At 40.6% G+C, this 144,179-nt stretch overlaps 5 protein-coding genes across 8 annotated transcripts in view; 2 read left to right on the top strand and 3 right to left on the bottom strand.

Moving 5' to 3' along the window:
- Nucleotides 1-1,068, top strand: part of LOC121326509 — a 3,711-nt gene extending 2,643 nt beyond the window's left edge. Inside the window, exon 2 of the mRNA XM_041269818.1 lies at nt 1-1,068. This exon is cut by the window's left edge and continues 1,577 nt beyond it. Within this exon, the coding sequence (XP_041125752.1) occupies nt 1-478 (478 nt within the window). The 3' untranslated portion in view covers nt 479-1,068.
- Nucleotides 1,069-1,239: 171 nt separating this feature from the next.
- Nucleotides 1,240-12,798, bottom strand: LOC121326343 (histone H2A deubiquitinase MYSM1-like). 4 transcript variants are annotated; one of them, XM_041269567.1, is made up of 20 exons: nt 12,726-12,798; nt 12,313-12,391; nt 11,240-11,310; nt 10,744-10,818; nt 10,155-10,227; nt 9,643-9,741; nt 8,713-9,289; nt 8,175-8,397; nt 7,502-7,632; nt 6,994-7,097; nt 6,814-6,891; nt 6,409-6,497; nt 5,852-5,906; nt 5,712-5,762; nt 5,384-5,458; nt 4,734-4,922; nt 4,210-4,342; nt 3,239-3,344; nt 2,750-2,807; nt 1,240-2,472 (listed from the first exon to the last, which is right to left on the bottom strand). In XM_041269567.1, the coding sequence occupies exons 1-20, from the start codon at nt 12,782-12,784 to the stop codon at nt 2,293-2,295; spliced, it is 2,505 nt and encodes an 834-aa protein (XP_041125501.1). In that variant the 5' UTR covers nt 12,785-12,798; the 3' UTR covers nt 1,240-2,292. The 4 variants fall into 4 exon arrangements, with proteins under 4 accessions (XP_041125501.1, XP_041125503.1, XP_041125505.1 ...); XM_041269569.1 differs by having other exon boundaries at nt 2,750-2,804; XM_041269571.1 differs by having other exon boundaries at nt 12,313-12,357; nt 12,726-12,777.
- Nucleotides 12,799-15,915: 3,117 nt separating this feature from the next.
- LOC121326410 (CARD- and ANK-domain containing inflammasome adapter protein-like) lies at nt 15,916-18,379 on the bottom strand. Its single transcript, XM_041269661.1, has 2 exons — nt 17,928-18,379; nt 15,916-17,861 (listed from the first exon to the last, which is right to left on the bottom strand). The coding sequence occupies exons 1-2, from the start codon at nt 18,377-18,379 to the stop codon at nt 16,109-16,111; spliced, it is 2,205 nt and encodes a 734-aa protein (XP_041125595.1). The 3' UTR covers nt 15,916-16,108.
- Nucleotides 18,380-26,050: 7,671 nt separating this feature from the next.
- LOC121327132 (transcription factor AP-1-like) lies at nt 26,051-28,003 on the bottom strand. The gene has a single exon (XM_041270946.1). The coding sequence runs from the start codon at nt 27,532-27,534 to the stop codon at nt 26,569-26,571; it is 966 nt and encodes a 321-aa protein (XP_041126880.1). The 5' UTR covers nt 27,535-28,003; the 3' UTR covers nt 26,051-26,568.
- Nucleotides 28,004-81,513: 53,510 nt separating this feature from the next.
- fggy (FGGY carbohydrate kinase domain containing) lies at nt 81,514-143,773 on the top strand. The gene is made up of 15 exons (XM_041271232.1): nt 81,514-81,725; nt 82,843-82,954; nt 86,615-86,766; nt 90,431-90,519; nt 102,591-102,703; nt 109,012-109,140; nt 120,674-120,777; nt 125,892-125,999; nt 126,249-126,310; nt 128,833-128,980; nt 130,053-130,127; nt 131,822-131,942; nt 135,185-135,279; nt 143,007-143,068; nt 143,516-143,773. Exons 1-15 carry the CDS (start codon nt 81,525-81,527, stop codon nt 143,592-143,594), a joined length of 1,650 nt encoding a protein of 549 aa, XP_041127166.1. The 5' UTR covers nt 81,514-81,524; the 3' UTR covers nt 143,595-143,773.
- The last annotated feature ends 406 nt before the right edge of the window (nt 143,774-144,179 follow it).

Here is a 144,179-nt window from a genome sequence, read left to right as displayed (position 1 = left end):
GCTGTCTGGGAAACTGGCAGTGGACCTCGCATCTCAGGTGGGAATGTGCCTGACTGGAGAGGAAGAATATCAGCTGCTGGATGAGTTCTCGGTGTATCAGCTTTCAGATACTATAGACGTGAAAACAGAAAGCAATCCTCATGTGAATGACACCAACGCGTGTGTTGTCAGGTATTGGGGCACTGTTCTTAAACAGATGTGCGGAAGCGAAGGAGAGCTGCCCATCTTCAAGAAGCTGATGCTGGTCTTGCTGTGTCTGCCGCACTCGCATGCCGAACCCCAGCGTGCTTTCAGCATCGTCCAAAAAGTAAAAGCAGAAGTGCGCCACTGTCTCACCCTTAAAGCTTTGATTGGACTTTTATCCATAAAAATGAATGAAGATAGAGAATGCTTTGAGGTTCAGTATCCTATAGAGGTCCTGGAAGCAGCAAAGAAGGCAACTTCTGTGTACAATAAAGAACATAAATCTCTAAAGTAGATAAGCTGCTGTTGACGGTCGCTTAAACTGCTCTCAGTGGGATGTGGGGCACATGCTATTACGAAACTAACAGTGTTGTTACATTAAAACTAAACTATTTGAGTTTCCAGACCACATTCCACAATCCATAAACATAACAATATGGTGCCTTTTTGTGAGTTCTGTGCAAAACATCTCTATGAAGGTAGTTGTTTCAGTAGGGTTTTGTTTGTCGTTCATCACGGCTTGCCTGAAGACACAACCACTTCCAATGCAAAGGTAAACGCTACCAGTAACCTGGTATAGCTGTACTGCCTTGCGATTGGGGGTGTGGAAACTCTTTATTGTTAGATATGTCTGTAAACTGACAGACTGGCTACAAAACAAAGCCAGCTTGTTTGTTAGTTTCCCCCTTGATAAATTTACACATAAACATGTGTTTTTCAAGCAAATTGATAAAGGGAAAGTCTAGAGTAAGTACAGTATATATTCTACACTTCTTGGCTACAGTATTGGTTTTGCATTGTAACCATTAAAGGGTAAATAAGGACCTTTTTATTTTTGTTACATGTTCCTATGTGTTGCTACAATGGTTTACTTAAGGTTTGTGTATTGTTTTAATTTATTTTTTTTTACGTTTTGACCACTTTAATTTTTAAATTGCATTCCCTGCCTCAAGATGGCTTCCCATGTACCTGCATGAACCTCTCAGAACTACATTTCCCACCCTCCTCCGCACTGGTAAATCCATCTGTTACATGTGAGCAGGAGGATGATGGGAAATGTAGTTCTGAGAGGTCCATGCAGGTATCTGCCAAATAAGTAAATTATTATTACTATTATTTTTAATATAGGCAGTTGGCATAGGGGTTATTGATTAGTTAAAGCAGGTATAATGAAATTAAGTTATTTTTAAATGCAGAAAGGAACCACTACCATGCATGCCGTCAATACCTGTAGAAAACAAATGCAATTAAATTGAGTATGTATTGTGAGCCTGTCTAGAGTATAGAGATGTGTCCATGCCCTGCAATGCAAGGATGTTCAGTCATCTATCAGATCTATTGAGAAAGTTTTTCACTTCAGTATTATACAGTTGTATATTATGAAACAAACATAACTGTTGACAGAGATACTTGTTTTTGTTACTTTTGTTAATAGAGATTAGGGCATTAAACTCTTAAGTGCTTATTGTACTGTGCATGGTTAAGTTTATTACCTTTATGAGTAAACCCTATGCTGTAGTAGATTTAATATAGGAGTCAAATGCATTTCCCTCAGCTTTCACTAGATGGCAGTGTCGTGGTCTCGTATATTAACCCTGAATTGAGGACTGCTTGGTTTTCAGTCCCCTTAACATGGAAATGGAAATACCTTTACCATTGCATAGCAGTTGGAGACACTCCATATCTTAGAGGTCACACTATCACGTGTCTAAGCTCAAAGTGAAGCCTGGAATGGCTTGGACTGCTATACAACAGCTTACATCCCTGCAGGTTCACATCAATAGCCCCGTGCAAATTAACAGCCATCTCTGAAACTGACACTGTAAAAAAAGATCAGTGCAGTCATACATGCTTTAAAATGTTTTATTGGTATACTTAAAGCAGTTGTACTTTGGCTAGATAATCAAACTTTATATACAAAATACAGGAAAGAAATCTGTATCTTTCTACTGGGTAACACTGCAACTGGAACCAGTGCCTTTGTAAATAAAACACAGCAAGTAAACACTTGAGGTTTGAAATCTCCAATACATACAGATTATTTATTTTTGTTAAATACAGGAAGTAACCGTGAAAAAAGACAAATAACAGTACTGTACATCCCTGGAACTAGACGGATGTCTGTTCAAAAGGACACATGGTTTCAGGTTCTTCTGCAGAGAGTACAGCACTGTTCCTATTTTCGGCAGCAAACGTGTCCAGGAACAGGGTTTCAATCTGGGCTAAGAATCCCTCAGTGGCTGTGTCGTTGCAGAGGCTTTCCAGGGAGTTTCTCATCGATGCCAGCATCTGTTCAAAGGATATGATTGATGAGCACTAATGGGGTTTAAGTGAATTGTGGTGTGTAAGGAGCACGCTAATCATTATTGCTAAAAGAATAAACCTAAACATTTCCTTGGGGGGGACATTTATGGTCCGTGTTTAAAAGCATTGTTAACAGTCCCAAGTTTTGTGTGTATGGCCCTCATCACACACACTGCAATTACCATGTCTTTCTCTGGATTAGTAAAACTAAAGTTTCTTGTCTTTATGTAGTTCCTTTCTTTAGAACCTGTTATGTGCTTACTTTTTCTAAGCAGGAAAGATTGGAATCTCTGTGGAAAATGCGGTCCATTGGTATGCTGCTGTAAAAAAAAAATATATATATATATATATCTATATATATATATATATATATATATCTATATATATATATATATATATATATAATCAAGCACCCTAGTGTCAACGTTGCACATTTTCAAAAGTAAACAGCATCTTTACTACATCTTATGTACTATCTATTGTTACTATTATTATTACATAAATACTGCACAATAGCAGCACAGCACAATGAATTACTTGAACATAAACACCCCCATGCCCACCCTCCCTCTCTTGGGAGAAAAGCATCTTCCACGTTGCAGGAAACGTTGCAACTGTCTGTCTGTTTTTAAGTGTACGCTTCAGCGTTTACCCAGCAATGTGCAGTTTTAAATGACCTTGGCCTTAAACACAGAGTCGCGCTTAAGAAATTGTTTGCCTGTTCAGTGCACAGTGAGAGATCGTCACTCACCCACGGGACAGCCTGTATTTATCAATTATCCACTCCGCCTTCTTCAAAACAAGGGACCACTGAGGTTCCTCTGGGGACTGCTGTATTTCAAACTTAAATGGAAGACCTGTGTTGTGACAACAATAAAAAAAGAAAGAATACGTTAATAAAACACAAAATAGACTCGTTTGCTTTGATCCCATGCGGATCTTTAAATCAGCACTTTATTTTTCCTTGCAGTCTAAGCTAACCATTACAGTTTAGTCTCAAAGGGGCTTCTAAACTTGGCACAAACCTAAACAAGATTTTATTTAAAGTGCATCAACAAAGAGAACAGTCAGACACTAGTAAATATTTAAAAGGTTAATAGATAATATTTTATTCTCATTTGAAATAGTTTCCCAAACAGTACTGTGCCTCTTACATGGTCCCAGCGGGAGAGATGCGCAGATGCAGTGCGTGAAGCTTGTCCTTGACTGGCAGGTTAAACTGTGTGCTCAGGCTCTTATAAGACACTCTGTGCCCCCTAGAGGCTCAACGCAGTCAATTAAATTAACCTTGTGCTTTAGAGTTCTTAGCGATAGTGTGCTGTTGCTAGGCAACATGACACATTGAGGACAGGGCCCAGTGTATCAGTTTAAATTGATCAGGTAAATATACACTCAGAAATGGTGGGCAGAGCTTAAGGTGGCCAGTTTAGAAGCCAGAATAGCTTGGTCTAAGAAAAATACACAACTGCAATATTTACAAACTCTGGTTTGACGTTTCAAAGAATACTTTCCCTTGTTGAATGCTACTCGAACAAGTCTTCAGTTCACTTCACAGTATTCCAATAACTACCTTTACCAGACAGAATTCCTAGTATGTTCTGGATATGTTTCCAGTATTCCACACCTTATTCTGAATACCTGCTTTACTTGACTGGAACGTGTATCCAGTATGCAAACAGTCTCATCTGCCTGTAGATTATATATACCCAATTGTAAAGTTACCATGAGCTCCAGCTGAGCCGAGCTCCTCGCTGACAATGAGGCAGGTGACCTGGGAATGCGGAGAGGCGTTTGTGGGATTGTACGGACTGACGATCATTCCAATGAACTGAGCACCTCCTCGAGAAAAATAACTCTACAACAGAAACAATGCAAGACAAACTAGAGTTACTATCGTCATGTGATCCATGCATTCTTTACTCAGACACTTAAAAACCACTTTTCATATATTTTTTACAATTATTTAAAATACAGTATTCAGCGTAGAGTAAAACATTTTTTAAAAAATATCTTTGGTGCAAAGAATCCTAATAGTCTGAAACCAGCTTCCACTCTATTTTTTTTCTGTTTTATTTTCCAAAAGTATGCTTCGTGTTTATTCTTCCAATCACAAGTCTGTAGACTACAAAAGCATCTTGTGTGTGTGTGTGTGTATATATATATATATATATATATATATATATATATATATATAAACTTTTTTAAAGATATCAGTTATATGATTGAAGGCATTTATTTTGACTGACCTGAAACTTTGCTTGGGTGTCGATATCTCGTAGTGAAGGATTGGGGTCGAAGGCAGGGTGGGAGTGGTACCACCCCACCACGCTGTACCCCCTCCCAGCCAGAGCTTCAGAAGCCTGGGTCTGGGACACTGGATCCATCTCACATTGCAGCCCGGTGCTCAGGCTGTTGCAGGGCTCCGCCACGCAGATCTGCAAACGAGGGACACTGTTCAGATGTGCAGGAGGGTTGGGGCAACATTCAACAATAATGATGTGATCAGTAATGTATTTAGTCTTGATTATTGTACTGAAAGTTCAAAATGTACAAGTTAAAAGGTTCAGTTGCACAGCTAGCCAGTGTAATTTGTTCCTCTCCTCCTGTAGACAACCGATTTGTCCATAAAATGAATGGAGAGTTGAAACATCATTAAAGATAATTGTGATTACTTTTTTTTTTTTTTAGCAAACAAATCGATAATGAATATTTCATTATGGTCCAACCCCAGTAACTGAAGATTACTGAAATGTATCCACTTCAATTCAATTACCAGGTTAGGTTCTCTGAGCTGGTTTACACCTTGGAGAATTCAAGGCAAATGGCACCCAATTCATTCATCAACAGCAAAAAATAAAAGACAAACATTTTGATCTAAGAACAATAATCTGCTTACCTCCAAGACTCTCTCACCTTCTGAATACCCTCCTCCCAACAGGCCAATCACCTCTGCCATGGACACATGTGCATGCTAAACAAGCAAACTGAGAATCACATTCCTGCACCGCATTGTCAAAAAGAAAAGCAAAACAAACCTCAAAACTCAGCAGCTCATCGCTATTACACTGTAAATGCATTTTCAGAACAACCTCTTCAAGTCCGATCCTGGAGATCTGCAAGCAGGTCAAACTAGCTCCTTTATTAGCTTCAATACCCTGTCTTAGAGGCAGGCCTGATGCCCGTGCCAGTGCAGACACTTCATAAATCTGCACAGCTTCACTCACCATATCCATTACAACAAGGGCTTCTCCGGACACCCGCACTTGGAATGGTTCCTGAAAAACAAAATAAAAGAATGGCCATGTCAAACCAATGGGGGAGAGAAGTAAGCAGATTGTATTCCTGCTCATGAAATCAATCATACCTGTTTGTCGTCTCCAAAGGCCTGGCATGGGATCAGCTGGAAAGGGTCAAATGAACTGAAGAAGAAGAAGAGGATGATTATGATGATAAGAGACCAGGGCCCCATTGTGAACCCAGCACTGCATTGCACAGGCCATACTGACCAACATAAATCACAGCTAAATCAAACATTGAAGGCTTGAACAGTACAAACTGCAATAAGATGCATTATAAAGGGCATCACTGTATGGGTGTATCAATACATATTTCTTGCAGTAAAACATATTAATGAAGTGTCAAAGAGCAAATATATTAATATGGATAAAACACTATCACTGCACCAGAGAAGCAGTCTGCCTCTGTTTAACACACACGCAAGGCTGGGGCTTTTGAACTCCAGTCCAAATTATTTAAGTCAAAACAGCTGCAGGTGTATCAGTGATTATTAGTGCACACTGTCAACCATTCACAGGCTGTTCATAGGAATATCCCCAATGTAGTGTTTTTTCAAGCCTTAGGGGCATGCTGGGAGGTTCTGGTCTCTGTGTTTAAACACAAACAGGACAGAAAGGCTCTTACTTTTTGGCCTGGCGCGGGACCTTTGGGGGTTTTGGAAGCCTTTTCTTGTCCTCTTCTCGTCTCTTGGCCAGCTCCTCGGCAGTAAGGTGCTAGCAGACAAAGCAGAGAACAGTAAACAGTGACACATGCAACAAACTGAATGACTGGCGAGCAATGATGATCTGGACTGACACACTACGAGGAGATATCTGAATCAGGGTGCTGCTATCCTAATGGCGCCTTTTAAAAAGGAACACATAACAAAACAATAACTGTGATAAAAATAACAGCTGGTTATGCAGTGCTATTAGCATTTATTTTTAGAAATAAAAAGACTGTGACTACAGCTCATTTATACTAGCAAACTTTACAACCAGATCTCCTACCGCAGACAATTCAAAACTGAACTGCATCCGAGACAAATACCTCGTAGGTCTGTCCTTCTAGATCTCTGGCGTCGCGCCAGTTACCCCACATATCCCGAACGCGGCGCTTTCTGGTGCGCTTCCAAAAAACAAACAAAAATTGAAAAATACATTAGTTCGAATCTTCATCATACTTGTGATCTTTTCTGTTTTTATAACACCCAGTTCCGGTGACTCTTACCATTGACTGCAGTCTCTGAGCCAGCTGGTAAGCTTCCATTGTGTCCTTTCCTTCTTTAAAGTGTGTTTTATCCACCAGTCTAGGTCTGTTATAGATTGCCTGTTCTGAATAGAAAAAATAAAGTTAATATACAGTAAGTTAATAACAAGCTACATAAAGCACACAATACTGAGCTATTAGCCTAGCTGGCAGTACAGTAATCTGCACATGATAACAAATACATAAATACCTCCCTTTGCTGAGCTATCCTGGGTCAGAAGGGATTAACTAGGGGTGTAACGATACATTAATGCAACAATGCACTAATGTCACATCAGGTCTGACCCAGCGTGATGTGCATTCCTCATACCAAAGCTATGAACCAGGCCTTACCCAGCGTGCAGTGCATTCCTCATACCAAAGCTATGAACCAGGCCTTACCCAGCGTGCAGTGCATTCCTTATAACAAAGCTATGAACCAGGCCTGACCCAGCATGAAGTGCATTCCTCGCACATCTCCTCCTCTTACCACAGCCGAAGTTTATCGCTCCTATCAGCTCCAGGTATGTGTGGATCCTCCCAATGCAGTTAACATCTCCGCAGTTCCTCAAACCAGGCCTGACTGAGGTTTTATTCAGGTACTTCGGTTTGCACTTCTCCCTGTCACACAAATCCTTATTAGTAATGGTTGTTATGGAGATGTGGTCTAACACCACAATAGGGTGCATTTACAATCTGTACCACCAGGCGTCATGAGAGGCCAGTATAAAGTATGCAGGCGTCTAGTAACTAGCTATGCTTTCCCCTACAGAAGTATTTTTTAACTTCTATAAACCAATGACCACTTTATTGCCTAGAGCTTTAAGAGCTGAGCTTCCGAAACGTGCATCCATATCAGACCTGGTGATAATTGCAATTACAGTTGCAATCATGCTGCACTAATTACAATTATAGTAAAAAGTAGCCCTGCAATAATCGCAGTTACAAATACAGAAACATACGAGTTTCATTTTTTTCAAACAGATGGGGTCACTAAAAGTGGTTGAAAGATACAAGAATAATGACCACTCCGTGTAAAACACAACAGAGAACTGTGAATGCTGAAGTTTGGTAAAGGTGTGCAATTACACTGCAGTTACAATTCTGCATAGCTATATCAGGTCTGATCTAGCTGTCGGTCAATAAGCAATCCCACGTCTCACCACTGATCCAGGATGTAGTTCCTGATTTTGAGGTAGCGCTCTGGTGTTTTTGAAGATCTCCCCTCGAAGAACTCAGAGATGGCTTGCTTCTCCTCTTCAATGATGGCGCTTTTGTCTATTTCTGCTTCCTTTTCGGGTGGTTTTAGCATCTCTTCCTCTTCCTCCTCCACCTCCTCCTCCTCAGGGCTCTCATAATCAGCACCTGGAACCTGCTCTGACTGAGCTGAGAAGAAGAAATCATTAACTAGGGATCATGCGTTAGCAGACCACAGTGAGGTTTGACAGCAACCTCCAGGATTTGTGGTATAGAATGTCTCTACCAAGTTTGATCCCAATGATACAGGTAGTTGCAGGGATGGAAATAATTTTTTTCACCCAAACAGTCTCTAACTTGTGATAAACATACAGGGAAGATCATAATTCTGCCACATTTAGTATTTCCTTACACAGATTCTGAACAAGCATTAGGTTTCGATAACATGACAGGTGTATCAAAATTCTCAGTGTAACAGAAGGTTTAAACGACACTGTGCAGTACCTGTCCCCTCGCTCAATTCATGCTCAGGTAGCGACTGCACAACGACTCCGTCTCCCTTGTTTTCTTCATCAGGCTTCACAGGGCTCAATTCCAGCAGATCAGCACCTTCCTTTCTGGACATGCAGTCAGGACTGGGGCCAGAGTCGAGTTCTACTGACAGAGCTGTTTGTCCTTCGCAAGCTGCTGTTGGGGTTAACCCAGAAAGATGACCTCCACCTGCATCATGAACTTCATAACAAGCAGAGGAGGTTTCATGCTCCACAGCAGAGAGGGGAACTGTCACGGTGCTAGGCTGGACCTCCTCAGCTTCCACACAGCTCGCAGTGTGTGCGCTTCCCTCCTCCAGGGTCTCTCCATCCACATCAGAGAGCTGAAGGCGTGCATCTCCATCAGCATCGTCGGTGATATCAACGTCTTCATCGTCCGACAACCTCTCGATCCTCACTGTGTTGAGGTGGGCGTCAACCTGAGCTTCACAGAACGAAGCGGGGCGAGACTCGCTCTCTGACCCATCACCGGAAGAGACACCTGGGATCTCTTGGCTGCTTCTGTCTTCAGAGGGGTTGTCTGTTTTAGCCTGCAGAGAATGCAAACACATAGAGCAGATCAGCCCGACATCACAGTCAGCAGCAGCATCTTCTACTGTCTTACCCGTACAGGTGACACATCAATACACTTCAGTTATGCTATAACTATAAAGCTCTAATTGATTTGTCTAGTGGCAGATCTAAATACCGCTGTTCTATTAATCCAGCAGGGAGTGGTTAATTGACCCTCTTGTTGACTACATACACTGAAAACACATTGGAAAGTGCCCTCTAATGCAATGGCTTTACACTGGGTAAAGCTTTAACTAGAAGAATTGTCTGTATGACTTTGTTTTTGTTTCAGTGGAACAGTGTTTAACGAGCAAAGGGCTGGAGCACTCACCTTGGTTTTAAAGTACTGCCTAGCATAGCTCTTCACCTGCAGAACAGAGCGGCTACCAATCAGCTTGGCAATCTTAGTCCACCTCCGGCCAAACTGAGCCTGAAGAGCATGGAGGAGTAGATTCACTGCGATGCTTTCTTTACATGTTATATCGTACAGATGTGTGTATCGCTTGTGTTGTCATACAAAAACACAACACAGCTCATTGTAGTTGTTGAATGAAGGAAAAGTGTGTTTTATAATTAATATTAATGCATGCTCTCCCAATCATTTAATTTGATCTTAAAATGCATCATACAGGTAGCCCATCAGGACCAGCAATGTATTGCAATGCACATCGCAGTGTGACATTAGTGCACTATTACTGTTCTAGTGCACACTCATACGGAGAGTCCACAAATTCAGACTGTAATCTGTAAATTCAACCTGTAATCAGCACTTTATTGAGTATACCAAACCTGAAATGTCTACTGCAGTCTTTGTTATTACATACTAATATAAAATGTGTTTACCAGTCCTTTTTCAAAAATGTCTTTTTCCTCTTGTGTCCAGCGAATCAGGGAGGTGGATGATTTCAATGGTGACCTGTACAGCACACGGATTGTTAGACAAAATCCAAAGGTATTCAGTGTTTGCTTTGTGTACTAATTGTGCAACTCTCAAAAGCAATACAAAGCATGCACTGAAATAGTACCTCTTACTAGATCCAATTACACAATTTAATATTCCTATTGCAGATCTTCAAATGGCAATGACAACAACACTGTTTCTGTATTAAAATCCCTCTACTTCACACACACACTGGAAAAGACGCTTCTGAGATTTGCTCCTCTGTTGAGATTGGATCATTTAAAACAACTGTTCTTTTATTTTGATCTTGCATGAAATTGATATTGACTGGCTAAACATTTTAATGCAATCATGCAAACTAATTAATACAGTGTAATGTGCTACTGCTGTTAGGTATTCTGTTAAACCTGTAGACCCGTCATACCCTTGTAAAAGCCCTCAGGACTTATACTGAAGTATAGGAATCAAATAGGATTACATTGACAGAAACAACTGCTCAGTAGCAGAATATCATTAAAGCAAACTACTCACCTCTTTTCTTTTTCAGTTCCTTGCTTATCACTGGTCCATAAGTTCTGGGGCAGCTCCTTATCTGTTAGATAATATCTATGAACTTGTTAAGAAATTCAGTAGTATTATATTGAAGATTGGAGGTGGTTGTGACAGCATTTCAATATAAAGCATTACTTTCTTAAGATTAAGATTATGTGCAGTGCATTGCCTCACCCTTCCTAAACTAACTACAAGATAACTAGACAAATAAAGTGGGAATAAAATGTGATGATACAGATGAAGAATGGCACTTCTGTGGGCATTCCATGAAAATGTAACACTTGTTTCATTGGAAAAGTTCTTAATATTGAGGATCAAACTGCTGCATATTAACATACAGCCATCAGCACACAAAACAAATCTTGGTCTTCCCATTAAAGTCTAACCAACTTGACACTTTCCTGAACCTCTTTTGCTCTCAAGGGCTGTCTACAAACTGTGGGGATGTCAGAAACGGCCCTTGGAAAAAGGATACTCTTCTTCAAGCAGCATATTCTCAATGACCACCCGGTTCTCATCGCTGATGGAGCTATCTAACATCCAGGGCTACAGGAGAGGGGAATACGCAGTGGAGAACAATGCTTAGACTAAATAGAAAACCAAACATGTTTCTAAGGCTAGAAAACTGGCAACCTGGCCACAGGAGGCTCAGTGTAATACCCACACCCTAGACACAAGAGAAGCTCAGAGTAATACCCACACCCTAGACACAAGAGAAGCTCAGAGTAATACCCACACCCTAGACACAAGAGCAGCTCAGAGAAATACCCACAACCTAGACACAAGGGCAGCTCAGAGTAATACCCACACCCTCACACAAGAGCAGCTCAGAGTAATACCCACACCCTAGACACAAGAGAAGGTCAGAGTAATACCCACACCCTAGACACAAGAGAAGCTCAGAGTAATACCCACACCCTCACACAAGAGAAGCTCAGAGTAATACCCACACCTTCACACAAGAGCAGCTCAGAGTAATACCCACACCCTCACACAAGAGCAGCTCAGAGTAATACCCACACCCTCACACAAGAGAAGCTCACAGTAATACCCACACCCTCACACAAGAGAAGCTCAGAGTAATACCCACACCCTAGACACAAGAGAAGCTCAGAGTAATACCCACACCCTCACACAAGAGAAGCTCAAAGTAATACCCACACCCTAGACAAGAGAAGCTCAGAGTAATACCCACACCCTCACACAAGAGAAGCTCAGAGTAATACCAACACCCTCACACAAGAGCAGCTCAGAGTAATACCCACACCCTCACACAAGAGCAGCTCACAGTAATACCCACACCCTCACACAAGAGCAGCTCACAGTAATACCCACACCCTCACACAAGAGAAGCTCAGAGTAATACCCACACCCTAGACACAAGAGAAGCTCAGAGTAATACCCACACCCTCACACAAGAGAAGCTCACAGTAATACCCACACCCTAGACACAAGAGAAGCTCAGAGTAATACCCACACCCTAGACACAAGAACTTTATAAAGGAGCTACTTTATTAGCAGAATACTGAGATGCTCGGTCACACTTACTATTACACCAGGGCTTGGTCTCCATGCTGAGTGTAAATAGTGATCCTGCAGGAAGCCGGAGGTTGCACCGTTAATGTCACTTCAAAAAATAATAAGAATAATAAGAATAATAAATTATAACAATAATAATCATTCGACTAGTGGGTAAAACACGGTACATTTCATGTTGGGTAAGCTTTTAAAAAGACATCAATACAAGTCTATATCCAATGCAGTATATCCAGACCCTGCTTCACTGGTAAACTGTAACTCAGTTGCACAGGAACCTATCCTAGTCAAACCAAACTGTTTCTGCTGTTTGTAAAATATTACAGTGATGTTCCTGTTAGCAAAATTGCGATCCCTATTGTAGCACATGAATCGTGCAGACATGTCTTCGCTCTACCTCGAGTGCTAATCAAAACGATCCTCACCTCGAATTCAATTCATATTCATCACCCTCTATATCAACATCTAGCTCCTCTGCAGCCATCTTGCCACTGTACCAGCTGCAATGCATAAATGACAAGAGGCGCGCGTCGTTTACAGAGGCGCCACCTGCTGGATCGGAAGACTGACCCCGTGACCACGGTGATGTCAATTGATCTATTTTATATTACTAACGTATAAACATAACACAATTCATCTGAACCACGTTTTTAAATGTGTATGAGTTTTACAGGCCATTTAACACAAAAGAAAAAGTGAAAACTGTTTGTTGTTTTCTGGTACGTGGGTTGAAGAGCTGGTCACAGCCTAAACAGTTTATTTTTTAGTTTGTTATGAAAATATGAAGATGGCTTCTCAAATGGTTTATTAAATATTAACGGTTTTGAAATATCTAATGAAGGGATGGGGCTGTTCCAATAAACTAGCCAGGGGCATCACTGTTGACGGACACTTGTTAATCGCTCCTGAACTAGGTTTAAAGCCACCACCATGCTAATGGTCACCAATCTCTTCCGCCCACAGGCTGACCAGGGCTTGTCGTCATGCGTGTGACGCAGTGGTCTGACCGAACTATTCTAGGAAGCCGGTGTGTAGTATCACGTGACTTGGGTTTGTTGCGGCGCGTAATTTGTCCAGATAGGAAACAGATACAATTTCCCACCCACTAAAACATAATACTGTACAATTGAGTCACACGAGACATTGTTATAATGTTGTCCAGTGTGTTGCCTACAGTTAAAACCATTGTGTGGTCCTTAATTTAAAAAGAGCGCTTACTGACACAGAATATTGCACTGAGCTCCTATTCATGATATTGGGAAGTTTTGGCACAGAAGTCAATATGGATTTCAACCAAGTGTTATAATGCTGCCTCGAGTGTTCCTCACAGTTTAAAAGCAATATGCTGTGTGTGTGTGTGTGTGTGTGTGTGTGTGTGTGTGTGTGTGTGTGTGTGTGTGTGTGTGTGTATATATATATATATATATATATATATATATATATATATATATATATATATATATGTGTGTGTGTGTGTATATATATATATATATATATATATATATATATATATATATATATATGGTCCATTTAGAGAACACATGACTGACATGTACTGACTAAATTATCACTCGCTGTCAATCACCTGCTACCACCCAGCTGCTGCCTAAATATTTACACTTCTTAAAGTAAAATACAAAGACCGTGAAATAACAATAAAAGTTTAGCTTGCAACTTTATCAAACTTTCCCTTTTTTACAGCATAAAAAAAACAATCTCCAATATTGATCCTGTCTTTGCAATTGCCATTTTACTTGACTTGAATTATGCTTGTAAAACAGTCATGAATTTCTTTTGACACAAGCAATGCGCGTTCGAGGTAGATTACTCAGAGGCTGCATAACCTTATTCACATGCAAATTGCCTCTTTAAAATGCAAATGAAGCGCTGGCTGTGTGCTCTGCGAGAGTGAAATCAGAATACAAGATGATTACATCTCTGACTTTGTTGTGCTTGCGTGTTTCATCAAGTTCTCCTAGCAACAAGGTAGAAGAGGAAGGAAAGCACTGAAAACGTTACTGCCTGTGACACGTACACACCAAAAGCAGTGGGCTTATTATTATTATTATTATTATTATTATTATTATTATTATTATTATTATTATTATTATTATTATTATTATTATTATCATGAACTACTACTTATTTGATTATATATTATTATATTTGAATGAGTATATGGCACTGGAGAGAGGACAAGTGCCTCTTGTAATTTAATTGGATAACGAAACCAGCAATTCTGACTGCTGCTGAATTAATGTAGCCGAATGAACCGTGTTTTTAAACTCCAAGTGTATTTCGTGCGTAATTCCTTTACGTCTCCACCAGAGTGCGCGCTCGACCTTATCTCTGAGAGTGCGTTTGTTTTACCAGGTGGATCACGGAGTGTCTTGTTGATTAATCGTACTCCGATTCTGATGGAAGGGTTTGAAGCCGGTGCTGTATTTGATACTGCAGTATAGTGTATCAGCAGTCATTCTTTTGAGAGCTATACACTTTGACTGAGTAATCAAGAGACACACATTACGTTTCTGTTGACTCGCTTCATACAACAGGATCCATAGAGATATTGATTGAACAGTAACTGCCTCCACAAGTCCAAGGCATACTAATCAGTCCCAAGCTGACTGATAGCATATATTTTTTGTATTCTCAATAATCAGGCTTGTGTAATATATCATGCACATTTTCTGGACAGCAATGCTGTTTTAAAAAACAATGTCAAAAAATCATTAATGATGATAGTCACTAAGCTGTTCCTTAGGGCCAGGCCGTTGTTTTGTTCTTTACATCTTTAAGGATGCTAATTGAAAGAGTTCTAATGCAATGTACAGCACAGAGCTCTCTGGATATTTCCCCACTCAAAGTGCTGTATGTCCCTGTATAAGGCCCTTCACTAATACACTTTGAGTATGTCGCTGTTTATTGATGTGTCTGAATCAGGTAGATAACAAAAGAGGTAGCACTGTAGTTCTTTGTGGAGATTTTATGAATATGGTTCAATGCATTTCAGGATAAATAAATATGCATCGGTATATGAGAAATACAGTATACCAAATAGGAGACACTTCATTGCATTCCCACCTGCTCTTTGCTCATGTGTGTGATATCCTTTCTAACACCTTCTTACTGTTATTATTATTATTATTATTATTATTATTATTATTATTATTATTATTATTATTATTATTATTATTATTGATTTTGTATTTCAAGACTACAGCAACAGCGCTACATTGAAGTTGCTTTGACATATTTTACAAACATCAATTAAACATATATTCTGAATTTAAATTATGATAGAAAACATTACGTGTGACAGAGACAACCAGTCGAGTGTAACTGTGCTTTTTACCAGATAACTAGCAATACAATTTGAGAGAGACCACGTACACTAGGTGTATGAAGTACACACATATGTATTAGTACTATACAAGAATGAACAGGAAAGCTAAGAAAATATAACAATATAACATTATAACAATCTCTAGCCAGTAAATACAAGAACACACTTTTGAATGAGCCTTAATCAACCAGCCACAAATACCCAGTTGTTTTGGTGAAAGCCAGTGAATTCAAGTTCCATTGTAACATTCCTGAAGTCTATCTAAATGCTTCATGAAATATAAGGGACATTTTCTATCAACATTGTAACTACTGCATATAATGAATCTGCTTTTGTGCATGTTTGACCACTATTTCAAATACCTTAATCCATCCACTAGCCCAGTATACACTCCAGACTGCAGCAAATTTTGGCATCTGGTTGAAATTCTAGTGCTAGTGTTATAATATTTTTGGAGCTTCACTATTTCATTAATAGCATTTTCTTTTTCAGAAAGCTGGCTATGTGCTGGTGGTTGTCAGTGTCCCCTGACTGTGCCACTTGCAGAGGGGTCTTTTTCACATTGTTTGTAGCCTGCAGGTTGGGTTTCTCTCCTTGGGTCCTGCTCACCAGTTTGTACACAGAGCTGTAGTGACCGGACTTGCAGGCGCAGTGCAGCGGGGTGTCCTTGTTGTTGTCGAGGGGATTGACAGCCGCTCCGCAGCCCAGCAGCAGCTCTATGAGCGCGTCCTGCCCGTGTTCTGCTGCGAGGTGCAGAGGGGTCCTCCGCCACACATTTTTGTCGTCTACGTTCTTATTTTTTCCAGCAGCCAAAAGAGCCGTCGCCACGCTGGCATGCCCTTTGGCAGTTGCGTAGTGCAAGGCCGTACAGCCATCCATGTCCTTAGCTCCGAGCCTTGCCTTGGCAGCCAGCATTGCAGACACGGCTTCTAAATGCCCCTCCGTGGCTGCCACGTGCAAGGGTGTCTTTTTCTCCTTGTCCGCAGAATTAGGATCGGCGTGGCTTTTGAGAAGCTGTTTCACCATCGCGCCGTTGCCTTGATCTGCGGCGAAATGCAAAGGTGTCTTGGAGTGCTTGTCTTTAGCGTTGATATTCGCTTTGCACTGGATCAAGCGCTGGGTGACATCAGCATGACCCCGCTGACAAGCAGCGTGCAAGGGGGTGAGAGACTCCTTAGTCGCTGCATTCACGTTGGCTCCAGCTTTAATCAGCAGTTCAACTAATGCTGGTTTATTGTGGAAGGCAGCAACGTGCAAAGGAGATTGGTCACCTGGGCCTGCAGTATTAGCATCCATCCCTTTCTCTAGCAGGAGCTTTGTACAGGGGAGACTCCCACTTTGAACAGCCAGGTGCAGAGCTGTGTTGAGGTTGGGTAGCTTGTCATCCAGTCGTGCCTGTCTTGAAACAAGCACTTTGACAGCTTCCAGTTTGCCCATTTCTGCAGCCAACAGCAAAGGGGTGTATTGCATGTCATTCCGTGCGTTCACATCCGTTCCCTTGTCTATTAAAGCTGCGATGATTCCATGCAGATCTCTCTGCACGGCCTTAAAAAGTGCAGACACTCTGGTGTCAGGGGAAAGGTCCTCAGCGTGCTGCAGGATCAACCCAAATATCAATTGGTTGTTGCTATTAAATGCTGCGTCGATAACAGAAGAGTCAATTTTGGCACCAGCTTCAAGCAGAACCTTCACAGTCTTCTCAAAACCCAGAGAAACGGCGTGAAACAGCGCCGTTTTCTTTTTCTCGTCTTTGGCATCCACTGGGGCGCCCTTCTTTAGAAGAATCTGCACTAGGCTGCTCTCATCCTTGAAAGCCACCAGGTGCAGGAAATTCTTCTGGTTTTTATAGTTCCTAGTCTCTTCCTCCACCAACATCTTGACTATACTGAGGTGGTTGTTTTGGGCAGCCAAGTGAAACGGTGTCTTGGATTTTTTGTCCGTGGAATAGATGTTAGCTCCTGCCCCTAGGAGCACCTTCACAGCCTGGGCATGACCTCTTTCAGCCGCCCGGTGCAATGGTGAGCTCCCATTCTTGTCTCTCATGTCCAGATTGGCACCCTTGCTGAGCAAATACTCAATAACTGGGACTTGGCCATGAGAGGCGGCTATGTGCAAGAGAGTCTCATATGAGGAATTGACTGTGTTAACGTCGCCGTCTTTCAAGATTTTCTCCAAGTAAGAAACATCTCCAGCTGCAGCAGCTTCAAACAGTCCCCTGGGCTTTTTAGGGACCTCTTTGGGGTCTTCAGCAATTGGAACAGATTTCTTTGTCGTGTCCGGCTTCTTGATGGTCTTTTCTTTCTTTAGTGGGACCGCTGCCAAGATGGTCTTTTTAGGGGTCTCTTGGACAGCTTCAGGAGGCCCATTTGTTTCCTTTTCCAACAGGTACCCAACCAGCTGCCTCTTAGCATCTCTAATGTTCTCATTCACGCCGCTCACATACATCCGAATGCTATTGTACAAGGCTGGCTCAACAAGTTTCAGACAGGGGTAAAAGAAGAGTCTACAAGCTCTCTCACCTTGGGAGAGCAGAATCTCCAGAACCCTGGAGTTCTTTTCCTCACGGGTCCTGTATTTCGAAAGCAGGAGTTTCTTTTCCGGTGACAAAATACCTTGGCCGATGAGATGGTCCAGCAGACGTTCAATGTTATTTATACCATTCACCAGATCCTTTTTCTTATACTGGAGAACCTCAACAGCATATGGATTGGTGAACAGACTAGCAGAATGCATTATAACTCCCTGAGCCCCTTCCTTTGCTCTCACTGTATTCCAGTCAGGTTTTGATCAGAAACCTAAAAACTGTAACAAGGACTGCTGCTTTTTTCTTTTAGACAATGGTATTACTCCCACACATCCAAAACTTCCTTGGTAGTCTTGACTCTCCTTCTAAATAAAGCTTTATGCTAATCTAATGTCACCGTAGCAACCAGGTAAATACTACACTGAGCGCAGGTGATTCAAAACTTTTATCAATGAGAAAAATTCAAACAAATTGCATCCAGTTTTGATTCAGTGTAAAAGCATGCTAATAGTCTAGCACACACATTGTTAATGTCTCTTACATATTAGGAGAGATGTTAAAAGTTATGCTTGTTTTTTTAACTTAACTACTGAGCATACTTTGTTGTAATTGCAGTGTAAGCAATCCGTCAGAAGTGACTGGAGAGAATGTGCAGCCTAGCTACTGTTGCTGTGATCACTGCCGTAGGCTTTTGTGCACGATTTGAAATCTCTGTACAGTCCTACCACAAACAAAAGCTGCACATGACTTCCTTTAGGGTAATTTAAGAATAACCCAGGGCTGGAGGATGCATACAGCATGCAGACAGCAATCCGATCATTGTGAGGAAACAAATCATACAAGAAAGAGAAAGAGAGGGAGAAGGGTTTATTTTACAAAATGTTCACGTCTGTCACCTCGTCTCATTTTCCTGCTCATCAACTGAAAAATGAAGAGTGTGTTACTGTGAAGTCCTGAATCCCCTTCCTCACCATTGCAAACAGCACCCACACAGTCAGAGGGGTGCGAGTGACAAGAGGGCTGAATTGGCAGAACGAGAGTAGCAGCTTTTGTTATTTCCTCATAGCGTTATTAAGTGCAAGTCAGAACAGGTTTCTACAGCCAAGCGGTATCTGCTAGGCTACTGTATCTTAATTGATGTAACATTACAGCAACACTGCATTTATAAACACTGAGGTTATGATTGTCTAGGAGATGTTCACTGGTGTATCTACAGGAGGACTTACTGTAACCAGGACTTCAAAATGAAAGGGGTTGTGAAGGGAGCAGGGTTCTGGCACCAAGGGTAGTCTGGAGCTAGCCAAGGAAATTGGAAACTCCAAAATTGCCATGCAGACTCCAGCCAGCCAGTAGCTTATTACAATATCTAAATGGACAGTGCTGCTGTTTCATTTCATAGGAAGGACTCTTTGATATTCTCCAGACCCTACAGGCAGCGTTCAAACTGCGATACAGCATTCAGAACACATTGTCATTCCATATGTACAGCTGACCTATTGTCTCTTATGGTATAGCAGTGTCTTCTTGTAAGCATTCTGTGTGAGCTTAAGAACCACAAAGCGAGGCTGAGCAGTTCCGTCTTCCATGTCTTCAGCTGGTTGTCTACTGTACCGTAATTGGCAGAGAATGGCTTCATGATTTTTTATTTGTGTAAAGGTGCGTTTACACTCGGTTGCCAGGTGCCCACCTTCCCAAAGCAGCACAAATACGTGATGTTTCACGAGGAGCACATCATCCAAACCTTTTGTTTCTAATAAGTACGTTGGTCTGCAGGTATTAGAGTCTCCCAACACAGCTGTCTAAAATATTTCGGGTGAGATATTCAATGCCTGCCTGTCCCACAGTTTCAGTAAAGGCTCAGCAGAAAATGCTAAAAGTGAAGGATATTTTGTAGTGCTGTTCTAATTTGGGATTAGAAATACTCAGGATATTGGGTAATGGTGAAAACGCTTGTTTGTATGTAATACAGTACACTGTACACAACAGCCATGTTGTGTTTTTTCCACTAGATGGCCTCACTAGCTTACAAATAAATGAGAATGTCCTCAGGCCAACTCCCTGTGCAATGTCATTACTCAGCTCTACACTGTCAATGCAGAAAACCAAGGCGCTCTACACAAGTGTTACTCAGGCATGACTTTAATCTAAATGCTGGCAGCACCATAACCAGTATAACTATGGCGCTGCAATAAGCTTTGATTTCATTACAGCCTCAGTCAGTGAACCTGAAGCCATGCCATTGTAATACATAACACACCACTGCAAAGATAAAGACACGCTGGCCTCTCGTGGTCTATAGAAATACATCCACAGTTTAAATAATTCAAATAGGAACTTTTACATACCAAGGGGATGTAATGCCTAATAGGGGACGAGATTCTCTTCAGTGTAGATCAGCTGAATAACTGAAAGACAGGAAGCTAATATGAAAAAGAGCTTCTCGTGACACATAAGGACTGAGGGGTAGAATACTGGGAATGAGAAGCAGCTGTGAGGCCCATCGTGCACGTCTCTTCCCAGCACCCCATTACCAGGGTTTGAGATGCTGCTGATTTACCTGGCTATCCACTGTGCACTGGCTTTGATATCTAGCAGGACAGATCAGTATTTATGTAAACTTTACCCCACAATTTACAACAAATTACCAAATTACCGTAGTATCTTATCCCGCTGTTATAAACTTACAATCAGACTTTCTGTACACCAGCTGATCAGTTGTGGTAAAACTAGTTTAAAATGTGGTTCCATTGTATTTCCTCTTAACTCTTCGAGTTAGAGTTAAAGAAATCATTTCAGTCGATATCCTGATTAATAGGGAAGTGGGTCCCTCATACTTTAAGAAGATTAAATAACAGCTTGAGATTAGATCAAAACCCCACTGCTGACGGCGTGCTGGTTACCGCCTGTGATGCTGTAACATTGCGCTGGTTAGATGTTTATCAATGTTGCTCTTTGTGCTGCACTTTTCCTGTAGCCTGTGCGCTCTGACAGGCTGAGCGGTGTCCAAGCTGCGATCTGGCACAGGTTCTGCAGCTCAGGTATGAAGTTGATTCCTGGATCACACTGCAGCTGATCAATATGACCTGCTACTGACACACTCACAAAAGGCCAAGCATTTAAGTGCACTGGATCTTTAACACAGAGAGAGACTCATACCTGAGTTTTCAAGCCCTCTCTCCCTCAGTGCTCTCTAAGAATTCCACCCCACTCCCTGGGTGTTCCGAGAGCTGTACCTGCTGCTCTCCATTCCTCTCCTCCGTTCCTTAGAAAGCAGAGTTTAAAGTACGTATCCTAGTTGGAGCTGGTTTGTGTTGAGAGTAACAGTGGAGGAGTGGCAGGTGTGGCAGGACACCCTAGCCTCAGTTTAGAGGTAATCAACTCGGGGCTTGCTCCTGAACTCCTTATATTAACTGTGTAACTGATTGAAATGAGTTATTTTGAGATTTTAAAGTCTGTTACATAAAACCTCTGCATTGTTAGGCACTTTTACGGATTTCTTTTAACAGACTATCAAACAGAGGTGGATTGGCTACTGTTATAATTACAATCACAGTAACAGTTAGAGTAAGCAACTATTTTTAGTGTGAATATTCTTTGCGAGTGTGGAAAATGCGTAAGGCGTTTCTGGTTACTATCGTCTTACTTAACAGTAAAACGATTAGGGTGGAAAAAATGAACGCAGGCCTTTTATAAAGCTAAGAATTTATACACAATATTAATACTGCATACTGAATACTTTAATCTACTTGAAATATTATAAACAAAATAAGTCATTTAGTTTAAAATTATATTTAAAAAAGATAAAACACTACAGCATACAATTGTTTATTTTTTTCACATCCAGTTTGAGTGAAGTGCACGGTACATCTGAAATCACGACGAGAACAAAAAAGAAAAGAAGAAAACTTTGCTTGTTCTATTTTTGGTCCCCTGAACAGATGTTTTACATAACCGAAAACTTTCCTTCATGAAACTTGTAAATCTTCTATCGATACAGGCTCCTATAGGAGAGGTTTATCCTGTCTGTCACCAGGGGCTGGCATGGGTTATACAATCAGTTTAGAATCAATCCAGCCCAGCTGTCACATCTCTGTCTAGCCTCTCTGTCCAGTCTCTCTCTTCAGCCTTTGTCCAGTCTCTCTGTCCAGCTTCTCTGTCCAGCCTCTCTCTCCAGTCTCTCTCACTAGTCTCTCTCCAGCCTCTTTGTCTAGTCTCTCTCCAGTCTCTCTTTTTCCAGTCTCTCTGTCCAGTCTCTCTCTCTAGTCTCTCTGTCAAGCCTCTCTTCAGTCTCTGTCTAGTCTCTCTCTCTCCAGTCTCTCTGTCCAGTCTCTGTCCAGTCTCTCTCTCCAGCCTCTCTGTCCAGTTTTTCTCTTATCTCTGTGTCCAGTCTATCTATCCAGCCTCTCTGTCCAGTTTGTCTCTCGTCTCTCTGTCAAGCCTCTTTCTCCAGTCTCTGTCCAGTCTCTCTCTCCAGTCTCTCTCTCCAGCCTCTCACTCCAGTCTCTCTCTCCAGCCTCTCTGTCCAGTCTCTCTCTCCAGTCTCTCTGTCCAGCTCATTGAAATTACAGGGGGTGTTCAGGGAAGAATTGAGTGCAATGAGGTTAGCAGGTTCTGATGGGAGAGTCAATTGAAGAACACAGCAAAGCTCAATCATCACATTTTCAGGCAACACTCAAATGTGTAGATTGATGAGAACAGCCCTGTCTCATGATATTACTATCTATCTATCTATCTATCTATCTATCTATCTATCTATCTATCTATCTATCTATCTCAATTTATGATTGATATCCTTTTTCCATTATTTCTTTATTGCAAACGTTGCGAATATCCTAGACAGGGAAGCGTTTAAGGGGGTAACTGAAAGGTCCGATTATCGGTATTACACATACAGTTTAGGTGCCACACAAAGAAAAACAATACATTAGTCATTTAGCTTAGAGGTGTAATATAATTAGCAACTCACTTACATAAATAAATTAATTCAATTAAATAAGTCTGTGTGTGTTGCCATATTACACACGCGTCAGCTCAGCTGCAATGTCAGATTTATTTGCGTTAACTATACGACCCGGCATTCATTCTAATTACTGTACACTGCATTTTCTGGTTCTCTGAGCCATTAGCATTTGTTCAATGCACACACGAAGAAAAAACCCCTCTGAGGCATTTCCTGACCCGGCTGACTGCCTTCTCTGTTTATTATAGCAAGCTAAGGGGCTTTGCGAGGCTCGATTCTCGTAATACACGCCCACTTTCTCTCCTGATGACGTTTCTCTTCCGACTGTGCTGTTACCCGTATATGGTCAAGAAGGTGTTCCCTTTCCGGCATTATGTCACCGCCCCTCTTTCTATTTACATCAATGTATTAAAACTCAAAGTCCGTCGCTTGTTATTGTCTAAGGGGAGCGGTTTGCAGGATTTCAGTCAACATCAGTGTCAGCTTCAGTGCCAAGAGATACAGAAGAAACACCAGCAGTGCGTCTTAATGTAAATGAGAAGGGTTACATTGAAACACACAGGCTTTATTCTATTAGCAGCAGTATTTTCATTTTGTTGAAGTAAACTACTCTCCATTTACTTATAGTGTAAGGAAACATGATTACTGTTGGCAGTGTAACTTAATAAAATGTTACCATTATCTCTCTGAAATATGTGTTATTAAATATATTTTGGCCCGATCTGTATGTATGTTTTATTATATCATAAGCATAAAACATGACTTATCAGAATCAGAATTATATGCAGTATATTTTATATAAATGTATTTTTCATATTGGTTTTATTATACAACCCCTGAAATGAAGCATATCTATGAATGAAATAAACTGTGAATGCATGGAATTATATTGCAGTTGAAATATAGCCTTCTGGAATTCCTTTACTGAAACAGAGAATGGAAAATAATGTGTAAAGATATTTTTAACACCTATGTACACAATACAGTGGAAAAAAGGGACAGTATTGTATAGTACTCACTGTGTCCCTAGTAAGTTCATAACGGGACAGTATTGTATAGTACTCACTGTGTCCCTAGTAAGTTCATAACGGGACAGTATTGTATAGTACTCACTGTGTCCCTAGTAAGTTTATAAGCAGAAGGAGAGTATATAAATAAATGTAAAGGCCAAAATAACAATACTAGTTAAGTTTATTAAGTTTATTTAGTTTGTGCCCGCAGGCAGGGCCAGCACAGGCACATCTCAACAGTGCAGCACTAACACAAAGAGAGACCTACGTAGACCACACTCAATACAATAAGTATGCAACGATAATAAAAAAAAATAATCTATACATTTACTATACAGCCACAATGATACATATACTGTACAAACGGTACATCCTGTATACACATACAAACACATACATTGAGGCAACCTATATCACCTTAAATATCTAATAAGCTACCCAGTGATCGTTATCCTAGATTAAATAGTTGCTATGCAGCATTTTCTTCGTAAGTGACCATGGAGAGAAGAAACTGCAAGGCACAGCTTTCAAGAGCGGTGGTTTAGTAGTTAGTAATGACTCCCCCGCGTGGTGGAAGTGCGCCACTGCCATAGCTACTCCTGTGTGAAATGTTTTGTTGTCTTCTACAAACCCTTGAGAGTACACATGGTCATTAGAAACCAATACTGTGTTGTGTTTGTGTTATTACACGTGGAGAGAAATGTCACCATCATTATTGTATGCTTCTGTTTAAGTTTGAAAAGTAAACAAGCAAACTTGCTAGACAACACTGGTGTTAAGTTACCAATGGCTGTTTACCTGCACCGTGCAGTGAAAGAAAAATACTTCAGTATTGTTACAAAACTCGTGAGAGACAGCTATAAGGTGGGCTTCGGAGTCTGAAACTTACTAGACGAGCTGCTTCTCACAGTTTTGTAATACTGCTCATTTCATTTCCCTTTCGCATAATTGAAACAAATTCCGCAAGCGCTTGTTTTGAGCACAGCTACGGTACAGCAAGCACAGGGCAGGCGAGAGATCTGGAATGGAGTTTGGAAGACACGTGTCTTCTGGAATCCCAGACAGAACAGCGATCTCAGGGTATTGCTGTTACAGAGCTGTTAAAACGATACTCAGATAACACAGGTCTCACTGGAGCCCTGCTTAGATGCGCTAGATATCGCTCAAACCAGCTATACTGTGCTGTTACTGTGTCTATATCTGATTTCATTAATACCACCATATTGCAATACCTTTGTGTGCAGCCCAGCATGAAGGAATCATTCTTAATAATGATATTACAGTACTGCCAAATATAAACATTCATATGTTAATTGTGACACTACTAACGGTTAATGTACATTTGATAATGTTGACAACAAACTAACCTGGAGATGAATGCTTATGTTTATAAAGTTCTATTTTGGAAATCCCATAACTGAATGTGCTGTACACCAGTGTGATTTTTAATGATGTATGTGATCGGTTTACAGGTGTATGAGTGTGCAATATGTCTTTAATATACCAATACAGTCCCCAGGATGGTGGAGTCGCCCAGATAATTGTTCCTCTATTAACACACATCAGAACACCAGAGCATTCGTTTTAGATGCTTTATTTATACATGTCTTAAATATAATCGCTTTGTTTCTGAACCTTCAGAAAAAGAACATAAAAAAATTATATATTTTATTACAAATGGCAAACTTATGAGTCTCCCAAATTCCTCTTATTTACAAATAATATTGGGCTTAACCGCCAGAGCAACATACAAACCATAATAACTTACAAAGCGTGAAACGTTTACTGCATTAACATGACATCAGCTTATATACATATAGGTATATATATAATATATATATTATATATATATATATATATAAACAAACATATCAACAATATTTACATTACACATACAATCAAGCCAGACAGCTTTTTCAACCTGCCTTTATTTTCTATGCCTTCCCATGACTTCGCTACAACAGAAGCAAACGAAAGTATCTATTGAAGTATTTTTTTGTTTCGTTTTGTTTAACATTGTTTTAATACTGAATGATCTTTGAATGTCACGGGGTCCATGCACAACTTGGTCAACGTTAACGCAATGATAGTGTCTCTTGAATAAGAAAGCGCTTGTGTCTTTTTTGTTATTCATTGTTGTTGTCACGAACCCAACCCGAGACAGCTCTTCTCATCATGCTCAAGACAAGTCTCTCTCTCTCTCTCTCTCTCTCTCTCTCTCTCTCTCTCTCTCTCTCTCTCTCTCTCTCTCTCTCTCTCTCTCTCTCTCTCTATACTCCAGCGTGCAGCCAAGGATCTCGCCTCTGCAGTCTCACGGCTGTGACACTTAGTTTCATTGTCTTCACTCATTCATTCATTACTGTGTAAACTTCGTCCCGTTCTCGGACTGTCTCTTTTTTGGAGGAGCAGCGGTAGCAGGGTTGCGCTCTCAGAATGTTTGCAGCTGCTGGGTCAGCATGAGCTGGCAGCCGCTATTGACGTGGTTCATGACTTTCTGCTTGAGCTGCGCCACCTGCTCTCGCAGCAAGTTAGCGGAGGACGCCAGCTCGGAGTTCTGGGACTTCAAGTTTTTCACTTTGTCTTCGAGCCTGGAGATCCTCTCCAGTTTCCTCTTCCGGCACTTGGAAGCTGCGACTCTGTTTCTCATGCGCTTCCTCTCGGCTTTGATCCTCTCCTGGTTCTCCATGTCGATCGGGGAGAGCGGCGGGGTCTCGCCGGGCATCTCGGGCACCGTCTGGGGCTCCTCTTTCAGCGCCTGCAGCCGTGGGTGCTGAATCTGCACCTGGGTGTTCATGTGATGCTGAGGCTGATAGTTCAGGTTGTTTGCATTGCTGATGCCGGGTGCTGCCACCGTCGCCGATGAGGTGCTAATGTTAGTTGGATTGAAGGTGTTCAGGCTGGTATACACCGGTGGTTCCGGCTGCATGTTTGCGCTGAAAACACTGTTGGCAATCATAGATGAGATGGGTGTCATGCCGGTGGCCGAAGAAGTCTCCGTCGCAGAAGTTACGCTGGTGGAGCCGTTGTGCTGGTAGTGCAGCTCGGCCAGTGCCCGCACGAACCCGTCAGCAAAACCCTCCTGCTCGTCGGTAACGTTTCTCGGGCAGAGGAACTGGGTCGGGGTAGGGGTCGTGGTGATCATACCGTTGCTGGACTGGATGATAAGCCGCTCCAGTTCGGGGGAGGCCAGTTTGAGAAGCCCAACATCCGGGGATGTGAGGATGTCGCTTGCCCTGGCCCGCAGGTGCGGTTTCATGTTCAGCGAGGGGTCCAGCAGGTTCAAAGTCAGGCTCTGCTTCAGGGCTTTGGGGTTGTATCCGTAGCCGGAGGACTCTGGCTGTGAGAAGGTATTGAGTGTATCGTCGTAGAAAGTAGTTTCCATCTTGGTAGACATAGAACCCTAACCAGAACTCGCGTCTGTGTGTGCGCCTGCGCGTTTTGAATTCAGCACTTGCAACGAAAGACAGAAGTTATACTTCTGAGAAGTCCAGTTGTGAGTAGAGCGATAAACACAGACCGGCTTATGATTGAAACTAAATGTCCGATATAGGTATGTAAAAGGAAAATACAAATACTTTACAAACTCTTACTTGAAGAGAGACGTCAGTTTCTTGTACAAGTTGTCTCTGCAACTCCTCAGTCTCTCCCGAGTCGAAAGACTTTGTATTCTTCTATAGCACTTGTTTCAAATTGACTGTTCAGTCAAATATAATAGTTCTGATGTCAGTCCTTCTAGGCTTTTCCAAATGTAAACGTGTCGTCTTTTTTTATTATTATTTTCAAGAAATGTGCGCGTTTCAATGAGTAGAGAGCACCTTTCAAAGTAACAAGTTCCTCTCTCAACCATAAGCTGTTATACTCTGAGCTTCTACAGCGTGCAGGCAAAGCTTATCTGCTGGTGCTGCCACACTAAACATAGCAATGATGTCATGCCTGGCCTCTCCCATTGGCTGGAGGCGATTCGATGGGCGTTCCGTTATTGTCAGATAAGGTGCGTTGCCTAGACGACCACCCAGAAGATTCTTGCTCGCGCGCTGGCTGATGGGATGAGGTAATGCAGTTAGCTGCATGACCGGTGCATTGTGGGATTACGTATTGTTTTTGAATATCTAGTTACGCGCTTAGCGAGGCACACAGTGGCGGGATATATACAGTTTATTTCATTAAAAAAAACAAAAAACACACTACAGCAGTTTTTATAAAAAAGAAACATTTTACTGTAATACACCAACATTACAATTACTGCTGTATGAAAATGTGGTAATTACTATTTCAACCAAACTAAACGTTTTTATGTTATAACTAATACATATTGTACTTTACTATATATTATTATCATTATATATATATACTATATTTATATATATATATATATATATAATATATTTGTTTAGGAAACATGCGCTAATTATCTTATCATACTCGCTTATTATTTAGTTTTATTCACTCAGCATCCCACAGGTTTTGAAGGTTACAGCACCACCAAGCTGAATTACTTTTGATCGAATTGTTTTAATAGATTGTAGTGTTTTTGTCTTAATTTAAACTCGTTATGTTTTGAAGGCAGGGTGATTTTAAATAACGCACAAAACGGTCGTAATTACACGTTCTTAGCATGTAGGGACTTGAGTCTTTGGTTAAGTCCCTGCACTTGTCAAACGGGGCGAATCGATGCGTCTCTCGGTCTGCAGTTCCGAGACTGATACGGCAAACTCCCGGTTACCAGAAAGCTACAACTGGGCTTAACGTGTTTCAACCAGTCAGACCTGTAACTGGAGGGATTCTCATAGGGTTACAAGCACCGGAGAACCGACAGTGGGACAGGATGTAAGGGATCGTCACAAAAGTGTACAGTCCTTTCTTTCAAGAAAAGCAACCGATAGGCAGCAATGGTGTAGGTCTTCATGAATTAAAACTTAATCTTAAAATAAATGTTGTTAACACGGTCTTTTTATGTTATGAGATGCATGTTTATTTTACTGTTGGAATTAGAAATGATAAATGCATAATATAATAATAATAATAATAATAATAATAATAATAATAATAATAATAATAATAATAATACTCCTGGAAATGAAGAATATCTTGGTTATCTCCTGTTAACTCACTCAGTTAAGGGAAACTTTGTCTACGTTGTCCTAATTGTCGCCCTTCTTGTATATCCTGTGTTAGCTGTGAGTGAGTACCATACATGGAAAACCTTTGCATAATATCACCGATTCAGAGGGAACAGACACACCCGGGTCATGTTTAAAACCTTTTAGGAGCGTTTTTTCTATTTTATTTTATACATGGATAAAATAAAGTGAAAGTGAAACTCTGCCGTGTCGTCCCGTCCCCTGTCCCCCGTTCGTGTCCAGCAGGAGCCACGAAACCGTTAACAGCCGGGGGATCCGGACAGGCATCGAGCTGGTTCAGTTAAACAGTTAGGAACACGACTGGAGCAAACAGAGGGTCAGCAAAGATACAGAATGACCCGTCCCTGCTCCAGATCAGAGGTCTTCACTTGTGAATCTTTCAACCAATTCCATACCAGGACCTGGTTACCAGCAAGTCTTCAATAAGTTTCTCAACTGAACATCTTGGTTCAATGAAATACTGAACTGACCTGATCAAGACAAGGTACTTCAACCCTGTTCCTGATTATTATTATTATTATTATTATTATTATTATTATTATTATTATTATTATTAGTTTCTTTTGCAGACGTCTTTATCCAAGTCTACTTACACGGGCTATTGCTGAATATCTGATTAAAACATGCGCTCTTTTCCAGTGCACATGAAACGGCACTCACTGCAGACAGTCTCTGAGACTACAGTGAGCAGCAGTACTGCTTGCTGTGAGAGTGACATTAATCAGCAAACTGCAATCGTTAAAAAGGGGGGAACTTTAAAATGCTTCAGCACTTTTCTACAAATTGTACGCTTTTGTCAGTTAATGAACTTGTCAGTAAACCCTTTATATGTTGCAAATTGTTGCACCAGCGCCCTGGTCCGATGAGCGCGTAAACATGACATTGCATTTGGTCTGAAGCAGAGATCTGTTTTCTGGGAATGGCAATGGTATCTGTTTACTGTAGTATACATAATTGAATAAAGACATTCATTGCAAAGGTAATTCAATTTGTTATTTTTTTTAACTCCAGACGATATGTAATTCTAGTAAATTGGATTTAAACCGAAGCATACTTTGCGAAAATGTATTCTATTTATTTATTTTTCATACCGGTAGCAATAAGCAATAGTAAAACAATAAAGTTATATATTTAAAATTCTCCCTCCACCCCTTTCAAAATTCCATCAGTTTCATTTTTTTTTATGAGATAGAAAAAAACATTTTAAAATGTATTTGTTTCTTTTGAAGAAATATTGTACACTATTCACAAATAATAAAGTCACACTTTTTATTTGTCTGTTCCATTAAACAAAGTTTGATATTAGTGAAACCACTCCAGACTAGTCTTTAAATACCTCTTGTGTTACAGGGATGGTCATAAGGTCATAATCCAGGTTTTAATATGAACCTGAGTCTTATTTTCAACCCTGAGTTAAATCTGCATTGTAAAAATGAGCCAATGTTTTCTTGCAGACGTGACAGAAAAAAAAACATTATATAGATTGCATGTAGAGTGGCCTCATATTTTCCTTTGACAAGCTTTACAATAACAGTAAAACATAAGAACTCCAGGAGATTCTGTAGCTTCGCTTTCTACTTTTAATCCAGAACTCCACGGATCTCAAGGCTATAAATCGTTCTTTGTAAAGTGAATTACAGCAAGTGCATTCCCTGTCTATTCACTGGCAAAATTTATCAAACTAAGAGTCCGACTAAGTAAGCTATTACATGAATAACACATAAGCTATCTCACGCACCTTTTAGCCTAGCAGACAGCATAACAAATAACATTCGCTTAGCTGGATCCAGAAGAGAAATGCAGTAAACGTGCACTTGTTTTCATGGGATATGTTTTTTACTTTTATGACTGTATTTTGTTTTATGTGTCAGCTCTTCTGTTAGGTTAATACAAAAGCCTGCTGTTCGGTGTCACCTTGCCAAAGCTGGACAGACAGCAAGACGTCTGTATTCTGAGAGTGACAAGGGGCTTTCTAATGGTGTTATACTGGAAGGCAGTGGAGCAAGGTGGTCCTGAGAGAGCGTGGACTCCTCTGCCTGTCTGAAACACACATTGACACTGAATAGCCAGAGGCACATCTGTGAGATATCAAGCTCTCGGGTCAATGCAAAGTCATAGCACCAGAGCGGGGGTCATTCACTTCAGCTGCTGTGGGTTAAACTCAGGGGCACACAGCTCCATTCCATTCCACATCAGGTTTTTTTAAATCAATTTGACAATTAAAGGATTAATACCTGAATAGAGGTTTAATTGGTTCGTAAGTATCTGAGCTAGAATGGTCCTTGCTGTGTATCCACCAGGCTAACTGCGCTGCTTGTAGACTCCATGTCAGGGAAGCATCTAACTTCGTTCCGTGTTTTAGGACAGCCTCATTCTAGGTGTGGCTAAAAAGCTCTATTTAGACTCTAATTATTTTCATCAGCTACACCTGATATGTGACTGTTTAAAAACCCAAAGTGGAGAACTCAGCTTCCCTGACATGGAGCTGGCAGAATCGGCAGTTTTAAAAAACCACCTGTGTGAGATATTTTCTGTTGGACATTGTCTAAGGGCTTATCAAAACAAGTTCTTTCTAAACACAACAAAGAAGAAACATTTTCCCTGTTTCTCCCAATATTGGTTATCAGTGTAGTTTTTAATTACACAGAGGCAAAAATAATCACTGAATAAGCACTAAAACTACAATGGTAATGTGATGTGGTTGGAAACAATCCTGTTGCAACACAAGATTCTTGGAAACATTGGAAGTTACCATGCTGCCCCTCCCACACTGCAAAATGATTTGAGAGATTCCAGGAAAACCCTGAAGTGAAGTTAGTTAAAGTTATGTATGCAGTGCCTCTATTGAATGACTGTCTTCTCTACACTGGCTTAACTAAAACTTAATATAGATTTACTTCAACAGAAGTAACTATATAGTAGAAGTGACTGTGCACTCTATAAAAATGCATGCCTTGTTCACAGTTCAGTTTGTTAAGGGGGTTTCAGGTGCAGGGATACAACCCTACCACTCCATCTAGGTGTGCAAATTTGGCACTGTGAGGCTAGATTCTAGCAAGCAACATTAAATTGTGGTGCAAGGAGACTCATTGACTTTAGCCATGGTCCCAGTTTATTACTGCCTTTCCTACAGAGAAAAGGTGCTTATTCTTTTTTTAGATGGCAGTTAACCTTTGCTCAGCTGTTTCGACTGCATTTAATTATAGATCTTCAGTTAATTATACATTTCTGAAGCTGCAAACCTGCAAACTCTTTCAAAATAGCAAGTAATAGGCATCTTGTTCTGTATAATGATACATACCCTTTGTTCCGAGAGGGAAAAAAAGCCTGTATTTTTCTAGTGAGCATCTATACAAAATCATCCACGGTATACCTTTATGTTTGTTTGTGACTATTTTAGTAGATAAACACATTGAGCATCAGGCATTCATTGACCTCAACCATTCCCTCCTTGTGCAGAATGGTTCTGTTACTGGAGAGATCATGGTTTGCTCTGGTTATTAATATACTTTGTATATACCTCTCTGTGCTTTAACTCAATTGCATGTACTTAGCTATGCTGTTGAGGTGGTTTACTTCACTTTGTTATACTTTTACATGGGTAATCAAAAGAGTGCCTCCATACACTAATCAGTAAGTTGTGTAAAATGCCTCCCCAGTGCCAGTTGTTCATACACCATTGTACCCTTACACTGGCTGACAACAGCTTGATTAATTCACTCATTATTCCAAATGTTTAGACACTGCACTGGCCCCCGCTTGAGGGCCTAACATGAAATAGACTGTTCTGTTACAGTTCCAAACAATGATTCCTTATTTGCCTGCAGTTCTTGGCAGGTGAACGACATCAACCTGTACCTAGAGCTGCGGTTAGCAGCAGTGCAAAACGTGTCTGTATTTGTCCAGGTGTATTTTTAGATTGTTGTACAAGAGGGTATGCACTGTGTCGTTCCCCATATGATTTTTAAAATAACAAAGTCATTTTTGACAATATCAAAAGGTAACCTTTGAACAAAACTTGGTCTTCGTTTGAAATATTTAACAAATAGGTGTTGTCTTTCATTAATGCATACATACATACATACACACACATACATACAAAAAGGGGTGATTCTTAGGACTGTATTCATATGAAGTGAAAGTTTTGTGTAAAATATGCTTGCATTTTAATGTATTCAACTAAATGAATTACAATTTACTTTTAATTCATTCATTTAAACATAGATTAATTATGCATTAATGCATTCAATACATGTTGAATATTTGCTCTGTGACTCAGAAAGAACACTGTTTCTCATCGTTGTACTTTATCCTTAGATAAACAAACAAGTTTTTGTCATGCATTTACCTACAGTATAAAACGTACTGTGTGCCTGAGCCAATAGACTAGAATACATTTTGCATTGACCAGAACCTCTCTGATACCAAACTGTTTCTTTAGTTTACAGTGTGTGTGTGTGCATGTGTATGTATATATATATATATTCTACAACCATCATTGGCATCATTTGGGATTGTTTACATTACTGTCCATAGTAGCTATAGATGTTGCGAATCGCATTTCTGATTAGTGAATAAAAAATTAGTAATAGACACCATTGTGAGGCATGTGATCTCAATATTCATATGCATGGTACCTTCAACTGCATCCCCCCCCCCCCCATCATGCATGCCCCCCCCCCCCCCCCCCCCCACCACACACACACACACACACACACACACACACACACACAGCAGCCTCTGTATTCCATTGTTTAATTTTCACAACTCATTTTCCACTTATTATGCCTTTGAAATGCAAAGCATGTGAGTGAAGTTGAAGATGCCTGGGCTGGAATGTGCCTGGTATCTGTGAAGCAGGTAAAACAACAGCATTAAGAAACTGCTCAGGAATCTCTGCTGAATCCCACACAGGATTCCTCCCACACCTTTGTGCATTTCATTTTATATGTATCTTTCAGGGATTTGAAACTAGACTTCAATATTTATTGCTTTCAAGTCGAACAGCGTATGGTAGCCAGCACTGAGAAAAACATCTGCTTGCGGTCTATATGAATTTCTTTCATGGAATTTTTAGATTCCAAAAGATTATATTTAGGGAACCTCCAGCAAGACATGGATCCTGATTTTAATCTAAGATCATTTTAGGGTTTTATCCCTTGTGAAAATCTAATAAGTAGAGCACACATTTATTAACCTCATTTAGTCATTTTTATACTTATTATAAACAGTTACTAACTACTGTAGCTACTGGCATGTTAACTAATGCAGTTCATTTTGTGTTAATAGTTAATTAATATATTAATTCATTTATTTATACCTATTGATAAACTAATTAAAAAATATATATAATAAAATAAATCCTGAGTTAATTTGCCAAAAAATACTAAAGTCATTAAAAGGGCCTTGTCTGTTGGTCAGTCAGTTTGGTGAACATGTTACTTTACATACATTATCTTTACATTATCAGCATTTAATCTTGAGAAAGCAATGATGCTATGACAACAAACCTACAATGCTGAATGCACTTGAGTATTTCTGTGCCTTCTTTTCGTGTCCCTCTTTATAAAGCTCATTAAACGTACAATATCATCCCGTGTGTGTTTCCATTATCTGAATGAAGGCACTGTACAGGTGGGGCTTCCTAGTGCTGCTACAGAACTCAAAGAAAACACTCTGGAAAGAGTTTGCATAAACAATGGAAGTGTGAAGTCATGAAGGGTCAACTTCAGGACAAAAAACAAAAGGAAGGCAACAGCTGTGATTGTTTTTTTCAGGTTGACTGAAGTCTCTTACCATGTTTACCTTTTAACCTCTTTCTGTACTGGAAACATTATCGCAGCTGCCTGTATCGCTGTTCTGGAGTCCAGTATGTTTTTTTTTTGTTTGTTTTGTTTTATACTATGATTGGGTTATTAAAGGATGTTGATACCTAGACCTCATTTTAATGCCTTGGTTTTCAAATTCCTGTATATGAAGTGTTTGTTTTTCCCCCTTGGTATCAGAGTTTTAGTTGATAATCAGTCACACGATACCCCAGTCCTGAATGCCTCTCTGTGCTGTAGGGGTGCTGCAGTGTGGGTTGTGTACTCCAGGCGTGACTCACAGTCGGTGGGCTCTCTGAAATGCCAGTTGGTGATGCACAGGCTCATTCAAGTTCAAGTACCAAAGAGATGTTGGTGTCTCAGCAGATTCTTAGTCATGAGGAATGGTGCTTTCAAGTTAGTTATAGACGGGTGTATATGGGAGGCTGTGTGGTCCAGCGATTAAAGAAACAGACTTGTAACCTGGAGGTCCCTGGAACAAATCCTGGCTCACTCACTGACCTTACTTAACTCACTTAATCTCCTTGTGCTCAGTCTTTCAGGTGAGATGTTGTTGTAAGTGACTCTGCAGCTGATGCATAGTTCACACACCCTTGTCTCTGTAAGTCACCTTGGATAAATGTGTTTGCTAAATAATAACAATAGACTCCTGCAAATTGCGATACTTAAAAAAATAAATTGTAATCAGGAAATAACAATATAGTACAAAGATCAATTTTTTTCTAGTGATCTGTGAAAGGACTAGTGCTGAAGTCCATCCCCATCAAAGAGAATGGGTTAAATTCTCAAAATTGCCTGCAAATTGTCATTAGCAAATATTGTTTTTCAGATGGTAGAATCACACCAGTTACTAAACCAGATATAATAAAATTGTATTCATGACGATGTGCAGTAAATAGCTTTGAGAATCCAGCCCAATGTCTTCATAGAGGTTGTGTTTCATTAAGATTGCCTAAAACAACTTCCTCAGTTCCCTGTTACACCTACAATGGTGTAATTGAGTAAATTAAATTATAATACAAGAGGTGCATATTATAAAAGAGTTATTATTATTTATTTATTTAGTGGTCACCTTTATCCAAGGTGACTTACAGAGACCAGGGTGTGTGAACTATGCATCAGCTGCAGAGTCACATGCAACAACATCTCACCCAAAAGACAGAGCACAAGGAGGTTAAGTGACTTGCTTAGGGTCACACAGTGAGTGAGCTGGGATTTGAACTGGGGACATCCTGATTACAAGCCCTTTTTTTAATCGCTGGACCACAGCCTCCTCACAGTTGCTCCCTATATAAGGGCAGAACAGTTTTGTTCATAGCTTTGCCATATGGTGGCCAGGCTGTGTGTATGCGTAATGCTTGCCACACTGTCTGTTCCACCCTATTGTTTAGCACTGCACAGGAACACTGGATTCCTGAGTGTGAGGCCTAACTTTCTCCTGTTCCCTTCCTGTGATCATTTTGTTTTGGTCCTTTGCTTGGTGTCGGCTGTTTTCCTGTTCAGATGTAGCATCTCACATATCCTGCACACATACACGACTCCTCCAATCTGCTGGAACAATCCACAGCAGCCAGCCGCACAGAAAGCGATGTCAAACCTAGCACTGCCACCACAGGAAATCTTCTAACAAAACAGCTCTCTGCATCTTGGTATTGTTTTCATTTTTTTTTTTTCCAGAAATCCTCGCCACATGTGAATGGCACTTCCTCCTCAAGGTAATCTCTGGTTTGACCCGTGGGTCCGTTTATTTCATAGGTCAGCTTGACAAAACAGAGCCATGGTCACTTAAAGGACCTCATAGTTCTAAGACAACAGTATGAGTGCTTCTGTAACCTGGGCATAATGCCATACGAATCATGCCACCTGAAGGACTATGACTGCTCAAGGGCCCTGCTGAATTTATACACTTGTTTTGGTGTGTTCGGTGCTGGAAGCCTCATTGAATTGTGCAATGGAACAAAGAACAGAAAGCTGTATGTGTTGTTTCAGTGTTAACACTTTACATTAAGTGTCTCTGATTACTGTGTATTCCCATAGTCGTTCCTTAGTAAATGCATGTGTACTTAAACATAATCACAATGTTATTATGCATAGTTACAATGTTGTTAATGTGTCAATCTTTTTGCATGATATATCCCTAACCCTAAAGCCCTAACCCTAACCCTATGACACATTAAGTACATTGTAACTATGCATAATAACATTGTAATTATGTGTCAGTACATCTTTCTTTACAAGTAACTACTATGTAAATACACAGTGATGAGAGACACTTAATGAACCATTTGAATTAGTATAGTTAGCAATGACCATGCATGCAATTATGATTTTTACACAGTAAGCATGGGTTCATTATATTTAAATTATACAAAAAATACAATCTTAATAAAATGCAAAAAATGAATAGGATCTATTAAAAAAAACAAAAAAACAGCTGCATTAAAATTGTTTTGTCATTTTTAATTTGGAGTTCATTAAGGTTAGTCATGTTTAAATTGGAGTTAACTAATGGTTCCTCTTTCCAATGATAGGACCCTCCATTAGTGAACAATGATTTCAGAAGTAAATCTGATGGTGTGCTTGGAAGAGGCTGTCAGCTGAGCGCAGAGTTTCTTTATGTTGGCCGAATATCAAATGTAAAAGCGATACAATTATACAAAGGCCTTCCCCACGTACAGATGTTGCTTCAGCTGTTGGGAGGGGAAAAAAAGATCTTTTGTAAACTGTTTGTTGAAATGGTTTTGTTTCATTAGATGTTGTTTTGCGATGCCATATCCTTGTTTCCCAGCTCCTCAGCATTGATAAAAATCATCAGCCATGTGCATTAGGACAGAGTACATCTTTATTGCGTGTCATTTCCTTTGCATTGTGTACAGAAGTATCAGAAGGGATGTGCAGTCCTCTAATGTGTTTCCCACAAAGCCACGGGTCTTGACCCTTGTTGATCTTGTTAATTACCCATCTTGTGTCTCTTTTTTACTTTGTGTGTGAACACATTATAGATACCACACTGATTCATATACATGTAGCAATAATATATAAGAAACTATAATATCAACACATACAGTAAATGCTCCTTTTTTTTTTTCTTCATTGACCATATGAACAGGAGGGTTAAAACTTTTACTGTGGGGGCCCTGAGCCACATAACACCCTACTTAAAGTGCCCCTGTTTATTAAAACTGGCCAGGCGACCATTATACAAGTTTCACTTCTGTATACGAACCCCAGATAAAACAAAGGATGAACATAGTTGCCATGGCGTACAGCTTTATTTGTGCAGCTGTGTAACTGTGAAACCTGAGACCATCGGCCCAGTGACTGTCCTTTGGAACAGGATTGAGAGAGGAGTGCTGCCGTGCCCAAATACTGCAGGATTGCTGAATGTTTCATTTCATTATTAAGCCGGGGTTATCTCTCTCCTCCTATCAGGGAGGATAAATAGATTTCTCTTTGTTTTTGGCAGCGTATACAGTATGCATATTCTTCATTTCATTATTTGACCAAGGTGTGCCAAACGATTCACAAAATGTTTTACATAAGTTCTGTTCAGATACTATCCCATTTGTCACGGGCAGTGTTGTGTTGTGGCCTGTCGTCACAGATTCTGCCCCGTCGGTGAGATGAGATGAGGTTAAAAGTTCTAAAACCACGAATGCAGACGAGCCCGGCTCTTTTCCACAGTGGTTTAGACTCTCGCTCATGGTGCGTGGGGTCATCGGTTCTTGCCCAGCCTTTGCTCTGTTACACATGTATTGTCTGGACTGTGGCACAAAAGATGTGCAATTGTGCATGTTAAGAGCATGGTAAAGGACGATATATCTCACAAAACTGCAGTCAAGCCCCTTTAATGTCACTGTTAATATCAACCTCTGCTTATTATCATCACACTGAAAGGTCAAAGCTAGAACTGACCAGCAGTATTCTACTGATAATATCACTTTGATTATTGTCATATTTGATTAATATGAATCAGCTTCATTTATCGATCAGATTTCTCTCCTTCTTATTACATGGGATTTTTTTTTTTAAGAATTCACTTTAAATACTGTTGGTGGTTCTTTGCAATCCTGAGAAAATAAGACTTCTTGTTTGTGGAATGTGTAACAGGGTGAAGGCTAGGTTCAAACCGGCAACCCCACACTCTGTAAGCGAGGGACTTAAGTACTGTGCAAAAGAGCCGTCTGCATTCGTGGTGACAAAGTTCTCAAGCTCATATCATCTCACCGACAGGGGACAGAATCTGTAACGGCAGTGTATCACACAACACTGCATGGGTTAATTGTGTCTTCAACATCCAAGGGTCTAGATGACAACAAGGAGACACGCTGGTTCATCATGCTCTCGGAAACTGGCAGAGGACATTGTGCTGTCTTTGATGCAACCTTATTTTTTTTTTGAGTGTTTTCATGATGATAACAGTTACATAAAATTGTAATTGGGGTTGGAAAATGTGGTTGTCTGTAGCTAGCAACACAAAATACAACTTGGAAAATGTGGCATGTGGTTTTCACAGTACTGGTAGGTGTAAAAAGTGGAACATTTGTACCCACAAACAAACACGCACGAATTTGTGAAGCCCTCCATCAGATAACAACGGAACATCCTCTGTAAGCTGAGGTAGGCTTGTAAGCTGGTTTAGAGATGCTAAGCACTTCTTCCAACACGTTTAGCAGCGCCAAGTTCATAGACACTTTCAATTCTGAATACAGCAAAGAGCTGTTATTCCAACCGTCCTGGCTTCATCTGTGTTGGCACTGCACATTCTCAGCAGCATTGCGGCATGAATCACTGTGTCTGACGATTTGCTCCACTTTGTGTAGCTGGAAAACAAGATCACTTCATGACAAGATTGAGGAGAAATGATAGAAACAGAACTGATAGAGAAGAACCAGAGAAAGTGTGACCCTGACAGAGAAGTGGGATTGGGGTGATATTGTAATACGAGAGTATGACCTTGTAGAACCTTAAACAGAACGGACCACTACTATGGAGGTACAACAGAGTTGTAACATTTATTGACAGTGGTCCTGATATGGTAGCACACTGTCTGGTATTGATATGGTACCATGGCACTGCAATGGGTTCATACCATTGTGATTGGTATGTCATTCATACTGCACCTACCACAATGCCATTTCCTTCCCCCACAGACCCAGAAAGGAGACAGCCTTTTAGACTTGACTATGCATGCTCCAGTACCTGACACACATGTACAATGACTTCAAATATATAAAATACTGTACACTTTTTGAATGTATTTTAGTTGACTGCCAAGGTGACTTTACCTATCCCGCAGTCAAACCCTACTTGCTATTTTGTTACAGTTGGCTGTTAATAAATGTGGGCAGCATTACAAGTGCTCCTTTATTGTTGCTAACTGAGTTACGAGTATTGAGGACAGTGAAGTAGACAGTGAGTTAGTGAAAGGTAGGCAAGAGTACACGTACAATAGCAATAGCAATGCATTTGTGAAAGATTAAATCAGGAAACACTGAGGCTGACTGATCACACATTAGCAGTATAACTAACAAATGAAACAGACCTACAGCAAGTAACTTCAGTTTTGAATATTATTTATTTAGAAGATGCCTTTATCTAAGGCATCTTGCAGAGGCTAGGGTGTGTGAACCATGCATCAGCTGCAGAGTCACTTACAACAGCGTCTCACCTGAAAGACGGAGCTCAAGGAGGTTCGGTGACTTGCTCAGGGATTACAAGCCCTTTCTTTAACGACCAGACCACACAGCCATACGCCCGAAAGCTTTGTATTTCAGGATAACATGAAAATATCAGCAAATAAATTGGCTTCGGCAATTGAAAGAGCATTGGAGTGTCTAGAACCTTGACGTGTAACAGTAATCATTTCATAAACATAGCCAGCACTGTATTTAATTATAATTAAAATGTCTGGAAGGGGAAAAAAAATGCCTGTCACTCTAAATCTCGTAAAAAAAAAAAAAAAAAAAAGTCTTTATTGGCTCTTGAAATAAGGTGGCATGATGTCATAGTGTAATGTGACAGGGCTCCACCAAAGCTGTTTCTTTTGAATCCCCAACAACGAGTCAAGTGTGCCTTGGAAAATGATCGATAGCTATTCACTGTGGTTTGCCACTGGGCACAGATGTGGCTCTTGTTTGCACAGGTGCACAATCATTCTGTGAGCCGTGTGAACCTGTTCCAGTTCAGCTAGCACTTCCCCTGATCCCTTCAGAAAGCACCTCTCTGTTTGTGGTTAGTTTTAGTGGTTACGACCATGGAGTTTTTTTAGAAGCAATTAAAAAAACAGCAACAATAATAATAATAATAATAATCATAACATTTAAAAAAAATGAAACAAAAAGCAAACAAAACAAGTTGCATTTTCACTTTAGTTTCCAGTGTTTGGAGGAACGCAAACAGAACAGGACGTGAATGCATTGGAAAGGCCTCCCAGTTGCAGAGTGACAGATTAACACGTCACACTTGCATAATGACTGGCAGTGTGAGGCTCGGAACAAGTGGGAATTTCACCTCTCGCAAAATTTAAACAGAAGTCCAATGTTTCATAATCTATATATTTATCCACCCCTTTGAATAGCAGCTCAGAGGAACTCGACAATAATGAGTCTGGCTTTTTTGATTTGCATTAGAAATGCTGGGAACGAGTAGATGTGCGTTGGACTTTACAAGCTCGTCAGTGTTTTAGTCTAATGGAATATAATGAATAGAGCAGAATATAATGATGTTTCCTTTCTATTCCTTGTGTTTTCTTTACTGCTTCCCCATGGCACGCTAATCTTTTACTCTGCTCCTGTTTGTGCCCTCTCGCTCCGTCTCTACTTTGTTTTAATAATCGCTGTTCTGAGAGCATGAAATATATATACAAATATTACATTTAATCTCATAGGCTACTGATTCTCCAGGACAGGAGTTCTGATCCAGTGGCAGCCTCAAACATTAAGATCCTTGCAATAGACATACAAACAGAACGACGACATTATAGGAACTTTATGCGTCTTTCCCAAGTATATTTTGAAGTATATTTTGCCACTGAAGCAGAGCGCTAATAGAGTCAAACTACCTCCCAACACCACGATCGTAAAACCCCTTAAAAGACTAGTGGTAGTTATTTGCACTTTCTACATTGGGTTAGCTTTGTATTGAACCGTTTAGGGTTTTATAAACCTCAACTCATTTTCACCTTGACTTTTCTAGGCTAAAGAGATGTTATCCATGGGAATAGTCTGTTTGTGTTCTCGGTTTCTTATTTCTTATTTCTTGTTTGTAGCAAGGTAACCAGAACTGGACCAGAGCAGTATTTCAGGCGGGGTCTAACCCTAGACCTGTATATGCATGTCTTTTTTTTGAATTCTGGATGGACAAGGCGCTGTTGAAGTTCAATTTCATGTGCCCCAAGCCTGCCTAATTACAGCTCCAGAAATATAAGAAATTAATTCAATTAGATTGTGTGATTTGCACTGGCCAGGGCTAGAAGTCTTTTCTGAATGTGAATTCCACATATCTGGGCTCTCAAGTGCTATAAAGAGGTCCCTGCAGCCTACACATTTCAGGCATTTCGGTTCTGATCCAAGGGCTTCCGCAGAGTATGTGTTTCTGAAGTGAGGGTTAGTCTCCCATGAGCCATGGCTGTTTCTCTAACCCCACGTTGAAACCCTTTATTCAAATTGTCCGCAGGCGTTTCGCGCTGAAGCATATGGTTGTTTTCTCCTAGTTTTGCAACATCGCAGTTGAACACTTGAACAAAAGCAGCTGTGCATGTCCAGACACATTGCAGACTTGTTTTGCTGTTGTGCAGTTGTAAATAACAATTGTTTTCATGAGGCAGTTTAGCTCACCACAGCCACACCCAGATAACTGTTTAATCCTGTTATGAATTGCCAATGTAGTATAAACATTACCATGACCCAGTATAGCAACTTGCCAGTCACAATGAGCCTTTTTGTCACAGGAGACATTATTTTATATAGATTTACATAGATTCATTCAGAAAGAATCTTCTGTACACTTTTATAATCTATACCTTTACGGTTCCTTTATATTACTGAACACATCACTGATAAAGTGAAGTCGAAACCTGCCGAGGGTTTCTTTTCACCGTCCATTTCAAAAGAAAAGGCCAGAACAATGCACATAAACCCAGAGTGCAGCCAACCCTATTGCAGAGAGTTCTCCAGCTTTTCGTATTGACATTGGGTTTCATTATTAAACTGTTTGGCTGAGGTTACCTAGGTAACACAACAACAAATATTTGGAGCTATGTAACACCTTCCACCAAAATTCCAGACAAGAATGTTTTGCAAAGTTCCCCTGTTAATCAGGCCCCTCCTCTTTGTTCAATGCTGGCTTTGTCTCATGTGAATGCATTCAGTGCCCTCAACCACAGCAGAGTCTGGGAGGGAAACGACGGCCTCTCTCTCTGGCTTGATATATTGGGCCCCGTGCGTGATTAAGAACTTTTTTTTTAAAAGAGTTAATAAACTTTCCATAAGTATCTTGTAACACATAAATAAATGCCTGGGCTTCTTTAGAAAATTTGCAGGGATAACAAATTAATTAGTTAAAGTAGACTTTACAGTGAGGAAGGCTTTATTCACAAATCTTTAAAAAAGTATAAAGGAATATACAGGACTTGACAGTCAGAGTAACAGTGAAACACATGAACTGCAGTACTTTTATTTGTTAGGTTATTAGTGCTTGTGGTTCATGAACTACGGTAAATGGCTGCACCTTTATGCTTTAAAGGTAAATCACAGGTAAGTAAAGTTTAGAAAACGTATGTGAATATCAGACTTTTTTTTAATCCACCAAAACAAGCTTTAACGACTTGCTAGTTAGTCTAACTATCAACATGTCTGACATTCCAGATTTCTGGCTGTCTGTCTCTTTGCCTGCATGTCTGCCTGTGTTTTTGCACTCATTGAATAGAAGCATAATACAAATATATACTGTAGCTGGGTGCATATTAGCAGATTGTCCAATGCAGCGTGCTGTGTATTGTTATATTGTATCCCAGAGCTGTGTTCTCTGTGCAATTCTATTATGCAGACAATGCACAATCACTGAATAGAATCTGATTGAATTTTGACATTCTACATCCTCTTAAGTGTTCCTTCCTCTTATCTACCCAAATGAAGTTCCCCTCACTGAACAGTGCATTTGTATCTATCCTAAGATCTCCTGGAGCCGGCTGGCACAGTGCCTAACATCAGCCAGTGGCATTGTTGCTCAGCAGCTTCCACGCTCGCCAGAGTGCCATGCACCAACATTTTAAAGAGACACAGAAAGGGAAAGGCAATTGAAACATCCCCCGAGAGTGACAGCTCTGTCAGATTGCAGCATGTGCTGTGAATCTCATCATAATAAAATGAAAAGGTTGTCGATACAGCTCTCACACACAGCCCACAGGTATATGGTGGGTGTGAATGGATGTGCTGCTTTTCAATAAACAGCAGTGGGGACTTTCCATGTGTGTGTGTGTGTGTGTTTGAGAGGAGAGTGGTTATGTTCACTTACAATGTCTGTTTCATGATTGGACTCATTATTCCTTTGCTCTGTTTTCAGTTCTCTTTGCTGTGCTGTTCTGTCTCCTTTGTGATGTACGAAGATGCTGTATGATTAGTAGACGATCCCTGAGGAATATCATTGTTACCCTATACAGTCAAGGGAGCGTCTGCAATTTTCAAACACTACTAACAGGTGTAGGGAGTGTCTTCAAACACCAGTTATGGGCCATATGTGACAACGTTGTAACGTTGCAATATTATCCCTTTACATTGTGAGCACTATACAACACTAAAAGGAAAAAATGGAAAATAAGGTTGCAAATATTGGAAATTACAGATGAGTCAGAATGGAGTCAGAACTCTTTGAAATATTTCAGCTTATCTAATAATAATTATGAGACATATATATTTTGTTCCCTCTGGTGCACACAACGCTCCAGGCCTGTGTGTACAGTACTAGCTGTAATCAGGATATCTGTTTCAGGCTGGTCCAGTTCCAGCAGGGAATAATATGCCCATTAACAGGCCTTGCGCTGGCCCTAGCTCAATATCCCTCTCCAATTACACAAACACAGAAAGAGAGAGAGAGAGAGAGAGAGAGAGAGAGAGAGAGAGAGAGAGAGAGAGAGAGAGAGCTAGCTGACACCTGGAACAGACCCTTTTTATTTTATTTTATTTTTTTAATCAGAATGGCAGAGCTTGTTGTGTGAAGGAAAGAAAGAAAGAAAGAAAGAAAGAAAGAAAGAAAGAAAGAAAGAAAGAAAGAAAGAAAGAAAGAAAGAAAGAAAGAAAGAAAGAAAGAAAGAAAGAAAATTGGGTAATACTACATGAGGTGTCTCTAATTACTATGCATTTACATAGTAGTTACTTAGTAAATCCATGTGTACTTACACATAATTACAATGTTATTATGCATAGTTACAATGTAATTAATTTATACATTATTTTTGCATGATATAATCGTATTACTAAACTTAACTCTAAACCTAATCCTAACTCTAAACCTATCCCTTTTTGTGTACTTACATACAGTATATCATGCAAAAAAGATGTGCATGTTAACATTGCATAATAACTATGCATAATAACATTCTAATTATATATAAGTGCATGTGCATTTACTCAGTAACTGCGATGTAATTAGACACAGATAATGTAAAATTTCAGTCTTCTGTGGTCCTCAGTGTCTCCCCTATTGGAAAGTGGAAAGCTTACATTAAGCTTATATCTTTATACTATACTTTGCATGGGCGAAAGCACAGAAAACCAGCGAATAGTGAAAGCTCAGTGAAAGCACGGTGAAGACTGGAGAATTATAGTAAAGTCTGGTAAAGCATATACAATGAACTCACTGTAACGCAGAAGAGAAGCGTTGACACTCTAAAATGACTGTGCAAATGTACCAAGTTTAACTTTTATAAGGGAAGAGGAACATTGTGTTTACTGTTCAAAGGTTTGCTCAGTATTTATTTGTGTGACTAGACCTTCCTAGGCAGTAAGCCATCACTGTGATTTTTTTTTTTCCCATCCTGTCAATCCCCTTTGGGTTGAGCAACACAGCTGTTTTTTTAAAACAGATCCTGAAGGAAAATCTCAGGCAGGCGCATCCCAGTAGAAGCAGAACACAGAAAGCACAGCATCGCTGAATTCAGAGTATATCAATGAAGCTTCATTCTCTAACCATGAGGTTTCTCATTTAGGAATTGTGCAGGACTAATATCCTCAGCTGTCATCTATTCAGGAGAGACATTACTGTGGAGCCTGTGTTAGATGCTGTCTGTGCTGTACGATACAACAAGCTTTGATATGCTGTTCATAGGGTTGTTATATTTTCTGTTTCTGTGTTAGGTTTAACTGGCTCAACCAGAAGCTGAGAACATGCTTGTTGTTTTGGGCACTGTTGTGTCTAACCAGTCTGATGCTGTCAAACCACGCTGATATATCTTTCTTTCTGAAAAGTGTCAGTTTTTGGAGAGGAAGAGTTTTTTTTTCTTGTTTCCTGTGGTTTCAGTGATTATTAATACTGCTTCTCACAGCTTGCAGTCTGCTGACCTTGAGAAAGCATGCAATTGGCAAAAAAAAAAAAAAAGAATTAGAAACATGTTTCATAGGTCCAGTATTAAATGTAGAATTAACTTTGAATAACATGTATCCAAATCTGAATGATGCTGCACATACAAAACGAAAAAAAATAATATCCTAATATCCTAATTGCCTAGTCATCAGTACATTAAGAACAGAGGTAAAAGTCACATGGAGCTCTACTGGTTGAAATTAGGAATCACAAAGCAAATGATTCCAAGAAAAAGAAACAAATGACAATTGATCCGTGACTTTTTCCTGATCCGTATATATTTCTATACGCATATATATATATATATATATATATTATATTATATATATATATCTATATATATATTGTATATATATATATATATATATATATATATATATATACATATGTATATATGGATATATATATATATTATAAAAAAATTGATATATTATATATTAGATATATTTATATATAATTATATATATATATATGATACATACATACACACACACATAAACAAAAGTTATAATAAAAAAAGGGTTTGAGACTCCTTTGTGTTATGTTAACAATTCTAATCTGTCAAGAGTTGTGATAAATGAGAGAAATGTGTGTGTGGTCTTGGAAGAGAAGTGAAATGATAGTTCATTCAGGAGCTCCATTCATCACAAATATGCAGAGAAGGCCTGAGGGAGTCAGCGTTCCCTGTTTCACAATGACAGAAAACATATAGAAATGCCAGAGCCAATACATAGCAATCCTGGCAGGTTCACAAGACACTTTGCCTTTCTCTAAGGGCTTGTTCTGGTGTATGCATAGTAACTAATGTGGGATAGACTGGGGTCTATTTGAATGGTCTAAACAGTGGCACATCTAAATAAACAGCATCCAACCCTGATTTTAACACATACCTCTTTTCACTGGATTTTAACTGGAGGCAGTAATGCAGCAACCAGAGGAATTCATGTAGTGCTAAAGAGTGGAGATGGTAAGATCTGTTGTTCTTTAGATCATTAAAATAGACCCTGCTGTATCATTCATAATACTGATGATTGCTTAAGTTGAAATGCTTACCTATGTGACTTGATTACATTTGTATTACATTACTTGAAGTTATGGGTTATATAAGATACGCGCTGACTCGCCAGATGCAGAATTGTTGCGTTATCATTCCTGAAAATGGTTCAACTTGCCTATCAGTGTCGTTTTACATTCATCCCTCACCCTCAATAGCTAAACAGTTACAGTAAGTTCTTCATTTCCAACATCTCCTTGTCTGACACCCATGGCTTTGAATCTGGTCCAGCAAAGCCTTTAAAAAACTCAGCAGTCTCTAAACTCTAAAAATCCAATATAATTACCATTTTTAGACCCACACTGCAGTAGGATGGGAGGCCCTTAACATGTCTTTGGTTCAGGGATGGGTGTGAATGTGAGAGGGTCCCAGTGCAGGAGAGAGCAGCCAGTAGAGGAGATGAAGATGGTTGATTGAATGCACAGGTTCTGCAGCCTGAGGCACAGTTAGTTTGGTTTTATGGGTGCATTTCACTGTTCTCACAGTCTTCAGGAACATTTTATTACCTTTAATGTCCCTGTGTACATTCCAGCTTAGATCAGCGAGGCCTGAGCACTTAACTTTGTTACTGATTGACCAAATGACCAGCTGTTTGTGGGTGTTGCTCCCACCCAATATTGAGAAGGTGGCAACACCACCGCCCATAGCTCAGCAATGTACCTCGTCAGTAAATTGTTAAATGGGAAGTAGGTGTGGTGACGTTCTTTGTGGGGAAGAGAGGGACAGCCAATAGCAAAGGCCAGGACCTCAAAGGGAGGAGGCCTGTATAAAGATTGGATAAAGATTCTCGCATTTAGCTTTTAGGACTGCCTGACATACTCTGTTCAACCATTTTCCCAGGTAACTTTTTGGTAATGGAATGAAAAACGTAATAGTTTCATTATAGCATTTGCCTGAATATACTACGTTTCTCTTTAAAGTTTTCACCAACATTTATTTAAAAAACTATTTCCTAAAGAAGAGCTGTTTTGTGAAGCTTTATGTGAAGGGATCAAAACACCATTCAAGGTTGATATATAAAAATATATAGATAATAGACTACTGAATGGCTGATAATATCTGATCTGAAGTAAGAAATTAAATGTACTGTATAAAGGCAGGTTTTTTATTTGAACCTCTACTGTATACAATGTGTTGAGCTGCTGTGGAGCTCTAAGCATGATTAAGGTCAATGTGGGGAGAATGAATTCCACACTGACGTCAATGACTTCCCACCCTCTTTTCCACCCCACAGGTGCATGCTTAATAAAATGATATTTTTCCTTGTGTGTGCTTTTCAGAAAGACACACAATTATACAAGTCTATTGAAGACTTCTTTTTAAACACCCCGTTCTATAATTACAGTTCATTGAGTCTTTTCCAGCAGCGACAAGTTGCTTGCCATTAAAAAGTATTGCACTTTATACGCTCTCCATACTAAATTGACATCAACAGCATGCAGCTTTGAGTTAATCAGAACTGTGTATTAGAGTTCGTCATGGGTTCACATAGAGCAGTGTGTTAGCAGAATAAAATGGAAAATTGAAACCCACATATTTAGCATACAAATGCATCAACAACAAACAGGTTCAATTTAACAGATTCAGCTGCTGTTATAATGCAATGCAGTATTTATTTTAGTTTTGTGCAGTCTAAAATGCAAAGAACAGTATAGCTAATCAATTCAAAAGCAACTGGTTGTTCTCCAGTTAAAACATCTTGTTTTCATGAAGGGGTTTCAAAACTGACATCTGAACACCTGCTGGTAATTGAGCGTGTTAGAATACTCCAGGAAGGAACAGGAACTTACTGTAAATCAAAGGTAAGGGAAGCCCCTGATTTCTTCTTTACAGTATGCCCCCAGTTTGTGTAAAAGTACTGGGGTTCCTGCACCTAAACTCTGTGTCACAGCTGCTTCAGGAGCAGCATGTTGAACACAGCTGGACTCTAGTTTTGTAATTTGCCTGTAAGACTGCATAGACTTGCATTAATATGGCTTGAACAGCTGACCAATTCTAGAAACTCAGATCTCACTTGGGTCTTCAGGTGATTCAAGTGGTGCTGGGTCTAAATGTAGCCATTGCTAACTGTGGAAACTTTGATCTATTGAAGTGTTTGTGAGCCTGTACTTAAAGCTCCAGGTCATTATTCTTTATTTAATATTTAAACGCTGGTGCTATCTAGATTCCTTAGAGATAAATAGTATTGATTTTTGTGAGTGCTGGTTTTGCACTATTGTGACTTCATAATGTCCAATGGATCCTCAGTTTTAAAGCAGCAATTATGTTGCAATTGGAATGATAAAAATTTGAATTTAATAGAAGTAGTTCATAATATAGGGGGCAGGCAGGGGAAAGGGACCACATTACTACTTCATACTCTGCTCAACGTTTAGAACGGTTTAGAAATAAAACGGCAGCCGATTTCTGAGAAAAGCAAACTTCCACTAATGTGTTTATGTTGTTATGAATTCAAACTAAAAGCACTTTCCTGTTTGTTCCAGGTATGATGATAGTGAAATAATAAAAAGCACTCCTAATCGTCAGTTAGCCTCATCTTGTGTTACACAGAAAGGCTGTAATGACTCCTTGCCACTTCCATTGAACAGACGCCTATTAAAAATCTCACTTCAGTAAAGGAGGTTTTGTAAATCCTAACTTAAACTCATTGTACTATACTACAATATATTATATATTATATATATATATATATCTATAATATATCTATATATAATATATATATCTATATATTAAAAAAAGAATAAAAAAAGGTTTATTAAAACAAAAACATTGAAAGTTGAGGTTGGAGGATTGGACCATTTTGGCTTTCATAAGTGTGGAGGCTTACGAAAGAGAGTGAAAAGGCAGACTAAATGTCAGTGAGAGAGGGCTGGGGGGCTTGCTACGCAGGTAGGCCTGTTAAATGAGATATCTGAGTTCACCCCAGGAAAGCTGTGACATCAGCTGTGACATCAGCTGTTCAGGTTCCTTTCTGTCTCGCCTGTGATGTCAGAGCTCCTCTCACACTTTGATGTGGGAGTGCCTGTGTGGTTGAGTTTGCCAGATGTGACACAAAATGTCTCAGTAATAAACAGAGGGCTCACTCCTCTTCATCCTCCTTCGCAGGTCGCAGTTCACGTCATTTTTATGGTACCATAGCACTGGAATGGATAACCAGAGAGTTCTGGCTCGTACAATTGTGAGACAATTGGTTTGTTGAAATGTGAAAATGTTACATATCGCTGTGGTACCGTTCCATCAGTGACTCAAACTGAAGATTACCCTGCCAGGGGTGTTTAAATGGGTTAGTGTGACTTTAACAGGGGTGTTCCATTACAGTGTGGGTATCTGCTGAGAGAGTGAGAGAGACACAGCGGGTTTGACATTGAAATGCCATTCGGGCGCCCAGGTTTTATTAATAATACAGGTAGTTGCAGTGTTTGTTTGTCGCCACTAGGGTACCAGCAATGGCAGCCCTAGTGCAGGAGGATATATACAAACAGTACATGAATATCTACACAAAGGCAAAAACAAACACTGTACAAAACAAAGCTAATAAGCAAAAGGTGGCCAAACAGGGACCGAGCACTGCTCCCACTACAAGGGAGGTCCCGCTCCAACAAGCTTCTCCCTGCATAAACTAAATAAACAAAATAATTCCTTACCCTAAAGTTGTAGGAATCCCAGTCTACACACAGTGATCACCCTTAGCTCACCCTAGTTATTTACACAGCCATGAGGGTTCTTCACCTCTACCTCCAGGCTTGTTGAACAAAGCACAACACAAATAAAAGAAGAACCAAAAACCAAGAACCAAGAGCCAGGGACCAAGAATGAAGAGCCAAGGACCAAGAACCAAGAGCCAAGAGCCAAGGACCAAGAACCAAGAACCATGAACCAAGAACCACGAACCATGAACCAAGAACCAAGAACCATGGACCAAGAACCAAGAACCAAGAACCATGAACCATGGACCAAGAACCATGAACCAAGAGCCAAGGACCAAGAACCAAGAACCAAGAACCAAGAGCAAAGGACCATGAACCAAGAACCAAGAACCATGAACCAAGAACCAAGAACCATGAACCATGAACCATGAACCATGAACCATGAACCAAGAACCATGAACCATGAACCATAAATCATGGACCAAGAACCAACAAACATGAACCATGAACCAGGGGCTGGCTCGCTAGCCCATTTTTAAATGCAGGTGATCAGGATTAATTGATAATCAATTCTTCAATTGCCACCTGGCCACCTGCTGCACATTCCTTTCAATTAGATAGAGGGGGAAGCCTCACCTCCCAGCCTGCCATAACACATTTAAATTATACAAATTAGACCAATGTTTTAGTTACAAACCGCTCCAATGTTATTTACAATCAAACAAAAAACATGTTTTTTACAGTGGCAGAACTCAGTCCTGCCTATTTGTGATTTTAATTTGACACAGGTTGCAATTGATATTGCAATCTGTTAGTTATACAATAAGAAAGTATTTTCTGATGTACATAAAAGGTTTAAATTATTTATTTCAGGACATTTCAGACAAAATCATATTCATTTTTGGTAGTTTTTTGCCACAAAAATCTGTTTAAAAAAAAAAAAAAAAAAAGCCAAACAAAAAAACACCACCAAAAACAACAAAACAACAAAAACAGTGGATTTTATTTTTCTGCTTTGTTTTGCACTTGGTATTCAGCACTGTGAGTGGGTGGGAGAGTGCGAGTGAGAGGCAGGCAGCAGTAAATATCAGACTGGCTGTGTATCTTCACTGTGTGAAGGCATCTCTGTCACATACCAGGGCCACAGGGACACCCAGCTTCGTTTGTGACATCATCAGCTCAGGGATTCCCACTCTAAGTGTGATGTCAAAGCACTGCCCCCTCTCTCCAGTGGGAGGGGCTGTGGCTAGCTCGATAGGTTAGACACTGTAGGCAGCAAAGAATTGATGAAGGGTAAAACCACGGTTTGTCGTCAAAGTGTGCTGAAATGTGTCGGTCGGGCTAAGCCCTCAAGAATACCAATTCACATCATCTAAGTACCCATACAAAACATGAAACTAGAAAGTATTAAAATCTACATCATACTGTTATTTACTGTCAAAACAGCTGTAACATACTCAAGGACCAGAGTTCTTTTTCAATGTGAAAATATTATTATTATTATTATTATTATATATTATTATTATTATTATTATTATTATTATTATTATCAGACTACATAAATTATTTTAGGGTTTCAGATGGCTCAAATACAGTTAACCATTCTTTTAATTTGGTATATTTCCATTTGAGGTTCAGACCTTCCCACTAAGAGTATAGCATGAAATGTGAATCCTACATTGGTTTGACTCATTCTTCGTTAGAGTCTTCCTTCGTTAAGCTTTAATCGCTGGAGTGAGGGGGAGCTTTTTGAAACATTGTAATTGAATATGCTTAACTACTTGAAGCTAACATTTCTCTGTGATTCCTGAACCTCCAATTGTTCTTCTTTACAAAAAGCCTTAAGCTTTTCAACACAGTTATCTGCTGAGAATCAAGTGACAAATAATCAAAGCATACCAATCTACAGCATTAAAGCACAAAGGATTTTTTAAAAAGTGTCATAAGAGATGAAAAATGTAAATAACCTTTAACCAAAGGCAGGCAAAATAATAACCAGCATCATTATTGGTCGTAGTTTGTGTTCAAATGTTTACACCCGCCCCCCCCCCCCCCCCCCCCCCCCCCCCCCGAATGTGGGCTGTCTTTTCAAAAGGCTCTTCTAACAAATGACGCACTCTGCATTCTGTGACTCATACTCTACAGGCTGTGGAGTTCTATGTGCCCACAGGACTGTTAAACCTTACAGAGAAGCTCACCCACACCACTAATTATCACAGCACACACACACCAGAGGGAGGGCTTAATGGGATCAAACCATACGAGCATCCAATCCAAATTAATCAGACAGGGACTGTTCATCTTCGAGTTCCAAGCACTGCCTTACTCTGTCTTTTAAACTCCTCTGCAGTGAAGATGAAAACCATTTTCATACATTTTAGTGAATAAAGTGACAATGTTTTGTTGACCTTCCCGATAAAATAACATTTCTGTTTTTTGTTTTTTTCTTGTCCTTCCTATACATCACACTATCCTCCCCAAATTATCTTTAATAGCTGTACAATAAGATGGCAATTCAATGGTCCAATACCAAAGGACAGTGGAAAACAAGGCTTGACCCACATCTGAGGTGGGGCAGCAAAGGACATGTCCCTTCGAGCTGATGCAGATTTAGTACTCCTTAGTAACACACTCTCAACTACAGCTAAACATGCAATTTTGCCTCTTATATCCAAACTATCTGTCCAAATCAGCAGCAAGGTAGTTAAGTCACTGACCAGTCGAACATATGCAAAACTAATACTGACACAGGAAGAAAGGCATACCAAACGATGGTTAATTCTTGCAGTGTACTACAGATACCAATGCAGTTTCAATATCAGCGTAGTCATCCTCCACAGTGCACCTTTTCTTTAATGCATAGAAATAGATGAACGGGATTAATTTTTTTAATGAATGCTGTTTCTAATACCACGTTTCCAAAAGGAATGACCCTGCTCTTTTTAACCTTATTCCACTGTGGCCCAAGATGTTATTAGCAGGAAGGAGACTCAGAGTCAAGAAGCTGCAGGTCAAGCGTTAAAGCACACATTTATTAAACAAACAGAAACCAAATGAACAGGCATGAGGGCCAAAATAACAGGTTTAAACAAAACACTAAAACCAAATGAACAGGCATGAGGGCCAAAATAACAGGTTTAAACAAAACACTAATCCACAGGCTGGGCATTCGCCTTTACAAAACCTTTCACAAAACCACTCCAATTAGCACTCAATTACCTAACTGTAGAATGGCCACACCTGTGATTTAACCCCATCCCTGCCAACCTTACACTCCCCCAAACACTGTTCACCCCAACACGGCTTCTGCCCTGCCACAGTGGTGTAACAGGGGGGTCCCACAGGGTTAATACAGAATTAACCAGTGTGCCACTGACTCTAGTGTCACCACCATTCAAGTGGGAAAGGGTGGAAACAACGTAGCATTTCCTGATACAATCCTCTCCTCTCTTCCTTTCCGGCAGCTATTCAGTTATCTTTAGATCACCACCCCAAACCCCCCCCCCCCCATCTGTTTCCTTTGACTTTTTTCGTCTATATTAAACATTCAGCAACTTCTCTTTTTCTATTTAAATACATGCTAAATGTGTGTATTTCTGTTTAAACGTGCCAGTACAATAATTTCTTGTAGAATTTTTGGTGAAAAGTAGGGTAAGGACATTCTTCCTTCACAGGTGCCACTGTCTTAATTATTTGATAGTGCCCATTTAGGAAAGACAATGAAATAATACATATGCAAGTTGCTTTCATTGTTGCCATTGAGCAGAGTAGACTGGGCTGCTGTTTGTGACCAGTAAGGGTTAGGTACTGGCACACACATTTACTGGTTTCTTGCAGGATAAAGCCAGCTGGTACAGTGTATTAAACCCCGGCAGATGAATTAATTTGCGAGCGCTGACTGCAACCACTATAACTATCCAGAAACAGTGTGTTAATGAAATTGCTATCCCAGTAACAGTAATATGTTATCACACCATTAATGACATGTTTGTAGATGCTTTTGAATGGGTCTTTAACTCACAATGGGTTATAATGGCAGCTGAATGGCAGCAGCCATTGGCTGAATAATATCAAAATTGTATTTCTTTCTACTTAATAATCCATTTGCGGTAACACTTTACATGTCTCCAATTACTGTGTATTTATATAGTAGAAAACACATACTTGCACATAATTACAATGTTATTATGCATAATTACAACATACTTAATGTGTAAATCTTATATAAGCACACAATTATATCAGAAGAGAGTTAAGGTTATGGTTTAGGGTTATATCATGGAAAAAGATTTCCACATTAAGTACAATGTACCTATGCATACTAACAAAATACTCCTTGGGGTTCCTGCTAGAGAGGCTTATCTGCACTTCACATTAAGGCACAGCTGTTGAGTCAAAGGGCTGCTGCAATGAATTGAACCCTGCGGTGACTCCATGGTCTTCCTGGACTATATTAGATGAGTCGTGTTGGAATAGCAATGTCTTTAGTTTCTTTTAGTAATCTATTGTAAATTCATAGTATAACCATGGGAAAACATGGGAAAATTGCAAAACTACCATGCAAAAAATACCATGGCAAACTTTTATAAGGGATGTTACATTGAAATAGACACAAGAAAGCAACATCATTTTTTTCTTCTTTTCTTTAAATAGAAGATTGTATTATTTCTATTTTATAATTCCTTGTGTAGAGTGATCACAGTGATTTTAATGTGGTGTACATTGAGCTTTGTTTTACATAAGCGCAAAGGCAGTTTTTCAGACATAGGTTTGGTTTTGGTTTGTAAAAGTTAAAATGGTGCACCATTTTATAAAATGGACAAAAAAAGAGTTAATTAATGAGTTAGAACGCTCCTCTTCTGCTTCTAAAGATTAGAAACCACAGCTGAGGATGGAGTGTGGTCTGTAACTTCCTTCCTTATATTAGACAGCGCGTTTGTCACCATCTCAGGGGCTATGCAATAACAGCCAATCAGAGCTCTCATTTCTAGCTTGCATATCAGTGTCCATGCTGAGTTAGTGGTGTCAAAATATTGCTGCCTTACCAAACCATACCACAGATTATGGATACAATATCGATATCCATGAAGAATTTTCTTTTCTTTTCTTTAATCTCATACATTTGTGAAGCACCCATTTATTTGCAAAACACCTATTATTTTACAAAGCACCCATGCACATTGCCCTCTCTCACTGAGATGTTTAAAAGTTAAACAAACTTATTAAAAAATTCAGAATGTTGAATTCCAAATGAATGAATTGGGAAGCTAATTCCCTGTAGGGGAAACATGGGCTCAGTATTCCCAGCTTTGTTGAGAAACACATCCCTACTGTACAGGACACAGTGTCTGCAGTTGTCTGCAGATGCTTTCCTGCTTTCTTGGGATCCTTGTATTTCTGTGTGCGTATCAGGAACATCTGCTGTTTATAGGAGCCCTGCTTTCACAAGTGTGTCTCCAGAGTGCAGCTGGATCCTTTACAGGGAAATGTGAGCTGGATGAGCTTTACAGTGTCTCCACATGCTGCTCATTTCTGACTACATTTCTTAAAGATGCAACAAGCACTTTTAAAAGGGTAGGTTAAGGACTCCACAGCTCAGTACAATACTCTATACACATATGTCCAGAGTTTCATCAACTGGAATGCCTGTCCTGATGTGCTGATCATGACAAGCTTCAGTTTTGCTTCACCCAAACAGTGATCTTACATATACATTTTATTTTGCGGGTTGTACAATGACTGTTGCAGGTTTGCAGGTTTTAATGTCAATTTACAGGTCTGACTCTTTTCTATGCTCTTATAGGTAAAGAAAAGCAAAAATCTTTGTCTTTCAGTAAATCTTATAATTGAGTGTTTCCCAGACAGGGGCGGACCCCACGCACTTAAAACAAAAAAGGTTATTTCTACCAAATGAATTGCACATACGCAAACACAGTAAATGCTCAGTTTACCAAAAACAGTCGCCCACAGTACCTGATAATGGAAGGCTGGTTTGACCAGAAATAAATGACAGCCAGTCTGAACAAATCAAGCATCAGTTCTCTTCCTAATTATAGAGACACAGTGAGTCAGAGGCGGAGCTCATGCCTCCAAAAATAGATTGCTTTCCGTGTGGTGAAGTCTCAAAATTAGGGTTATATAGCGTGAAATTCACTGATGGAAGACTGAAGATTTCGGGCATGGGGGAATTTCTCAAAAGCACTCCTCTGCTTGTTACATCATTAATGGTTTTTAACTACCCCCTTCTTCTTTTTAGATGTTTGCAATCAGCCTGAGTGCAGTTACTGCACTTTTTAAAAATGTTTTTATATTTTCTATGTCTATGTGACCTAAATTCAAGAGTGACCCAGACTAGATCAGCCACGGTGTCTATATAGCGGTAAAAGCCAGCTTCATCTAATGCACAGCTGTGTATTGTCAGCAATACAAAGACACCAACGTACGTCAACAGCAGGCAAATACAACAGAAGAGCTAAACAAAAAACAAGACAATATGTGAGTAATGGCAATGAGAGCCGCTCCGAATGATTGCAAAAACAAAAAGGTTCAAGGGGACACTAACAAAAACCAACCTTTGCCTTGTCTTTAATGAACAGTCTGCAGGTGTTACTCATTTGTAAATCAGGAACACACAAAGAGAGAAAAAAAATCCCTTTTCTTTAAAGGAATTTTTGGTGATTCAATTTTTTTTTAAGAAAAAAAAAAACCTTTTTTTTTGTATTGTAAACAGCACGTGTCTTTTGAAACTTGTAAAGGGGCAGGGGTTCTGAGAAAAAAGTCCCTTTGAAATCTGGAGGGGGCTGAGTTGAAACTTTCTCTTTTGGCCCTGAAACTACCCTAACCTGGGTTTTACAAAGGGGAAGCTGCTAGATTAACCGCCTGGAAATGTATCGCTTCTAAACTGTTCTTCTTTAGACACCTACAGTTATTTATCAATACTTGCATGTCTACTTTATTTACATTCAAATTTTCAACCTGAACCTATAGATCAGGGGTGGCCAAACTTTGACCCTACTAGCCGCATTCCAAAATGTTCATATGACCTAGAGCCGCAAGACAGCATGAAACGCTTGCAAGCAAGACATTTATATAGCATTGTTTTAAACATTTTTTTTTTAATTCTCTCGAACATGAAAACGGAATCTTGCACTTACTCTGTGCAGCACAGTAGTTATTATCTCTTGATGGCAGCAAAATACACAAGAGCAAGAGAGAACACTGCAGAGCCTGACACAGTGTCTGTGCCGTTTCTATTGTACTGTAGATCTACAGTGTATTAATCTTTAAATGTAACTGTGATGTTTTTCCATTAATTCTCTTTAAACTGTATATTATGTACTTTAAATAAAATGTATTCAGTTATTATGAAGCAAAAGAAGATAACTGCCCTGATTTCACAAAAAACACTGCATAAAAAATTTGGTAAGGATTATTTTTGACAGGCGCTTCCCTTGAAGATCTGAATGCTCAGTTTAAAGAAAAAAAAAGCTTATTTTTTTTTGTATGACTGCTGCATGTATTCAATACTTTCGGGAGCTTTAAGGATGACAAATGCACGGTATTTATTTTGAAAGGGATTAAAGTACTGCTCATGATGAGACATAAGATTAGATCTGCAATATAAAACGTAAAGATGCATTCTCTAGTCTAGCGTCAACACTGCAATTTTTTAAAAAGATTCATTCATTTGAATAAGGATGTTTAGCACAAGTGATATTCCATGCTATACAAAACTTGTAAGCATAAACACCACTTGCCATGAAATAAATTAAATCAACAATTCACTAATCAAATGTACAGACTAATATTGGAAAAAAAAGATTCTTGAAAAAAAATCAAAAGCTCTGTGCAGTGAGTGGGTGTATCTGATCAAAGTGATTTGCCCATTGAGCTGTTTGATTGATTGCTCAACATGAAACTTTGCTATCATTCCCATAGTGGTTAGTTGACTGAAATTAATTTACTGAAATGCACCGTAGTGTATCAATAAAGAATGTATTGGGCACTTGCCTTCCAAACCATCTGACCTTCAACTAATGCATTACTTTAAAGACCTAATGGCATTTTATTCCCGTTTGGTTTAGGGCAAATTAACAGCATGAATTCTATCAGTTAAATGCCCATCTGAACAAGGCTTTGAACATCATTAGTGCATTAAATATTTAATTGTTTGTGTTTTTTCTTTTTTTACATTACATTTTTATTCAAAGCATGTTTAACCTAAAACGTAATGGTTACACTTTACATTAAGTCTCTAATTACTGTGTATTTACATAGTAGTTGGTACTTGTTATTCTGCATAGTTACAACTTACTGTGTAAATCCCTTTGCATGAGATATGTAAGTACATAGTTGTATCAGAAAAAGATTAGGAGGGTTAGGGTTAGGGTTAGCGTGCTTTCGCTGTTGCCATTGGAGACCTCGACAGCACATTTGAACTGTTTGTTAGTACTGTGTATTTAAGTGTTCATTTTGGGGGTTCAATATGATGCAATCTCTCCTCTGTAATTGCACGTGGTGTTAATATATTATATTGCAATTGCACAACCAAATGTGGAAATGATTACAAAAGACGCTAGCAACTGACAGCATTTTTCATTTTGTAATTAAACATGTTGTTGCATTTTAACTACACAACCTGTGTAAGTGGATTCAACTGTTCAAAGACAATTCCGTGCAATGTGAATGCCCACACAAAGAGACCAGCTTACTAATCACCCAGATCCTATCCCAACATCACCTGCAGACGCTCTGCAAAGGGTCTTGATGCCACTGGTAGGGTGGTTTTGGCTGTAGCAGCTTGGAGAAGAAGGTCCTGATTAAACTCTCCCCTTAAGCATGTATTTAAGTGTACTGTGGGTATACTATTAGCAGTATACCTATTGATAGTATGATTTATTCAGTGTACTTCAGTGTACCATATTTCTATGAGGGAGGACACAGTATCTTATTCTGCATTACATCAAGGAGGATCGGCTCGTGTTGGAATATCAAAGTGCCGGTACAGTTTCTTGTGGTTCTATGGTTAGGGTACAATGAAAGCAGGACCTTACTTTATTTATTTAAAGTCTTGTAGCCTTATAAGACTGCCTAGCAGCCAGGTCTGACCAGTGGTATCTGTTCTAATTGTTTGAGTTTATAGTTTCCTTTTTCCTAAGAGTGCCCAGCTCTCATCATTGCTTTACCTGCTCAATAACCAGTGCCCCTTCTCGTCCTAACGGTGGATTTCCAAGTTGAAATGATAAACGTGCCTGGCACTGAAATCCTGCATGCAGAGAATGTAAAGCAAGTACAATATTGTGTCAGGGTGAAGCTCACGACTGGCCAGCATGGTGCCCGATGGTGCCCACTGTACACGGGTCACATTTCACATGAAAATCCATAAAGTAGCTTTCCCTTTATTACAGCTTTGGATTATATTCACCAAGCTAGTCCAGTGGCTAATCCAGTGGTACGTTGCGTGAACTCCATCTGTGCGTTTGGCATGTGCATTCATGTTTGTTTCACAAATATCTTCCAGCATTCAATGACTTGAATTCCTATGCTTTGGATGTGACAATTCATATGTGTGATATTAAACAAACAATGCTGATATAAATAGATTTTGTGGTTTGAATGAATAACCACTACCCAGACTAGAAAACTTCTTGTAGTAATTAGATAAATGCAATACCTATTTTATGTATTACTAGAAGTTCAGTTTACAAAAAAAAAAGTGAATTTGTATAATAATTATTGTTTAAGAAACTCACTATTTTAGTGGCATTACAAACTCTGTCTTTCCTGTGCCTACCTTACAATTAAGAGATCAACTGAACCAAAACACAGTTTCTCTCTTAGCATATAGGCATGAATGATAGGACAGGCTTGAACTAGTTTAAACATCTTATTACTGATATAGACCTCATACATTGCTCAAGGGCAATATAGTATAATATTGTGTGTGTGTGTGTGTGTGTGTGTGTGTGTGTGTGTGTGTGTGTGTGTGTGTGTGTGTGTGTGTGTGTGTATATATATATATATATATTGTGAGCAGGGATAAGGTTAATTTCCTCCCTGATAGAAAAAAAAAAAAAAAAAAAAAAAAAAACATGTGCAGGTGCACATTTGGGTTTAAGGGTTTAATTAACGATATTTGTTTTAATTGTTTCATTGTTAATTATCCGCTGCACCTGGCTATCACTGTAAATTAGAGCCAGGTGCAGGGTATTTAAGAAAGGCAGTCAGTTTGTTCAGGGCTGCTGTGGAGAAAGAAGCAGGAAGATGTGTGCCCTGTTTCTGAGCAGTCACAACGGGTAGGATGTTGTGTTTTTGTGTACCGGTAGACAGCTTAGCTGTCTGGTGTGTTAGTTAGGACGATCCTGACTGTACTCCATGGGCTGCTTAGGACTGACATGTTTGTCACGTTTGGTACCTCACCACTCAGTTTATTTTGTGTTTTGTTTGTGTCTGTGGCAGAGCAAAGCTCTGCCCTTTAAATTGGCAGGGATGGGGTTAACTTCCCCTACCTGCCTGGGTTTATTATGTTCAGGTGGCTGGGGTTGATTAGTTGATTAGGTTGATTAACGATCAATCAGCGCCCAGCCACCTGATATAAAAGGAGGCCTCTGCTTCTCATTTGGAGAGAGGGAGCTGAGGAAGCAGGGTGGTTTTTTTTGGTTGTTTGGAAAGTTTGAATCCAGTGAAGGCATTGCCCAGCCTGGAAATTGTTATTTTTGTAAGTTTTTGCTTTTTGTCTTTCTTTGTGTTTAAATTGCTTTGTTTTGGCCCTTGTGCCCTTTCATTTTTGTGTTTATTTATAATAAAATAGTTATTTATTTGAACTGCAGTCTGTCTGTGGGCCTCTTTCCACTCGCCAGCCTGCCACAGTGTCCTTTTGTGTTTTTGTATTTATTAAAAATAGCCCGCAAACACTGAAAAACTTATATATAGTTATTACTTGGATAGATATGTTTACTACATTGTGTGTGTACAAACTCAATTATGTGACACAAATACACAGCGATCATGTTTCAAAAGAAATGTCAGTGTTTTGTAGAGAAGTCTATTTTGGGCATTTCTATAGCAGTATCCTCATAGATGCTGTGACTAAACAAGAACCCTTTGAAAGTGACCAAGTGTTCCCTGTTTGAAATGAATCGTATTTTATGGTCTGTAAAATCTGTCACGATTGTGACTGCAGATTTATTTTTTTGCTGGCATGCTAGGTAAACCTGTAATTAAGATTTGTGTGAAGTTAATTTAACAACTTAAGCACTTCTGATATCTGCTTTGTTTTTGGAGAGGTGGACTTGTGGCCTGTCTGTCTGAGAGCCCCATCCTTCAATTCAGGAGTTGTGCTTCAGATTCACTTTCTGATAAAAGGGGTGATGGGTATTGGTTGGTCTCATGTCAAACTGATGTGATGAAGATAACATATCACCTTTGTGGAGACATGGAGGGGGCTGCAGTGCTGTCTTGGTTGCTTGTGCTTTGAGAACATGTTATCTGATTATCTGCCTCATATATGGTTCAAATATAATTAGAGGTCGCTTTTTATTCATGTTGACTGTTTGTATTTACACTGAGCCTTGGCCCAATTTTTTTATGCTTCACTATACTGTGTGAAAACCGAATCGCCCAAAACTGCTTTATAAAAAGTAATGCGTCCTCCAGACTTTATGAATGACAATACTTACAAGCATCCTTTACTAAATTAGAAGACCTGGGTAGGACTAGAGTGTTGCTGTAAAGTACGGGTTTATCATTGTTAGCCCAGTCCAGTGCTTTTCATACATCCAGGTGACCTTTTTAACAAGTTCTTCGAGGTACTATTCCAACCACAAAGGCAGTTTCTGGTGGCTATTTATTTTAAGTAAATGATTTGTATTTCTTAGAGGGAGCTCCTGACATATTTTACCAGTTTATCTGACACGTTTCACTCACGACAGCAAGCTTGCTGACAAATGTTTCATTCATCTGGCTCTTGGTTCACTCAGCATAGAAGAATAATGAGTAATAAGTTGAAAAGCTGTCTGTCTGAAAGGGAAGATAAATATTGCTGGGTAAGACAACACTGTCATGGTAACTGTGGGTTTGTCACATTGGGTTCTTCCAGCTACATGGAAGACAAATGGGCTTTTAAGTGTGCGTGTGTAGCGTGTTGTGTGTTTTTTTTTTTTTCTTTCAAGAAATTCAAGAATTTTCTAATTGCCTGACAGAACCTGGAACCAAAACAAGTGCTGTAAACTGCACATGACATTCATTCTGTAAAAAGCAGCCTAGTGCCAGCTGTTGAAAAACTGTGCTGAACAAACCTGTTTAACTCTGGAAGTGTATCTCCCCCCTGCCAGACAGTCCAAGAAAGAGAATAGAGTTCACTCCTGATTTCAAACTAAGGCTTTTTCTGCTGATTTTCCGATCTAACAAACCAACCGGGTCCTTTTGGCTTGGAGCCTCCAAGCAGCTGGGCAACTGGAAAACACAGAAATAATATAAAAACATCTACAATATAAAAAAAAAAAAACTAAATGAAACATTGCAGGGCTACGAAGCAATACAAAGTATTTTATTTTTAATTTTACTTGTCACATTTCTGCTGCACATGTGTTTTTTTTGTGCAATAGAATCTCGTAGCTTCTAACGACGCTCTGGCTTTCAAAAATCTAAACCAGATGTGTCAAAAAGAGCCACCCATATTACAAAGCATTATGAAATAACCATAGGGGGCGGGGATAAGCAAAAACAGTCCTGTTGCTTAGCAACCCACACAACACAACAAGTTCAGGCCTACCTGGCATTTAACTGGACAGGTTTGTGCTTTATAGAGTGGAAAAGAGAACAAGAAGCTTTCAGACAGTTTGGAGAATTCCAAATTGGTATATACATAAATATTTTTTATTAAAGTCAAAAGAGAAAGAAAGCCAAGTACAATTTCCTCATGTTTTGAAAAGCTGCAGAGACTCGGCTAGCAGATTAAACGATGGAATAGCTGTTCCCAGGAGTGCGCGCTGGGATGCAACATTGTTACGACCTTCTGTGGCTGAGTTTGTGAAAACGGTACATAGAATAGTTTCACAAGTTCCACTGCTATATATAACTTAAAATGGGCTTTTAAAAAAAGCTGTCTGGTTTTTACATGTATTTTGTGCTGTTAAAGAGAAAGTAAACATCTTCATTGCCAGTTTAAATGAATAATTTGGTGCCCACACCAGCACACGCTGACTCCGGGCCTGTTCAAACATCACATATAATCAGGTCTATTTTTTGGGTGACATTGAAAGAGTAATTTTACTCATTCTGCTAGTAAGTTTGTTATTTCTAAAAGTTGCACATTTGTCAGAATTTGAGATGTTTTGACCTTTCTTGATTAGGTCCTGGGAGTTTTTTTTTTTATCCTGTTTCCTATCTGGCTTTTCACTGTTTAAGTGACCGGGCTGTGATGTTTTTATCTTTTCTGATTGATTGCGCTTCAAATGTTTCAGGCAGATCAAAGCTGTCGCTGCGCGCTTTGGTTCTTTGAATGTCTCTCTTGAACTGAGAAACTGATGACTGATTTATGTTCACCTATCTTTATAGAGTTCTCATAGGAGATTAACACTTCATTTACCAGGCTTGTGATATTAATCCCTTTCTGTGTAAGGCTTGCCCTTTGAAATGGTCCCGAGCAAGCACTAAATTAGCTGTACAATTGCTGTGGTCGTGATGATGAAGCCTGACTCGCGCTTTAATATTGAACCAAGAAATGTTAAGCGTAACAAGAGCTTCCTGGAAGACAGAGGACATTTACACACCATCAATTCGTCTACACTTACAAGATGAAAAGGAAAGAAAGTCCACAGCATACAACTCAGCCCTCAGTTATGATATATTTCAGTAGTGTAGTCAAGAGTAAATGACATTTACCTACTTCTCATATGGGGAATATGGAATTTACCCACTTCTCATTCAAGGAATAAAGACTTTATTCACTCCTACTTAGCAAATCTTGGCTATACCAAGAGATAAAGCCAAGGCATATTCCAATGTATTATATAAAGAAACACAGGTGCATTTAGTAATGGACTGGTTCTCTTTTGATTAACCTTTAACCCAAAATTCTGCACGACTGTCACACCAATGCGCGTAATGTAAGGGCACCTTTGCACACCCTTCGTGCCTACCACAAGCATCAAAACAGCTAGCTTACCCACTTCTTTTTTACTACTCCACCACTGATGATATGGTTGCTTCAGCCAACGAATGGAGCTTTCTCCCACAGTGTCCTTGTACTTTTTAGGGGGAGCTTCTTCTCAGAAGAAAGCGTTCATATGTACATCTAAACTTACACTCAAGAAGTTGGCACATCTGAGATGAGTACTGGCTTAAATAGTAGTTTTTTCTCTTGCGAAACGTTGACTTGTAGTAAAGAAATGAAGAATCTAATGATATCCTGTGCATAGAACATTCCTTTGATGTTTTATTTAGAAACCTTTGTCTTTCATTGGTGAATCAGTGGGATGTGCTGAACAGTCAGTTGTGGATCAAGCCTGTGATCCACACTCTCAATGGCCAGAGCATTCAATCCATGCATGTAGAATACTTGGACATACTCCAGTAGCACCCTGCGCACAATCTGGGAGGAGTGCCACACTGCTGTGGGCCCCCACATCTATATCCTAAGGCATGTGCTGAAAAAGATCAAGGAATGCCATTTTCAAAGTATATCATAAATAACAAATAAAGAAAAAGGTGGCCATTATCCTGCTTTAAATTTTATATATAATTTACCAGAACCTATTCCAGACTTTCTGACATGCACTCCTGAGCACTTTGAAGTTAATTGCTCCCTGTAGCTCTCAGCTCCTCAGCACTGATTGTGCCGTTGCTCTTCAGAAGAGGAGCATGCTCTTTGCAATACTGACTCATAATTATGTGGTTTAACCTTCTGATGGATGCAATCAGCACAAGGATGTCTCACTAATGAGGTCTATAACCTCTTTTTTTTTTTTTTTTTTTTTTTTTTTTTTTTCTCGCTCTGAAGCGGCTTATCTAAATTAAATCTGGGAGTTAATAACAAGTGCCTCAAAGCACTCGCCCATGCTAGCTCTGGCCCGCTCATTACCTTGAGTGGGGGTCACAACCATTTCACTCCCACAGAAAAGGCAGCTCTTTAAATACCAGGCTGTCGGCTCCTTCTTGGAGTGATTGTTTCTGATAAAATGTGGGGCAGCCCCCCCATGACACAATGACACTGATCATAATCTTGTTGTCTGTGATGAATGTGATGCCTGGTTTATTCTTCTGCACCCAAACCATCTATAACTACGATAAGAAATGAGTCTCCAGCACTTGCTTTAGGCAACTTGTGCCAATAGTGATACTCTGCAGCTTAAGTTGGACACCTTCCTCTAGTTACTGCTGGAATGTAAAATGGTTGACTGTCCATCACCAGTCAGTTGATCTGACCTCCTCCTTCTGGGTTTTGATCCTACCTCCTGGCACAAAATAGCCTACCATCTTCAACTCTGGGGGTCCCTCCCCTTCAGTGGTTTATCGTTAAGTTGTTTATCCTGAATGTGTGTGTGGAAAAATACAGTAAGGTGAATCATAAATGCAAATTCAAATCCATTTCTTCAATGCTTACCCTACGTGGTTGGGATTATAGCTTTACCGATAGAAACTTCACAATGTCTTCCAGAAGCTGGTTTAAGGGATTGGGTCCAATGCAAAGCAAAATTTGGCATTCATTTTAGTTTCCAGTTACTGCAAAGCGGCCTGGTATTCAACATGGCAACACTGCCCACCTGCTCTGTGTGAAGCTGTGACTAGGTGGCATGGTTAGAACGTGATATTGTCATGTTTGAATTCAGAGGATCGTTGAGTGTAATTTGAGTCGTCTGCTAAACCCAACCTTGTCACTTATAACCCTTCCCAGCTTTGCACCACCTGTCAGCTGTTTTCACACAGTTTTTGGGAGATACAGTAGAGTATGTCAGCTGGTAATCTCTCTTTCTGCACCCAGGGACAACATAGATAGCAGTAGGGGTCTTATAAGCAGCATAAACAATGACAACGATATCTGAATAAATACCAGTAACTAGTCGACTTCAGTTTCTGTGCAGATTATATCTGAGCTTTCTAGGTTTCTACTTCTTGATGGTTTTCCATAAATGGTATGAGGCAGATAAATGAATAAGCACTTGACTCCAGCGATCAAGGAGGGAAGCATGCTTTATACATGCTTATGCTTTATACTTTACAGTCGAGTGCAACTCGGATCCAGAGTGTCACTTTCTCACTTTAAGTTGACGGATCATTTGAACCAGCCTTGAGATGAATACAATAATACATGAATTGTAAAACTCTGTGGTCGCTGCGTGCTTGCAAGTAACTAACGTGCTCCTGCCTTCCTCCTGGGGTGCCTTTATAAACAAGCTGTTTTGTTGGGCATATGGCTTGTCCAGCCAATACAAATCTTAAATAAATAACAGAATATCTGACATGATACTAATCTGGAAAAGCATTGAGCTTGGCCAAAACCTTAGCGATGTATCCCCACTGCTGGGAGCTTGCTGGTATAATTTAGCCCTGGCCTACCTCTTCTCTGCCAGCCTGTCTCTGTGCATCATTGTCAGACCCCTGGACTTCCCTCTGTGTCCGAGACTGCTCTGAAAGTGCTGACCAAGGCAATGTGATTGGGATGAAATGTTCAGGAATGGAATTTGTTATGACAGGGACAGGGAAGTGCCTTTTCAAGTTCAAGCAATCGTCATCCACTCCACTGAATGGCTCATTGTGAGGAAATGTTTTGCTCGGTCAAGCAACTGTTTGACATGCCCCCTGGGTTTCCAAGTACAAATAAGCCCCACCAGTCTGACATCTCCTTCAGGACAAGAAACAAAAAAAATACATTTCAAGGAAAATACAAAAAACAGCAACTGGTCCATGCATGTTGGTGTGTCTGTTCAGCTTTGGAAACCCCAAACACCTCTCCACTCTATTTGAGCCCCTTAATAGAAGCTGTAAGATAATGCATGCTATGATAAAAGCACCCTTTCATTTGAGGAAATGCCAAGCATGAATATGCTTTCCTACCAATGCTTCTCTCATAGGTGCATATACTGCAACAGCTGTGTTTGTAGCTTACAGGTGTCATTGTATGTTTGTGAGATATCATACTCCCATCTGACAATAGCAAAGGGTTAATTTGTTAATTGCAAATGGGGGGGGGGGGGGGGGGGGAGAAATAGGAAGTAGCATTGGGAGTAGGCATGCTTTCATTTACTGCACACTCCTGAGCTTTCACTATAGTAATACTGCAACAATCTTGTATGGGATCCCTTCCATGCCACAGTTACAGATCCTTAGTCTACCTGAAATGTGTCCTCTGGTCCAGATAGAATAAACAATGCAGTCCGGCTGTCTGTTTCTGAACAGCTCCTGTTACAGGAAGTGATTTACACAGCAACAATTCTGATGTGTCATGCCAGAGGAGTCGGACTGGGGTAATAAGGCAGAAGGAATGATCTGTCTGTGGTTTCCGGACCTGGTTTAAATTGGGACTCCTGGCTGTCTGGGGCCTCGCAGGAAAAAAAATTTAAAAAATCCTTTCTAGTTGAGAAAGGAAGGTCAGCTCTGATTGTTGTTTCCCCTCCAGGCCTCTTAACTTTGAAAGAGAGAGCATGTCTCTCAGGGATCTCCCTGTATGGTATCTTTCAAAGAGAGAGCATGCCTCTCGGGGATCTCCCTGTATGGTATCTTTCTTAAGGGTTGGTAGTTGATCGTAAGGGCTTGTTCCCTGGCATACTTCGCTGGGCTTTCTGTTTATAAGCATTGACATTAGGGTTGCCACGTGTCCCTGGATCATCCCAGTTTTGAGTAAGATGTCTGAGAAATTCTTGAACGCCAGGACCAGAGATTGAACACAAGTTAGATACATCAGGATACAATATTACTGCAATAGACATACAAACTGGATGTCATCTTTATAGGTATGTTTGGGGACAGCTGTTGTTTTTTGACAGCTATAGGTTTACCAGGTGTAGGACATAACAAACAAATAAGCAGAATAGCATGCTTCGGGAGCTACTTGAATTATAAACAAACTCTGGATCTTAAAACTACTATCTGATTACTCATAACCCTGCTTAATCCCGAACCTCTTTCCACTGTCTTGATGAAATCGGTGATATAAATAAGGACGCTCTCTAGATAATAACTACAAAGCATTCTGGTGCACGTGAAAAACTTATGCAATTTAAGTATTGCTGAGAAAACCTGCAAATATGTATTTGCATTCGCCTCCTCTACTGACTTTGCAATGCACCGCAAAGTATTTGTTTGATAGTATCCTACATTCCAAATCACTGTGACTGACATTTCTGTATGACTATGGGCTCAGATCGCAATTCTAAATGAGGGTAAACAGACAGTAGACCAGGGATGTCAACGTCCGGGAGGGCCATTCCACATTATGTCTGGGTGAAGGTTTAATTAGTTCAGTTAAACAATTGAGAACAGGGTTGGAACAAAGTCCAGGAGTGGAAAAGCCAGAGTGTCCTCCAAGCACCAGGGACCCCTGTAGTCTGGCCGGGCACCTGCGGGCTTGCCTGTAAGCTGCCCAGAGCTGCGTTGTCCTCAGACACTGTAGCTCTGAGGTGGCTTCATGGTGGGTTTGCAGTGTGTAAAGAAGCAGTCGGCTGATGGCACATGCTGCGGAGGACAGTGTGTGTTCGTCTTCGCTGCTACTGAGCCAGTGCAGTGGTGGTAGCGGTGAGCTGAGCCTAAAAGTAATTGTCTATTCTAAACTGGGAGAAAATGATAAAAAAAATAATTAAATTGGAGGCTACTAAATTTTAAAAAAGTAATGCCTATTGCTGATTTTTTTGTTAAATATAACAATAAAAAAACAACAACAAAGACTAGTCTATCAGTATAAATAGTGACTTTAAACATTGGGTCAGTCAATGAAGACACAGTAAGAAGTGACTGGATTATTCACTTGACAAGAATTGAAACTTTGTTTTACAGGTGTGGGAGGTAAAGGCAGGAGGGAAAGTTTTTTGGACATTTTGGCAGGTGTGGAGCATTGCTGGTGGTCTGTGTCGCTGCCTACTGCACCCCTCACCCCTGATCTGTGTAGCATGAATCAGCATGATCTTGTTCCTGTGACTGTAGGAAGATCCCAGTGCTGCTGGCTGAGTCACCCGAGTAACTGGAAACACTCATTCCTTCAGAAAGCTGATTCCCAGAACCTCAGCTATCGAGTATACCAGCAGCCACTTGCTTTAACACAAAGCCTTGCTCTGCACAGGTCACTGGTTTCAAAAACTCTGCACACATTTCAAGCTGTAATGTGATCCAGCTAGGTGGAGCATAAGTAGAAACAAAACTGACTGCATTGGTCTTTATCAAGTTCACTGTGGTATACCATAGTAAAAGTACAGTCAGTGTAAAGCACTGTATAAGCATATTAAAGGTCTTGGGTAAATAGGATTAGGATGGCATTGTACAGCACACATGGTAAAGCATATTATGTGACTCCAAAACGTAAAAAGAAAAGCATGTTAAACACTGTTTTAAGTTATCATATCAAGTTACCACGTTAAGTTTCTTGTATTTTACAGTCAGCGGCCTGCTACTATTCATGCAGCCGCTGACTTTTAAGTTCTAGGGAAAAAAAAAAAAAATCCTATCATTATTTTCAAAAGTCTCAAGAGCACTCCAATTTTCTAAATATTAAGTTGCATTGTAATGCTTGATCTTAAGTTTTTCACACATTTGAAATAAAATCCAGACAAGGCCATAAGCAATATTGTAGTCACATTGAGAAATATCTTCTTTTTAACACCTGTGTCCTATTTCGCATCTTAGGGATTCACACCTTACAGAGGTCAGGGAAGATTCTCTGGAGCAGGGCGAGCCTGGTTTCAATTCGTACTTCCGATTTCACATTCCTGCCATGGGCATGATCACTCAGCTAGTGAGGCTTCCACCCGCACAGCTGGGTGTCCTTGACCCATTCATTGTCTCTGGGTCAGCTGGATTTTGGTTCACTCTCTGCTTACTGGAAGATTTACCAAAATGGAGCTTCTGAAGATTAAAAACCTTGCTGGGTTAAACCTTTCATGCATGTGTCCTCATATGAGGCTGTAAAGAAAGTGAACGGGTTAAATGTGCACTATAAGCATGTAAAATTCAGTGAATAAGTGTAAGGTTGAGTAATTTGAGTCAATGTTTGGGCTGGGAGATAAACCCAGGCCTTGTTTTCCCCCACACATCTTGTTTAATACTAAGTTTACATTTGAATGAGGCCTTTGCTTACCTTGTTGCAGCTTTAAAAAGCAACAAATAACAAAAACTACAGCGTGATAACTGTGCAATTCTTTAATGGTGCTGCTGCAGAAAACATATATCATAGTTGGTGGTGTTTTTTTCATTATTTCTAGTGTAGAATATCTCAATATCATTGTCCTGCCCATCAAGAACTTATTGACATTAATGCCAAAGTATTTTACTAGACGCCCTTCCTTCTACCAAACACAACATTACAGTCAGCAACAGATAATATACTGGAAAACAGGAAATTTCTGCGGCAATTTCCTTTTGGGAATGTCTCCCTGTGGGCATATTTACAGCAACACACGTTTATAAAAACGATATTGGTAAATATTTCTTGCATAGTGTGAGAAATGCACTTGTCTCTTCACATGCAGACATGTGCATTGAAGAGGAAAACAGGTCCATCTGTTCCACTTAGCTAGGGCTCACTGCTGGCTCAAGCCCAGAGTGTCTCTTTTGGTGTCAGGTCACTAATTAATTGTTACTCAGACTGGTAGCAGCCAGCAATGTCAAGATTTTTTAATGAGCACATTGCAAAACAATAATTAGAAATGAAAACGGCACGCATGGGCTACAGGGTGTATAATAACGAAACACAACAAGCAAGTGTGGGGCTGAAATTGCTGGTCTCGGAATACTATGAAACAATTTATTTCTGCAAATTGAACTGGCAAATAAAAAATAAAAAAATCTCTCTGCGTTTGTCACTAGAACGGCCACAACGGAATTGTATCTTACGCTCAGTTGGGTTCACATCTTCTGCGACGTGGTTTAGGCGCTTGCTTGCGGTGTGGGGGGGTCATCGCTTTGGCATGTGTGGTCACATGACCAGTGTTTAAACAAAAGGAAAAGAGCTTAACAATACCTATGTTTTTATTTAATCATTATTTAAATATGTATTTTCTTCTACGTGATACAAAAAAAATGACGAGTGTGGTCACGCAATTGGCGGGGGGGTGGGAATACTTTTAAAAATGTTTGTTTTTAAAAAATCTTTTTCTCTGCTTGGACCATCCTAGTCCTGTGAAAAGGAGGCTGGGTGTAAAAGCCGGCAGCCCCCTTCTTCTGAGGGAGGAGGTGACACTGGCCAGTGGATAGTGGAGCATGCACATAGTGGCAAACTATTGTGATGTCACTGGTATTGTTAGGGTTTATTTATTTATTTTCCCTGCGATTTTAAAAAAGTTCTGGGTCCAAGAAGTATAGCACTGGGATCCGCTCCTGCAAAACTCTAATAAAGCCCATTTTATCAGGAGAGCTTTGTTTGTCTGGCTGCCCATTCTTCCACAGTTCAATAAAAACAGCTGACTATAAATAGTCTTTAGCTGTGAATATCACTTTGTGTACAATTAACTCTTTTTACTGCTGCATGAGCTCTCGCTGTGGTTAGTTTCTCAGCTAGAAATGTGTTTGTGGTTTTCTCTTGTTGATCAAACTTACCCATTCCTATAAAGGCTAAGCTACAATTAGAACTAAATGCAGAAGCAATTTGTGTAGTTTTCATGAAAAATACTATCATATGGTAGGCTTGCAGCTATTTTTGATAAATACAAGGTTTGCCTGAACTCAATTAAATTGTGAAAGACATAGGGCACTTTCTTCTGCAACTAGTCCGCTACATTCTCATAAACACAGTATATTCTTGTGTTACCCTCAGATATGTTTTGGGGTGTGGTATCTTTCACTATTAGATTGATATACCCAGCCTTGCAATATATTGATTACTGTCGGTAATCTATATGCTTTCTTGAACTTGAATACATTTATTTGTTAATAACTTTTTTAGCCTAATTTGAGTATATTGATTATACAGTCCTATACGATCCCCCGGCTTTCATGCTATCCTACCACAACAAACCAATGGCATAAAAATTCTGAAGCAGCTCACCATCGAGATGTCTACAATGTATCTAAATACTTGCACTGATCATTACTACAGGGCTCTTTTGAGCACCAAGGTAATGACAATCAAACATACAGCAGTTCATGTGAGTCTCTTTATTTCTGTCTGATAAAATACGTCGGGGCGGTTCTATTTTATACAGTATAAATGCCGGCAGTACACTGGTCAGTGGCATAGACCCTGCTATCTTAAAGAACACACTTATCCATAACACTGTCTTTGATTATTCACAAGAAGAGAAAAACCTAAACTATATATATATAATCTCTATCTCATACCCTCGCAGAAGGAAATGTAACATTAAATAAATATTATTTTCATATCATTCTTGCTGCAGCCGATATTCCCCTTCACCGCGTTTACAGAACATTCGACTTCATTTTGATGCGGAAGCTTTTCAGCAGATAAATCGCAATACTTAGGGCAAACCCATTCCCAGCTGAAACGATTGTTTCCACATGCCAGTACAATATGAAGCTGACGGACCTATAGCACCTTTGCAGCCCAGCCTAATTTCGTAATTAGTTCAAACATCCAAGCTTGATATAATCACACCACAGTCCCGAGCTGCCATTCCCAGGCTTCAGACAGGCTCGTGTTTGTCACATCGCCCCCCAGGTTCACTTATGAGCTATGTATAAGAAGCAATTGAGGTTTTACAGCTGAGAATATTTCATAGGGCTGAAGCATTCTGGTTTTTATCGATGTCTTTGCAAACTGGAAGCGTGTCAAGGCCACATTAGCTAAGGGTTGTTCATTACTCTGAGCAGACGTCTAGGACGAGGCAAAGACAAGGCTGGGATCTCTTCATTAGCATGTCTGCTGTACAGGGCGTATACTTTGAGGTGTAAGTCACAGTTAACTCCAAACGCACCTTTTGAATACAGCACCACCTGAACTGACATACTGTAGTTTTAAACAAAAATCACAAAGATTTGCAATATTACGTGTTTCAATATAACAATGCATCACACAACCAGAAACATCCATTTTTTTAACCAATATCACATGCTGTATATTCGTAATATTTTTCAAAATACTTTGTATATAAATTGCATACACTTTTAAGGCATATCACAATTTCAGGGCCAATGGGTCATTTTTATTTTGTTTTATTATTATTTTCTAATTCAATTTTCAATTTTAATTTCAGCTTAAATTCTGATGCACTTCACCATAAAGTGAATTCTCATGACATGTGTGATGTGGGACATTTCATCAGCCTATATACACTACATGCCATCCTAAGATGGGAGTACTGCCCTGTTGTACTGTATGCAACTATTTGGTACTCTTGGTTCATAGTGAATGTGGTTCCAGTAAGACAATGACTACACAGCCTTTCTATCTCTCTTCATAGTTGGGTGGCAGATACATGGCCCTGCCCGGACTGCAGGATTTAACCTGCAATCTGAGCTGTTCAAGCCACAGCGCTGTACCACTGTGTTGACTCATCACTGGCACACCAGATGTAGTCATCTTTAATACCATTACTGCAGGGTTGCATCAGATATTGACCATGCGGATGCCATCAAGTGGCAACATTAGATACCTTTACTCGGCAACAGAAATAATGAAAATATAGTAAAACATCTATTATCCTAACTGTTTGGGTCATCGAATACCATGTGAATGCAAATAATAATAAAATACAGTGGCATCACTACAATACCACGGCATCACTACTTTGGACATATGACCGAAATAAAAGATTTAAAAATAAATACATGTGGTGAGCGAGTCTTACAGATCATTCACAAGACAGGAGCGAGAGCTGCGAGGAGTAAGCCCTGGGACTTGAAATAGGAATTATGTGCTCGTGACTTTAGGAAGATTGCATGCTTTCCCCAAGGCAGGGAAGCAAGCATTACTCCCCCACCACCCCCCACCCCCCCAAGGGAAATGAAGAGAAGGATAGCGGATACATTTAAGAAGTCTCCTTGAATAACAAGGAACGTTTACGCTTCAGGAGATCGACATGGCCAGACCTCCGAGACAGAGCCACAGGGGCGACAGGAATTCTACAAGAGAGAAGGAAATGAACATGCAAAGAAGGACCCAGAGAGGAACACTGGCATCGATGAAAGCAAGTGGTTAGTAAAGAATGCAAGGTTTCCCCGTGGCTCAGGGAGAGCTGCCCTCTCAGAGGAGAGACCAAACCGATTGGCCTCCAAGGCTGGGAGTATGTATGCTGCCCTCAGGGGGAATCTGCAATGATAGAGAGATTGTTAAGACAAATTTGGCCCTTCTGACTCTCAGAGATTTAGGCCAGCTCTCCTGGGCCTAAGGTTTGGAATTGAAAGTCATTTGTCCCCAGAGGGAGACCGTTGAAGAGGTGGTGCTGCGATTTGAAGGAGGAGGGGAGGAAGATAGAAACCTCAGAAAGCAAGAGGGCTTAAATAGGGAGTTTAATTGATAGATTGGCTGGATGAACTAGGAAAGAGCCCCTGCCCTCCCCAAACCACACCCAATGCTTAAAAATAAAAGGATGAGGGAAAACAATCCTATCTTCAGACACAGCTTGTGCTTAATCAGCGACAGTCCATTTCTCAGGGGAAGACTGGAGAAATAGACATGAAATAAATTAACCACAAGAGCTGCCTTCAAACTGGCAGCACCTTCTGACTGCACAGCGGAGACAGTTCGTGTGTGTCTGGAGTGGTGCTCACAAGCTGTCTATTCTCCAAGGCAGGGTAATTACAACCTGTCTCATTTAAATGGCCTACCGGAGCAGGTCAAGCAAATTCACTTTTTAATTTTACCTTCAGGAGGCATTTTCTGAAAGCATCAAATAATTAAATCTATTAAAAGAGCAAGGTCATCCAGATATTGTCCTTACATAAAGAAAATGGTATAGGTGGATATTGGGAGAGTAAAATGTTGATTGTAATGAGCATCCCCTCAACCTTCTGACAAATACTGCTGTATGTGGCAACATTTTCTACTGCATATATCAGTGTGCACATGTACTATAGCACCCCATTGCTTCTGTTGTTCAGCGGTGTGCACATGTACTATAGCACCCCATTGCTTCTGTAGTTCAGCGGTGTGCACATGTACTATAGCACCCCATTGCTTCTGTAGTTCAGCAGTGTGCACATGTACTATAGCACCCCATTGCTTCTGTAGTTCAGCAGTGTGCACATGTACTATAGCACCCCATTGCTTCTGTAGTTCAGCAGTGTGCACATGTACTATAGCACCCCATTGCTTCTGTAGTTCAGCAGTGTGCACATGTACTATAGCACCCCATTGCTTCTGTAGTTCAGCAGTGTGCACATGTACTATAGCACCCCATTGCTTATGTAGTTCAGCAGTGTGCACATGTATTAGAGCATCCCATTGCTTCTGTAGTTCAGCAGTGTGCACATGTACTATAGCACCCCATTGCTTCTGTAGTTCAGCAGTGTGCACATGTACTAAAGCACCCCATTGCTTATGTAGTTCAGCAGTGTGCACATGTATTAGAGCATCCCATTGCTTCTGTAGTTCAGCAGTGTGCACATGTACTATAGCACCCCATTGCTTCTGTAGTTCAGCATTGTGCACATGTATTAAAGCATCCCATTGCTTCTGTAGTTCAGCAGTGTGCACATGTATTAGAGCACCCCATTGCTTCTGTAGTTCAGCAGTGTGCACATGTACTATAGCACCCCATTGCTTCTGTAGTTCAGCAGTGTGCACATGTATTAGAGCACCCCATTGCTTCTGTAGTTCAGCAGTGTGCACATGTACTATAGCACCCCAGTGCCTATTGTTTCTATACCACGGATTACTGACCGACAATGTAAGTTCTCACACCCAGAGATTTTCACGCAGGTGGGTATTTTAAGGGTATAAATGACAAGTCCTGAGGTGTTCTTCAGTAGCACACCGCTGTGTGTGTGATCGTGCACGATGCACAACACACTGGAACGAGGTGTCAATCCGTGCTGCTGTATATCAAAATGAAAATTGGATTCAATAAATACATGAAAATAGAAATTTATGTCTGGGAATTTTATTTTTAATTAGCTTGTAGACAGGCAGCTTAGATCTGGAATCCAATTATCCTGATAGCCGTTTAATGTTGCCTTTTATAACCCACTTCCCAAGGACATTGACATGGCATCGCTGTAGGAATTCTTTGCTAATTTGTTAAAGTGGCTACAGCTAGCAAAACAGTTCCATAAACCAGCGTTTGCATTCGCAATGTAGGTCACAAGTGTGCAGTTTTGAAAGAAACACATGTATTTTCATTTCTAAACATGATATCTGGTACTACAGTACATTGAAGAGCCTTGTTTTCCATTATTCTTTCACTTCTATGATCATTTCACACATATATCTATCTATTTCAGAGATGATTTAAAGGGAGGTCTTTTCATGGAAAAATGTAAAAACGTTAACCAATAACACAACATTGCTACTTCCCATTTCTGCAGTACTCCTTGATGTATCTTTGCTTCAGCTCGGGGCTCCAGGTCATGAACTAAAACGCTCCACACCTAAAAATCCTATTTGCATTCTTTGAACTAACATACAAATCAGTTGCCTTTCAAGTCAGCATTAACCTCATGTCACAGCTTGTCTTTATAGCTTTTAAGTAGTTTGAAGTAGGCTAATTGCTGAGGTGGTTATGTGTTTTCTTGTAGGCCAGTCAATAGCTTTGCTTTCACATTTAACATATAAAGCAGACTAACAGGAGGCTGGTTAGGTGCATACTCTGTACCAGCATGCTTAGTGGTTATTATAATGGACAGACAAGGGTATAGCACATAAACTGGTACATTGTCACAGTGGCACCTGAGGAGTTTGTGAAAGTGTAATGAGTCTCCTCCTAGCAGCTTATCAGTTAATACCTGTGCTTACCTCTCGACTACAGCGCTTGCTCTTTCATTGAATAGTAAGATGTTTTGCCTTCGATCCCTATGGTTTGTGGCTCGTGTCCAGCCCTTGACATTCAATTCAATGGGCTGAGATGTCAATTGATTACAAAAGGCATCTGTTATCAGCTACTTGAGCAGCACAAACAAGGAGAAGCAGCAGTGTTTGTGTACTGCCCCTTCATGGCTCATGATTCAATGGCACGCCTTGCCTTTTCTTCTGTAATATATGTAATTACAGTTGCATCTCCCTGCTGCAAGTCACTTTAGTCAAGATGGGCAAGATAACAAAGGTTAATAATTACTTCTGTATCCATGGCTTGTGCAAATTACTGATGGAACACTGTCAAAGCGATGCCTTTCATGTAGGGTTACTCCCCTAACTTCCTTGAAGGCACATAGATACCTCAAGACATTTACCAAAAACCGTGACCAAAACCCTCAAACATCAGAATCAGCTTTCAAAGACTCTTTTAAAAACATCCAGCTCTTACTTTTAATTTAGGCTTTGGAATAAAAGCCAGTAGCAGCTGAAACTTCCTCCAGCATTGTTTTCCTAGACAGATAGCCTTACTTCCATAACTAGGCATGTAGCCAAATATAACAATAAACTTGCTTACCCTAAAAATAATGGAACTTGCAAAAGTGCTTACTGGTGTCAAAATAAAAGCAAACCCCAAAATAAAACACACACCACAAAGAAGAAAAAAAAAAAAAAACGTACCACCACAGTGATTGGAAACATTCAGATCAAGGGCAGATAAGATTTTCATTTAAACATTTCAAAAGAATGATGCGTTTTGGCACCAGTAGCAATCGGGTAATCGAATATGATGTTAGTAGGATATCTGTGTTGGATTAGTTGTGTAGGGAACACTTGGCTTCAAATTCCAGAGAAGCCCCTCGCCTGGTTTATAAGGGATGTGCGTCAGAGTGGATGGACGGGAGGTCCAATCTGTTCCCTTGCGGTTGCCGAGTTGGAAGCAGTACAATCGCTGAAGTGCGTGATGCAGACGGACTGGATTCTGGCTGCGTGAGTCGTGCTGGATGTACAGGGTGCATGACGACAAGTTCACAGTGAGCTGCCAGTCATCTGCAGATTTTCCTCTAAGATTGGAAACCCTAAATTCACACTTACAGTACCATATGACTTCTCAAGCAAACACGTGTGTGTGTTATTAACCACAGCAAGATCAGTGTTATTAACCACCGCAACACAGCAAGATCAACACGAAAGATTCTTAGACCAACGTTTCGGCTGCAAGTCTTTCTCAGTGTCTTCTTGAGAAATTCTAATTGTGTTTTATTTATCTTTTGACCTATGACTCATAATTTTAACCTCCCATTATTGGTTACCTCCCCACCCCAACCCCCAGAAACATAGTGGCTTGAGGCTGGCTTTAATAAAAGGATAATATGGGGTGGCTAAGCATGGTAACAGATGTGATACAGAAATAGGCGTTACATACAGGTTGTGAGAAAGCATCACTGTTTAAGCACAATCCTATGATCCAGTGGTAGTGCACAGTTAATAGCACACATCTTGAAGAATTGCTGCTCAGAACACTACAGTATTAGTACTTTACCTTTCTGTTCAGGGATTATTGAATTGCACAGTTCTTTGGCTGATCTAATTGTCAGGTCACAGAATTAGGTTAGTTGGTAATTAGTTCAAAGCTGCGCATTTACTTACATAAATAATCAGAGGTTTGAAACTATGCCTTACACCGGTGTCAAGATGTCAGCATAACATTCAGTGTTGGTATAGGCTGGCTCCAGTTTGCAGTTTCCATAAAAATGTGATAGTGTCATTTTACATTGTACTGATTTCAACCAAGAAAAACACACCCTTTATTAAACAAAATAAGAGACTCGTTTAGTTTTCAGTCCTTTTGAGGGTCTGAATCTAAAGATAAAAGTGGCTGCTTATGGACCAAGTTTACTCCCCACCTTATATAGAAATCCCAGTGACATGGATCAAAATTACTCAAGTTCAAGATGTTTTATTTTTATTGTGTAATTATTTTAAATTAAAAACGTAAGGTGTTTCAGTGCGCACAATAGTACAGACTGGCAAGTTACTGAGTCCTCGGTGCTGGTGTTAATTCTGACCCTCTGAACGTTCCGTATTGGTGCAAAGTGCTCGCTTGCTGCTAAGATTGTTTAGCGTTTAGATTGCTGGTCTCGGTTTCTATTATCATAGTGTATTAAGTTCACCTGATAAGGAATGTTTTAAAAGAAATGCATTAGTGACCACGCTTGTCAGGACTGCATACACTGAATTATAAATAGCGGTCAACAAACACAGTGCGGTAAGATGATGTTTCTGCAAGGGCTACGGCCAGAAAGTAGGATACTAAAACTTGTACACTAAACATGTTTTTAGTTTGTGTGACCGTATCCATTTTTTAATCTTAGAAAAGCACATTTCTATGTCGCCTTTCATCACTAGCAATGTACAGTTTTATTTCCACATGCACGGTTGAACTGAAGCTACAGTAGCTGCTATAAATTGTTATATGCAGGGGCGCAGCGCAGGTGATGCCGGGATATGTAGTTTAATGCTTTTGGAAGCCGATTGCCTCTCCCACTGTGAGGGGAGAACACACGTTCAGTCAAATAACCAAAGTGAACTATTAGTATTTCATGGAGCTCGTTTAATAAAGAAATGTAAGATGCTTTTGTTTAGCCAAAAATGAAGTAAACCACGTATAGATCTATTTTTTCAAAGTTTTGAAATACTACTTTTTCTTTTGTGATCACTTACAGTATTCCTAATTTTCTATCGATTTAATCTGTTTTATTTTGTGCTGCCCGACTAGGATTGAATCAATTTAATTATACTTTTGCCTGTCTTTCCATCTATCTGTCATTAAGAATCTTATATTGGTGAATAATATATATATATATATAATATATATATATATATATATATATATATATATATATATATATATATATCTTTAGATCTTGCTCTATTATAGACTAACTTAGATAGATGTGTTAGTATAGACAGCGTACATCTAAGCAAACAGATAAATTCGTCTTGACCACAATAACTGGGTATTATGTCTCGCCCCGAGCCCACGTCCCCGCACTATTACGTGGGGATCGATGTCGGCACGGCCAGTGTTCGCGCAGCTCTTGTGGACCAGGACGGCTCAGTGGTGTTGACAGCGAAGGAGCCCATTGAGATCTGGGAACCTCATCCTAACCACTACGTGCAGTCTTCCAGTGACATCTGGGATAAGTGCTGCCGCACCGCCAGGGTATGTTGCTGGACACTAAGGGTGCAGTTTGACAGTGTCCAATAGTTAAGGGGGAAACAAAGTCGAATACTCTTACAAAACACAAACAGAAGGAAAGCGAAACTTTGAAAAGTTTGAAAATGCAATTGATGGCAGCAAAGCCACTGTTTGTTGATTTTATAACCGCACTACAACTCGGGCATTACCTTGTCGGTAGTTGACCTTGGCTGTAAGGTGCTGTAGCACCTTGCTCTGACCTTCCTGTCAAGGTCGACTACCAGACAAGAATCCCCCAGATTTCCAAACTGTTGTACATTAAGCACCTGCTGTGCTTAGTCTAGTTCTGTAGCTTTAACGTTGCGTCTTCTTTTTGTATTAAACAGTATGCCAATGGTGAACCCCCATACTTGCTGACCTCATCACCTGAGGACACCCCAGCAGAATTAACAGAGTTAAATGACAGCGCTATTTAAGTCTGGCTCTGTTTATTGTAGATCATATAAATAGACCCCAGTGTTTATAATAGACAGTAACACAGTATCTCTCGATGTTGGCGCTTTTGCTCTGGTTTGTCCAAACGGATCTTTTCAAATCAATTCCTTTTATGTTTATTTTATTTACAATGTTTTCCATGGAAGGGTCACTGTTTTTGAAATTAAATAACTTTTTCAACAGTTGGACCTTAATCCAGTCAGGATAACTAACCAAGCAGTGATAAACAGTCCTTAACCACCCTGAAACGGTATTTGATGAAAGAGCCATAGTTATTGAAGAGAGACCATTCGGACAGTGTTTTGAACTCCTTCCACTTGTGCTGTTTATGGCTACTTCCCCAGAGAATATGCAAACTCTGCAGAACGGTTATCAAACAGCCTTTAAAAGTTTTTCTTGCTTAATCCGCCAGACTTAAACATGCATTTTTTTAAGGCTTTTTAATTACAACACCACTGTCTATATAGTGGTATTAATAAAGTACCTGATGAAAAAAAATTCCTGTTTGTGTAGTAATTCAGTGTATTACATTTCAATCCTACTGAATTCAACCACCTTAATCCAACACATGTTCATGTCCACAGGAAGCACGGTCCCGTCTGGTATCTGAGACTGCATTTGACAGTGTTGTGCTTGTGTCTTGCAGAGGGTGACGCAAGGAGTAGACCCTAGCCAGATTCGAGGGATTGGTTTTGATGCCACTTGTTCCCTCGTGGTTCTCGATAAGAGTTTCCAGCCGCTACCAGTGAACAGCAATGGTATGTGGAGATTGAGATGGAGATTTGAGACTTGGAATTTAAGGAAACTTAGAGCAGCTTGGTTTAGGTATTAATAATCCAGCATCTTCACTAATGTATTCTTCTTCTCATTTAGATGTATGGAAGAAATGCATCAGTAAAAAATTGAACAACATCTGGTGTCTCTGACATCTGTTGGGGGAAGAGCGTGGCCAGAGTGCTTGGTAATGGTTACTCTGGTGTACCAGCTGCACTTACAGATAAGCCATATGTGAGAGCTCTTCAGAGGCCATAGAGGTGCAGTCATTTCCAGCCTTAACTCATTAAGTGCCACTGTCCTCATTTCAGGACAGGCTGCTTTGTAAAAAAAATTGGATCATTGTTAAATGGCATCTACCTGTTATTTAAATTTCCTCTTTAACTATGTTATGATAACAGATAAAACAAGAAACTGAAGCCTAAAACTGAATATTTGTTGTTTTCCTCCCCACAGTGATGATAAAGCTCACTTTTCTATGTGTTGAGGTTTACAAGTGTAGCAAACTGACAGTAAGGGTTGCACAGTGGAGCTGGAATGTTTTGGTGTTGGTTATGACAGTAAGGGTTGCACAGTGGAGCTGGAATGTTTTGGTGTTGGTTATGACAGTAAGGGTTGCACAGTGGAGCCGGGATGTTTTGGTCTATGCTATGACAGTAAGGGTTGCACAGTGGAGCCGGGATGTTTTGGTCTATGCTATGACAGTGAGGGTTGCACAGTGGAGCCGGGATGTTTTGGTGTTGGTTGTGACAGTAAGGGTTGCACAGTGGAGCCGGGATGTTTTGGTCTATGCTATGACAGTAAGGGTTGCACAGTGGAGCCGGGATGTTTTGGTGTTGGTTATGACAGTAAGGGTTGCACAGTGGAGCCGGGATGTTTTGGTGTTGGTTGTGACAGTAAGGGTTGCACAGTGGAGCTGGGATGTTTTGGTGTTGGTTGTGACAGTAAGGGTTGCACAGTGGAGCTGGGATGTTTTGGTCTATGCTATGACAGTAAGGGTTGCACAGTGGAGCGGGATGTTTTGGTGTTGGTTGTGACAGTAAGGGTTGCACAGTGGAGCCGGGATGTTTTGGTGTTGGTTATGACAGTAAGGGTTGCACAGTGGAGCTGGGATGTTTTGGTGTTGGTTGTGACAGTAAGGGTTGCACAGTGGAGCTGGGATGTTTTGGTGTTGGTTGTGACAGTAAGGGTTGCACAGTGGAGCTGGGATGTTTTGGTGTTGGTTATGACAGTAAGGGTTGCACAGTGGAGCCGGGATGTTTTGGTCTATGCTATGACAGTAAGGGTTGCACAGTGGAGCTGGGATGTTTTGGTGTTGGCTATGACAGTAAGGGTTGCACAGTGGAGCTGGGATGTTTTGGTGTTGGTTATGACAGTAAGGGTTGCACAGTGGAGCCGGGATGTTTTGGTGTTGATTGTGACAGTAAGGGTTGCACAGTGGAGCCGGGATGTTTTGGTCTATGCTATGACAGTAAGGGTTGCACAGTGGAGCCGGGATGTTTTGGTGTTGATTGTGACAGTAAGGGTTGCACAGTGGAGCCGGGATGTTTTGGTCTATGCTATGACAGTAAGGGTTGCACAGTGGAGCCGGGATGTTTTGGTGTTGGTTGTGACAGTAAGGGTTGCACAGTGGAGCTGGGATGTTTTGGTGTTGGTTATGACAGTAAGGGTTGCACAGTGGAGCCGGGATGTTTTGGTCTATGCTATGACAGTAAGGGTTGCAAAGTGGAGCCGGGATGTTTTGGTGTTGGTTATGACAGTAAGGGTTGCACAGTGGAGCCGGGATGTTTTGGTGTTGGTTATGACAGTAAGGGTTGCACAGTGGAGCCGGGATGTTTTGGTCTATGCTGTGACAGTAAGGGTTGCACAGTGGAGCTGGGATGTTTTGGTGTTGGTTATGATAGTAAGGGTTGCACAGTGGAGCTGGAATGTTTTGGTGTTGGTTATGACAGTAAGGGTTGCACAGTGGAGCCGGGATGTTTTGGTCTATGCTGTGACAGTAAGGGTTGCACAGTGGAGCCGGGATGTTTTGGTGTTGGTTATGACAGGTGGATATTTGGTATTTGAAACTGGGGACACCCCCCAGTTTTTCATGGGGGGATCCCCACCCGCTCCTCTTAGTTTTAACATAAAAACAGTTGTGGAGTTTTGATGAATAATGTGCAGGATAAAGAATAATGGTCTGCAGTTTTGATGAGAACGATGACTTTCCAGTGTTTTATTAAATTCGATTGCTTTAATCGGGTGCAGGAACCCCTTGTAAACGAGAAGCTTTGACTCCTGCTCCAGTATCGTCAATCGAACACATTCTTCTCCAGTATCATTAAAGGGTGTTTCATTTAGAAAGTGTTGCTCACTTTACTGCAAGAGATTTGGATACAGTCTAAAGTCTAATGGGAAAGTTGTGTAATTTTATAATAAGTTCACCTTTGCTAGTTTGCTCTTCCTTTTGTAACATAACAAACACTCAAAGCAGTTTCTATTTCTCTGCATTGCTGTGGGAGACCCTTGAGTGATTCAGTATCTGTCGTGCTTGAGCCTTTCACAGGGTCCTGGGGTCAGTGAGTGTGTTCCGAGTCAGAGGGACACAAGCAGAGGTCAATAACGTTAAGCAAAAAACAAACAAAATGCTAAGGAAAACGGTAATCAAAAATTCAATAAAATAACTGAGCTCTTATTATGGGATCATTGACTAATCAGGTATTCGTTTAATTTTCACTATTTAAAAAAAAAAAAAAAAAAAAAAAAAAATCATTTTTGCCTTGTCAAATCCACAGCCTCCACACCACTAGGTCAGTGCCAAGCAGAGTTGCTCTGACTCACGACTGGAGAAATGGGTGTAATCTGCCAGTGGGTATAGTAGGAAAATTGAAAAGCTTTCTGAAGGGAAAGCAAGTATTCTCCTTCCTCTGACTTGCAGAGGTCAGATTGCAATGAGCCAGTGGTGGCGATTCTCCAACGTTTTATTAGTTTTGTGTTTGCATTGATTTTATTGACTGGTGCTCAAGAGTGGCACCCAGTCGCAGTGGGTTTGGAAGGAGACGGGGCTCAGCTGGCTTGGCCTGTGCTGTGTTTGAAAGGCTATGGAGTAGTGCGCTCCCTTGAAGGGCTGTAGGGTAGTGCACTCCCTTGGTTGGCTATGCAGGGTGTAGTTAGCAGAGCTGCCCTAACCTGAAACACAACCTGGGGAAAAACCATAGAAAAAGAGCAGGTGTATTTTTCTGTAGTCCCAAGCATGTCTTATCAGTGCATACAGACTGTGCGCTGACCCTAAAATCTACTGTATTATCCAGAGTGAAGACTTAAGAGTTGTGATTACCTGAGGTGTACGATGTGATATATATAATGTTGTACAATGCATGTAACTGCAGAGTGCTCAGTCATTGCGTTATACACACGGGGCAGTGTTGTTAGTGGGTGTTTCTGATGTTATTGCACCAGTTAAAGGTGTAATAACCAACCTTTCATTTCTTGCCTCTCGTTATCATAACCACATTTTCACAAGAGTAAAAGAAAAAAAAAATGTGTAAAACCAAAAGAGAAATAATAGTGGTGGACCACCGTCGAGTTTGAGAGAGGGTGTTTCTGCTGTGAATCTGATGGTTTCCTAACCCAGTCGGTCGTGTGTTTCCCTTTCCTTTCAGGCGAGAAGGACAGGAACGTTATCCTGTGGATGGATCACCGGGCGTTTGGTCAAGCAGAGCAGATCAGCCGGACGAGGCACAGGGTCCTGCAGTATGTGGGTGGGGTGATGTCTCCCGAAATGCAGCCGCCCAAGTTAATGTGGTTAAAAGAAGTATGTCCCTATTTTGAAAAACTTTCCTTGTGACAGTACAGTGAGGCCTGCACTCGCACAATCACAAATACCCTGCCTGTGTCCATCCTTCCCTGTATAAATGTTTACCGTAGTGAAAGAATAGCAAAGGTACTAAAGCAGTGTAAAGAATAGGTGAGCAAGCTCAGAGAGGTATGGTAAAGCATATTAATAAACATGGCAAACCAGGGTAAACTATAGTAAATGCATACTGTATAACCATGGGGAAAGCATGGTCAAAACTGCAAATACACTTTTACTATACAAGGGCCTTTGTGACAAAGCCAGAGTGATTTCACAGCTGCCTGGCGCGAATTTATTTAAATATTGGTGAGAGCAGATTCGTACAGCCAGCACGTCTGTCAGGTGCAGTTCTAGTTTCACACTCGCGAAACATTTGCAATCTCAAGAGCTTTGTGTTTTTTTATGTGTTATCTTCAAAAAAAAAGGGGGCGGGGTTAGAGGGGAGTTTTTTTTTTTTGTTTTTTAAGGGGGAGGGGGGAGTTGTTTTCTTTTTTTTTTTTTTAGGAGTCGGCTTTATTAGAGGGGGGGATTTTTATTTTATTTTAGGGGAACTCTGAAGTCGTTATGAAAATGATTATATGGCAGCTCATCTAGTTCATGTAGGAGACTTTCAACATTACAGGTGTGAAGTTTGAAAAAAAAAGTGTGGTACGCATACTGCTGCTAGGAATTTCTGTGATGTGGAGTTTTGTTAAGATTGTCAGATAAAATGTATGCTTTATTGGTATTTAAGATTTAACTAACTTAAAACTGAACTTTGGACCGACCCCCCCCCCCCCCCTCCCCCCTTCACCTTGCGTGGCGTGCTATTGAGGGAACGTAAGGGAGTCGTTTTAGGACCAATTGGGAAGTGTTATACAAGGAAACTGATTCTTATTGCATGTCTGTGCCGTGTAAGGCTAGAGCAACTCTCTATATGGAAGAAAAAAAAAAGAATTGAAGCAGAAGTGATCAGTTGGAATAGTAAAAAATAAAACATGAATGTGTTGTTATGGTGGGAGTTCTGATTGAGAGTCAGCACCCTGTTTTTAGTATTTTCTTTATCAACTGTTTATCAATTTCCCTTGTTTTCTTACCCAATTTAAAATGTCCAATTGGAACGTCACCTCTAACCTCGCTGCAAGCTACAAACCAATCAGGAAGTCTGAAGATTAACAGACAGCCTCCGTTTCCTCTGTCAAGTCGATGTCTTCCGTATGTCACTATGATAGTTCTGTCAAGAAGCATTCTGTATTCCACTATGATAGTTCTGTCAAGAAGCATTCCGTATTCCAGTATGATAGTTACTTTTGTTTTTTTTTAAAGACATCACAGGACATATTAAGGCTATTCTCGTTCCTTTCCCCCTCCTTGATTCCAGACTGTCACAGTGATGAAATGCTCTTTTTTTTTTTTTGTTGCTGGGTCTGGCTGACCAGGAATGAAGTAAGGGGGCTGTGATGAGAGGCAACCCCTGCAAAACCACAGCGGTACAGAAGCGCACATAAAGTTCAGACTCAGTTGTAGACAAGTGCGTGTGTGTATTTGTCTAGTGAGAACCCCTTCTTTCACTATACCCCCCTTGGCGAGGTTTTGTTTGGCCATGTGCTACATTTTAAAGCATTCAAAGAAATACTGTTTTATTTATTACCTTTTAATGCAATAGAAGGAATGGAATCTGCACACTTGAACATAAAATGTCCTAAACGGGGGTGACGAGAATTCTGGCTGCAGTGTACCTGCTGCAGGTAACAAAGACAATGAAGAACACAAACAAGCCAATTAAGAGGCATACCCAGAATCCCTTTCCTTAGGGTGTGTTGACCTACTTTGCAAATAAAAGCTAATGCACAAACAGCCTATCAGGAATGCTAGGCACCTGAGACCACATTCAGATATTATGTGCCTATGTAGTGTGTTTTCTTCATCATACAGCATAAACACGAAAATGATATTGAAGTCATTCTAAGAATAGATATTATGTCAATCAGACTGCAAGCCGAGTCTGTATCTTTGTGCGCGGTGAAGAAACAAGTCCACACACACCAGTACTTTCAGGCACTGCTATCAGTCAAGGGATCAACAAAGTGTGCTCTTAATGTTGGGGGTTGCCTTCATGTTGAAAGTCTATTAACATTGAAGTCAGTAGAATTTGGACTGTTGAAATATGGCCTTAATTGCAGAATGACCTCTTTACTGAGGTGGCTTTTTAAGCACGTTTCACTGCATATTAAAATGTCAGGGTAGCATCTGTGCAATACAATACAGTACAGATTTACAGCCTTCAGTGCAGATCATCGTAAGGCACTGTCTGCTAACCCTGCCCCTGTTAGAAATTCTATTCTAACAAGGAGCAATCAAGAGTAGGATGTGTTGGTTAGATATTTTTTTTTTTTTTTTTTAAACCTATCCAAACTGTGTTCCAATCCAGCTCAACAGCAAGTTTCTAAATTTTCAGCACGAGTACTGACAAAAATATTTTGACCCTATTTGACTCTATAATCAGACCATGCCCACAGTAAATGCCCCCTTCTCCAACTGACAAAGCCTCTTCCCATTTCAAGCCCTAGTTTAGTCAGTCGGATTCCAGCAACGTCCTGTGTCTAGTCTCTCAGTCTTGCTGTCTTCCTTCCTGTGTTTGCTCCTGTCTCCTGCTCGCCTTCCATTTACAGAACGGCCTGACATGCTTGAGGGCCACAGGACCCCCTTGCAGCACAGCTGTTTGGTTAAGCTGTTAATAAATCAAGGCTTTTAATAACACTGCAGTTTATTTGCAGTGTCCACTCTGGCTGTTAACATATAGAGAGTCTTTTTACAAAGCCTGTGCTGTTTCGAAAAAAAAAAAAAAAAAAAAAAATCCAGTTTCAGAATGCATTTATAAAGTGAGTTATAAATGTGTTATTAACATTTTTGAAGATTATAACAGCAATGTCTAATACAGTGTGTGCAGAGAGAGAGACTTCAGTGAGTTACAGGAAAATAATTCCATCTAGGGTTTCTGTGATGTCATAAACTACGAGAGCAAAGGTCGAGTCATTTATAAACTGTTACAGAAACCCGAGATGGAATTGTTTTCCTGTAACTCACTGAAGCGGCCCATCTGTTATTTTTTATAATACATGGATACTCTTGTGATGCTAATATTAAAGAAGACGAGGTTCAGCAGTAGTTTTTATTTTGTTTGTTTTTTTTTTAAATGTAGTGTTTCAGTGCTGTTTTAATGTCCCGTTCCAGTTTCTCTGAGACACAAATGTACCAGCTTTACATCCTTTTTTTTTTTTTTTTTTTTTTTTTTTAACACATTCTCATTTTGTTGATCATTAATGAACATTTTTGTACTGTGGGTGTTGTCGAATGATTGAGACATTTTGTGTTTGAATTAAAAGTGATGATCTTGAAAGTATATTTTCCTGTAGAGGAATTATCATTTTTTGACTACTACTTTTACTACTGTGGTATTATGTCGTTTTTTTTTTCCTAATGGCTCAGGATGCAAATATAGCCTATATATATATATATATATATATATATATATATATATATATATATATATATATATATATATATATATATATATATATATATATAAAAAAAAGAAATTCCAATTACCTGATACTGAAATCCTGTCAATGCTTCTCCCCAGAACCTGCGAGAGTCCTGCTGGGAAAAAGCCGGCCACTTCTTAGATCTCCCTGACTTCCTGTCCTGGAAAGCTACAGGTTCCCTGACAAGGTAGGGGCTTGGGACTTTTGTCCTGTGCTTGTGTAATGTTTTGTATTGGTTCTGTTACAATCCGCTAGCTGTGACCCTCTGTTCTAGTGAGTGGGTCCTGCTTGCAGCTCCTTCCGGCTACATGAAACAGTGTTCTGCAGAATCCAAGGTACAAGCGTGGCTGTAGGAATCTACTGTATATAATGTGCAGTATTTGGCTTATTTACTTTGAGACAGCCCAGAGCATTTCTTCAGGACAGCAAAACATTCAAGCAAAGGCTCTGTCCTCAAACCTTGAATTCGTTGGGGCTACAGACAAATGAACATGCTGATGTCTGTGAAACAGATGCTGGGCAGAGCCACAAGGTGGGGGGTGGGGGGTGGGGGGGTTGTCTTTGACGGTGGTACCCAGGGAAATGCAGTGTGTCTGTTCCCAGCTAATGCATTTCAAATAAATTCGCAAATGAAATTGTTATACCAAATCCATTGGTGTGCTTGTGTCTTTAATGGCAGTGCTCTGTTCAGCCCTGACAGAGTTAACACTTTCTGGTGTGGGTCCTGTTTGTAACTGTTCCGATGCTATAGTACGCTGTGGGACACAGCCGGATCACGGCTGCAAAGTGCATGAGGGGATGAGTGGGAGCGCAGGAGGGAGGGAGGGTGGGAGGAGCTGCAAATGTAGTATTGGCAGCCTGACACTAAAAGCCCTGGATGGTAAGCCAAGTATGAAGTCATCTATAACTTAAGGAGACGCATTAATCCTTGACAATGTGTCTTAATTTGACAAAGCAAAGACCCCTTGATAAGAAGGGGTGAAACCGCTGTCAGGCAGGGGTGCCTGCGGGTTCAAGTTGGGAGCTGGGTGCTGGCTGATGTGAAAGAGGCCCTGTGTGTTGGCCTGTCGGTGAGGCTGGATAAGCCTCATTGTTTTAATCTAGTTGTTGTTCATCCAAACACGGCTCCATGGATTCAGATAGGCCGGTTCCCACAGAAGTGAAGTTAAGATGATATCCTGTTGGTGGTTAAATAGAGCGCAGTGCACTGGAGTGAACTTGATATGGGAAAAATAGCTCACAACACCCAAAACTGCCTGTTACACCGAGAAAAGGGATCCAAACGGTCTGGTTTGAAGTCCTATAGATTTGGATACAGAGGGATTCGACTGGACAATTTTTCACCCTACACAGAAACAAAGCAAGGGCTGAAGGTGTACCTGTGACCTGGCATGTGGTGGGGGAGGTGATGTGGGGGTGTATGTGTGTAGGGGGGTTGTGGGGATGGTAGGGGCAAATACGTGGACTTATTTGAGAAAATGTCCCCACAAAGATAGTAACTCCTGAAAAAACTGAGATTGTGGAGACGTCCCCACTTTGTAAAACACCTTTTTAAGGTCTTAATATGCTGTGTGGAGTTTTGTCTGACTAGTTATAAATAGTAAATAAAAAAGTGTCAATGAGAAGTCCCCACAAATATAGGAATGCAAACATGTGTGGTGTGTGTGTGTTGCAGATGTGGGTTGATGAGATGTAGAATCGATGTCTGAGAAGAGCACTGCTTGTGACGGAGGATAGAGACCATCTGCTCTCCTCCTGATCGTTACAGTCTGAAGGCATTTCAAAGAGGTTGACTTCAGCAGTTTTCAAAGAGCTCATTGAGAAACAGCGGTCTGCCCCGTGGTCAATCCTGAAATAGAGCTGGTTCACGAGCAGTCCTGGTCCAGGCTTTCAAATCTCTAAGCAGATAGGGCTTTGGTATTAAATTCCAGGTGTGTCTGTTATTTCCGTGCTCCATGACAACATTCAGTCAAACTTGCCAAAGGCGTGGCATATGAGTTAACACAATATTTAACATTTTCTGTTTTGTGATTAGCCTTGTAGAATAGGGAAATAGCTTTGATTATACAGGTGTTGTATATTTTGATTAAAGTGACCTACACTATTCTATGTAAGTTTATTTAGTGTTGGTTTGTTTTGTATTACATCTAACGACAGTACAATTTAATGCCGAACCTTGAACTCGCCAAATTCTTGAAATTCCCTATATGCTCCCTAGACCTTGTCAGTCCTCCCATGCACTTCACTTTATCTGGCGCTAAAAGAAATGTTTGCCTCTTTGGGGGCAGTGAGGTAGATTAAATTATGCCTAATAGGCATTCTGAAGAATCACCTCATATTTCTTGTTGAAATGTCAACAAAGGTGGTATGACTGAGTTATATGTGTGGACCTCCTTAACAGACCCCTCCCCTGCGCTGTGAGTCCTGGCTCGGGGAGCGGGGCAGCTTGCTGTGTAATTTGAGAAGCAGGCAATGTTTTCTATTTCAGGAGAGTGAGCTCAGGGAGAGGCTGTGTTTCTCTTGGCTGCTCATAGATGCTCTCCCAGGGACTCTGATTTGTTTAAATTATTAATGATGGGAATCTGCAAATAATATCCGTTCACTAGTTTTCATAATAATGCAGACATATAGGTGAGATAAAGCATTGCCATAGTTTCAGAGCCTGTTTCAAACTGAGTCATTGTTTATCAGCAGAGCTTGTGTGTTGTTGCCTGTTATAGTACTTATTTTAGTAGTAGCTGTAGTTTATGGTTAACTACCGTAATTTCCAAGCCAACCATAACTGCTTTTATACACTGCCTCACCTCTCCATTCGGTGTTGCTATCAGTGTTGGAAGATTCTTTCAGAAAGAGTTTCACGCCTCTCAGCATGCTGTGTTCTACCAGTCCGTGCTCTTAATCACTGTGCTTGTGTTCTGCACTAACCGGCTGGCACACAGCCTTCTGCTTTCTCACCGCAAGCCTCGTCTGGACGGCGGACGGAAAGCTTTAGAAATTACAGGGTTATAGCAGAAACCGAGCCATGAGGTTAATATAATGCTTTAAAGAGTTGGACGCTGGCTGTCTGTTCACTGTTTTTTGCAACGGAGCATGTATCTCAAGGGTACCATCCTGTTTTAAACAGTGGGTATTGTTAAGTCTACCACAAAACAGAGAATTTTCTTTCAACCTACTTTTGAGTGTTCGCTAAGGCCCTGTAGGTAATGCACGCACACGCACGCGCACACACACACACACGTTTGCATTCCTATATTTGTGGGGATTTCACACTGACTCTCACTATTTGTATTTACTATTCCTAAGTCAGACAAAACATCACACAGGCTGAAAGTCGATAACAAACTAAATATTTTGGCACTTTTTTTTTTTTTTGACTGCATGTTTAGTTCTTAAAAAGGTGTTTTACAAAGTGAGTAAGTCCCCACAACGTTGTTTTTTTTCAGGAGTTACTATCTTTGTGGGGACATTTTCAAATTTGTCCACACATTGATAGTAATACCCCCCCTTCCTCACATACACACACACACACAGACACACACGCCAGGAGATCACTGAGACACCTTCAGCCCCAGACCTGTTGCAAGAAGTTAACCCTGTTGCCTGATTTTGTCTTTCTGAACGTACACAGGGATATGGTCCCAGATGTTAAGTGAGAGTAATATCGGAGGAGTCTGCTGGTGACTCACTGGAGCACATGCTCAGCAGGTCAGGTTAAATTTCCACTAGAAACTTTAGCACCACCACCTCACACAGGTAGAGGGGCAATGTGGTTAGAAGGCAGGCCCAACTGAAGTCTTGAAAGGGCAGCACTTCTTTACACAAAGAGTGGTGAGGGTCTGGAATGGGTTAACTAGCCATGTTGTTGATGCTGAATCATTGAGATCCTTTAAGACCTGATTCTGAAGGTTCGAGATCAACCAGCAAACTGTAATGGCTCCATAGGTGGTATGTGGGTATGAACATGATATGTGCTATAGATTAGTGCATGTATAGTATATAACTAGCAGCTGGATAATGGCTATAATTATGTTTTGTGATAGCCTGTTCCAGAACTCTGTTTTTAAACTTAACAGTAGTTAAGTAGACATTTTCTAGCATTTTTTTGCAGAAATATCTCATACATCTTTGTTTACAGGAAACTAAAGTTCAACATCTGTTGACTGTTAAGACGTTAGCCCCAAAACTAAGAATACTGATTTTGCCTAGAAATATTTTAATCTAATAAGCTTCTTTAGAAGAAGGGATTCCAAAACAGCACTGCTGACAGCACTGGCACAGAACATACCAATTAATCAGGACAGTATGTTCTGTGGAGTGGGTGGTGCAGGCGGTTTGCTCTCTGAGAAAGGCATGCACTGTATGCTTTGCCTCTAGGGCCTGGATCTGAATCTGGCCCAGACCAAAGACTGCACAGAGTTCTTTAATTTTATACCTTATTTGAATAATTCATTTGTGATTTTAATCAGAGGCGCTACAGTAGTTTGGAGATGGCCGCACAGGCTTTGGCATTAGACAGGTGTTGTGTCAGCCACTCTGATCAAGTGGCTTCAATCCAAAAGTACAAGCTGTAACTTTTCATTTCTTAAATATGTTATTGATCACTGGGGCTCCACACGAAGCTCTTTAGGTTAATCTTCATCCCCGTTAGCGAGTGGATTCAATCGCAAATTTCTTGTGTTCAGGTTTGTCTTCATTTTTTTCTTTAAATCTTGGAATTGCAACATTAAGACGGCGTCTCATTTTTAAGAGCATCCTGGCAAGGCTGCAACAGCAAGTTTCAGCATGAAAAATTTTAAAAGCGCAAACAATCCAGCCCACATCATAAAACATAATCATGCAACTAAAATGAAAAATCATAAACCGAAAGAATTGGAGCCTGCATATCATTTTTGACACCACTGTTATTATTCAGTATACTTTAGTACCTTTAACCTAGATTTATTAGAGTTCGAACTGCAACAATGTACAACATCTCTTTGCTTCACCATTGTTAAAACAAATGATCCCTGCAGCTCCAAAAACATAAGCACACCTGCCTTTTGTTAATATATTTTACTGCAATGGTTAAGACTTTGCATTGATGCATGGCAGGTTCTTGAAACTAAAGAAGGAATCTGTTTTCCAATCCTTTTGACCCTAATTACCATGATAAGAGTCAAAACTTAATGCAAGCTGAATAAAATGTCAAAAGTTATCCTTTTTTGCAGCTTTATTAAATTGCATCCCTGTAAGCAAAGCCCCTCTGCAGGCACGAAGCTTGTAACATTAGGAGTGCTTCACGTTTTATAGTTACCTGTGAGGGCATCGAAGCAACGAAGGATAAAGGAGAGAACTAGATGTGCTTGTGAGAAATACAGAGTTGTTCCCTGTCTTGTAGACTGAGCTGTTTGTTTCGCTGCAATGAGACGTTGTGGTTACATATGTAACGTTATGTTTGAGCTACCCCTGTAGAAAAACACACAATCCTTTCAGTTACGTAAACAAGTAGAGAGAAGCATGTGAAATGAGGCGAGCTTGCATTTCACTGCACAGAGTGCCACGTGCGGGCTGCAAAAAAAACCCCAAAAAAACTACCACAGTATTTGTTTCCAAGCCTCAGTTGCGGCACTTTTTTTTTTTTTGTTTTGTTGTTGCATTTCTCTGGTTGTACAAGTTTTCATGTGTCAGCTGTGGGTTTGAGTGATACAGACTGTCACTTCTGGGCTCTCTTCCAATACAGCAAGACAGGAACAATACCATGCCAGATGCAACGCAGAAAAATTAGATGGAGATCGAACCTAGTTGATTTGATTGAAATAAGGGTGAGCTAACCATCCGGTTCAATCAGGATTATATACAGTGCAGTCAATACAGTTTGAAGGACCATACTGTATACAACTAAAAGCTCCTGGTACCTATATAAGTCTTTTTTGGTGCCACAGCATACACTACCCAAGTGTTGGACGGTATTGAGATACATGATGTCCGTTACTCGCTGGATATTTTGGCTGCCTTGTTTCGGTACAGACAGAGTAATGTTGGGAAGGTACAGAAACAAGTTCAAAACTGTTTATTTTTTTATCAAGGGAATCAAGCCTCACCCAGTTTCTGTTTTTTGTTTAAATAGTCAGGAGTTGCATGGGGTGCTGACTAAATGGGTTCTCTATTTTTGTTACTGTCTGGGTTGTCCTTGCACTGACGTTTGTCAAAAATGTGTCTCCCCTCAATCCAGACTGTAGCCGATTAGAAGCAGATAATTGGAAACATCTGACTGTGGATTTCTGTTAGTAATAATTCAGATTCCCCTCTATAGGAATGAGAGGAAAAGGAGGGGTGATCCGCAAGTCAGAGGGAAGCTTTTAAACCCCAAAGGTCCCACCCCCCACCACTGACTGATTTTAAACAGACCATTGCATACTTTTTAAGTGTTCAGACAAAAATGTGTGTGTATTTATTTTTTATTTATTTTCTTCAGTCGAAATAACGCAGGTGGTGGTGGGAGAGCTGCTGGACTTTCATGACACTCTGATCAACGTTAGGGTTAAAGCAGTGCTTGAATTCCACAGCCCCATGCAGACTACACTCTCTGATCTACTGCGCCTGTACAGTGGAGGAGTGCAGTGGAGGGGGGTGCACTGGGGAGTGCAGTGGAGGGTGCTGTGAGGGATTCAGTGGGGAGTTCAGTGGCGAGTGCACTGGGGGGTGCAGTGGAAGGCGCAGTGGGGAGGCAGTGGGGTGTGCAGCTCTTAGTATCTGGAAGGAGTGAGTTTCACACCACACTCGCGCTCTGCTCCATTATCTGCCCTGGGAGCTGTGGATGCTGAATCACAGAGGCTGGGATACATGCCTGCCAGCCTGCATCGACTCACATTACTCGTGATCTTTTCCATCGATCGGGCTGAATTTCACTCCTGTCTGGATCCATAGCCTTCTCCCACAGGACCCAGCATGGTATTCAGCCCTAATGCACCACAGAGAGAAAAAGTACTTAATTGCCACTGGCACAGCTGAAAGCAGAGAGGGGAAATTCCTAAACCGAAAAAGAGAGAAAGAAAAAAATAGATTTGGGTTAGGGTTTACTGGCCGTAAAAAAAAAAAAAAAAAGATTTCTAAGTCTTATAAACCTGTTTTGTTATGGCATGTAACAAAACAACACCTAAACTAAATGCATAACCCTTCATTGACTATTTGTGACATTTCCAATTTCTCAGTTCTTTAGCTCCAATACTGAGTTCACACAGCAGCTGAGTGCACAAAGAATGCTTGCTGCCTGCATGCTGTGTTAGATCTCCTCATTCCCAAAAGTCTCGTGATGCTGTGACCTTTCAACTCATCAGCTCTATGATATAATGTATTGTTTTCATTCTTCTACGTTCCAGGCGGTCATAGCATAAGTGTTCCCTAGCCTGGCTGTTGAACTATGGTTTCATTTTAGTTGGCCAGCCTTGGACGGGAATCCCTGTTATAAATATCTAAACTGCAGCCAGTATATGATGACCAGTGAGATAATTATAAGCCTTCACGATGAAGGTACCAGCCGAAACATTTGTCGGCTTGACTTCAGTATCTTGTAAGTTTAACACTGGTGGGATATGCCTTTAGTCTGGAACTCAGCTGAGCCTGGGTTGTGTTAGTAGGCAGTTATTGCTTATTGCCAGTGTTGTCATATTGACCTGGGAATGCCTGTGAGGGACGTGGGAGTTGGGTGTCTGAGACACGGGCCTATCCAATAGCATTCCAGCCCGTCCTGTAAACACGGTCCGACCGCAGAACTGCTGCATATTGATGGTAACAGATGAGAGCTGTCTCCAAGTCTTCAGTGCTCTGTGATTTCTCCCTCCTGAAATGTTTAACTTAAAAAAAAAAATAGTCTGAGAGAGGGGGAAAAAAAATAAGAAAATCACCCAGAAATTTAAACATTCAATGCCAGTTCTGAAACTCTAGAAACTCCCCTCAAATAAATCCAGCGGTGTAATCAGAAGAGGCATTAGCTAAAGCTTTTAAGCTACAAATGAATATATGCAAACACTACAGCATAGGCATGCCTCACACAAAAGTCAGCTTACTTATTACTTAGTTTATTTACCGTGTCCTCAGGAAAAAAAAAAAAAAAAAAAACATACTAACTTATTACGTTAGACATTTCAATGTTATATATAATCTCCACCTACACTTTCTTAAAAATAATTAAATATGTAATGAAATAATATTATAGGGTTATGTTCTAGTTATATATGGTCACTTTTTAAAATGACAGTTATTTTGTTGGGCCTCTGAAATGGTTCTTGTGACCTGAACGTGACTAAGCTCAACAATTTTTAAACATGCTAATTTAACCAGGACCTTGTGAAGAGTCCTGATGCACACTATGTATATAAGGGTTTTTACTGTAAAGACTCCATTCATAAAAACAGGCAAACATAACGCTCTGCAGTGGCTGATTATTTATATTATTAATTTTTACTAGCAACATGTTATTTATTCCTGTGGTTAAGGGCTGAACAATAGACTGGGTGTTTATGAAGCAACACTTGCTAGTGGGTTGTAATATTTACTCTGGTGTTTGTGTACAGATGTCTAAACATTGAAATGTGATCTGCAGTATTCCATAGACACATTCTGTCATTTTATTAATAATATTAATAATAAAAAGAGAAACAGCCAGTGGCTAGCCTATGCAGGGAAAGCTGGCTGAGTTAAACTATTTTATTTTGCTAGCCTGTTGAAGCTATGTATTGTTTGCTGCATAGAATGTCATGCTGGGGTCCCCGAGGGTCTCCCCTGGTAAAGGCACTACCACATAATACACAGGTCAGCATCGGATAGCAAGCTGTGGAATGGGCTACTCCCAATGCCTTATTAAACAGTAAGAGCATGTTCAATTTAATATCCAGTTACACAGGCGGTAAGTGAAGGCCATGCAAGACTGGAGTAATAGAATCCCTTTACTCGATTATAGTAGTAAGACAAGCTGTGATAATTACCTCCACCAAGGAGAGTGCATGTGTGAAGGTAGCTCTAACCAGCTGCTGTAGGCAGTGTGATGAGGAGGGGTCTGCTGTACACTCTGGTTCATTTTACATGCTTCTTGATGCTTGCAACCATAGCAAAATTCATTCAAGTGTCTGTACAAAATTATACTGTCATTCAGGTTTGGCCCTTAGAGGTTACCAGCACTTTGCATTGCTTCTTATTGGCTAAAAAGATACCCAACATTTTGTGATACATTATGAGTGCTGTTTGCATTACTCTGTATCATTTATTCAGTTAATGTGTATTTTTTTTTAATTAAGTAAATAACATTTTGTCACCAGCCTTTTAAAATCTTCAATGTTTTTTATTAATCCATTGATATTTTTATTGATTTATTTATTATCACTTTAAATAAATTCAGAGACAAAAGAGGAGGGATTTGCTGGCGTCCTCTTAACCCTTGCGTCTCCCTTGCTCTTCCCTGGAAGCTGGGTGACAGCCCCCATGCAGAATCTAAAGAAAGCCCTAACCCGCTGTGTTCCCAGACCATTGCCAGCAGGAACATTTAGGAAAGCGGGCTGGAATTCTGTGATTCATAGGTAAAGAATCTGGACTTTAAATTAGGAGCTGTGGATTGGTTTGTATTTTAGCTCTTTTGTGAAGGACTGTCAAGTTCCAGACAAGAAACAATGACTCAACAAGCGACGAGGAGGCCAAATCATATAAGTGTTTTTAGAGAGGCAGCTGACTCAGATTCTTCAGCATTGTTCACCTACGGTGGATTCGTTTTCACAAGCATAGCCAGGAGAAAAAAAATATAACGCAAACTATCTAGATGGGCCACCTAGTACATAGTTTACAGTACTTGCTTGCAATGTATACTAAACGTAGCCAGGTCCTGCACATGTAGGCTGCTCTTTCAAGATGAGTTGGTGTTGAACGGCTGTTTTTCTTATTGGGTATTTTTTTCTCACAGCTTGTGCTAATGTGAGTACACCAGCAGAATGGGGCACCCCTGACACAAGCATGGTAAAGCATATACAAGCATTGTAATGCCCAGAGAGGTATGAAAATGCATATTCATAATAATAAACAAATACGTTAAAAAAAATCACAAACCCTGGTAAATGTTACTGTATGGAGAGTAAGAATGAGAACGCTGAGGTAACCTTTTATGAGAGCCAGTCTGTCAGTGAACATACTGCTCTTTATGCATGGACCTGGCAAGCTCCTGCCCGCTTTACCAGAAAACCAAGAATGTGTAGTTGCACAACCACTGAGTATGATGGAATGCACTGTCTCCACAGGTCAGAGAGAAGAGACACCATCAATAAAACAGATGAAGCTTGTTTATATAAGTAACACTGCACTGTAGTAATGCACTATAGCAAGATAGCATTGATTTCAACAGGGTTGTGGCGGCTGTAAGGAGACGGTTAAAACAAAGAAGTCGGGTCATGAGAAAGAGGAACTTAACATATTGTGTGATCCAAGTACTCTCTGAAGAGACAAGCGTGCCAAATCTCTCTTTGTATTTATATTGATCTCTCCGGCCCCATGTTTTTTGGCAGGATGACTTCTCGAATTCTATTGAGTTCACACAAACTGTTTTAAAAATTCTAAACAATAAAATAAATTGTGACATACAGGAACGCAGAAAATCGTGTAGTGAGGTGGCCACATGAGTGTGGTTAAAATGTGCATATATATATATATATATATATATATATATATATATATATATATATATATATATACTATGATAGATACATATATATTAATGTGGCCGTCAATATAAAAAAAATGATTTTTTTTTTTAACTTGTTTTAATTTCTCATTAAAAATAACTTGTATTTTTTTTTTAAATTCCAGTAACTGTTTATGTCAAAAAAACAAAACTAAACTGTAGAAGCCAAACTGATTTTTTTTTTTTTTCCCTTTAATCTGCAACACACCCACAGTATGGCTGACTGCCAGTAAACACAGTCACAACTGAACTGTGGTCGCTGCTGCTGCTGCCCTGTGTTGAGATCTCACTCGACTGTATGTTAAGGCCGGTGTATGGCAGGTTTTCTGCCTGCATTCTTGAGAAGCCTGTATACCCAGGGCAGGCACAGACCTGTATGTAGAAACACTAGCCCTAGTCCAGACCATGCTTGTTTTCACACATTGCTGAAATGTACTTTGAAATGTAACAGCTTCTTATCATCTTTACCTTTGTGCACACTTAGCTGAGCTTGGCAGCGCTACCCATTGTAATCGTACTCCCTTGCATTTCACTGCTTGAGAAATTACCTCTGTCAACTGATTCCATTCATAGAGCATGGACCAGTAATAAACAAACACAAAACTAACAAAGCAGCCCACCCATTTAATCATCTGTTGTATTTGCTAGTTATATTTCTCTAAACAACCATCAAATACTATTTATTTACTGGGTTCAAATTAAATCCTTTCAAGGCAGTTCCCCAATGCTGCACACTGTTACATTTAAGCATTTCAGAGCACTCACCCCCACCAGTACATACATAGCATCCCTCATTCTTACCGCACATATCAATAACTGCAGTACAACCCATCGACTTTGTAATATAATCCAGGGACTCAAGTTGTTTGCTTCTCATTTAAAAGGTAAAGCTTGTATGACATGAAGGATTGATCAGTCTTGCAGCTGGGATAAGCCACACCTCAAGGTTTTTTTTTTTTTTTTTTTTTTTTTTTTTTTTTTTGGGGTTACCACTTATTTCTAGCACTAATCCTGGGGTAACAGCAAACAGGTGCTTGATGCAATAAAGGGGTGTAAAATGCTCCAGTTGAGTCTTATCCCAGCAGAGGTAAAGGTTGATAAAAAATAATTATTTTGGCTGGTGTGTTCATAATGTTAATAGTATGTCATAGTTTTCTTTTTTAAAAGAATACAAAATGTTTTGAAAATATGCTGCTTATGTAACAGGGCGTGACCCAGCAACCCCGTGCATCGCAAGCGAGCAAGAGCCGGGACCCAAACCCAAACTACAATGCTCGTCTGCATTGGTGGTTTTAGAGCTTTTAACCTCATCTTACCGACAGGGGACAGAATCCGTAAGGGCAGTGCATCACACAGCCCAGCCCGTTACACTCGGTTTATCTTAGTGCATCACACTGCCCAGCCCGTTACACTCGGTTTATCTTGGTGCATCACACAGCCCAGCCCGTTACACTCGGTTTATCTTGGTGCATCACACAGCCCAGCCCGTTACACTTGGTTTCAGTTTTACTTGAAGGTTTATGATTGAGTGTTTGAAGTTATGGATGTTTTTTCTACAGGTCTCTTTGTACGTTGATTTGCAAATGGACCTACTCTTCAGAGACAGGCTGGGATGACAGTTTCTGGACAACCATCGGCCTGGAAGATTTGGTGTCTGACTATTCCAAAATAGGTAAAGTATGTGCAGCATGCGTCCCACCAATCAGCCCCTGGGCAGAGTCAGAGCTTCCAAAGACCAGCTCTGCAATATGTAAACCTCTTTTAACCCATGGAAATCTTTCAAATTTAAGCCATTAGTGTAATTAAGTAGATGGTACTGCAAACAGACCTGCTCCAGAGTGGTTTTATACCTTGACATGTGAGACTTGGGGATCTATTATTAAACCACTTGTGGGTGCGATAACTCAAGGAGACATATACTGCAATTACTGTGTCACTTTTTATCTGATCAAAAGACTTTTTTTTTTTTATTATTAGTATGGGCCTTAAACTTTGAACTTTTGAACTTCCAGAAACATTTTTATTGCTATTCACTGTATTCTTTCTGCATGCTTTCTATATATATTTACAGCTTTTTACATGACAAAACACAACTGAACTGCCTAAGTGTCACCCACCCTGTGGGCAATAGCTGTGGTTTTCTAATGCTCAGTGGGGTTCCCAGCCCTTTCTGTTTCAATTCAACTATAGAAGCTTTAAAAACTTTCAAATGCTTTGGCTTTTTGATGGGCTTCCCACAGTGCAAGTAGTTGTGTTTCTTGCAATGGAGGGAAATTTCATTTTCGTGTCACCAAGTAGGATTTTATGGGCTTCTGATAATAGTTCTAGTGTGGGTTCACCCTTCCAAGACACTGTGACCTTTAAAGAGGTCTGGGAGTGACATTTGAATCTCCAGAGGCAGACCACCAAAACGAACGCCTGAGAAAGGCACAAAACCGTTTGGGTTTCCCAGATACACTTTGCAGACCCCTGCACGCTCACGGCATCTGTGGCAACACCTTTCTTGTGGTTCTCTGCAGTTTTCTTGCATCGCTCCGAGTTCACCCGACCCCAGTACATCAGAGCGCTTTAGGATCCACTCATTTGCTGATCTGTGACCTTTTCGGGACACCGTGAGAGTAGAGACGGTACGGCAAGCCCACACACACGCACCACAGCCCCAGAGTGTGGTTAGATACTGGGTCTGATTGCAGTGAGCCACACACAAACCTAGAAAGCCCTTCTGCTCTGCAGGCGTCATGTCATATTGCATTTAATTCCCTGTTGCTCTTATGTAATTTATTGCTGAGCTGGAACATTTAGTATTGCTTTACTACCCTTAAAGGGATATAGTATATAATCTACAATATTTTATTTCCTACCTGTCTTCTCTGTCATTCTTTGTTGTTGTTTCTGCTTAGATCAGCTGACAAACGAATATCCTGCTTCAATCCGGGGGGGGTTGCAGCTTCTGAAAAGACTCCTAAAAACTGATTTCTCAGCTGAGGTGGTTTGTAAAATGCTGTGTCGTTGTTTGCGTTTGTGGGGGCCTCTGGCCACAGGCTTAATAAATTAGGACTGGGGCAGATCCCTTAAATAACATTTTAAAAACATTTAAAATTAATTATAATAACACAGGCCTGATTCCAACTAAGTATTCTCCTGTTTGGCATATTTTTTAATAAAGAACACAATTATTACATTTTTGTTTTATCTGGGAAAGATAACAAAGCCAGATAAGGAGATGACCTAGTTACAAAACAGACTATGCACTCCATTTACACTCTGCGCTCAGAAAAACATAAATTGTAAACATTAAAAAAATAAAAAGTGCTGCTGAAATTCAAGTTGCTAAAGTCAATTCAGTAGGAAAGCTGGATGATAAACTTTCCACAGTTTAAGCAAAATTCCTAAAAAAAAAAAAAAGAAAAAAAAAAAGTAAAAAGGGCTGGTGATTTGTTTTAACTCTTTCTCAAAGGCATGTTCTACTCAAACTAGCACTGTTTTTTTTTTAGTTCAAAAGTACCTCTCTGGTTCTGACACCACTAACCTGTCACGATCTGGTGGCAACTGACATTATTTTGAGGGCGTCTGGAACTTTCCAGCTTACAGTGAACAGGCCTCATTGAAGCGTGCATGTGTTGTTTTTGAAAGTATTGCTGGTAATGCTGTCCGGGCTGCATGCCCCTCCCTGTGGGCTCACAGTCTCGTTCTGCATAGTGCTGTCGGTTGCACCACACAGTTACCAACATAAGGCAGCTGGATATTCCACTGCCTCACTTGTTTGTTTACTTGAAGCGCCTGCTGTTACAGTATGCCCTGCTCATTCCTAGCAGCTTCAGCACAAACATTAAAAAAAAAAAAAAAAGTTTTATTTTACTGCCCCAGCCTGGATAGAGCAGAAGTTACATGCCTTCAAACGTATTCTTTAGCGAAAGTGCCATTCTTTTACAGTTGGAACTGTTTATATATTGCTGCATGTTAATCTGTAAAAAGTACATTTTCTGTAAATTTGCAATCTATATAAAAAAATAAAACAATTAAAAGCTGCACATTTACTGATGTTTTCCATTACGGTTACACAGCAGCACTGTTCTGTGATTTTTACAGGTTTTTTATTTCTTCACAGAATGCTTCCCATCATGTTCGATTTAGATTTTCAAGTTGCCAATGGGAATGTCCCTGAACTAGATCACCCTACTACGGTGGCCCTGAAGTGCAAAACGCAATGACAAAATAGCCGATCGGAAAACACGACAACAAATTAACAAATGAGAAAACAAAACGACATTAACTCTAAACCGGCAAGGGCGGGGAGATAGGCAAAAGTGTACCACGTCACTGATTGGAGGAACAACATGTCAATCACCGCTGCGGAACTCTGGGCGGAAGCACTTAGACACTAATTGTTTAAAGCACCATAAATGCACAGCTATTTAATGCAAAGGTCAAACCTTAATGTATGTAAGTCGTGTTTTGGGTAATTAATGTATTGGGTTTATAATAAGGTCACTGTTTAAGTGGTATAGAAACAGATCCTATTGATGCCCATCTTATTTACAGTTTGACAGGTGTACAGAGAACAGCTTGTCATAGCGCTATGAAACTTGGCTTGGGCATTCTTTAGCAAGAGTTAGTGGGAGCAGAAGGATGTGAGTGTGTAAGGAGTCTGTCTCTACATACATGCATACAGTATGTCACATTGTTTGCGTGTGTATAGTGCTGGTTTTGTCATGAGGATCTACAGTTAGCAGGGTTGGGGTCAATTCATATTTTTCAATTCCAATTCTATTTGCAATTCCTTCAAAGGACGTGGAATTGGAATTGATATTTTAGAGACATAGGAATTGTTGTGATTCTTCAACTGCTTTCATTTGAAGCCGATATAATTGACTGAGTAATGTGTTGCTGCTGTGAGAAGCTAATTTTAACAGAATACTGCTAATTGCAATGTAGATCAGTGATGTGTTGGAATGGGAATTGGATTTGGAATTGGGAACTGATTTTAAAAAGGAAATGGAATTGAAGAAGCAGATTGACCCCAACCCTGACTGCTAGCTCTGCTTTTGAACTTGCAGAAGTGAGAGGGTTGTATGTTACTGCCCTACCTAAGTTAACTATATACAGTACGATTGACGTTTGAGATGGATTACGTTTGCAGTGTACTCTTTAACAGACATTAATATACGTTGATAAGCCATTGTAATGCAAGTTATAGAATAGCAGCAAGGACATTTATAATTAGGGTTCACCCAGATTTGACCGAATATGCTATGGGGTTGAGATGGTCCTGTGGGATGAGAACACCTCCTAATAGAGGCATGTGCTTTATCTTTAGGAGGGAGCTGGTTATCAATCATTGCCTTTTCCTGAGGCACAGAAACCCAGCGCAAGTGATGAAATCTAAGAGTAAGAAAACGTGAAGGCATTTGTTATCAGCTCCGCTCGGGGTTGAGAAATCTATTTCTGATTTTACATGCGTTTGATTTTACAGTCGAGAGTAAACTTTTCAGTTTCGTGTACCATTAAGTGTCCTTGCAACTTCATTTTTGAATGTACAGTATTTAAAAATGGGTTTGAGTTCCTTAAATAAGAATTACTACATTCACATTTTATTTGTATACTAAACGTCTAGTAACACATATAATAGGTAATGCATTTGTGTCATTTTTACAAGCATTGCCACAAAGTCTTTCTCCATCTTGTCAGAATGCTTTACTGTCCATGTCTGTATGTGTCAGGGGCTTCGTTTGTGTCCACAGTCATAGTCGATGCACTGTTCTGTTGCTGTCGTCTTTGTCAGCATTTTTAACCACCTTGAAGTAGTTCATAATAGATCAAAAGTTATGATGTAATTGGCTGACACATCATTGGAGGTGTTATGTAAATGTTTAGGTAGGGGAACCTAGGTCAATGCAAATAGAAGATATTTACAGTAAAATCCAGGTGAGTTTGTCACAGTGCAGGAAATAATTGGCATAACTGCAGTTATTTTGTGATACTGAGAAAGATTACCGTGCTGTAGAGTATTTTAGACTTGATGTACAGTAGATTACACAAAGGCTGTTCAGGGACCTTTTCATGTATATTTTCTGACATTTCAGTTCTGTACTGTAATGTGATTTGAAGAGATGCAAATGCCAAGCGTTTAGATATTTAAAGGCTATGTAACTGTTTGCAGTTAAACTTGAACTACGTATTTCTTTTAATTCCGCCTCCCCAGTGTGGAAGTTCCTCACCGATTGGGCGAGCAGCAGGCTTACAACACAGCAGGCTTACAAGATAGCCCTGCCCCTAACAGCTATACAGTAAATAAATGATACACCCAAACTGTAAACAAGAAAAACCATACTTCGCAAAGTTTCCCAATATTTGTTTTCCAGTAATACAAGGTATGCAACAAAACTGAAGAGGTATAGCTTCTAAAGCGAAGTAGTCTCTGTAGAATGAGTTATTTTCTGCTAAGGCTGTGGGTGGCTGCTTTGGTACAAAGGGCAAGGTGTTGAATCCAGACAGGGGGCTACCTGTCTACAATCCCTGCATTATATTTGTGTGAGCCTGGTGATCGAGGGGCGTCGTGCTGAGCTCTTTGAGGTGCTGACACTCCCCCAGTGTGAGGGGATGCAAGGCTTGAGGAAGCCATGCCCAGAAGCCCCCTCAAGGAATCAACATTTTCCAGATACAGCGGTTTTGAAAATGAGAGCAAATACTTTAATAGCTTCAAATAAATAATCCTAGACATACAACAGGGGGCAAAATGTTGAACCCACTTACTATATAAAACACTGACATTAACACCTTTCCCTCCCTGCTGATCAGATCATCCCCAAAATGCAATCAGCACCACGATCATTATGAATGATATTCATTCAGCTGTTTTGGAGCATATGTTTCATCGAGAATATAAACTCCAAGATAGCCAGGTTGATTGGAGGTCTTTTTTGTTTTTTGTTATACCTCCCATGTTTCAAGTCCATTGAAGAAGTGGTGTTTCCCCCAGGGGGTGCACAATATTATTAGTAAATGGAAATGGGCACCATTGCTTTGGTGGTTCTGATATTGATAATGTTGAAACCCAAACCCTTCACATAACTTTCATTTTAAAAAGCATTACTGTACCGGGAAATCAAAAGACATTCCAGTTCTGATCACAATGCTGCAATTTAGTGCACTCTGCTCAGGAGTCTTTTAGTTTTCTAGTTTATTTTTAAGTTCTCAAAGCTATTTTCTTTTTTTTATCAAAGTTACCTGAAATAAACAACTCCAAGACTTTAAATTTAGGGGCTTGTGAGTAGTATTAAGTTCTTTCTTACTGGTTTTAGAATGGCTGTTTCAGAAAGAAATGCCGCAGATGAGGATTTGGACTAAATAGCTTTGGGAATCTAGCCCAGTGTCCCTTGTGCAGATTTTGTTTTTAACAAGCCGATAATTAGCAAGTGAGGTCTGGGCATTTCCTTTTCAATGGAAACCAGAATTTGTTCTTGCTTTTTATTGTATAATTTGTGCCATATAAACAAATTAACAACACAGATCATCACATTTACAGTACATGCATTTACTCCTACAAATAAATGTAAAACACAAAAATAGATTACTAAAATGTAGTGAAACGGAGGTAAATATTTCCTGTCCTAGGCACTAGGCCCAGCACCGAGAGCATATGGAGGACTGCGGTACCTATAAAACATTCAATGGTGATATATGTAGGAACAGCAAATGAAACTTATCAAATTATTTCACCAACATTTTGACTAGAAGCCTTTCTCAATGTCTGCTGTGCTGTAATAACCTCAGAGTTAAAAAAATGTATAATCAGCAACTAAAAGTGTCCCTGAAGTTCATTTTAGGGTTAGGGAAATTTAATTGAAAACCTTAATGCTTAACTGTGTTTTATTTATTTTTTCCTGTCTGAAAACAAGCACTGGTTCAATAGCTTTGAATAATACATTCCCAAATCTCCTGCCTAGTCCTGATCCCCTGTCCCTGGTGTCTCTGTTTCAGGCGTGCAGGTGTCCTCTCCTGGAGCTCCACTGGGAGCGGGGCTGAGCGGCGAGGCGGCCCGGGAGCTAGGCATGTGCGAGGGGACTGCGGTGGCTGCTTCCCTGATTGACGCTCACGCAGGAGGGCTGGGTAACACGAGAGCTGCAGCCTCCAGGGCTGTCAGTCCACAGGCTGCTTACTGAGCTGCAGATCTACAGCTACGGCCAAAAGATTTGCATCGCCCCATAGAATGAATTAATGTTGGGTCATAATTATTTTTTTTTTGATTGTCTCAATCCTAAAATTCTATATGATACAAAACTTTTGGCCATGGCTTTATACTGTGTTCATAGAGAGTGCTGAATATTTAAAATGTATATAAAGTATATATATATATATATATATATATATATATATATATATATATATATATATTTATATATATATATATATATATAATGATAACATTTCTGTCATTGGATAAAAAGTAGAAAAGTAATATACAGCTGGAGTCTGATAGCAGGTATTGTGTGCAGTGTTTGTCATGTCTGTAGGGGATTGTTAATCAGTGCATCATTAACCCCCTGCTCTGGCTGCAGCGTGGATTGAAGCATCGCTGCTCTGTCTATAATTACCAGCCCAGGGAGCTGTCCCCTGGAGGTGACAGCTCTCTAACTTGTTGGTGCTCTAGTCTGGCACCAGGAAGGTGCGGCTGCACTGTGCCCTGTGGTCTAGTGGTAGCAGTGAGGGGTTGCTGTTCTGGTAATTCTTAACCATGGGCCTCTTCAGAGTTGTCTTTGGTCAGGATCAGAACCTTTTTAGTTTAAAAGAGACTTACAAGTAACAGGGAGTTCTTAAGAGCCATACAAAACACACACACACACACATATATACAGCACTGCTTTTTACATCCAGCTGAAGAAGGACTTGTCCGAAACATCCTGTTATAATAGATTTATCATTTATTCAAATTTCTGTGTACCTATATTGCCTATTTCTTATATATTATATATATATAATGTGTGTGTGTGTGTGTGTGTGTGTGTGTGCTCAAATGTAAGGACCACCCTCCAACCCAGTAAAATCCCTTTTCTGGGTAATACTGCAGGGGTGTGGCTATGGACTTTCTGAAACCAAGCCCAAACTGCTGTTTTGAGTTAATCGGAATTGAATTGCACGTCCCTATTGTCAGTAATGTCCCAGCTAGCCCGGTGCCGGTGGTAGTTGTGGTTGTGGTTTATATTCTGCTTACTGATTCAGCCCCTCTATCCCATCCAGGATAGCCCCCCGGCTTGCCCCCTCACCTCCTCCTCAGCAGTGAATCAGTCGCTGGCAGTGCGAGGGGCTCCCCCACGGAGGAGCCCACCACACACAACCGTGCCAGTACAGCCCCACACAGGAAGCAGGCACAGCTCTGCGTGACCGCACACTGCTCTTGGACACTTTTACTGCTTAATCCCTGGGGGTTTCAGAGCAGAGAGAAGCTATTTACCAGAAATAGTTACTTGACAAGCTAATATTAGCCTTACAAAGCAAATCTTTATTTATATATAGCGCCTTTCAAAGTGGACCACTATCACAAAACGCTTTACAAGATACGAGACTAGGGTGTGTGACCTATGCGTCAGCTGCAGAGTCACTTACAACAGTGTCTCACCCCAAAAACGGAGCACAAGGAGGTTAAGTGACTTGCACAGGGTCACACAATACACACGTATACTGTACATGTACACTTAGGGATAGAATCTCAAGCGCGAAATTATCTTTAATTATCATTAGCACCTTTTTTTTTTTTTCAGAAATGTAAAATTGCACCCAATAGAATTGGCAGTCCAGAATTGCTAACTAACTGACACATTTCATTCAGGGGCTTGTAAGTAGTCTCAAGTTGTTTCTTATAGGTTTGGGATTTGGAATTTGTTTTTTTTAACTTTCTATAATAACAACTTGGGAGTAAAATAAAACTGAGACTCTCTCCCTTAATGTCTAACTGTATATACGTCTGGTGTTTCAGCCCAGCACAGGCTCCATTGTAGTGATGTGGTTAACTGACTTGAAGTCCAGGCAGCTGCTGTTCATGTTGATTCTAGTTTTATTGGTTCAATATTACTGCAGTTTAGATGATTTTTCACAATGTAAAAATACATCCACACTGAACTGATGTTCCCCGAATTTGTTTATTTGAAACATTGTTCGTAAAATGTGTTGTGTGCAAAGATGCTGCCATGCGGGATATCCATTCACTTCAGCTGTAGGTACTGCTACTAAAGTCAAATTAAGAAACAGCATTTTGTGGACTATAGAATCCCGCATGGTGCAAACTGCATGCCTGCCAGGAGATTGTGAGCAAGCTTTCATTGTGTACTGGTGCAGAATATAGAGTCAGTCCCAGATGGAAACAATAAATAAAAACCACTCCTCTTTTGCATGTCCCCTTTTCATTGCACATGTTTACTGAGGTTGTCAGGGTAGGAGAGTTCCAAAGGAATTTGCTCTTGGAGATCTGCATGCCAATTTAAACTACGAGAGTGTGGTAGAAGATATTTCAATATTAGTCAGATTGCTGGGCAGCAGACCTGTGGACTGTCCTGGAATAGCCAGTGTTTTCATTATTGAAGTGTTAGCACAGGAGACCAGGCACTTATTCTATTTCTTCCTAGCTTGTTGGTACACATTTTGTTGTCCTAAAAGTACAGTAGCATCCTCAAAAACATGTTTGGATTTTTCACGGTTTGAATTGACTGATGCAATTTTACATGCTCGTTTTTTATTGTCTGTAATAAATCATTCTTAGTTATTAGACTATTACATTAGTGTAAAAATACTTTGAAGAAACAGCGTGCTGTTTTAGCTTAGAGAATCGTACAGAATACTTGGTCAGGGTGTGTATTCACCAGTCAGGTAGCTCCATTAGTGGGTTTGCTGTAGCTGACTGTGGAACTTTCAACTACAGTAGAATATCAAAAAAGAAATACAATGCAACATCAAAACAATAAGTGTTAATGGTGGGGTAAAGCCTGAAATCCGTATTGTGCACTGGCAAACATAACTCACCCAGCACTGTTCCTGCAGGCGCTGCTGTTATCAGCTACAGGTTAGCCTTGTGATGTTCTAGTCATTGTTTCCACATAGCATGCAGCTCGTTTTTACTTGGGATCAGTTTGATGTAGCCGGTAAACACTCTCTCAATGAAACACCCACGCTCTACTTGTTTCGGTCGGTGCTTTGCAATGCAAGCCATTCTTCTCTATAAAGCAGAGTTCCATCTGGGTTAGTATAGAATAGAATCATTATGTGTCGGGACTTTCAATAAGATTGACCGAATCATTATTTGCATACCACTTACAAGAAAGAGCAGTTGAAGCCCTTAGTGTCTGTGGAACCGCATTGGATGAGTGCGGCGGAGGGATATGAATGAGAAACAGTTTAACCGCAAGGGTGGGGAAAAATTTGAATGCTTGATAATGCGAGCTGTATGATGAAGAGGAATTTATTTATAGAAACAGCTTTTTTTGTGGTGCAGTCAGGGGATCAAAGCCGAGCTTCATTTTGGGGGAACTGAAAGAATTCTTGCAAATATGTGTTTGAATAGGACAAGGCAGGGAGTTATTGGGTTAGATGAAAAATGAGACTGCTTGACCCTTTTAGCCCTTGAGTCTGCACAAACAAAAGAGCTCCGCCAGCCCTAGTAATAATCCACTTTTACAGTCCCATAAGAGCCCTGAGCTGCCACAAAACCTTTTTGTTTTGAGATTCATCTGTCAGGGCAGAAGAGCCAACATTATCAGTTAAATACAACATGAAAAACAGGAATGGAGGTAAGCTTGGACTGCAGCCATTTCTCTTTGCAGCCTCATCCTCAGGATGCACAGCAGTTTAAACCCCTTATAAAATGTGCTGTATACTGTAATTCATTTGCATGGTAGTCCAACTTTACTGTGCAGACTCGAGGTTCAGTCTCATTAAACCTCTGCTGTCACCGTGAATTCGGCTCAGCTCTGATTGCGGCTTGGTGTCAGTCATCTGTGTCTCTATCCCCAGCCAGATGGCAGCAGTCATAGAAACTGCTCTGTGTTAAGGTGTAGCTGTTTTTAAAATACAATTAAAGTTAATCAGAGGACCTGAAAGTTACTGTATTGCTGCAGACAGCTTCCAGAAAGGATTGGTTTGGCTTTGAGACACATTGTTCTCTTGTGACGCTATTGTGCTAACTCTCGCTCTTGCTGGGTTTGGTCATCTAGAATGTCTGTATGGTCCTTTGACGCTGTTGTAATTCTAATCTCAGACTATCCTAAATGAATATTGAGTAGTCCAAGATTACTGCTGATCTGAGGTCTATGAAATCAGCCATTTCTCATTAAAACTATAAGGAAGTCAGATGGGTAAATGCTTTGACTAATACATGCACCAGCTCCTTCTTGAGCTTACTCTGTGAACTGACTTTGCTTTATCGCAGTTTATACTAGAAGTGCGCAGGAGTTACTTGTACTGATTATGGTCTTTAAGATGTGTTTATGGGTAGGCAGTGGTCCAGATAAGCTGCGTACCAGTCGTTTTTACACATTAGAAAATCTGACATATGCACTAAATTTAAATTGAATGTGTAATAATACCTGTAGCAATTTTACTGCACAGCTTGTTTGTCTCCCCTAAAACTTCCACTAACAACTACATCTCCCAGAATACAATGTCTTCAGTTACTAGGAAACTGTACACAAGAAAAACCAACCCAACAACATTATCCAATCTCTGGCTAGCCCTGTTGTCTTTGCAGTCAATCACAGTAAGAATAAGAAAATTGCAAAGCTACACAGGTTGAAGTATAAACACTCCAGTCCAGCTACAAATCCAACTGGAACCATCGTCGGAGGCACCTCTAAAGAAAGGTGCATATAATATTAAACAAACTGTTTTATAACTTATAATAAACCTGTCAGAGAAATAGAACGGAAATGCTGTCTTCTGATTGGTTGCTGTAGAGAGCATTAACGGCCAGGAAATGCCCTCACAATGTCCACACAACTATCACTGATAAAGCAAGGTACCAGTCCGCCAAAAAGAACATCTATTATAACTGTCAACTGTCAGAACCACAACAAACCCATGAAATAATGGCTATAACAGGTCACAATATGCAAAAGCATATTCAAAAACCGAAGCCTGATGCGTTGCTCCACTCTTAAAAATCTCAGCTACGAACAAACCTGCTATGTTTCAAAACTGTACTTTCACAGGAAACCTGCAATTCAACGTGAAATAAATAAACAATTAACTTTACAAAATAAACAACTCAAATATTTAAACTGCTAATTGAATTCCTTTCTTAATTAATTTGTTTAATAATACTGTTAGTTATAGAATCAGTTTTTTTTCTGTAACTTTTCAAAAAACGCAGACGAAACACATCGGTCTTGAATGTTTTCCCTGTCTTCAATAAATTAAAAACTAAACTGTATTTTTATTTTTTTTAACGTTTGTTTTGTTAAGTAGAAATAGTTCCTTTCGTTGTTCACAGGCTGAATGAATTATACCTTCGAGAACCACTGCAGTAGCCTGGGACGAGCACCGCAGAACAAAAAATATATAAAAGGTTATAAATCTTAATGTTATTGCTGTTAAAACCATAAAGACAGTTTATAATAGCAATAATGACCTAGGCAGGTCATTTCCTGGCCGTTAATTTCCCGGCCATTAACGGCCAGGAAATGCCCTGCCTGGAGGTCATTATTGCTTAATTAATGCATTTCCTTGTTTTATTTATCTGTATAAAATAAATACAGATTTTACTCCCTCAAAGTTAAAATTGGAGGGTAAATTACTTCCAGATCCAAAACCTTATCTGTGGCGCTGTGGGCAGGTTTTCAACAAATCCATTCATTGCCGTGTTGCTTTCTAAACAAGAAGAATTGTCTGTCTTCTTCTTGGAGATGATAACGAGTGCAAGTGACTTATTTCTGCAGACGCCCTTGTTTATGCAAGCCTGCATGCCTGTTGGTATTAAGAATTTGGCCTCATTTATATGCTGTGTTTTGCAGCTTGAACAGCTGTAGCTGTGCCAAAGGAAACCAAACGTTAACTAGACGGTACTGTCCCTGTTTCTGAGTGGTGAAGCAGTTTAATTAAACACTTGATTTGACTTACTGTGCTGTACGTTGACGTATATTCAAACAGAGGTGATTTATTTCTTGTTCTGTTCACACTTAGGATTAGCTAATATAATATATCATATTTGTTGCTTGTAAACTGAAAAAAAATCAACATCTGGTATCTAGTTGCTTAGCTGTTATACAGCAGTTACATCTCCATTTACTGTATGAAGCTCTGTTATCGGCTGGCATGTTTTCAAAGGGTTTAATCCAGTTCTTTAACCCTTTCATGCACAGGGACAGTTTTTTTTTTTTTTTTTTTTTTTAAATGTGGGGGACATAAGGAAGACAAAAATGCATGATGACCTAATGAGGATGTCACCCCCCCCCCCCCCCCCCATACAAAATAATATTTCATGCAATGAAATCCCTAAGAAGATGGTTAATTGGTGGGTTTATGTTGAAAATACCAGTGCTCTGCAAGAAAACACATTCAAGAAAGAGATTTCTACCCTGATCCACAGCCAGGTTTGCAGGTCATTTACAGCATCGTGCTGCTCCAAGATGTTGCAGGATAAGGCTTGGAAGCTTTGGAAGCAGTTCAGACCACTGGATATTGGCTTGCCTGGTATTACAGCTCGAGCCACCATTTCCTGAATTCTGCCCGTTGACCCTCTACAGTATGCCAAACACAACATTTCACCCAAAACTGACCTCATTAGGGGTCAATTAATAAACCTCATTGATCATCTCGCAGGTTCACAGCAGGGCTGAACTGCTTAATGCTGCAGCACTGAGTTTGTACACATCCACTAAAGAATAAAGAAAAAAACCTTATGTCTTACCATGGAAAACGTGTTTAATTTCATAACAGCGATGCTCAGATGAACAGGAATGTCACAGAGCATGTTGAGATTGGTGTGGGGGAACGGGGAGAATAATGTACCAATTGTAACTAAAGCAACAGGTGTAGCTCAGTAATTATGCCAGAAGGCTTCATTACGAGCTGGGTTGGGGAGCCTCTGGGAAAACAGGCAATTATAGCAGCTGCAGCCTGGTTAGAAAGGCTTTTCCAGTGCTTGGGAAAGTTCTATCCAGACTGTACCATGCCTGCTGGAAAACCAAACAAACAGATCAGAAAGTGTCTTGGCCACTGTCTTTCACATTATCCTATGAAAGTGAACTGGAACCGTGATACCGGCAGTGCCCCGAAACAGGCAACGCTAGTGTTGCACAGGGTTAATTTACACCTTAAGCTTCAAACAATGGTAAATTCCAAGATTAGAAATGTTTTGTTTTTAATGTTCACAGAGTTAAATGCGATGGGCTTTGAGGCTCACATAAACCAAAGGCAGGTGCAGATGTGTTTCTGTTACTGATACGAGCTGGGAGGCACAAAAGCGTCAGAGCTGGAACAATGGCTGCTTAAATATCTGTATTCCACAAGAGTGTACAGTATATCAAACATCTCAGGGTGCTTAAGTGACAGTTATTACAAAATCAATTAAAGCTAATGTTATTCATATGAAAGGCATCTGGTAACATGGAATCTGATACACCGATCTGCCAGCGAGCACCACCACAACTATGCACTCTTTCATGTATCAGTGGAAGGTGAGATAGGAGTTGATTTTCTGTGGCTTTTATCTGCAAGCATCTCAAAAACAGATCGTCAAAGTCATTCCTGCTGTCTTCAGAAGGGATCAGTTCTCTTAAAACCTTTTTTGTTTTTGTTTCTGTTTTATAATGTTGCCAAGGCAGCAGATCTTTTGTTTATGTAAATAAATTCAGAACAAATCTGTAGTAGTAGAACTATTATAGGCTGTTATTATTATTATTATTATTATTATTATTATTATTATTATTATTATTATTATTATTATTATTATGTGAAAAAATGACCAACTATAGGGATATAGGGGTATATAGGGGCATATGCACAGAAATGCACAAGCGTTTATGTATACAAATACACACCTGCTCTGTGCTCTCTTCAACAGATTTGGCAGATGTAAAGACCAGCGGAGTTTACATTGAATAAAACATTGTTTTGGGTGAAATTTTTTTATGAATTCCGGTGAAATTGGATTAAATTTTTGATATATAATCAAGAAAGAATAAATATCCGGGTAGAAATTGGGTTTTATTTAGAAAGAAATAAACAAATGCGTAAGCACAGTGTTGACAACAAAGTTTTCGCCAACAGTTTAAATCCCCAACGTGTGTATATTTCGACACATTGGGGTTTGCAAACTATTGATGACATCTATCTCTCTCCCCTCTCTCTCTCTTTCTCTCGCATTAAGCACAGCTACGGTACCGCTGTGCAAAGGAGTGGAGAGGTCCTGGGTTCGTGCCTGCCCTCCGCCTCCATGTGGATTGCCTCGCTTGGTGTGAGGCGCCTGCCTGCAGGAACCGAGATCGCTACTATATATAGAGAGAGAGAGAGCGCCAGTTCTGCTCTGTTGCATTTGAATCACAGACAACTGCACATGTGTTTATTCATATACACTATGTGTCTATTCGAGGAGTTTTTGGGTTTAACCCAAATACAGAAACAAAATGTATAAGCCCTAGAGCAGCCAGAGCCTGTTTACTGTGCTGCTTAAAAAAAAAAGAAATGCAAAAAGATGACGGAATGTGAAGCTTTGCATGGATGATTCTGGGCTGTGAGTTCTGACCTTGGGCATGTGCCATTGAAAAGAGTAATAACCAGGGGTTAGCAGTGGGGAAGGTTAGATGTGGATTACGCTCAGCAGCCGAGAGTGACAGAAAGATTACAGGGCTTATGTAGGACTGAAACATCTGTGCCTTGGTGCACCTGAGGAGATGAAGATAACAAGGGCGTCTTACAGGATAAGAAAGGTGACATTGGGTTTAACCCCCTTTTGTAAAATATGGACATACTTCTACCATTCAGGATATGCCTAGGGTACAAGCTTGAAACGTCTGATGTAGACAAGTTCTCAGTTATGTACAGTGATGGACGAGCAGTGAGATTAGAGATCTGTAACTCATCATGTGCACTGATTAAATCTGCAATGAAACCACACCTCCAGGAAAGTAGCATTGTCTGTAGTCTGGTGCCGAACATGAGCGACTGCGATGGGCTACAAATGCTGCAGTGGTGGCAGTGCTGCTCTTTATTGTTATTTCAATTCCTTCCCTTAAAGCTGAGGGAACAAAAAGTCACTTTGTTTCAGGAGACTGGGTTTCAGGCCACTGCACGGCACACCGGAGGAGACTTGGGGTTTGATACAGAAAAGTTGCCTCAAACTAGATCTTCTGAAACCAGGTTTCAAGTCACATCTTGAAAAAGTGGTTTTGTGTTCCCTCAGCTTTAGATAACATACTTACTAGAATTCACAAATGCAAAATGTCATATATGTGTGTGTGTGTGTGTGTGTATGTATATGGTTGTGATTAAACTCCCACTAACACGATCTCGTAGCATGCCCAAGAATACCAGGTAAGAATTCTGCCTTGTGTAAATGGTTCCATTGTTGTCTGATAACAGCACAGTTTTGAATGCTGTTATGTTCTGGTAAAGCACTGAAGTGCTGAGATGTGCTTGGCTGAACCACTCACCGCACGATATAACTACAGATGGGAATACTACACTATTTAGCTTAACTTCTCACCTCCCCACATTACCTGTATATGTCTGGTCCTGCCAATAACGTCTATTTCAACGTTGGTTATAAATGTTTAATTATAAATCTGCACTCACATTCAGGGACATACGGGCATCAACATGTTCTAATTCCAGTCTGGTTCCTGGGCTCATCATCTCAGATCTGCACTCACAAATTCAGCGGTCCGCTCCGTAATCTTTTCAGCAGACAACTCAATGATGACTCCACAGTTTTGGGCTAATCAGATAACTGTGTTTAACTATTACATACTCTGCACTGCACTGGCATCTTACAGAAAGATGCAGTATTGTGTACTGTATAAGACCTACGAAACATATTAGATAAGACTTACTGGTGTTAGTTATCTTGTGAGTTAATGTCCTTTAATCCGTGGAGCTGGTGCAAGCTAGGCAACCATAGTGGTACCTTCCCAGCATTGCCAATGGATATCAGCCTTGCCCTGGAGGGACCTCAACAGTGCAGTTCAGCTCCCACCCCCTCTCCTGGCCTCTGTGGGAGCCAGCGAGCCCAGCACAATGGTGGCTTTGTCAAGGAGGCGCTTGTCCACTGGTCAGTGATCGAAGACCATTAAAATATAGTTCACTCAAGTGCTCAACAGCAATCAGATTGCACTGCATCTCATTTTAACTGTCAGAAAGTCATTGTGGGAGATTACTGTCAGTGGATTAGACCTTCTGAATGCAAGCGGGTTAGCTCAGGTCACCCAGAGGGTGCAACTATAAGAAACAAGGTCAGTTAGACAAACGCTTGGGGTAATGCCGTGAACATTTAAAATGACTGGCTCTTTGTTGGGATGGTCCTCTGGTGATATCTGCTTGGTCTGTGTCAGTGAAGACATTCTCCACAATCAGGACACATCTTGCCCTATTTGGTCCCTCAATGAACCTGTGTAAATCAAATAAACACAGAAGAGCTGAAGTATTAAAACCTCTTTCTGAAATGACATCACTATCTGAATTCACCAAAAGCCATTTGCTCGTTCATAGATCATTTTGGAAAATAGCATCTTTCTTCTAGGAATTGATTCTTGTAAATTGTAGGATCTTTGAGAAAAGTAATAAATGAGCAGCGTCTGGCTCCTCTTTAACTTCAATCATTAAGTGGTAATAAATTAGTGAAGGTAACTATTTTGTCTGCTTAGGAGTGCTACCAGACTGACATGATAAAACACACATAGCCTTTCACTGTACTGGTGTTCAGTTTTCATTAGATTTATTTGTGTTTTTATGCTGTTGAAATTCTACAGTTACAACCTTAATTATCAGAACTCAAATAAAAGGTGACGTGTGTGTGTGTTTCTCTCTCTCTCTCTCTCTCTCTCTCTCTCTCTCTCTCTCTCTCTCTCTCTCTCTCTATATATATATATATATACGCACTGCTAGAAACTAACATAGTGGAAATAAATAAGCTGAATTTGGCGATTAGAGCAAGAACCAAATGCAAGTTCAAATAGAATCAGGTGAGATCAGTGCACGTCGTTTGTGAACTCAAGATATGAGGCTAAAAAGAAACAGCTTCCTTTGGTAATTAGTGTTTGGTAAGATAGTGAATCGGCTCAAAATATGTTTAAAAGAACATCACGTAATCAAAAATAAAATCTGAAAACTAGAAGCCATATATATATATATAGAGAGAGAGAGAGAGAGAGAGAGAGAGACACACACACACACACAGACACAGCTAATTATGAAACAGTGAGTTTTCAGTTAACGTTTAAGTCAGAAGATGCCATATATTGCATAGAAACTGATGGCTTTAACCTAAAGTAGTATTAGAAAGCATGAGTTAAAACTGCTGATTTGAGGTCTATGTAGCTGAGATGCCTGCATTACTTTGGTAGTATATCCCGTGCAGCTATATGTTGTTCTGTCAGGCTCTTGGCTGACACTGATGGTCTGGGAATCAGAAATTCCAATGCTTGTCCATGTTCTGTTCCTCCAGGTGTGGTTGGAGTGGACATGACAGGACACAACCTTCGGTGTGAAACCCAGCCAATCACATCTCGCCTGGCTCTGATCTGCGGAACCTCTTCTTGTCACATGGCAGTGAGTAGTCTTGTCTTTTGTCTTTGATCTTCTTCAGCTGCTGCTACCGTAGCCTGCCTACAATGACACCTTTGAAAGCCAATCTGCTCTGTGCTGATAAATATATTTCTCAAGAGAACTGAAGGACTTCCTTTGTTGTGGTTTTGGCACACACTGCAGCCAACTGTATAGAGAGGGCTACAAAAAAGAAATAAAAAGAAGTTACCAGTCTTAGATGCAGAATGAGGTTTCCACAGGAGTACCAGGGGATCAGCCGACTCTTTTCAAAAAACACTTTTTTGTTTTGATTGCATGACTCACTGGCGCAGATCTGCGTTAGATCTCCGCAATGTGTGGGAATCTTGTGAGAATGCCGACCTTCGCTGTCATTCTCAGAGCAATTAGCTTATTAATGCATTAATAGGTTTTGCTTTTCAGAAGCTTACTAATCTGGCTTTTGATAAATTATCATGTTGAATTGGACGTGCCAATTGAGGATGCTAATGCACAATCAGAGTTATTCTGACTGCTGTTTATATATATATATACATATAATTCTTATTATTAATCATAGTAATAGTAGTAGTAGTATTGCTGTTTCTTTTGCACTGTGCCTTTAAACAACTCCTTCTATAATACTGCTTGGTTGAGGTTAGTTTTGTGATGTAGTGTAATCAGACATGTCAGATGTATAACCACTTTTGGCAGAGATTTCTTTATCTTCTGCTCCCAATTCTGAATGGCATATAATCAAATGATAGCTCAGTAACTCTGCCTGATGCTGATGTACAACTGTTCAGCTGGGAAGGGAAGCCAAGGCAAATGAAATGTTTGCCCATGCTTCCTGTTCAAAACCATGTTAAGGAAACAGTGGGCTCTTAAATTGCAGGAAGAACAAGGAACGCATTGTACCGCCGAGCCGGTACTTCTTTCAAATACACAGCAGGTTGCACTGTAGGGATTGCATTGTCCTGCTTATCTTTACATCTTGGCATGCAATTTTTAAAGGGAGGGCTGAATCTACTGAACTCAAGTACCTTGTGTCCCCCAGCCTTTATCTTGTAATTTACACTCACCTTGAAGTAGTTTGCACTGCACTTGTGCAGCCTCAAGACCAAGAAGAATGCTTTTAAGGCTGGGAGATCAATCAGGGTCATGCCCTTAACAGACTCCATTACTTTTATACCTCTTGGGTCTGGCTTTGCAGTTGCTTGTTCAACCGTTCAGAACTGTAATAGCAAAACATTATATTTTTTATACTATCCTTTTATCTTTTGCAATGGCCTTTTTCTTTTTTTCAAATATTGGTAGCTTTGTTTGTAGAAGTCTGTGTTAGGGGGGCTTCAGCTGAATTTGAGAGCTGCTCTTCAGTTCTAGTGGCCTGTCATAGACATGTATAATGTAAGGGTTTGTTTTGTTAATAGGATTAATAGATGCTGCTGTCTCTTACTTCTTTATAGACACCTTGGCTGGTCTAGCCTATGTTAAATATATCAGACAAGCAACTTAAACATAAGAGCAGCCCTTGAATTTATATTCAAAGCATTTCAACTATTTAAAAAATAAAGAATAAACAGGAGGAGGGGCGGTGGGGGTGGGGTTAAGTAAAACAGAGAAGAATGACATTTGAAGCTAAATAATCTTTCAATCTTCTAGAAGTTTCTCTGCACGGCCTGCAGTTCACTGTGATTTTTTTTGTTTGTGTTTTTTTATTTTTTTACCGTTTCATCGACTGCGTGCTTTGAGGCCTGTCGCTCCTGCTCTGTACCCTGACAGCCCAGCCCTGCGTGTGGGAGAGCTGGCCTGGTGGAGCTGCCAGTTGGACGAGCTCTCAAACTCACGCCCTATCTGCCTTGCACACATCAGCGTTTCCTCCTTAGAAACCAGAAAGCAACAAAGGTCTCTGTGCCATTAATAACAGCTGGTTACAGATGCACTAACACTAGAGCCTTCAAAAGGCTCATGCACAAGAGGTCTTTCAAGGTTTTCTAATTAGCTTGTTTGATGCCAATTGGCGACCAAAAAAAGTGTCAAAAAGAGAGAAAAGGGCGTCTTGGCCAAACCCCAGCCATCCAGGCAAACGCTACTTCTCCAGCCCTGTATAGAAAAAACAAAGCCTCTTTGAAAGAAGATGCTTTGTCTAAAATTTTTAGGCACTTATGACTGTTATTCGGTCTGTTGTAACTGGATAATTAGTGCATTCAGAGTTTAACTTTGAAACAGGTGGGGAGAATCAGAAAACCATAGTTGAAAACTATCCATTTATCCTCTAAATTACTGCATGCTTTATTGAATATCCCTGGTGTTAAACTTAAAAAAGAAAATGAAGCAGACGCATCTCTCGGCTTGTGCTTTCGACAGTGTAGTAATGAAGGCACTTGCGAAAGTGTTTTCACTTAGAATTGTGATATAGCGTGTTGGAGTTGTGGATGAATATAACAACAAAAATAAAGCTGGCATCTCGACAACAAGACTCTAACACTGACCTTTTTTTTGCTTTCTGTTTACTTTTGTTATTATTTCAAACAAACAAAAAAACAAGTGGTGGTGGACTTTGTAACTGACCTTGTCCAAATAGAGTACTGTAAATAAAACAATCTGTGTATTTGAATTGTAAGCCAGTCATTTCCAAGGCAGTCCAGGCAAGCCGGAGCATTCATACGCACAGCCAGCATAGGGCTGTTTCAACAGCAGCTTCTCATTAGCAGCAGAAGGGTGGGGGTGACACAGCTGTATCTGTTAAACAGGGAGTTCCATTGGCTTTCAGGCCTGTGTGTTTCTTTCAGTCAGGAACGTCTGCTTGTTACCTGGCCTACGCTCCTGATACATGGCCCCTGGGTGTAGAGATGTTGGTGATCCTTGACGTGGATGGCCCCTGTTTAACCCGTATGGCCTCCCCTGTACATAAATGCAGGATTCCAGTTTTATCTCCAGCCTCTGCTCTCTGATTAGCACAGAAATGTTTATCGGATTTCGATGCAAGCAGCGCAGTTGCTTCGTGTGTTTGTTTCTGCATCCACAGCGGACGTTTCCTCTCACCTCAGTCTGCAAGATGTTCGTAGTGTAGGTTTTGTGTCAGAATCATTTCAATAAACAAGTGTGCATGATTGAAAGGGCTGGGTAAAATGTATATTGACTGTCACACAAGTTTGACGATTGTGCTTCACCATCTAGCCCATCTATTCATGGGTTGAAACAGTTCTCTTGTATATAAAGTTGACTTGTTTAATTAAGTGGTACTGGGAAACCCTTTTTTCTCTACAACAAACTGTACTTTTTGTTGGGAGCTTATTGAATGATATTCTAAAAAAAGGGGGTTCATTTAAAAAAATTGGGGTTACCGATTCTAAAAAAGGAGATAATTTCCTAAAAAGTGATAAGCTTCCATATGTCATCCATTGTAACATATATAACTAGTTTGTGCATATGAACAGGTGACAGAGACATCCTCAGACAGATCTCTCTTGCTAAGCAGATACAATCAGCTTTTGTCTCTGAATAGGGAAGTTCCGGTTGCAGCAGCCTGGTGGCAGTGGAAAGGGTTAACTGCAGTGTGCTTGGTAAAGCTGCTGCACAGCGCAGAATGGAATTCGATCAGGCAGGCTTGTGGACCTTTTATAGAGCAACATAAATAAGCCCTGCAGGCCTGGAGCTGACCCCAAGGACCGGGTGTCTGACTGCGCCTGTCTAAAGAGTCTGCACCGGTGGCCTGTGGTGGAGAAGCAGTGGGCTGTGTTCAGCACTGATCTGTGAAGGTGTGTCTGTGGGAAAGTTTTGATTGCCCAAGGTTCAGAAGTTGATATGCCCAAGAAGAATGCACTTTTTGTTGGCTCGTAGCAGAAAGTAAATCTAGGTTTACTGTTTTAATAGCTCTTGCAGTTCTAATGGGAGTTCCTTCATCACACACCCCCATCATTGACAAGCACAGGCTTTACTTTTTATCCGAATTGAGGACATGGGAAAGCTCAGGGTTCCAAATAAAGGTCTCCCAAAGCTGGGGTTGGTTTCAAACGTTGGCAAGGACTCTTCCAGGCCTGGTATTCTGGGGTACTGCTGTGCTGTTTCATTAGTAAGTGAGACTTGAGCTAGAAAACCCTGCTTTTATCAGAAATCTTATCAAGGGGTAACTGGGCAGTCTTGATAGTGCCACCGCTCAGATGAGACAGGGGCTCCATGTGGTCACTCAGGGGCAGGGATGTTGACCCCTGGGCCCTGCATAACTCTTTCCATGTGAACAGTAAACCAGTCGAGGTTCATGTTCAAAAGGACGCCCTGCAGAAATAAATCATTAAAAAAAAAAAAAAAACGTTCAGCTTTTCCATAGAGTGTGTAAGATCCGTCACACTAACACGGGTCTCTGCTTATTTTGCCTGTGTGGCCATGAGACCTTGACATGTTCAGTTGATGTTTTAAATATCATTGACTTATTGAACAGATACTGTCAGCCCCTATAAAGGTGTTAAACCAACTGAAATTAAGACAGCTTCATAATGATTAAAGGGGGAGGAAAGGGTTTTTTATGTTTGCATTTTGAATTTCCCTTATTGTTTTATGATATTTGCAGTCGTTCTTAGTGGTCCTTGTTTCTGTGCTATAGTATCCTCTAAATCTGCCTTTATCTGGCATTGAGCTTGTCTGGAGAATCCCAAATGCCAGCACTGAACACCCTTCCTCATTCCATTCAGACTGTGCCCGGATTCTCCAGACAAGATCAACGCAGGTCAAAGCCAGGTAGAGCAGAGTTAGAGAACGGTGATACTAACAAAATATTAGATCAGTGCTTACAAACAGCATTACACAGGAAAGGAATTCAAATGACATTTGATTTGACAGTGTGCTCCAGTGTTAAAGTCCAGGGCTTGTAAACCACAAGGTCTAAATCCCACCTCTGCCACTGGGTGACCCTGAGCAAGTCACTTAACCTCCTTGTGCTCCATCCTGCGGATGAGATGTTAAATCAGTGTCCTATTGTAAGTGATTCTGCATATAATGCACAGTTCACAGCCTTCCTCTGTAAAGTGCTTTGTGATGGTGGTCCACTATAAAAATAAAGATATTATTATTATTGAATGAAGCCACTTCCTCTCTAATAACACTGCTGCTGCCAGTAATACTACTAACACTGCTTGTTTCAGATCAGTGAAAGACCTCTGTTTGTCCCGGGTGTGTGGGGTCCTTACTACTCTGCAATGGTGCCGGGGCTGTGGCTGAATGAAGGCGGTCAGAGTGCCACAGGAAAGCTGGTGAGTATGGGTCTCTTCTACTCATAAGTCATTCTGCCCCATTGAGCCTGTATTGCTGCAATCGAACAGTCATGCCCAACTACCTGAACGACTGTATTCTGTGCAGGTCAACCCATTCAGCCACGTTCTGCCTCTTCATTTCTATTGCTGTCCTGCACATAAATCCACTAGGGCTCCATTTCCTTCCATGTTTTAAACAGTGATCCAGTTCCATTGTTTGTACCTTGCTGCTTTTTCACTCTGTTGCAGTTAGATCGCATCATTAAAGGACATGCTGCTTTCCCTGAACTACAGAAAAAAGCCAAAGAAAGGTTTGTATCTACTCTCTTATTACCACATCTGTGCCTTTTGCGCTTGATATTGAAAAGGTTCACCTCGGATTTACTGGAAATTTACTCAGAATATCCAAGTTGCTTCCTAATTGTTTTTTTTTTTTTAGTTCATTTTACTCTTTTATTGATCTGTTCTTTCTTAAGCCCACAGGAATCTATAAGCTCCTGCTGCATTAGCCTGTTAATTATTTTGATTAGTTTCTGCACTATGGAGATACGCTGTGAAGGTACCAATGGCAGGCTTGGTTTGGATTGTGAACTCAGCCACTGAGAAGTTGAAAGAAATGAATGGAAATAAATCAAAACACTTATATAGGTTTGTAGGAAGGATCAAATAAGAACGCATGTCAAAGAAAGGAAAACACAATACACAGCTAAGGGAAATGAATGCAGAGCCCTGTTTAAAAGTGTGGGTGTTTTCAGAATTGGCCCTGTGTGTTGTTTTGATGCACAAGCTTATTGAACATGACTCTCTGTCAAGGTTAGCACTGCTCTGGGTGCTGTGTATTTAGACCACGCAGCGAGAGTGTTGTTGCAAAACAAGCTTGGATTTAAAGCTAAATAAACATCTGTACAGAAGTCAGAGGTTAATGTGGTAAGCATGCGTCAAACCCCCTCCGGAACCTCATTAGTGCATGACAGGGGGGGCTTTTAAAGGAGGAATGAATTCCGGCAAGTTGGATTTTTCAATAAACCCCAAAAAGCTGAAAGCCTGGGTGGGTCACCTTGAGATGCGCCCGTCGGCTAGTGTTTTGTTGTTTGTTTGTTTGCTCAAATGAAAACATATTTGTCAGCTGTTTCATTGAACCAGGTGAGAAACCGTAGAGAACTAGTTCACATATACAGTGGGGTTGGCCAACAGATAGAGTAGAGTCAAGGTCAAGAGATCAATATGGTACTAGTGATCTTCTAGCAACACCACCTTGGCAGGTCTACTCGTCTGGGTCCTTGCACCACTCAATCCACATGCATTTAAAAACAAAAGTCTAATTCTATTCCAATTTCCTTTTTTCTTTGATATTTTATTGACTTGCAGGGGTCTTCCAAGGAAACTATCTTAAGGTGGCAAACTAATTCTCTGTATTCCAATTTTTTATTTTTTTTTAAATATTGATATACTCTTCTGCTTATTAATCTGACCTTGGCTGCCAGGACAATCCCACAAACCCTCAAATATCCATTGCGATAAAGAATGCTATAAGGCTAGAGTGTCCTGTGAGAGGAGTCATACCAAAACCTGCATTGTCTCTAAAACCCTGACCAGTACTGTATTCTACAAACCACACAGAAATAAACCAGCCATAATATATACAGTGTACTGATTCAGAGAGAGAATTACCTGGGGCATTTGCAGTAAAGCGTCTGGTTTACATAGACAAAACAAGGCAGTTCCTAATAGCATTAGCTATAGCTTGAGAGTCTCAACGCACCGTACTGTACAGTGAAGCTCCTGCTTCCCCAGCTCTGAAATACTGTTTAAAAGTCGATACAATACTTGAACATTCCCTTACAGCATAAGTCTCCAATTGCCAGTGTGTTGCCCTTTATAAATAACCCAGTCACACAAGACCATGTGTGCTTGGTTGTTGTTCCAAGCTGGACTGTTGCAAGGACCCGACTTGGCATGGAAGTACAATGAAATAAAAGAGAAATCAGGGAAGAGCATGCTTTTTCAATTAGTGCCCTCCGTTTAGTGGGCCAGCTGGCCTGGCTTTGATTAGAAATTCAAGCCAAGACAGACCCTAGCAATACCCACAGCACCCCCCAACCCCTCTTAGTAATGTATTTTCCTTGCATCTTTGGGCAAATGCTTAATATCAAGGGTGTCAAAACATGTTCAAGAACGGCAAAATGGTGGTTGGTATTTTTATGACCCTGGATAGTCATAAAAAGACAAAAAGCTCGTACACTGAGCAGATTCTGACATTAATCTATTCTCTTGGAGAAAACATTGGCAGTGATGCATTTGCTGTTGTCAAAAATCGTAAGTCATAAATGTTGGTTTAAAAAAAAAAGTCTTTTACTGCAGAAGTACTGCCTTTCCCCCCCACACCCGTGATTGGGGTGACCCCTGCCCCTCCAGAGTTTAGAGTCATAAATCTACAGTTCTTTATAAATCACGTACAATAAACCAGCCGTTCCAGATCTGTCAAGCCTCCAGGATATCTTACCCTGTGTGCAGACATTATCCATAGGGCACAATTCTAAAGTTAGAAAATCAACACTTTGTTATGTTTAGTAATAGTTTGTGTACTCAGCTTTGCTTCGTGGGCGCTCAAACTGCAACAGATGTGACTTCTTTCACAAGAAGATGCCTGTATTAACTTCTGTAAGAGGCCGTTTAAGGTATGCATAAAGATGGTTACAAGCCTATGTGTGTGGGGGTTTGAAGAACATTACACTGAAGGGATAAGCATAGCTATATCAATATATACATACATGGATATATAAACTTCTCAACTAATGTCTTTCCCCTTTGTTTTCCCTTGTGTTCTGTGTAGCAGTGAGAATATCTACACATTCCTGAATCGTCACCTGGAAGCGATCAAGAAGGAGTCGGCCCTGGGCCTGCTTACTGCTGATTTGCACGTTTGGCCCGATTTCCATGGCAACCGATCTCCTCTGGCTGACCCTGCACTGAAGGGCATGGTAAGGGAAAACATATCTTCCCCTCGTCACAAACTCAAACTCACACACACACACACACACTCTCTCTCTCTCACATACCCACTCACAGCTCTAAGCTCCACACACTGGAGTGAATGGTGAATTATCCTGAAGTATTGTACTCTAATGGAAGCCTCCAGGCTGATAAGTACTCATTTTCTTTTGCCTTCAACTTTCACCCATTTACCAATGCCATTGCCCAGTACTGATAGAGCTATCTTTATATGTGGGGATTGCCCTGTCATCATCCTGCTATTTTCTGCAGATTTACTTTATGATTGTTATAAACCAATACACACTATTGCATATGTATATAAGGAGATGGCATTGCTTGGGGCTGGGGTTTGTTCAGGCTAATACACTGGCATTATATTTTTCTAACTGAAAACCACTTTGTTAATGAAGCATCAAACATCCCTATGTCTAGGATACAGTTCACTGGTTTGGATATTCAATATTTAATTTGTTTCTGTCGCTCAGCTACATTGTGGTCCGGGGAGGAATGGAAAAGAAGTGGCTTAACTGTGCTGTGATTGTAATGAGTTGCCAGCGCTTTGTTTTTTATCACGTTTCTTCAAAAAAAAAATGAACTCAGAATCACCCGTGACACCTGTTCCAGACAGGTCGACACAGACAGACTGCAGATCCAGTCCAGCTCTCCTGCAGTGACAGCGAGGTGCAGTTTAGAGAAGCACACGGCACAATGGATCACTAGAGACAGCAGCCTGTCTCTGAGCAGCCAGTCAGGCTCAGCGTGGAAGCAGAACATGACTGGCTTTTTAATTCAAATCCAGGACACTTGTCATACAATAGCTGTAACTATTGGTCAGGTCTAGTAATTGTCTTCCTTGCTAGTGTAGCACCCTCCAGCCTGCCTGTGACTGCTGAACCCTGTACACTTGAAATACTCTGTAGCCACTGCCTAACTGTACAAGCTTGTAGGTGCTCGGACCTGTTGTGACTTCATTATCAGAACCGCTCCCTTGGTGGACCTCAAGGACTGTCCCTTAACATCTCTACCTCCACAATTCAGGTGTCTGTGTCTCTTGCCCAGGTTGTTGGACTGACACTTTCCCAGACTCTGGATGACCTGGCCCGACTATATCTAGCCACAGTTCAGGCAGTCGCGGTGAGTACTGACTCAAAATCGTTCTGTTTTTGTGTGTTTGTTTGATAAGATTGTGAACCCTGTGGTTTCCCTGGTCATTCAAAATAAGAGACTGATTGAAAAAAAAACATATCAACCCCAACCTCTGACTGCAGTCTGTTCGCGCTTTGGTTTTCCAGCAATAAGAAATGTTAAGGAGTGTCAACGTTAAAGCTGATAGCAATATTTTCTTTCCCATGGAATTGTACTTGAAACTGGTAATCTAGTTTAAACATTTTGGTTCCGTGGGGAAAATGCCCAAACTGATTTGAGAGGTAAAAGAGTCAGTTAGAGCAGGGCAGGCTGTGTTATCACGCTGATGGCATATTTTCCTATAGTTGCCCCATACAGTTGCCATGATTCAGGTACATCACTATAGATGAGGGCTGAAGACAAGTTTCAAACTGAATGGGGTCAGTTCTGCTTCACAGCTCAACAACTGTTTCTAGAATGAAAACAATTACAACAATACAAACATTTAAAGGGAACTGACTGCATTCAACCTAGAATAAAGAAGGCTTAAGGAAGACTTAGTGGAAGTTTTTATGAAAGCTTACAAGGAGTTCATACACACAACCCTAGCTTATATTTTAAGCACAACACAGACCAAAACAAGAGAATTGTTTGTGTTGGGCAATGCTGCGTGGCATTAGCCCTCCACCCACAAGAAAAGTTAATTTTTTTTTATAAGTTTCCAAAAAAAACAATATTAAAAAAACATTGGGCTTCTATGGTGCATAGCTGCTTACTCCAATTCGCAGAGAAATCACACCAGAAATGTATAAAATGAGTGGACTTCAGAGATCTGGAGTTGTTTTTCAAAGGTTTTATAACATTGCCATTTTTTTTTTTTTTTTCTTCATTAGATAAATAAATAAATCCCTGTAAAACTGCACCACGACAAATACCGTCTGGGTCTTGGTGTTTGCTTCTGGTCTAGTCAGGTCTGACTGAGAGTCAAGCAGCTTCTTAATATATCATGTTTTCATTTAGCTTCCAAACCTTGTGGTATGGTTCACATACCTTTCCCAAGGGAGCGTGTGTTTGAAAACAGACAGTGGACGTATTGACAGGCTTCTTACAGCAAGGAACCTGTGTTCATGAGCTCACAATGGATTTACACGTACATCCTAGTGGTGTCTACTATACTGATCAGAGCATCAATATGGAGCTCCCATGTGCCTACGTTAGGTAGCGTCCATCACCTGCACCCACCTGCAGCAGCACATAATTTCCTCTGCTGGATTCAGTAAGCTGAATTAGTTTTTGCACTATAGACTAGCAAGAGCATGTGAGGTGCTGCTTCAGCACAGTTTGCCAGCTGACGGAAGTTTGTAAAATCTTGAAAGCAGTTGGCAAAGTAAACCCTAACCAATACTTTAGGCGCAGCGCAGCACAGACATCAAGACCAGAGAACAGAGTTGGAAATTAAGTTGAGACTAAGAACAGTGGGTAGGAAACACTTCTTTAAACAGAGTGTGGCAAGGGGATGAAATCATTGGGATCCTTTATTAAAACTCTACTTGACAATGTTTTGAGATAATTTGGCTACTAGGAATAGGATGAGCACAGATGGGATCGTAAGGGCCCCCCACACTCAACATGATTATCTTTTTTAAATGCATGGAGCATTGAGACACAAGTGTTTACTTATCTTTCCATCTTACTCGATCTAGCTGGGCACGAGACACATCTTGGACTCGCTGCAGGCTGCAGGGCATCGCATCAGCACCCTGTGCATGTGTGGGGGACTCAGCAAAAACCTGCTGTTCGTGCAGATGCATGCAGACATCACAGGTAGGCGTGGTCAGCCCTGGAAGAAATGCTTCGTGCACGTGCCTGAAGTATCAGTTAACTCAACTAATGTCTTCTTCTTCTTCTTCTTGTTTCGATGCACTTTGTATGTCATTTTGTTTTTCAGTTGTCACATCTTGGTGACTTTTTAAAAAGTTAAAAGCCAACACTGTGGCCTCAATAGGATTCTCAGAATTACGACTTTACCTTCAAGTACAGCAGGTACACCAGAGTGTGTAACCAAACACCCAGGTACACCAGAGTGTGTAACCAAACACCTGTCCTCCTGCAACACTCTGCCCTAGAGTGTGTAATCAAATACCTATCGCCTTGCAACACTGTATCATAGTGTGTAACCAAACACCTTTCCCCCTGCAACTCTCTGTACCAGAGTGTGTAACCAAACACCTGTCCTGCTGCAACACTCTGCCCCTACTGGATGTAAGAAATCAATCAGTACGAACTGCTGATTTACTGTTTCTATAGGAGATTGTACTTGTTACTTCAAAATAGCTAAGTATTCATGCAGCATTGTGTCCAAAATACTGTGTTATACAGGGATATATGTTTTTGTTAGGGGCAAATTAGCTGAATGCAAATCGGAGTGGAGACTATAGCTACAGAGGTGATGGGCGAAAGGGGGAGCTATGGGAGGCCTGCTGGGTTCCTGCTCAGTGTGTGTGTGTGTGTGTGTGTCCTCGTTAGGGTCCTCGTTAAAGAAAATGGATTACAGATCTCATCCATAACTTTGAAATGCTCCGTTACTGCGCTTGATATGATGGCCCTGTGGTTTTATCAGTAGGGGTATTTGATTAATACTGTATAATACCTGTTAATGTGTGCAAATAAATGACAACCTTCTTCAGTAAATACCATACCTTGGAATCACCTTCATTGCAGAGCCCACAGAAATACAAGGTACTGTATTTCATGTAACCTCACCGTGCAGTTACAGCTGCTGCAAAATTGGAAATCTCCAAATTCACCTTGAAAAAGATTTCTGATGAAAGGCGACGGCGAGGCCAGGAGGGGCAGTTTGATCTTCAGTGCTGTCTTTTGTTGCTCAAAGAATGCAGGGAAGCTTGTAAATTACAGGGCCTGGATAAAAATGACTAGGAATGAAAGACCCAGGAACTAGAGGAAACACACAGGATTCCTCAGGGCAAGGTGAGCGAGAGTATATTTTCAGTTTCAGCGATACTGCTTCTGTGGCTCACACACTTCCCTGCCCACTCAAATACAAAAGGAATCTTGTTTCAAAGGTGTGTGTGTGTGCGTGTGTGCGTGCGTGCGTGCGTGCGTGCGTGCGTGTGTGCGTGCGTGCGTGCGTCTGTGCGTCCGTGCGTGCGTGCGTGCGTGCGTGCGTGCGTGCGTGCGTGCGTGCGTGCGTGCGTGCGTGCGTGCGTGCGTGCGTGCGTGCACACACACACTCACACACACATACACACATGTGCATGGGGAGTGGGGTGCAGAAGGAAGGCTGTAGTTTAGAGGAATCAGCATTCAGGAGCTATTAATAAAGAGGCTGGTTTAAATATCAGCCAGATTTGACAGCTAATCCTGATGGTGCTCCAGTTATCCAAGCAGACGGTCAAAGGGCTGCGTTAGCCTGGAATTCCCCTGTGTGGGAGGCTGGGGTCGCAGAGAGGGGAAAGGTCATGGCTGAAAGTGTTTGACTCATTAGTGCCCTGCTGCAGGACGTGATGCCACACATTCCGAGGGCAGTGCTGGGCTCTGCACTCCAGCCAGTCGGGCAGTCACTGTAGGAAATTATGAGAAGAAGAGGCTGGGGCTCCTCTTGGATTAAAAAACAGAATTAGGTTTGCTTTACTTGGGGATTATACTGTATAAACCCCTTCCCCTGGTATTGAGAAAATATGCTAAATACCCTTTTTAACTCAATAGATACAGGATGGGTTTATATGCACAGTATTATTCAAAGAATGTAAAACTACTGTTCATATATGGATTAAAAAAACAAAAGAGGATTTCTTCACGTGTGAATAAAATCATGTAATTGCACACATTTCAACTAAAGTATTAAGTGCTAAAAAGATAGATTATAAATATTAATAGATACAAAAGTTGATATAATATAAACTATGTACTATGTTTAATATAACTGTGTATAGTAAGTTGTTCGTTGTTAGTTGTTTATCTGTCTTGTTAATACAGCTGGCTGTACATACAGTACAATGAACCAGTGGACTGAGCTGATTTGCTCCTGAAAGCCAGTTAATCACAGAACTGATAGTTTTTTTTTCAGTTCAAGTAATTGGGAGAGGCATCTTTAAAATAAGTCACTGGAATGGCCCTTCATGCCTTACATTGGAAGGAGGGTTGGTCAGTGAGAGAGAGAGCGAGAGAGTGAGGGTGGGGGAAGTCCGATGGAACTGATCAGGGAGCTGTTTGTTTGAGCTAGAGTTTCGGTTTCCTCCTGTCACTCATTGACTCCGGGTTCACAGACAGTTTCAGGTTATTGTCCGGCATAGCTGACACACTGCATGGGAAATCACTAGCCTTCCTGGGGACCCAGTTAGGAGGGAGGGGCCTCACCGGACAGCTGATATGACTGTTTTTAACCGTTAATTGACAGCAACCCAAGACGGCCACGTTCATATTGCATCTGGGCTTGAGTCACTACTGTTTTAATAGTGTCCGTGCTTGTTGCTGTACTAACCAACTAAAGTACAGTAAAAAATCTGTCTTTAATAAAAAAAAAAGAATTGTAACGAGAAAAAAATATATATATATATATATATATATATATATATATATATATATATATATATATATATATATATATATATATTTTTTTTACAAAATTAGAACTGCACAATTAGATCAAGGTCTCTCAAGCTTAAAGTTGCCTCTTCATTTAGTGTCTCTTTGCTCTAGTACAAACCTCACTGAGGTCCTTCTTGATCTTCATGTCTGCCCGTGCTTGTCCTTTAAAGGGTTATCACACCAGATTTACATTCTTTTGCAGTTTTCCCATGCTTTTCCCCTTGGTACTTTGCAATTGCCATACCCTGATTTGCCACGTTTTTAATATCCTGTACTGTACCTCTCTGGGTTTTATAGTGCTGGTCTATGCATTACCTTTTATGCTTCATTACACTATGCTATGCATTTGCCATGGGACACTTTTATAAGGGAACAGCTTGGTGAACTCTTTTTATTATGTACGTATTTAGTTCTGGTCAGTAATGTCAATGGGTTTGTGCTGTGTCTCTCTTGGCTAGGCCTGCCTGTGGTGTTGTCTCGAGAGGTGGAGTCTGTGCTAGTCGGAGCCGCTATTCTGGGAGCCTGTGCCTCGGGGGACTTCCACTCCATTCAGGTACAGTGCGGTTCAGCTCCATGTTGTGGAAATGTACTGTCTGTGTACAGCGTGGGTTCCCACTGTAATTTTCTACCTAAGCAGCAGATGATATCTCAGGGGGACGGCTTTACTTAGTGTGTGGATACAGAGCTGACGCACCTCGGTGTGAGATTGAAGGGGTGAAATCTTTGCATTCAGATGTTTATTTTAAAGGTGTACTGTACGTATACACTTCTTAAAAGTGGAGTCCGTAAGTTTTGTAAAAATCCCTTTCTTAGCCCTCTGTTAACTTCTGTGCCCTTTTCACTGCCCCCTTTATCATCATACGGTCGAAGTGCTCATGTCCTGCAAGTCATTTTGAAAAGTCTCTGGAGGTAAAACGCTGTTGTCGTTGTTAGTCGGCAGCTGTCAAGATCCCAAGCGTGTGAGCTGGTCTGTAACCCAGTACACAGTTGTTGGATTTCCGTGATTGATCTGGGAATTCTACCGTCTGTGGCTGTACTCCACCAGCCCCTCAGCGTGGCAGGTGAAGATAGAATATCTCCGTCTGGATGTGAAGCAGACAGCAAGAGAGAGCCGAGGTTCCATCAATGCACGTGTGAATGCAAGATTTACATGGCTGGGATTGTTGCATATGCAAAACATCTCTGGCTCTCAACTGCAAGGGGAACGGGCCATTCCATAGTGAAGCACACAATTATAATACAGCACGTTTATAAAACATTTCATTAGATAATAATAATAATAATAATAATAATAACACTAAGACATTCTTTTTTTACACATGGTTATCGCCGATTATATACTGATTAAATACACATTTTTAAGGACTTACTTTGGGATTTAATGGCTTCTTATGAAAAAGAAAGAAATACATGTTGGGATTAGTTTGGGGTATCTGGGCACCCACAAAGTCCTGTTGAGCAGCCCCCAGGATTCAGTATCCTTCATAACGAAGGGGTTAACATAGCCGTGCTGGGAGAGAGTGGCGTGATGTTTTCAGAGGCACTAAGCCTCTAGCCCCCTGTGTTTTGGATGTTGACTGATACATGATACCGGCTGACATCTGTTGCCCTTCTCACTTGGTGGGCTCACCTCGTACTTTTACATACCACGTCCCTGCCATTACAAACACGATAAAACCAAATCCCTGGGGGGCTCGCAGAGCAGGCTGACAGCCACAGAGTCTGGCATCTGCTGGCAGTGGCATTGAGCAATGCAGCCTGTCTATACACAGGGGGATGACTGACAGCCAGACTGACAGACTGACAGCTTCCCACCCTCCCTCCCGCAGTGTCCTTGGCTATTGGTTTTCCTTTAATAACATATCATTTGTATTTATGTTTTGTTTTGTTAAAACAACATTACAAGTGCAATGCGATTGTACTCTCAAACTCCAAAAGAAGGTGCTTTTAGTTGTGTTTTTTTTTTACGCTGTGTTGTTTTTTGACTCCAAGATGTTTTCCATGTATTACCTTAACCCCGCTCAGGACCCGTGTTCGTTAGATATCTTGGTAACCCCGAACAGATGATCATCCCTCCTAAAGAACGTTTTAACTTTATCAAGCATGTGAGTCTTATTCTGCAGCACCCCAAAATCAGTTTACTAATGCGGAAGGACTGGCTGTGGTATTTGTCCTTTGTTTTACCCCTCACATTCCGCAATTGTGACTGACAGCCCATTCAAAGTGATAAATAAGCCTAGTTCAAATCTCCTGGACTAATTCAGTGTACACAGAGTTTCCATCCTGTATGATCACCATGCAGAGAACCCACAGAGGACTGGCAGTTGGCTTTAAAGTTAAAACTCTGACGCTCACTCCTGACCCTGTTTCCCACTGTCTCTTAAGGGCAAAAATATCATGTCTCTCTTTCCATAAAGGGGAGTGACATTTGTACAGCGTAACCAACAAGCAGTTTGAAGTTTGTTTGCCCGTGCCCGTGTGTGTGTGTGTGGCAGAGGAGTGCTTGAAAGTGCCACCTTGCTCCTGGATTTCAAGCAGTAAAAGGTCTCACTCATGCTGTGAAATGAATAAAGGAGGCACCATGTGTGGGGTGGCTCTGCTTTCCTTACATAGCCCTGTAGTGTTGTCTTGGGTTTCAGTGTAAGGGTGCTGCTGTTTATTAAGTACAGTCCTTACATATAGCAGACAGCAGGTCCTCGCTGCCTGGGTTACTGTCAATAAACTCCTTAAAAGGCCTTTCTTTAAAACTGAATCAATCTAGGATCAGTTCAGTTTCGCCGAGCCCGACTGTTATCACTTGTTGTCCCTCAAATCCGGTTCCATCATTTGCGAGAAGAAAAAAAAATTTCAAGGAGTGTTTTATCCTCAATTTCTTTCTCTGTGCTTGTTTGCAGTAGGAATGCTTGCTAGATAGCGGGGCTTGAGCCTGTATACCATGGGTATGTCATGCTTTTAACTCTTAATGCGTTCTGTCAGGTGCCTTTCTGGCTCGGTATGCAGAGAATGTGTTTGATCTGCGGGGAACCCACCATGACAAAGCCAGTGCATCTGTTAACAGGCCTGCCTGATGGATATTTCTGTCGAGAATCTTGGATGGAGCCCCTGTTGCATCCAGTAACCTTGCCCCCTCTCCCCTCATGCACTGTGGAATGCAAGGTCAGATACTGTGGTGAACCTGAATCTGAGCTGGCAGAAGCACAGGGTCCTGTAACCCTCTGCCTTGTTAAGAACAGTCTCATCATCTTAAGATCAATGTGATGTCAATCTGAGGCTCTTACAAGTCCATTGCTGACAGTGTAACAGCAGCGTCTTACCTGTTGTGATGGGACCATGAGACCCAGTAAAGGCAGTTAGATATCTGCAGGTTCTTAAAGAAGGCTTGCTAATACCCCCCCACCCCCAGAAACAGTAAATGGCCTGCTAGTTTTATACTGTTTTTTTATTTTTTTTTTATTTCAATCATTTTATTCCTCTCTGAAAAAGCCCATTTGGCTCAGATGCCTTTTTATTCAGCTTCAGCTTGTATGTATTAACAGACCCAGACATACATCAGCTTGTCTGGTCTGGTTACTGGACCTGCAGTTTTTATCTAAGCAGCAAGACAGACCAAAAGTGACAGGAGTCTGTATGATGGAGAATTACACTGTGTCTGTTTGTGTGTCTGGGCTGAAAGTAAAGAATACATTCTTTTGAATGACAAAACTGAACTTGAGGGAGTTTGGCATAGCAGCTTCACCCATTACAAGCTTCATTAGCCATGGTGCATAGGTAACAAGCACAGGTGTGTCTTATTAAACTCATAGTGAAACCAAGACTGGATCAGACTACTCTGCAGTAGGTCTTATTTCCATGCCTGTATCATGTTTTAAATATGCCAGCTGTGGGCTGCCATTGAGGTTTCCTGTAAAGGTCTGTGGATGGGGGGAGGTGGCAATGAACTGTAGCTAATTTCTGTAACTTAATCGTCCTTGACTGGGATGGGGAGAGGGGGGGTTTCATAGGATTGAGTATAGCAGGGGGAGGTGGAACTCCTAATTGCTGCACTCTGACCTCTATCAAAGGGTGTTACTGTTAGGAGTCATACAGCTGGCACAAGTAGCCACCAAAAAAACTAAGTTTGAGCACCAAAAACAAGCAAAATACTGATCGCGTCATGTCAGCAGGCATTTGACGGCACAAGTCAGCAAAGTTGCTGTTTTATTCTAAACACCAGTTAGCTGGTAGACAGCATGCCCCTGGTTTAAGGTTTCTGTAGCCTTGGTTATGTTTATTTTCAGCTTTTCTACCATGAATGCTGCTATTAACACAAAGCACATGCAGTTACTGCTCTGTGTCTGCTCAGCGCTACCAGAGGCACTTGTCTGTCAACAGCAGCCACTGGAAATTCAGCAAGTGCCCTTGTGTGCTGGACGTGGAGCTGCGACCGTCATAACCCTCTAGAGCTTGGTCTGTGAGTATATCCTAATTGAGGGCTGCTTCATAGAGTCATCAGAACCTGTGCTTGTAGATTGACTTCTAGATTATCAATACTATCCCAGAATTTTTTTTCTTTCATAGTATTTTATGAGCAAATTTAGGAACACATGTGCTGGTAACAGTGTATATACTGTCAGGCAGTAACAGTACCATGCATCATTTACACTATAGTAGGCTGGGATTGTCTAAGATGCTGTAAATGAACCAGTGTGCTACTGCCATCTAGTGGAGGTGTCCGGTAATGCTGGAACGGTGGGTTTGTGTGTTCAGTAGATATCACATGCTTGCCAACACTAGTTCTTGTTTGTTAACCCTTGTATTGTCTCTCTATGTACAGGGTGATTGGAAAGTAAGTTCACACATCAATGATATTGCGTGTTGATGTGGTAAACTTACTTTCTGATCACCCTGTATATCCCTGTTTTTTTGCTTGTGTGAGGTAAATACATTGGCATAGATACCTAAGAACTGCAACATGCTTAAACCTGGATTACTGTTTGCTGAAAATTACCAAAAGTAATCTGATCACAGTACTTACATTTATAATTACTAAATATTACCTTCAAGTACCAGTAACAACTTGGGTAATTTACAAATTCCTTTACCATATTTAAACAATTACAGACTTTATTTAAGGAAGTTTGAGTGTTTTATGTATTTGATTGATGTCCTCTCGTTAGACAGTGGAAGGAGATTAACTTCTCTGTACAAAACGGTGTTTCACTGGAGATACAAAGAGCATTATGGGTAACTGCGAGAAGGTCTATACTGTATCTCCTATTGTACACCTCTTTCCCTGGTAACACTCCAGATTCTCGAGCCACTCAATCATGTCTCAACAATGAGGCAAACCTGCCGACAAGTTAATCTCATTGTGTGTCAGTGCTTTCTCCCTTCGTTCAGTGCAGCGCAGTGATTTATTTTGGCACGAACCTTATCACAGATATTTGTTTTTTAACGTTGTAGTGTGCTTGGTTTCTTGCCATGTAATACAAGCCAAGGCTTTAACTCTAATTATAGACTGGAGTGCAAACAACACAGGTCACTTTTCTGGGTCATGGTGTGTTTAAGTGACAGGAGCTGCACAGTGCATTCTTGCTATAGCAGGTTTTGCAATCAAATCCTGCAGACAGGGAGGCAAAAGGGTGAAGCGATAGCTCAAGGTGAAGAGGCTGGCTGAATCAACATTCAAAGATTTTTGAGACGTCTTGATGAAACACAAAAGCAATCTGCATTTCATGATAAAGACACACATTTATTCCAATGGATGGCCCCTGGTCATATCGCCCAGGTTGATATGAACGGGTATCCTGCATGTTACTGGATAGCGTGAGTGAGTCAGCAACCTGTCCAGCACACTCACTGGCTTTGAAAAGGACAGCCCAGCCAACTGGTGGGTAAACTGAACCAAGTAGTAAAACTGAACTGTAGCATGCCGGACACAGCATGTGCATTCCAGCGAAGACCATCATTCCTCTGCAACAGCGTGGTCAGGCTGCAGATCGTCAGTAATACCTGAGTTCAGATTGCATCAAATGTTTCGGATGATTGCAGTCAAGGTGCCTTAAGTTTATTTTGGGACAGTGAGCTAAATCGTCTTCAGCTTTCAGTGTGATAAGATCCAGCAGTAATTCAGTTAGGCAAAACTGTAAGTCAGATAGTTAAAGGTTTGGGCTGGTGCCTCCTTCAGCACACGGGTACTTCAGAGAGGACTGTCAGGGAATCATAACAACTTTGTGTTTTTGTTCAGTAAGCATTTGAATTTGTTGTTACTGTGTATCAGATTCTGTTAGATTTGTGCTGTTGAGTTTTATCTGGGCTTCTTGTTTTACATCTACTCGACACAAGCTGTGCGGTTCACATCACGCTAAAGGTCATCAAATCCAAATGTATACTTGTATTTAAGAACTTTGCTGACAGCTCGTTAGCTTGGGTCCTGTTCTGTCAGGACAGGATCATCTGGCACGTCACATAATGGGATGTTATCCTGCGAGTGCAAACTTGAACTTACCAACAAAGGAGCTGCTGTTTCTGAAGCCAGTTTGCATGAGAAAGAAGCTCATCCATCCTCTTGTTTTACTTTCCTGAGTTTCTCTGCAGAGAAACCCAGACAGTCAGCCCGGAGTGGTTAACCAGTTAGTTACACTAATGTAACATTGCAGCAGTATACCTGGGGCTCATTCCAAGTGGGGCAAGGAGGGTTGCTCCAGCCGTCAATTCATTATTCAAGCAAGCTTTAAAACGATTAACAGCGTTATTTGTTTAGGAAGTCATCTGAACTGTTTTTTACCACACATACACATCCTCTTCTTGTTGAGTGCAAACCACACCTTCTCGATAACCCTGAGGAGACACCTGCCCAGAATGGGGTCTACTGCAGCAAGAATGACCCCTGTGATACTGCTGGTACTGTGTATACAATGGATTTTATACTGCAGCTCTGTTAGGGAGCTAGAGGATGGGTGTAGAGGATGGGTGTTATTGTGGGCAGAGGATGGGTATTTCTGCATGCACTGGCGCTCAGCAGTGTCTGGCAGACAAAAGGCTGCAGGGTCACCAAAGGCTTTCTTTTTATTCACACTGAGTCTCTGTAACTTGTTAACAGCTTTGTCTGGCTCCAGACAAACTGACAGCAACAACAACGACAGAAAACGACTCAAAATGATGCAAAGTATGAAGACGGTTTTGTTGCCCCGCTGAGCTGGTGAAGGAGCCCTTTGTTGAGGCTGTGTGAAATATGCTTTCAGAACAGAACAATGCAAGGATTATGTTGGATGTTAGCAAGAGAGCACTAAAAGGGCAGTCTATAACCAAGAAGGATGGAAGGCATACTGGTGTATCATCGACATGTTCATAATAATACATTTAACAACCTAATATATGCATGTTCTCTATCATAAATCAGTTTTGCTGTATATAATATATATATATATATATATATATATATATATATATATATATATATATGTGTGTGTGTGTGTGTGTGTGTGTATCTATATATATGTGTGTACATATAGTGTAATGTATACATAATAATGTGATATACAGATATGATGGACATCAGATATGGATGATACAAGAGCACTTTGTCCTATTCCTCGCACACATATCTGTGTCTCTCATGCAGCTATTGGATAGAAGTGTTACTTGAGGTCATCATGGTCAATGCTTTGCACTGATCCTTGTCCGAATTCCGAACAGGAACTCAGTGTTCTGGCTCTGGCTCTGTTCGTGGTTTATTAGCTGCAATGTTATGCCTGCATTGTGGCGAGCGCCCTGGGGCACGAGACAATCCAGCTCTCAGTTCTGTTCCTCTGGGCTGCATACATTCCTTGAACTGGGCAAAGTTTCAATGAAAGCCCTGGACCAGTAAGCATGTCTTCCCATTTTATGAGGCAACGCAATCCAGATTTGGTTGTTGAAGCCACTTGCTGGAGCTGCCATTCCAGACAGGCGCATTTCAAAGCATTCCCGTAATACCGTACTAAAAATACACCAGGGTTAATGTAAATGACCAGTATTCCTGCTCATTGTTTGAAATGAAATGATTTTTTTCTTTTTAATTCTGACAGCCCTGACCCTTCGACTTCTGTCCTGGGTGTTTTAATTGTGAAGTAAGAGGTCTGATTATATTGTAACACGGTTGAAGTTTGCGAGTCTTGCCTCTTCCGAGTATAAACCCACGCTTGTTATAATGGGAGTTGTATTAAGTCTTATGGATGTGACTCATTAAAGGAGTGTGTAGCGCTGCCATATGCTTTCTCAAACGAGGTGGACGTCACTGTGTGTGTCTGTGTTTCACAGGAAGCAATGGGGAGAATGGCAGGAGCTGGGAAGATCATTGAGTCAAACCCTGAGCACAGCAGGTGAGTTTCTCTGTGGTTTTGCTTCAGCTTCTTTGGACACTAAAATGTGTTTATAGCCTAATAACAATGGCAGTGTTCAAGGGTGGGTAAAAATTTTAAAAAGGGGTTAATCAAGGCTTGGCTAGGCACTTACACACTGCATTAGCAAACTGCTTTTTACAGACGGAGCGATGACACTAAATGGGTAGATGCTCTTTCAGATAATACGTTTTGAAATGTGGGATTTTAAGCAAATGGCTCCACCTGCCTGTTATAAATGACAGCTTTACAAGTACATGTATATTTCACAGAAAGTGGGGCCTAGGTGACCTTTGTTCCATCTGCTCACCCGTTTCAAAATGTTTATTAAAAAATACATACATGTATTAAAAAATGAATGCATCAGGTCTAAACTTGTGTCTCCTCTCATCTCTCACACACACACACTCTCACTTGTTTTCTCCTCAGTTTCTACGATAAGAAGTACAAAGTGTTCCGGAGACTGGTCGAGCTTCAGAAGGAGTGCAGAGCCCTCATGCAGGACTGACTGTAATGAAGGGAGATGGGGGCAGCTTCCCACAGTCAAAACAGAGGCTCATGTACTGGAATTGCTGCCGGTTGATGGGAGCTGGGCATCTTAGCTTTACTTTGTCTGGGAACCGCCAAGCTTCCAGAAGCATCTACACATAACCCTAATCCTAATATTAAATCACAATGTTACTCCAAGCCTGTAACGTAATCCTAATTTTATAGTCGCTGTCAAATTGCGGGTGCTATTAAAAGCTAATTAAAGTGACAGTGCATTTCAGAGCTGCTCCACATCCAGCAGATCAATGCACTGGGGTAACGTTCAGATGGTGTGAAAGTGTATTTACCCCAGAGAAAGGGTACCGGCTTCAGTACACTGCCTTTCCGGAGAAGCCAACCACAAGACGGGCAAGATGGGCAATTACGTATTTTGTGACGTTTTGCCAATCGGAGACCTTTCACCCTTGGGGAACCAACAAAAGTGATTATACTGTAAATACAGTATAATCGTAAATCTCGAAAAACTACTCACTTCTAAATCTTTTGTAGTCATTTTTGTATTACTTTAGTATAAATACATTTTAATTTGGATTCATATGTTGTT

This window comes from Polyodon spathula, chromosome 14, assembly GCF_017654505.1.
Source record: "Polyodon spathula isolate WHYD16114869_AA chromosome 14, ASM1765450v1, whole genome shotgun sequence".
Classification (NCBI taxonomy): Eukaryota; Metazoa; Chordata; class Actinopteri; order Acipenseriformes; family Polyodontidae; genus Polyodon; species Polyodon spathula.
Note: the sequence above shows the minus strand (reverse complement) of the source record. Positions and strands in the feature narration are given on the sequence as shown.

Coding starts and splice junctions, on each gene's coding strand:
- LOC121326343 (XM_041269567.1), bottom strand. CDS start 12,784: ATGGCTGCAGAGGAGCTAGATGTTGATATAGAGGGTGATGAATATGAA. Junction 5,459..5,711: donor CCCTTGTTGTAATGGATATG/GTGAGTGAAGCT, acceptor TTGCTTGTTTAG/CATGCACATGTGTCCATGGC. Junction 3,345..4,209: donor CGGCTCAGCTGGAGCTCATG/GTAACTTTACAA, acceptor GTCACAACACAG/GTCTTCCATTTAAGTTTGAA.
- LOC121326410 (XM_041269661.1), bottom strand. CDS start 18,379: ATGCATTCTGCTAGTCTGTTCACCAATCCATATGCTGTTGAGGTTCTC. Junction 17,862..17,927: donor AAAGAAAAGACCATCAAGAA/GCCGGACACGAC, acceptor TAAAAAGCCCAG/GGGACTGTTTGAAGCTGCTG.
- LOC121327132 (XM_041270946.1), bottom strand. CDS start 27,534: ATGTCTACCAAGATGGAAACTACTTTCTACGACGATACACTCAATACC.
- fggy (XM_041271232.1), top strand. CDS start 81,525: ATGTCTCGCCCCGAGCCCACGTCCCCGCACTATTACGTGGGGATCGAT. Junction 86,767..90,430: donor AGTTAATGTGGTTAAAAGAA/GTATGTCCCTAT, acceptor GCTTCTCCCCAG/AACCTGCGAGAGTCCTGCTG. Junction 131,943..135,184: donor GATGCATGCAGACATCACAG/GTAGGCGTGGTC, acceptor TCTCTTGGCTAG/GCCTGCCTGTGGTGTTGTCT.